The following is a 127,394-nucleotide window of genomic DNA, read 5'->3' on the forward strand; positions in this document are numbered from 1 at the left end:
ATATACAATACAGGCATGCAGAAGTCCAGATATTTAAGATGTACCTTTGCAGGGGATGCTTAGAAACATAAAGTTCCATGAAAATGGAGATGAAGTAGTTGTCAGCCAGAAGTGACAGCCTTCAAATACTATCACTCCTTCTTCTACCTATTCTATACTATCACTTCTTCTGGTTTAACTTCCATTAAAAATGACAGGATAAAATGACCCTCACAACAGTGGTGCACTGAGAAGGAACCACTACCAGTGCAGGTACCTCCAAATCGACAGCAATAGTCTGAAGAACTCAGATTATCAAATTTGTGTAGCTCTACTCCACTTAATTAAAACACTTCTAGTAATTATGGAACCCCACTGGCTTTCCCTCCTGTCTACCTCCAGATCCTCTCCCTCCTTGAAATTCAAATTTGAACTGCCCTGAAGCATGGAGAGTGCTTAAACTCTGGATTCATTTAAAGTTAATAAGCAGATGATGGCAAGCAATAGAGTTTGGATTGACACTTCAATCAAAGTTCAAGAGAGTAAGACTGAAATCAGAAATATGTATTCACCTCCATCCACCAACAACTACAGACATTCAGCCTTTCAATCACATCAAGAATGAATCTGTCACATTAAACCTGGTAAATCTGCATAATTAGATGTGTGGTCAAATAAAGGTAAGTTACCACACATTGTCAGTTTATTGGCAAATTGACTGTAAAATGACCTTTTTTTTATCCTATAACTGGGAACAGGCTGAGCTAAGGAAACTCTCAGCAGACAAAAAAAAAAAAAAAAAAGGATGGATTCAAACATAATAGAAATATGTCAGAAAAACAGTCTGCAGAGTAAGGGTCCAACAAAAGACACCAACAGCAGAGGGGATTAAATACAAGTATATTAGAAATCAAACCCTGGAACACCAGTATTAATTCCATAGTTGTCAAACCTACTTCCCCACACACACTTGTGGAAAACCTGCAAGGCTAAAAGAAGGGCATTGCATTAAAGCCAGATTAAGAGAGGCAACCACAATATCCCTCTTTTTTCCTTCTTGAAGTAGTCCAGAATTAACAAGTAAGCAACTAGGTCAGACCGAGTTTTACAGCCCAAACCATATTTTATCATTTTGTTCTGAAAAAACAAATAAATAAGGAAAGCCATTTTAAAACCCTAAACTATGTTTTTTGCATTTTGCATGCATCACATTGTTCAGCTATGGTAGATGGTTGAGCATGAGCAGTATCTCACCTCATTAAATCCAGCTACCCTGCAAGCACAAAATGCACTCTATGCCACTGTCAGCAATGTTAGTGCAGTTCTACCACTGTGCTGTTGAATTCAGGAGGGATTCCAGTCTATGTTTCTGCCCATTAGGAAGACTGCCAGCTGCTTATTTGCCTCCCACCTTCCTGTTGCCATAACAGTTGATGCTTGAAAGAGGGAAAGATAAAGCCAAGGAAAGGAAAGGGCATTTTGTAGATAAAAGAACCTTATCTGCCAATATCTTTAAGCAATCTTCAGTTCTGAACAAGATAGAAGAGTATAACAACCTGTAAACAGAAAGCAGCTGTTAGAACACCACAAATTACATGGTTCCCCACAGAAATAATATAACTACCTCTAAGGGTTGCATGTATTACTCCCTGAACACTACAGGATCACTATAGCTTTATTAAGTTGTCCCAGAAAACGACTACCTGTTGGGAGATCTTCCACTTGCTTCACTGCAATATTAATAGATCACCCCTTCCCAAGTCTTTCTCAGTGCTACCATCTGTAGAGGACTGGCTCTGACCACTTTACAGCTTCAGAGTTTGTGGGAGACACAACTCAGTCTGTGACTCTTCAATGAGCTGAGAACTGACAGCTTCCCAGAAGAATCCCTTAAAGAGAAGCTCCATCCAGAGGCAGCCTTTTGGGTTGGCACTCTTCTGACCTGCAAAGTATCAGCCAAAAGACTAGAGAGTTAATACAGCTTTCCATTGGCATCTTAACCAAAAATTATACCATCTCTTGAGATCAGCTTCTACTCTGGATCATAGGAGCATAGAAAACACTATATTGTTACAAAAAAGCACAGGAAGAAATCTGGAGAACTATAAGCAAAAAGAATCTTACTTTCATTTCTGGTAAATTTCAGGGGTGAAGGAATAGGAAATCTGAAGTTCACAGAGGAGCAAAACAACAAGAACCTCTACCCAGAACTCACCTGCAGATGGAGAGACTGGAGCTCTCTTCTCTTTGGAACAATCTTTGCATTCAATGACATACCACCAGCCACATCAGCACCCTGAAGCCTATCTCCATGTGTGGAAGATTAGCTGACTTGAAGTTTGATAACAAAGGTAAGAATCTATCATAATAAACATAGTACATATTGAAACCAGTAGAAAAGCTAGGAATTATTAAATATGGTCTCTGAAAGACATTAGCAGTCTACACTCCAAACATGAACATACATTACTGTCCAGAACAAAGGCATTTCTGGGGTCACTCAGGCATTCTAGAAAAGGGGCTAAGGCTTACATTGCTTTTGGTAGAGGGCTACACATACAGAGCTGCAGGACAGTAAGAGATGAGTCATGAGAAACATCACAGGAAGAAGGAGAGTAGGAGAAGAAAGCAAAAAAATCCAATAGAACAAGCAGATGTGGCTTGAAGAACAATTCAGGGAGTGTTGGGGTGAGATCTGGGTAACTCCTTGAAAGAGACAAGGAAGAAGCACAAACACTACCTGCTGTAATAGATGAGAAAAGGACCTTAAACAGTTTTTTTTAATTGAAAGGTAACATCAAAGATTCCAAGCCTTCCTAAATTCTTTAGTATTAACAACCCAAAGGGATTTGGACTGTGTGCAGCAAAGGGTGAGGCCTAGATTTTGAACTTTTAAGTGACTAGATACACAGTAAAAACATGAAGCCTTATTAAGAGCAGCAACTCCTCCAGAGAACTGGGTAACAAGCTTGTTTTGCCTAATTTCAAAAGATTCCAAAAATAATCTGGGCAAGTTAGACCATGCTCACTTTCTTAATAAATCAGCTGAACAGCTCCTAGAAAGCAGAATCTTAAAGACACCCTCCAGGACTACAATACAAAGAATAAACATCTTCTATTGTAAGTCTTTGATTTTATCAATAAAATATTTAGCAGGAAAGAACAAGAGAACAACTCCTATTTTTCAGAGGCATCTAGTGAAGTTCCTCATGGTGCAATAATGAATAATTTTTATTTGAGTTGCAAGAAGTAAAATTTGATTATTCTGACCTATGACTGAGGGCAGAAAAGGGGGAATAAATGAACAATTTTCCCTCGATGACAGACAGTCAACAGCAGGATCTATCAACTTTTAACGCTTGGATGTATTTTGTTAAAATCTGTGAACTGAAGGAGAAGATTAGCAATACAAGAACAGTATTTAAGTGATACCATTATGTAGGTTTTATACAGGGAGGTGAGACCTTTACCCGACTAGCATAAAATGTAAGGCTGTCTTAGCAGGTTTTCTAGTTAGTGACTTAATTTGCCCTTCTACTAAGCCTCTAGTCTAGTAAAGAGTATCACCTATCTAGTTCAACCACTAGCTCTCCCCGTTGAAATTTTTTTCAAATATTCAAGAGGTTTGATAAGCCTGTCTCATTAATTTCCAGAGAATGCAAAAGAGTTTTACACTGTTAACAGCAAGGGCTGTAATCAAGAACCATTTGGGAAGCCAAGTATACTTCTTCCTGCACCTGGTAGAAAAGCAAGTAACCAAATTTCATTTTCATTTCAGATAGAAATTTACTCCTCCACAGTCAGAAAAGTAGAGTTTCATGAAAGGGGTACTAAGATAGAGTTTGTCTTGCCTTATGAAGATAAGGCAAAACATTCTTGACCAGAAGACATCAAAAGCTCTAAATCTTCATGTCGCAGCATACGTCACAGTTGAGACAGCCACAATGCACAGAGTGTCACCATACAATTTCAGAAAGCTTAAAGCATTCACCCATACAGAGTAACACCTACCTCATCAAAAGGCTTCAGACATCTGCCAACACAGAGTAACATCATATCACTTCAGAAGGCTGCAAGCATAGGCCCTTCTTCCTCTTTAGGGCAGCCTTTTATACCCCTCATGGTTCCTGCATTGCAGTTGTGTCCCCTTTTGTGATTGGTCAGTGCACCTGGGCACTCTGTGTCGCATTACCTTCAATGCTGCTCACCTGACCCACACAGCTGTAGCCCACTGGGGATGAGGCTCAGCTGCAGCCCCACTCCCAATTATCACAAACTGTGTGCCTACACTTCATGGTGTGTTTTTATAGGTTATGCTACTGAGTGAAAGAGCACCTAAATATATATTTCATATTGATGACTCTTATATTCGAAGGCTGCTATTGTAGCAGGATTTGTGGCCAGACACAGATGCTATGGGTCAAATCTCTTTCCACTTGAGAGCAGATCTTCATTGTTATGGGCCAGTTATGCCTTTCCCCAAGTTCCTATAACCATCTGAGGCATCTTTTGCAATAGCCTACCAGAGGCAAAGTTATCTGTGTGAAGGTTTCTTCCATTCAGAGAGAGGACAGAACTTCAACAGAAGCTCTGCAAATCCAAAACCAGCAGGGATTTGGAAAAAGACCAGATTCCTAGAAAATAGCTGGTGCCTGTGAACTATCGTTTAGAGAGCTATAGCATTGTCTCCACTCCAAACAAACACTTGGTCCAGCAAAGTGTAATTGAATTTGGATGACATTTGGACCCAGTTCCTTTGTTTGGAGTTGTCCCTACCATGCAAATGTCCATTAATATAATCCTGAAAGAAGCACAATCAATGCAGCCTCTTCAAAAAGTGGGGAACTGTTTAGGTAGTGAAAGCAGTGAAAGGTAAGAAGAGAATCCCCTCTCTTTGACACAGATAACTCCACCAATGGGCAGATTTTCCTCCTGCTGTGTGTAACTAGATACTTCTAGTGTGCAACTTATTATGGTTTGTAAAGCTAAAGATGTGCTAGGTGAAATATTAAAGCTCTCTATTCTCTGCCCTCTTCCTGCCTTTTTAAGGTTATTTCAATAATTGACATGTATCCTCTTAGCCAACGGAAAACAGTACAGCCAGTTCCTGATTCTGGCATAGATCATCTTGCTGGAGATCTCCATGCAGCCACGTGTGCAAGAAGCTGTGAGCAAATGGCTATGAGTGACAGCTCTTGAACAGTCTGTGTTGTTAAAGCCTGGGGATAAACACACAGGCCCCCAAATGATAAACTTAAACCATACTAACAACTGTTTGAGAAAGAGTTCCTTCATCAATAACAGCTATTAGCACATCACAGTCTGACTCATCCCTTTCACCATCTGCACAATGTGTCATTTGCTCTAATCTCTCATTTTCTTTGCTCCACATTCTTCTTAGCAGTCATGCTTCCCAACTTGCAGGATCATTTGTATGTTCCCTTACCAACAACCACCAATGTGTATTTAGATAACAAGAACATTGCACTATTTTGATATTGCCACCTTGGAAATCAATGGGTCAAGAATTGCTAATTAATCACTAATGCTCAGTGATTGTATCTTCAACAGGCACTGATTGTACAGATGGGTCATTTCTGTATTTACACTGTATTATTGCATTCTTTTCATCCATACTTTGCTACACACTTCAAGCTATGTTCAGATAGATTAAGTGTATCAAGCACCCTCATAAAAAGTACGGGTGTTAGAGCAACTATGCATTGCAAAGCATTTACCTGGACAATTGTTAAATGACAGAAATAGGCTATCACTGCTGGTTTCACAAAGGAAGCATTCTATTTTCAGTACCTTAGGAGTTAATCCATATGGGAGATGTATGGAATACCTTTAAAAGGCATGTCAAGCAAGTCAAGTTTCTCTCTGAATCAAAATCTCAGGAGGAGAGCTTTGTGGCACACTTGGATTGCCCTCCTGTTAACTCAGCCCTGTCCCACAGCTTCCATTTTGGTGATTTTAAAATAGATAAGCACTTGACAAGTAACAGCCATTTGACAACTATCTGCCATCCTCCTTCTCCTCCCGCCTCTCCCCACTGCAAAGGAAATCATGGTGGGAACATCAGCTTAACGCTGGCTTTTTTTTCTCAATGCTAGATGTTGAACCTCTGTATCTTCTGTTGTTTAACTCCGCATCACAAATGGTTGCCCCTGTGAAAGGGCAGCCTACAATCTCACCTCTAAAATGTTAAATGTCATGACTATTGGATTTCAGTCACTTGAATCCTTTAAGAACAAATTCCTTTAAATTTAACTGCTTCAAAATCAAGGCCTTATGCAAAAAATATGCCTGCCTTTTGGGCAAGTAGGACCTGCTTTGCAAAGAATCAGCACAGATGCTTCAAGTCATTCACAGAAGCACAAACCTTATCCTTTAGCAGCAGCTGTTGAATCCTCATGGTTATCCAAACCTTTCTCCCTCTCCAGCTCATCTTCCATAATTAGGGCCTTTCACAGCAGCCCGCATCTCCATACTGCACTGCTCACCTTGAACAGCAGCATACATGTTCTGGCACCAGCATCTGAAACAGCATTTAGAGACAGCAGTAGCAAAGTGCTTTCTCTGAAGCAGCATTTTGACTAAGTTTTCTTGTTTTATAACCACAGCCACAGAAGTCCATGTGTGGGATTGTGTTTGGTTTATTTTCCAGCTTCATACCACAGCTTCAGAACCACATATTCAGCTATCAGTGCTCTTACATCCCCTGTTTAGGATTTTTAGAAGTATTTATGCACTATGAACAAATTCAGGAGCTGGACATACCAGCAGCCGAAGGAAAAATTATTTAAAGCTTGAAAAGCAGGGAGAACTTGAATACAGAATGAAGAAGGCTTTCTTCTCCTCATCCCAGCATGTCTAAATGTCCATGCAAGAACATCTAACATCCATTTTCAACCTCTGAGCAAAATGCAGTAGAGCCCATAAAACACTGTGTTGTGTAATTTCAGTACAGATTCAAGCACTCTCTTCTAGTTAATATTAGAAGAAAATTAACATATTGATCAGATTCTTTGACCATATCCTTGACCTACACAGTGCTCCCCAATGGTTTATAGTTACCTGGCAAAAATGGGACCACTTCTGCTGGGGAAATAATTCAAGCAATTTAAGAAAAAAGGACTCCAGACTGACATTTCCTTGCAGAATTGTGTTCTTCAAGTTCTGGCCTGACAGACAAATTGGCTTTTTGTGGTACTCCTGCCATAATTCAGCCATGTGACATTTCCTCAGCTGGAAATTGGAAGGTCCACATGGGTGCAGGGATTGGGATGAAGGGGCCATGGAGTTTCATTTCTGCAGTGTGTCCCACTCCTTGCTTCTGTGCCTTTTCTGGCTTTACTTCATACCTGATTTCTGCTGCTTTCCCATGCAACCCAAACATGGAAAAGCCAAGGATATGGGCATACTTCCCATATGTGGGTCTCAGCTAGAGAGCAGGGCTGAAACCAACACAGATGCGCTAACCTTGGTGGGATGGAAACCATGGCAACAATGAATAGGAGCGGGACAGGGGAAGCGAAAAGGAATGTTATACTTTGTTTTAGAGTAGCCAGGTAGAACTGCACCTGCAGAACTGAGGTTAATCAACACAGTTAAGAGACATGAATGATGTAGTTACTGTTTAGGAGTGGAAAATTTAGCTGATACTGTAAAACTATATAAACCATCCTACACCAAGAATAAACACCTTCTTCTTGCATATGACCCAAGAAATGCCCTGTGTCAACACACCTAAGAGCATTTTACAGCCCAAGGCATTATCTTTGCTGTCAGAACATGTGACCAGCACACCATTTTGTGCATCAGCTGACAACGGCATAAACTGCATAAAGTCTTCTTGACATTCACTAGAGCCCCTTTTGAAAAGTATTATTTACACAATGAAAGAAGAAAATCATCCATATAATCATGGATTATTACTCACCTTTAATAATTAAATTTCTGAGCCATATTCCAAAACTTTGTATTAACTTGCAATATTTAAAAATAAGGAAGTGATTAAATATTACAATTATTTTATTCCCTTTCTTATTCTTTTTTATTATTTCAGTGATTTTTAAGTTTACTAAAACATGCTGAGGAGCAATGAGTGCAACAGACCATCTGGGGAAACTGTGAACTCACTATTTCATGTATTGCATCTGGACTCCTATACAGGCTATGTACTTAAGTGGGGCAGCAAATATCTCACTAATTAAGCAAGTAATTCTTTCATACAGTCTCTAGTTCCCCTGGGAATCTCTATACTAACAACTTAACACCAGACTGCTAGTATCTCAAAGTTTCTAAATTTACAAAACATCCTTACGGATCCAGGCCTCTTCCTGCATGAATGAATGTTAATAAACACAGAATCATCTAACTTAGGCTATTTCCCATTTAACAACTTGATATCTTTCAATTAATATCAGCAAACTGCCTTGAAAACCGTGAACCATAAATTTCCAGTGATTCAGGGAAACAGGTTCTAGTCTGTGCTATTAACATCCAGAGCAGCTTTGTGGTTCATCAAGCACGTATTACTAGTTAGGGTAACTGAAGAAGGCAGCTACTGTGTCAAAGGTGTAAAAACAGCAGTTTATGCCCTACACTGCTACTTCTGCATCCCCCGAAAACCCTGAGTTTAAATCAGCCAGCCCCAGCTGTGTCCCCTGACTTCCCCCTCCCAGCCCTAACAGTCCTACTGAACCCAGTTAAGCCATCATTACTTTTAGATCTGATTTTCTTTTATTTAGGAGCACACTTTCCTCACGCACACACTATGAACAAGGACAAACAGGTTTTCTTCAGCCTTTTTTTTTAACCCACTTTAAATTGCCCCGAAAAGCTTTTCCCAGAGATATTAGCCACAGATATACAGACAACCCTGCTCTCCAGCACAAGAACAGCTTTCTTTCCAGAACTCCGCATGCCTTTGCTGAACTTTCTTCCTTCTTTCCCTGGAAATAGTCTGTCCCAGCAGAAGAATGACATGCTTAGCATGAACTGCACTTCTGCTGCACTTCCCCAAGTGGAGGATACAGACTGGTTAGCTCTAAGAGCTGTCTACCTTGCACATCTGACCCATAGCAGGAAAAGGGATACAGTTCTAATGTCAACTGCCAAGCTCTAACAACTGCAAGCATCATTTTCTCAACACCACCATGATCAGGAACTTGGAAAGGTAAGACAGACGTGGTAAAGTCAAAAAAGGGCAGGCCTGAAGCTGTGAGTTGTCACGACATCAACACAGGTCTTCAGAAGCATTCACAAAACTGGAATCCAGCTGTTACTGCTGTAGAAACCAAACTACCCTGCTTAAGATATTGATACTTAGCAAGATACTAGCATCCATATCCATGGAGCAAAGCTCTTAGGGCTTCTTTGGACTCAGTTCAGTGTTGACCAGAAACCTCTTACTACTCTAACTGTACAGCCTCACCTAACTCACACACATCCTCATGCTTCCTGTTCTGTCCTCCAACACCTGACAAACCAGACAGAACAAGGGCAGTCACAGAATTAAATGCCAACGTTCATGTTCCAAATGGAAGAGAAAATGAATAAGTGATACCAAATCCAATAGCTAGCTCAAAGCAACTAAGGGAACCCAGCTGAATTAACAAGTATCAGTACTTGCTGTCACAGAGCAAAAGCAGCAATTTTTCTATAAAAATTGCTTTTGTTTCATGGCAAAAAAATGCAAGCCAAGCACAAATGCTAGGCTGCTGAGAGGTGGTAAAGAGAGATGAGAGGAAAGAGAACTTTACCAAATGGAAACATGGCTGGAAGACTTGGACACAAACATGAGCATACCAGCTTGGTGAACAATCTCCTGTCATTCACAGACTGCTATGAATAATTACCCTGCATAAACATCACAGTTACTCTTCCTTACTAAGAGTTTCAGCCTAGGAAAGTTGGTTTGGGCAGCCAGGTAGGAAATACACACTCACTCTGCAGTGAAGTTTGCCTGTGATCAGTTACGGCTGCAACAGCAAGGACAAAAGCTGTCAAATATGACAAGGAAAGCTGCTTTGAGTCTGCTCAACACTGCTCTTCATTAACACCTGCGTGTGTTCTCATTGCATGTGGCCCTGTCTTGAATGAAACTTTGAAAGGCCTGGAGTCTCCTTCAGTTGCACAGGCAGAGAGAGAGCAGAGCTCCAGAGATGACATGTACCACGCACAGCAGCATGGATATAGCATGAGTCTGCCTCAGTGTCACAAGGAAAACCCTGAGGACAAGGGTATAGTCAAGGCCCTCCTTCAGAATTCTTTATGTAAGCTTTCCTTCTCAGCCTGGGGGACACTGTCCCATTAGTAAGTTATCTGTTCTTTCCTTCAACCTGAGTAGAGAAAAATAATACACATATTTTTAAAAAAATCAATGTCATACGCTATCAAAACACATCCATTAAACAGAAAAAGAATCCAAAAATCAGGAGATGCCCACAGCTACTGAAAACTCATAACTGTGGGGGAAATTGCCCCTGTACCGAACTCCATTCACTATTTTTGTTGATGATATAGCAGAAGGCAAAACCAGACAGTAATCTTGGCTGGTCAGTGCACAGTGAATGCAAACAGGAGGTGCAGTCATTCAACAAAATGCAGTCAGACATCTTCCTCACACCAGGCAGGTCACATTGGGTATGGACAAGGATTTAGAAGTTGGAATATACAGCCACTTAACACATGTTTCTAGTGTCTCACTATGACCAAATGGAATCACTCTTTTGACCTACAAACTAAGAGAAGTTACCCCTCATGGGGCAATGGTGTTTTTTTTACAGACTCCTTAGGGCACTTGAGACACCACATGAAGAAGGGCAAAGCTGTATGCCACTCCTAAGAGACTTGTAAAAGCCAGTTAAGAAAAGGCAAGCTCTAGGGAGTTGGCTTAAATGTGCTTTGTACTTATCTGTAACAAAAACCTTAACCAAAAAAATTAAAGTTTGCAGACAAAGATGGTATTAAAAACTCCTCGTATGGGGCATTGGCATGGTCATCAGTGGGAGTCCCACGTGGTTGAGGTGTCTGGATTTTACAAAGCAATACAGAAACTGGAAAAGGTACACAGAACCACAGAAACTACTAAAAGAAAGTACCCTACACAAAGAATCTGAAAGGGCTCAGTTGGCTTTGTCTCTTAAAAATAACGTGAGAGGTAAGGCAATTACAACACATAATTCCCCTCAAAGGGAGGGACTATCAGTTATTAGAGGCCTCTTTAATCTAGAACTGAATAACCTAACAAACCAGTTGTTGGAACCTAAAGGCAAACTGAAAGCAAGATACTTCTCCCTCCTACACACTGCTTTCTAGTTTGCGTTAATTAAAAAATGCCAGAAGTAGTGCATCTACCAATCTTCAGATCAAGTTTAGCTGCTCTCTCTCACTGTTATGCTCCAGTAAAATATGTATTATTGCCACATACAATTCTGATGAATGACACACAAATGCTTAGAATATACATAAAGTCAAACTAGATAGGTTTGTCATTAAATTATGGACCTGAAAATCCATTTTTCAGCAGATCAGCACATTCACAATACATTTGAGGGAATAGATGAGAATGGGAGAGAAACATGGGTATTTAAGAGTTTCAGCTACCCCCAGTATTAATGGCAAACATAAACTACAGTTAGGATGCTTTCTGTTTGTCTTCAGGATTTCAACTTATCTTTTGAAAAAAACCCAAGGTTTAAGTTGTAACAAAAGGTAAAACTCTCTCTGATCACTTGTAATTACAAGCTATCCTCACTAGATATTTTTTAAATTTGCTTCTTCTACAATGATAGAAAATGTATATATAGTATCTAGTGCAAAGATGAAACTCAAGGCCTCAGAAACCACACGGTGGAAAATACTTTGGAAAATCATGGAAAGGTTAGGTGAGACAGTCTGGCTGCTGAAAGAAAGTAGTATGAGCCACAGTTCACAGGAGAGTTTGGGGCTGAGGTATTTTCCACTTGGGTTTTGTCAATAAATGGGACAAGAGGTGGCTGGGGATTGGAAAAGTGATTGTTTGGTACCAGGCAAGTACACAAAGGTGTTACTTTTAGACTGGATGGTTTAAATCCTGAGTTAAAACTACTACCCAGACTTCTGAAAAAGCTACTGAGTGGCAGTTCAACAGCTGTGAACACTATACACCAGAAGGGCCTTTTCTTTTTTAATAAGCCATGTCAATTTTCTGAGCATTGAATATAACCCTTCCCCTCCCTAATAAACTACCTGCAATATAGATGGCAATCATGTCTGAACAGTATCAAACTCCCAAAGCTGAAAGGTTAAATAAACAAACAAAAAATCCCACAGGTTTTGCTTTCTCTTACTTCAATGGGAAATGACTAAAACTAACCATTACCTTCCAAAAATCCTCATCCTCCTAGCCTGTTCCACATACTCCTTCTCATCACAGAAACTCAACTCAGGCAAAGGCTAACAAGACAGGTCATTTTCTTAATGTCTGCCTCTTTATTCTGAAGGCTGCGATACAACAACATCAATTTCTAACCATCCATCTTAATACACACATGTGCAGCACATGGACACCACAGCCAAATATTCAGAGGAGGTCACAAACAAGCTGGTTCATGCTGTAGCTGCAAAGATCTGTCTACACAGCAGCCCTTCTGCTATCAGGCACAACTGGTTTGCAGGCCAGGGCAAGTCACTGCATGCCTTAGCCCAGGCTAGTCAACATTAATATTGTTCCCAAAGTCCCCTAAGAACATGGAACAAAATTCCTCCTGTTTCCTCTTCCCCTTACACTAGAGCAGTCTATAGGCCAAACAAGATTTCACGTGATCCAAGTGCTCTGAAACTCCGAGGTGATTTAGGAATGCCATGTTCAACAGCATAACCACTTCTATCTCCAGCAGACAGCAGGAACACAGCCCTGAGCAAACACAACAATTTCAAATACATCAGCAATGTCCTACAAGAACAGAGATAAGTAAAGCACCAAGACACCAGTTTTTCTTTGAAAACATATATTGAATATGTGATCTCTTCTTTGGCACCATACAGACCAGACCATGCATTTTGCTTTTCTTTTACAAAAACAACAAAACACATTGATTTCTTGGAGACAAGAGAAACAGGTCTTACCTACAGAGCTCCTATCAGCTGGGGCATTTAAAACTATTCAAATCACAGTGAGGAGATGAGACCCTGGAGGTAAATTCAACCATATACTTTCCAGAGGAGGGTCTCTTCCCTCTGGTTTTACTTGCTAGGCTTTACCCTGGCTTAAAGCTGACAGCCCATCTCCTGAACATCACATAACTCTTCACAAACAAGCAAAAGCCAGGACAATCCCAGCCTGCTCTCAGCTTCTCCCTTTCAATCATCATAAGATTCTCCTGACTGCAGAGAGCAAGTTAACTGCTAAAGAAAACTTTACCTGAAGTATTCCCTGTGCAAAAAATAACCCCCAAAACAGACCTCTAACCTGAGAGATGCAGACTTCAACCCACTTGATGAATGCAGAAACTATTGCTTCACTACTAATTTAAAGACTCTTCTGCAGCTTCAGCATGCCTGAATCTCTTGCCACCACTTATCCTTGTTATCCAACAAACAGTTGTCTGTTTGTCTCTCTCCAGTATGCTAGCATTTTGTGGAAAGCTTTCTCTTACAACTCTGACCCAAAAACTAGCAATCATTTTGACAATCAAAATCTTCTTCTAGCAGCAAGCTATCTTCTATCTTTCCACAACTGGCAAAATGCCTCACCAATACTGCGTATTGCTGTTAAATCAGCAGCTACACTGAAGATTTTACCTGTGAAACCACAGATCAGATTTTACACATTTAAGGCATTTATTTAGCAACAACCAACAAAACTTCAATGGGAAAAATAATATACCCTTTGCATTGCTCCTCTTTATTCATGGTTCAGACAGAATTCATTAGATTCAAGAAAAAAGGCAAAGCCTCTAGAAAATGTTTTTGATTTAAAACCACCCCAACTCCCACTCCCTTTAACCAAAAGTTAAACCTTAAAATGTGGAATAGATGAGTGTGTTTCAAAGTTCATGGTGCAAAATAGAGGAGGATGGCAAAACCTCCTCAGATTTGTCCAAAAATACAGCTATCCCACTCTTTACATAAACACAATCCTCTCCCTTCCCTTTTTTCTCTCTGCTTCTATTCACCCTACAACAAAATCAATATATACGAACATCAGCAGCAACTTTGATGATAGGCAATGATCCTTTTTGGCATCAGTCTGTGACAAGATTGTTGATTCTCTATCTTTAAATTGCATCATAGCTGTGTAAAATACGCAGTGATATCCCAGACGTGAACTCTTCACATCCGCTGTCGATACCTCAGCAAGATCCAGACTGCTGTCGCAGCAAGCGCCAGGCCTGGCACAAGAATGGCTGCCAGAGGAAGCCCACCTGATTCTCCATCTCTTCCATGACCCACAGGGCCATTCTGTGGCTGCAACTACAGGGAAAAAAATAAATATTTATGTCAGAAACCATAACAAGAGAGCTCCCAGTCTGGACCAGGAGGTTCTGTAAGAATGTTCAAAATAGTTTCCCCAAGCACCTGCAGACTCCACACATGGAGGGTTAAAACAGCTTAGGATGGACTGAACTTAAATGCAGGGTACCCAGTCTGTACTAGGCACCTCCATGTTTCTCTGCCACTTTCTAAACCAGGACTCAAGTGGAACAGGACACACCTCATACAGCAGAAGAAATGACACACACATACCCAGTCACCCCTTGATGCACTTGCCGCCACACCATTTCCTGCTCTCTTTATCAGGAAAAAGACATCAATAATTCTCTCTGGTTTTCTTACCTGCCTTATACACCAGTCCAGAAGACTTACTGCTTTGTTAGGGGAGTAGAAAAGGGATCTCAAGCCACCTCTCCCCACCAACATGCTTTGGGTAGATCACTATTTCTTTTGTAAACTTCCATGCTCTCTGGGGATTAAGGATTTAACTCTTTTTACATCTAAAATGGTGCCAGTATATTTAAAGCATAGCAGTACATATTTCCTATTATCCTAAAATCATTTACGTTGGAAAGACCTTTAAGTCCAACCATTAACCCAGCACTGCCAAGTTTACCATTAAACTAAGCACCACATCTTTTTTAAATGCCTTCAGGGATGGTGACTCAACCACTTCCTTCAGCAGCCTGTTCCACTGTTTGACAACCTTTTTTCAGTGAAGAAATTCCTAATACCCAATCTAAACTGGTGCAACTTGAGGATGTCACCATTTGTCCTGTCACTTGTTGCCTGGGAGAAGAGACCAACCCCCACCCAGCTACAGCCTCCTTCCAGGCAGTTGTGGAGAGCAATAGAGTCTTCTCTGAACCTCCTTTTCTCCAAGCTAAACACTCCCAGCTACCTCTGCTGCTCCTCATCACACTTGTGCTCCAGATCCTCCACCTACTTTATTACCCTTCTCTGGACATGTTCCAGCACCTCAGTGTCTCTTTTTGGGCTGCCCACACATTTCCACACTAACTTGAATGTGGGCTTCTGAAACAAAAGGAGTTCTGCCCCCAGTAAGATTTTGGCCACTGAAATAAAACTGGGCAACATGAGATTCTGTCTTCACACACAAAGCTTTACCTCTGAGAAAGGAGAACAGTGAGCAAACACAACATACTCCAGCAAAACAAAGACATGGGGACATCTCCAAACTCACCTTTTCACTGACACAAAGGTTACACTGGTTACAAAGTAATAGAGAGACAATTACAGCTGAGGCAATGAGAGAAGGTCATAGGTCAAACAAAATTTTTATATGCACATATCACACTGATCACCTGGACACAGTACTCTTCTTCCTCATGCACAGCTACCAATCATAGAAACCAGTCTAAACTGAGCCAGAAATAACCCTAAGAAAGAGGTAAAACATACCCTGCGCTGAATTTTCAGAGACACGTCATAGCCTGCATTCCTGAACAGTTCCACAGCATCCTTGTGCCGCAAATCCTTCAAGTCTTTGCCATTGATCTAGCAAAAAAGGAAAGGAGAGCCAGATGCTGAAGGTAAAGAAAGCAAATTTTTAATAATGCAGATGAAGAATAAGACATAAAAATCTTCATGTTACACAAAATTCTGCATTTGGGACATGATACTGCAATCATAAAGATCCTAATTAATTAATTATAATGTATTTTTATATGTTGAGACAGAACATGAGAAACTCCAAGCGAAAACACAGAGGTACTGAAAAAAACCAGAAGCAAAATAGGTATAAAAGACCACAGTTGTGTCAATAGCAGCTTCTGATGCTGTTGCTTTACTGGAAACAAATCAAAGGTGTGATTCTGACAGGTAATGAACATAAAAGAGCAGCTACAGCAAAATTATTATTTTAAGTCTCTTCCCTTGTTTCATCTACTGGTGTACCTTTGAAATCCCTCTGTTTGAGAGAGTGTTGTAAACATTGTTGCTTTTATAAGCACACTGATGTAGCAAAACCAACAAAAAAAAAGTTACACGCATACTTCTTAGCATCCACTTGATTCACTTGCAAGTGTTAGGATTTTTCCTTAATTTAAAGTAATAGAACATGGCACTTGATTTCATTCACTGAGTGAATTCATCCTACCTTTTCATTTTTGCCCCCATTACCCCTAATTGTATCCCCTAAGATCACATCCAGTGCCTCCTTTCTCTTCATATTTAGGCACCCCAAACACAAGTACATAAATATTAAACTGTCAGGAAAAAGAGAATATTCTCTGTTTAACTTAATACCACTTTCTGGATCAATAATAGGCTCCAATTAGTGCAAGGTAGTCTATAGAAGCTAAAAAGATCACATGTGAAAAAAATAAGCAAGTGTAAAATAAAATTAGGGAGTACAAAAAGGTTGTGTATAATCCTAGGAGAGGCTACTTCTTCACCCATCACTTTGTAAAGCTTGTTTCTTGCATGATTGCCAGCTATATGAAGAATCAGTGGGTGTGAACATTAGACATTTGAAAACAATTTTCTAAAAGGAGAAGCAGCCTATGTTATTCTTGAGGAGCTGAAATGAAGAGAAGAATATTACAGCCTAGAAGTTTTATAGTCTAAAAATCCCCCTGTGTAAAAGGATCAGAAATCATGGACTACCAGTCAAAAAATGGAAATTTAAGAGGTGGAAAACCTTTATTTACATGTGTGTAAACAATAAACCATCCTGAGCAAGAGAACACTTGATGAATTCTAAAACCTTAGGGAAGCAAGTCACAGAGGAAACACAAGCACAGCACCACGGAACACTTCTGTGGCAAATCAAGAAGGCAGAGGAGATAAGCCCATGTGTAGAGGCACTCACCTCCCTAGCGCTCAGAGCTCTCCCCAGACCCCCAAGGCAACTCCTCCAGGGAGTTTGCTTGGGATCATCTAATTCATTCACCACATCCCTCCTCTCTATGCACTGTGAAGGAAAACCTGCCTCTCACATCACATCACTGACCAAGAACACAGGGGACAACAGAAGAAAGGGCTTACCGCTAAAATTTTATCTCCTTCTTGTAGTCGGCCATCAAGGTAAGCTGCCCCATCCTTTTTGATCCAGCTGACATAGATGCTGTTGTCATTGGCAATATACTGCTGATCTGTCCCACCAACAATGTTGAAGCCCAACCCTAAAGCAAGCCAAAGAGAAAGATGATGAGAAAAAGCTCAAAGCTTCAAATGTTCTTGCTGTCTTGCTTGTTGGAGACTGCACCCTCCCACATTGCCTTGCTTTCTCCACCATACAAAAACTCACAGCACACAAATCTGCACTACCCTTTCCAACCACCTTTCCATTGTCTAGAAAAGTTATTCCCATAAAACTGGTCTTGAAAGCAGAGAAGAGACACTAAATGCCTGAGGACCCCATTGTGTAATGCTTCATTACACAAAACACCTGTGAGCTGTTTCAGGTGGGTGCTGGGGAATAATGAGGGGCATGCCATAATTTCTGAGACACTGATTCAGCCCTCAGCAGGAATGAACTTCTTTACCACAACATGAAAGAAAATGGAAGTATTCTGTATTTCACATGTGATTACAGTAAATCGCTACCTTTGAGCTACAAGAAATCACCTCTGACAAGTGTTTTGTGAGCTGGGAAACAGGGTAAGGAAAGGCAAGGAGCGTTAGACCCTTTCTACAGGTAGGGAAACAGGCAAGGAGAACTATGCTACTATCTTGAGGGCACCTAGAGCTCAAAAGACCTCCCCTTCCATCCCAGGAGCTGGAAATGGTATGCTTTGCTTCCAAGAATAAGATTAGGCTACATGAAGCTACTTCAAATTGTACACAATCACTTTCTTCTGTTCATAAATCCAAACATGATAGGAAATACAGACAAAGTTTGCAGATTTAATGCAAGACAAAAAGGAATACATTTATTACATACATTTATTAAAATTGATGTCCACTATACATTTTTGCCAATTTGTATTATTCTTTAAAGGAAACCTCAGTTACAGATATCTATCTGGATCCAGCTTCTGGATTAAAGTTAAGACTTCTTGTTTCATTGAAACCCAGAAGAACAAATTTAATTTAAAATCTGGAAACCCAGAGATTACGAGATTCCCCACTGTACATGCAGCTAAGTTTCTCTCTAAATAAAAATGCATGACAAGGGACAGGAAAGACTCCCCAAGAGACATGTAATGAAAAAAAGAAAGAAAAGCCAAGGGAAAAGGAAAAAAAAAATCAAATACGCAATCAAAGTAAATTGAAAAATACCCAACTTTTTTCCTGACATGAACCAGTCATCCAAAAGCTATTGTCAAGAACAGCTGAGGGCAAGTTCTGCCCACGTTCAGCCAGATTGATTTATTTGTTTTCATTTTCTTTCTTATTTTCTCTCGAACTTGGGACTGGAAACCTTGGGAAGCAGTTTCAAATGAAAGTAAAACCACCTTATGCAGCATTTTAAATTAGTCACAGGAGATCAAAGCATTTACAAAATGAGTCATGGTATTTTAAGTGTGCATCTACAGCTGGGAAGTAAAGAAATATTAGCAGCAATTTTGCCACACCTTTTTTTTCCTTCCCTTCCTGGCAGCTTCAGACAAGTGAGGAAAAAAATGAAAGCAAGAGAAAATTGAAGAAATACTGACATTTCAACTCGAATAACATCTGTTTCAAGAAGGACCAGTTGTGCACAGTAATACACCTTTCAATAGAAAATGAAAAAAATTAAAAATCCACACTCCTAAAAATTATTTGCCATAAAGCAAATCACTTAGGAAAGGGAGAAATCAATACTACTGAAAGTATAAGGTTTAATCAACACTTATTAAAAAGCCAGAAAGAAGGAATTAGGATCTCAAAACACATTCTCTCTGATATGTAAAACCTCTAAAGTATATATATATATACACTTTTTTCATATATATGAAAAAAGTACACATTTTGCAACTTTTTACCCATAACTGGAAAAATAACCAATATTCACAGCTTCCATCAGCAGAGGCAGGTCTTTGTGACAAAGAGGCAGCAGTTCCTACTAGACCAAGTTAAGTATTCACAGGGCTTTTTCACTGTGTCTTTCCAGCACTCAGACTTGCACTCTGCCTAAAAATATCTCCCCTATCAATCCTCAAGCTCTTTGCTATTCTCTTCCTTCCATTTCATGCAGCCACAGAAAGAGACACAGCACAGCTGGAAGAAAAGGAGCAAGAGGAGAGAGCACATAGCACTAAATCTCTTGTCTGTAAGGGACCAGAAGCAGAATGGCAGAGCTTTAAAAGCAGGCTCTGGGCTAAACTACTGACCCTTCCTGAGGCTGCAGATATCCCTATGCCTCACTTACCCTCTCCGAACTAAAAAAGTCCCCCAAAAATGCCATTAAAAAAAAAAAAACAAAAAAAAAAACAGGACTGGCAGGATTGGGAAATGAGAGGCTGAATACAAGAAAATTTGAAAAAGATAAATATACACTGTCCTGCCACTGGAAATACATTCACAACCAATTCAAACTTTTGCCAGAGGCGTTTAGCATCAGACCTATTTTAAAAGTTGCAGTCAAAGTCCAATTCAAGAGATTACAGTATCCAATTGTACTTCACAGATAAGTGTTTTTTTTCCTTCCACAGAAATGAGTAATAATCCACATGGCAAGTGCATCAAGTCCATAAGGGGACGTAGGACCTTCAAATCAAGTAACATAGTTAGAAACCCATCTCAATGTACTGGACAAATGCTGCTCATGGTAATCGAGACTGAAATCACAGTGGTCACACTCAAGACCATTCTCAACTCTGCCCTTTAACATTCCCTTACACCTTCCTTAAAATTTTAGCTCCCCAAATGTATGGAAACAGCATCCCCATCGGAACCAGCTTCATTTGGCACAGTTTTCCCTGACAAGCACAGCTTCATTAGCTTAAGCTCATGGCTATGCAGGTAGGGCTACCCAGCTTTCAGACCAGAGGCCAATCTGGTGAGCAGAGGAGGCAAAGGGCTGCTCACACCCTCTGGGTTCTGATCGCCAGCATGAGGGCCTGGACCAACACCAGCCCTGCACGGGACCTACCTCTACCCCAGAGAAAGGAAACACACACACCAACAACGTCGGTGCTGGGCTCTCTGGGGAGCCCCTGGAGCCAAGGCTGGCCAGCAGCTGCACCCAGCAGTTGTGCAGAACAGAAGGGCTGCCACATTTTCGTCCCTACTCGTTTAAATTAAAGAGAAGGCCTCAAACACCAAAGTACAACTCTAGCTCCAAAAGCCCTCCTGAAGCCTGCCATTCTCTATAGCCAGGATTTTGCTCCAGAGCTGTACATTTTGTGCCACCTAGCCTCACTTCTGAAAGTGTCATCTGAATGGCACCATAAGTCCTGTAAAAATGTAAGGTTTCCATGAGTGCACCTGCTGTTGAGACATGAAAAGCAAGGCCAAAAAATGCCCCACGAACTGCCCTATTCCCTCTTCCTTCCAGCCTATGCTCCTCTCTCTCACCACTCCAAAGCATCTCAAGGTACGCCGCACAATGAACACCAAGCTGACAATTCAGGGGACGGCCACTTGGGCACAGTTTTCCAATGGCCCCTGACCCAGAGTATCCAATGCGTCTGGGCGCTTAGCGGCTGCCGCCGCACATGGAAGCAATAGCTCCACCAGAGATGGCAACTTCCAGGGAAAACCAGAGGCGAGTTGTCCGCAGGGACAGCAGCCTCCACCGGAGCTCCCGCAGAGGACGGACTCTGACCCAGCCAGCTCTCCCTCACGCAGGGCACGAGCTTTTCCCGCAGCAGCGTGTCCGCCACGGCTATTTCCAAGGGAGGCCCCCGGGCCCGGCACCTCTGGGCGCTACGCTTCTGTCCTCGCCACCGGGACCCTCCCTCCGCCGCCCCGGTGCCCGCCACGGCCGCCACGCCGGCCGCCGCCACCCCGCGCTTCCGCTCCGGCCTCGCCGGGGGCTGCGCAGGCCTCGGCGCGGCTGCCCCGGCGCGGGAGGCGCCGCGACCCGGCGCGGAGGAGCCGCCTCCGCCTTACCTGAGGGTCTGCGGGTAAGGCTGATGATCTCCTCGGAGTAGCCGCCACTCGCCACGCTGCCGTTCATGCTGCGCCCTGAAGGAGAACTCGGCTCCCGGGACAGCCGCTCTCACCTCCTCGGCCGCCGCCGGGCCGCGCCGCGGAGCGCTGGGAGTTGTAGTCCCCGCGGGACGGGGCTGCTCCCACCGGCGCCCGGGGCAGCCACCGGCGCTCACCGCAGCGGCGGAAGAGCAGCGGGCCCGGGGAGCCCAGCACAGCGTCTTCCTGCCCCCGCACCTTCCCTGCCCCCGCACCTTCCCTGGCCCCTGCGCGGCATCTGAACCTGGCCCTGCCCTGCTCCCCAGGCTGGAGCTGGTTTCCGTAGGAAGGTTAAGGAATAGGCCATAGTTGTCTGGGGTAGGCGTAGGAGAGAAGAAGGGAGAGATATATGACCTGTTCCCAGCAGGTCATATATCTGGTCATATATTAAACTGTCCTCACAGCAAACTGAAAAACAGATCGGATCGTGCTGGGCAGGAACAAAAGCCCAATACAAAGCTGGGCAAGTAGGACAGAGAGCATCCATGCCAACACCGAGTTACCCTGCGGTGCAATAAAGTGATCTATATTCAGAAACACAAACGGTGCATAGAAGCACCGTGCTACTGCTGGGGCAAGAAATACTTAACTAGATCCTAGTAGAAGGTGTTTGGTTTGAGGATTTGAGAAATTTCCTGAGAACTCTACAGAACAGATAATTACCTAGCAATAAAGGGCAAAGAAGTTCAACTTACTGTATAACAGAGGAGCCACTTGAACCTGGGACTTTGTACCTCAGGTTTTATTGAACCAGTAGATTATTGGGAAATAGCAAGGAAAATGTTATCATTATCTATTTCAGCCCATGCTACCAGTGTGTCAATACAGACAATGATGACAGGGAACAATGTCAGTTGAACCACCTGACTGCTTGGCACTATGAGGACAGCCACATCTACCTGGTCTTCAATGTTACACTACCATTTTATTTGTTTGGTATTGCAGTAAACATAACAGATGTTTTTGACTGCATTCGTTCCAAGATAATCTGCACTTCTGGATTCCTGAATTTAATAGGGAGAGACAACCTGGGCACCAGATTTCTGACTGCTACAATATTAATGTTTAGCGCTAAACTGAGTGTTGGAACACCTGCCTCAGAGGTGGGAGACAGGCATTCAAGGTCCAGTTACACTTGCAATGATAAGCAAAACCATGACTCGTGTGATAGACTTTTTTGTTGTTGCTAAGTAGCATTCACCCTAAGTTGAGGACTTTTCAGTGTCTCATACTCTGCCAGTGAGGAGGTGCACAAAAGCTGGGAGGGAGCATGGCCAGGACAGGTGGATAAAGGGATATTTCATACCACAGAATGTCCAGTATATAAGCTGGGGAAGTTATTTGTAAGGGGGCCCAGCACATTCTGGGACAGGCTGGGTATCAGGCAGCGTGTGGTGAGCAATTGTACTGTGCATCACTTGTTTCTCTTGGGTTCTGTTACTCTCAACTACTATTATTATTATTATTAATAATAATAATAATAATAATAATAATAATAATAATAATAACAATGTTGATGTTAATATTAATATATTTTAGTTGTTTCAATTATTAAACTGTTTTTATCTCAACCCACAAGGTTTACCTTTTCTTTCTGAATCTCCTTCCCACAGGGAGGGGTGGGAGGAGAGTGAGCAAGCAGCTGTAAGGTACTTGGCAAACTCCTTCAAGATACAGCAGCAATTTAATGTATTTTAGAGATGACAGCCTTGGCTTAGAACAAAACCAATTTTATCTTGATCTGAGAGAACTGAAATGTTAAGTGTTTTTAAAAGTTTTCTTTAGTCAGGAAGAGATTTCAAACAAGAAACATGGGTGTATTGTAACTCAATCCTAGGCAGCTCCAGGCGTCACCTATCACGACTGGCCTGCCACATGTTAACAGCTACCTAAGCCTTAATACCCTTGCTGCACTGGCACAGACCATTTCACAGAATCAGAGAATGGTTTGGTTTGGAAGAGACATTTAAGATCATCTAGTTCCAACCCCTCCTGCAATGGGGTTCCACTAGTCCAGCTTGTGTCTTCTTATTTCCTCCAGCACCATTTCATGTAGTACAGTGACTCACATCTCTTGGGAGACGGTGCAGCAACATTTGCAAATTGCCTCTTCATGTGTAAGTGACTTACATATTAACCAAGTTCCCTCATCCATTTAAAGCATTTCAAAATGCAGTTAGAACCAGGAGGGGAAAAAAAAGGGAAACCAAAAACATTAGGACTGAACTTAGACCTGCACCTTCATAGCACCTTCAGAGGAGTGGGACGTTTCTAACAAACCACCAGAAACATCAAGTTTTTCATTGCTGTGTTGAAATCAGAAACAACAATATTTTCAAGGAGAAATCTCAGAAAGGAAGCTGACACATTTATGAAACATAGACTAGGTTTGTGGAGATGCATGTTTGTCTTACTCATATGGCCCAAGAAGAAATGGGAGAAAAGTATACAGAAATACTCCTATCCAAAGCCTCCTCCCAATTAAGTCCTGGTTTTGCAAAACAGTCTTTAAGCATGGAAAAAAACAGAAACTACAGCATTTTATTAATTTATCTTTCCCAAAACTGCGTTTGCAAGTAAGCTTTCTGGGCTAAATTGTGCTTTCATTACACCTCTGTCTCTTCAGTGTGCAGGTCTGTAAACAAGAACTCCCTGACTCTGGTGTTTCTCTGTCTCAGCATACATCTATACTTGGCAATTTATAGTATACTATTGATCAACAATGGCAGGCCATCAAGGAGGCAACCTGAAACTTCTGCCACTGTTTTTGTATTTAAAAAGCAAAATAAAAAAAAGTCTTAGTAGGTGCTAGATGTGCATAGGTAGTTGGAAGGTGCTGGGTGTAGTGCTTTTGTTACTTTTTATCTCCATCTTTCAATTAATTCACATCGCTCTTGTCTATCTTTTATCCCTTGTTTGAAACACCTGAATTACAATTGTTATTTCTCAGAGGACACCCCTCCCACTCCCCCCAACCCCCAGAGGAGGTCTCTGGTTATAAGGAATAGATGTGGTGTTAGTCAAGGGCAGTTACCTTGCCTTTTGACATAAATGCAGGATTAAGTTTTCATCATCTAACCAAAACCATCCATGTTCTATCATGACAATAAGCACAGCCTAAACAAACAATGTGTTACCTCATTTCTGTAGACAGGATAGATAAATATTTAAGGACTCATTTGCTCTAGGCAAAAAGCTGGGAAAAACTGTGAATCACATGCTTTGTATTTCACATCCCATCATAATGTAATTGGCCCTTTTTGGATACAGGACACCAAAAAAATACACATAAAAAATTACAGGAAAATGCATATTCTAAAAACACATATTATATATTTGGGAGGCAGCAAGAGTTGACCATAATAATTTGTAGAGTCACCAACATCTTTCTTCCCAAATGTTCCCAAGTGTTGGGGTACTTATCCTGCCTTTACAGAATGTTTGCTAAAAGTGTGCTCTTTATTTTCTAAATACAAATAATTATTTTGTTAGCAGACAAGTGCATTATAGCCCTTTATCCTGAAACACCTTTTAAAAAAAGGTTTAACTGTGATCTGGACTACAGACTCCTCTTCATGCTGATCTGATAGAATGGTCTAGTTACTGCTGTAATAGAAATAATAACAATAAAACTTACTGAATGGTGGTTCCATGTCCCTAATATTTTTCAGAAGTTAGACATACTTTATGTTGTGTTAAAAAAATTAAAATGACAATGCTTCTGTGTGGCGCTCCATAGAGGTGCAAGGACACATTCAGTTATAGCTGAAAAAAGAATCAGAGAGTAAGCCAAAAGAAACCCCCTGAGATAGTCAGAAAGGTATCTATTCAAATATTGCAGGTATTGTAGGTAGGGGACACTTGCAGAATAATTCCAAATACTTTAGAAATTCAGTTAACTCGGGGAGCCCCACAGACAGCTCCTCTTAGAGACAATAAAATACACAGCACTTCTCAGAAGCAACCAGCAGTCAAGACACTGGAAAATTTCCAGGAAATAAAAACAAATTGTTCTTGTGAAATGCCAGATTTGGTGTCACTACACTGTTGACATATATTTTACAGTTCAGAAATGCAATGCTTACTGGTTGTGATCTGGATAATCCTTCTCTACTCTTTTACAAAAGGAAGACCCTGTTTCCTATGGTCTACCTCCCTCCTGAAGAGCTGCTCCCTGTAAACAGCTGGAAACACTTGTGAAACAGACACCTGTATCTCACTGCAATACCTGTTCCTTACCTCTTGTGTGTCACAGATGTGAATTAAATCACAGACACACAGAATAGTTTGCCTGGAAGGACCTAGTGGAGACTGCAAGTGCAATTTTTTTTTCTCTGGCTGTTAATGAATGAGAACAGATGTTCACAAACATCTCTCTCACTGAATTGAAGAAAATATTAGGTGAAGGAGGAAATTGAAGCAAGTAATTTATCTACAGCTGTTTTAAGAAGTTTGCATTTTTAAACTGTTGATATGAAGCACAAACACAATACTTGCAGTTTACTTAATTACATCAGTTTAAGAGCTCAGGGTACAAAGAACAGCATGCCTTACTGCCTGCATGTACTAACTTAAAAGAAAATATACAGAGATAAGTTTTACTCTGCATTTAATGATATCACATGAGATTAGAGCTGTTCAGAACCTGTTGAATTATTTTGATGAGTTATCAGATGGCTCTGCTAAAGGGAGATTTCCTCAAGAGAATCCAAAGATACTGCTTTTTGAACTTTGGTGGATTCTGACTCGCCAGCAGGTGAGTTTTCTTTAGGAACTTCTGTTTTTTTCAGTCTTTGAAACAACTGCAATATTCTATGGAATTGGGGTTTCATCTTCGTAAGCCATCCCTCTATTTCCTGTCTATAATGGATGGAAAGGGCTACTCCAACAATACACATAGAAAAAAAAACAAATAGTGCTAGTCTTACTTTTGCTCTCTGAGCCCTCCTAACTGGAGGGGGTCCACTGTCAATGCTACCTCCAAATCCTTCCAATTCACAATATGGAGGAGCCCAGCCATACTTACAGTGACAGTTCTTACGATTGTTACACACCCCTCTGTCATGACACTTTGTCATGTTGCAATCATAGTTCAGCACTAATACACTCATACACGTCCTGTTGATACAAAGCATATCACTACCACATGGTGTGCCATCTTCCACAGCTCCCACATCTGCTCTTGGCATCCCTAAGTGATAGTCGAGACCCCAACAATTTTTATCTCGAACAGGAGTTTGGACTAGTGTTACATGGTTCTGCAAGAAAGGAATTTTGACTATGTTTTCACACTGAATCCTACCACACAAGACATTCTTAGTACTGCATTTTGTAAAACGGACATTGTCATGAATACCACAATTCCCAAACCGGTCACCTTGAGTATTCACTGCTTTGAAGCAATCTAAAGGGGCAACCTTGGCTTGCTTGCCAAAGAGATGCCGGCACTTTTCACTGTGGGAAGAACATTTTCCTTGATAGCAATAAATACCATCATTGCAAGGAGCTCCATCTTGTACATATACATCCAGTGGGCACTGAGGGGAAATCCCATTGCAATACTCTGGCAGGTCACAGCTGCCAGTACTTGCTCTGCAGAGTGTTCCTGCTGGAAGGACTTTACAGTTCTTGCAGCATTTTCCAGATGCACAGTCTGAACCTGCAGTAAATGTACAGTTTGCGCGGCAACAAGGATCCCTTCGGCAGCTTGCTGCTGAACCGCAGTCACATTGCTCTCCACTGTCTACTATCTTATTGCCACAGTATTCACGTTTATCGGTGTAGAAAGTGCCAGGTGCTGGTGGTTGATGAAGGCACGGAGCGCCATTTACAACCAGATTAAAGTACTCTTTGTAACTGCAGTCACTGAATGAATCTGTTTCAGCATTGTTTTCATACATAATGCATGTCTTGTGTTTGCAATTACATTCCGGTTTATCATGGGTCATCCCAAGATTATGGCCCAGCTCATGAACAAATGTGATAACAATTGAAGACAACTTTTTCTCAGTGAAGGAAATAACAGCCGATGACCAGTGGCTATCACACACTGTCCCTATATATGCCAATCCCAAGCTGCTTCCAAACCACTGAAATGCAAATAAGTGAGCAACATCGTGGCGCATCCGATGTACCAGGTTTGACTTTCTCCAGGCGTTAAAGTCACTAAGTACCTGGGGAATAGAGTTAGTAACATTTATTAAGTTATTTTCAGTCCAGATCTCCAGTCCTATGAGGAACAGACGGACAGAAAGCTGTTTGTACAAAATGTCCCCAGAATTGATGACTTGCATGACATGCTTCAAGACTTGGGATTTGCTCCTGCCTGACTTCACAAACCGCACGTGGTCCACGACCACTACTATCTTCACATACCTGATGTGTGTCCACCAGTCCTTCAGCTTTTCGTTCTCCTCCTCTGCCTTGGGAGCCTTGAACCATGGCAGCACAGCCTTTTGTTGCTGCAGTACCTCCGGCGTCAGTCCGCAGCTGGTTCCCTCGGGGCTGTTGGCCTCCTCCATGCGGTAGAGAATGTGCCGAAAGGCCGGATCATTGGGGACGGGCTCGATCTGGTAGGTGTCATCCTCCACCCAGAGCACGCCGTGGAGGCCCCTGCCGCAGGTGCTGAGGGCCACCAGGGAGCCGGGGCTCCCCAGCACGTCGCCCTGGTAGAAGCAGTTGTCCCGCACGAAGGGGTGCTCCTCCCGGCGGGCCCCGTCCCGGCCGTAGGTGACCAGGGTGAAGGGGCGGGAGACCAAGCCCCTCCTGGGCTGCAGGCGCAGCACCCGCGGCCGCCCCGCCACGTTCAGCCAGTAGGAAAGGGCCGGGGCGTCGTCGCCGCCCCGGGGGCTCAGCTGCCGCGGCACCGTCACCCACGAGGCGCGCGGCTCCGCGGGCCGGGCCCCCCGGGCCCCGGGGCACCCCGCCACGCCCAGCAGCAGCAGCAGGAGCGCCGGCAGCGGCCCCATCGCGGCCGCCGGCACCGGCCGCCCCCGCCCGAGCGGGGATGGAACCTGGAAGGGCCCAGCCCGGGCAGAACCGCCCCGAGGCTCCAACTGCCGCCGTGCCGGCCGTGACGGGCCCGCTCCCCGGGAAACGGCACCTGCGGCGTCGCCGAGCGCTGCCCAAGCGCCTCCAGACAGCCCATCCTGCTCTTTGAGCCAGGACAGAGGCTCTTGTGAGAAGGAACCAGTAAATTTGCCTCCCACAAACACGTTCTCAGCTTTTAATAATCGTCATTTCAAATTAATGGGTACTTCTCCTTCTGAGCGGACACAGCGAGGACAGCCCCCAGTTCAGCTTCACGCTCCTTGTCACAGATGTTTGTGTTGAGCAAAGGGATCATTTGGGTAGACCACAAGTGGGAAAATCTGTTTTAAAATCTCAAAAGGTTGACTTTTGCTTTTTTTGCTGTTTTTATTACAGGATAATTTGTGAGTGGACATCAGAAACAGGCTAAGGCTTAGAGTCTGAAATTAATAAGTTCAGAAATACTCCCTGTGGTGACCTTAGCATGTCCCTTACTATAGCTACTACAGCATACACACCCTTCAAGAAAAAAGGTAGAACCAGGGGACAATTCACTTCCACTACGTTCTATAATATAGATGTAAACTAACAGTACCAAGTATAAAATCCTCAAGCCTATCTACACCACAGCTGCTACATACCTACAACAATGCAACTTAATTACAGACAGCACTTATGCAGCAGCCATTTTCCCACATCATGTCCTCTTTAAAAAAGACTTGTGACTTCATAGCAATGGAATGAGAACACTTACAGGTACATCTACCACTTGGTTACCATGCCCATTTTGGGTACAGTGCTGGCAAGACACAACCATAAGACAGTGATCTGGGTTGTGGTAAGATAGGATGTCCCGCACAACACAGATGCACGCTGGTTTTCTAGCACATACTGCTGGGATTCAACATAGCCACAGCTGTTACCTTTTAGGAGCTCTTCACAACTTTCTTTTCAGCACTGCAAGCACATTTGGGATGAAGTCCAACCTGTTATGGCCCTTATCTTTCTCAACTGCAGGAGGTGTATCCTTCTACCATCCCATATGGATCTCAGGAATCCTGCCTTTTATCACCAGCTTCTGTGTGCTGACCATCACCCTGGCACAGGGAGCAACACCTAACATTTCAAACTACTGGAGATAGGCACTGCCCCTCAGGAGGCTGGGCAAGAAAGAAAGAATGGCAGAATGCTCAGAGCCTTATGCCCCAGGGTCCTGAGAGGGCTGGTACCTTATGCTGGGCACATGGCAGGCCTAACCAACAGCTGTGGAGGTTACCAACTATTGTCCAAAGGTGCTTCAGATTCTGTGGTTTGGTACCTTGCTCATTCCTTGCAAGCATGGCCAGCATTAGCAGCATACACCTTGTAATACACTACCTCAGATTAAAGGAATGAATTCAGGATGCCTGCTTCTATTAGGATCCATCTAGGAAGATCTTTCTAGATACCCATCCAAACTCGTGACCTATCTATTTTAGCCTTAGATTTATTTTCCTATTGGTTTTAAAATTATAGAAACTGTTTCTGGTGACGTCTTTTATGTGCAACTAGTTAAGTGCTTGTCCACTATTTTTCAATTATCAGTTTTGCATTTCAGTACTGAGAACTACACCAGATTATGTCTCTTGAAATAAATATAACCCAGACCACAGTAATGGAAAAATCCTGTTACATAATCTGTGTGCAGTGTGGAGTGCTATTTTTAAATGCATACTTCTGCTGTGTGATCACTCCTTAAGTCATACAAAAGACCCTACTAAATCACTCTGCCAATTTTCAAGAGCCTTGTCTTACCACCGCTTCCATCTCTCAGCATGAAGTTGCCTACTACTTACTTTCTCTTTTAATATAAACATAGCTATACAGTTAAGACTAGAAAATACTTGGGTCTCAAATTACTAGTACAAAGCTCATCTATCCCCTTTGCCTTGTCCCTCCTACTGCCCATACCCTTCTTGCTCCAAGAACAGCTTGGTCTGGCAAACAAACCATACTGACTGACCAGATGGCATCTTTCTTTGCTAGGAAATGGCTACCAAAACATGAAGTATGGGGGCAAAGTGGCAAAGAGGAATGCCTGAGAGCAACATATAGCCTAGTCAGACCTTACTTAATGAAAATATGACAAATACAGTATTTCTGCTGCACTTGAGACACCATTAGCTTTACACAGTAAACTGAGGTAGCTAGAGTGCCCCTCTCCTAAAATCTGGCTGGATTTTTGCATGCATGTGTACACATATACACACATACATACAAATATGCATAGCTGTTCATAAGTATGCAAACATTTATATGTACTTTGAGGCTCTGTGGAGAATTGTTTCTGTTAGAGTTCCAGGTAATTTTCAGCTGCTGCTACTCCATGATTTAGGCAAAGAAAAGCCCTTTTGAAAGTCTGAATGGTTATTATCTAAGAGCAAAAAGTAGAGATAGTTCTCTTGTTCAACCAAATCTCTCCTTTATACAGAAGAAAGTGGCGCACAAACAAATTTCAGAAGTGCTTGCTTCTTTCCCTTTCATCTACAAGCTTTACAAATACTGAACGTCCTTTGGAAGGACTTTGGACTTCACAGTCAGAGTCTACACTGAGAGAAAAGGCTTAGATTCTCATGCACTGAAAAACATTACTGACTACAAGATATCTGCTTAACATTTCAACAGTAATATCTGACAATGTCACTTCAGTAAATTAATAGCTCACTTAACTGATGAAATTATTGTAGAATATCTGGTCAGCAAGTAACAGGACCAGATCTTTCAGTCCCTCATACGGCAAACCTTCAGCACTGGACAGCTACTAGGAAATCGACACACTGGTAACACCCATTACTGTTTTAAAATGTAATTTGCTCAGGGAAAGACCATTCCCCTGGAAAAGGTTTATCACATTCAAATGCTTGTTTCATGAACGGAAGCCATTTGCTATCTTCCCAATAGCTTAGATGCTGGTGCTTTAACTCAGATGGGATCACACCAGGAATCCATCCCTTTTAACGCCCTTTGACACCAGCCAACACCAGGCATTTCTGCAGAAGGCAGAAAGGCTGCTGAGAGAGATAAACATGACGACAGTCTGCCCCTTCATGTTCCACCCTTATCTCTGATCAGCTCAGATTCTGAGTATGGAGTATAATGGTTGAGTCCAAATGTAAATCCAAGTCAGTTTCATTAACCTGTCTCTCTATTCAAGACAGAACAGGAATCCTCTACTTTGCTATTTGTTTCACTACTCAGTTTTATAAAGACTTAATATTTGTCTTCCCAGTGCCATCATAGGAGAAACTCTGTCCTACTCATTTTACTGCCCTTCTTCAAACCCTTCTACTTTAGGGAAATTCCTTTTCAGACATTGAATTGCACAACACACTTTATTTCAGGTGAAGTCCGGTGACTGATAGAGTATTTTGCTCATACTATATTCTAGCATGCATTTTTTGCCACAGCTGTACGTGCCTTCAGCAGTAAGTAAGCTTTCTTCTGCTAGTAGTGTTAAATATTTCCTTGGTGCATGAATAGATAATTTTTCTACATTTAAAAATCCAAACCGAACAAAAAAAAAAAAAAAAAAAACACCAAAAAACCCCCTACACAACCGAAGCCCAGTACCGTAGATCTTCATTAAGTACAGTCTGTCATCTGTCTTGGTAACTTTTTCCAAATTACATACAGGTTCCCAGCTCACTTAATGGCCATTTCCAAGGACTTTATTCTGGCCATCAACAGCAAGGCCTGCTGAGGTGCCTCACCATTCATGTCTCATTTCTGGAAATCCTGGCTTTCCTTCATGGGGGTGGATGAGAGAATGGCTTTTGTGCTTCTTCCACTACTTGCTTTCAGAGGAATTCCTATAATACAAGAAAGAACTAATACCCTTTTTTTCTAATTATATTCACACCATCTTGTCTGGTTTTGAGCATCCCAGAATAACTGCTTTCTATATTTTCACTTGATCTGATAGTTCACACTATTTTTTTATCTACTTTTATCAACATTTTGAGAAATGGCTGTTCAAACCTGATCCAGGTATGAAATAAACCTAATACACACTCAAGTATATGAATATATGAATTTCAGATCTGTATCTGCATTAACTGAGAACAGCTATTGGTATATCTACATCTTTTAACATTACAGCTTTGGATTAGATGATAAAATGGCATGGATCTTTTTATCATTCAGTAATAAATAGCCCTGATAGGTCTTTTTATCATTCAGTAATAAACAGCTCTGAAAAAGAGTGTCTTGTAACCTGAAGATAAATTTGACACAGCTGTCTAAGCATACTTTAGTCTTTCTGCCTATCTACATTTTGGTTGCTGTGTACAAACCTTTTTCTTGCTATCTACAGATTACTGCATGAAAGCAGGTAACAGTTGTGGAAAGAAAGCAAACTATTTCAAGGTTCACTTCATTATTTCAGTGAAAAACCAAAACCAAACTAATAGTAATTTCTTTTCAACAGATGACTTCTAATTTTTCTGAGACAAAAAAAGGTTTATGTAAGAAAGATGCTTAAATAAGTGTACAGGTGTCAGTGATGTTTCTCTTCCACTGTCCCACTTCCACAAAAGGCACATGTCTAATGAAGGAGTAAGGAAGTGCCAGGAGCACAGAGGAAGAGATGTGATTGATATATTTGAGTTACAGTGGAAAATTAGAAATATAAACAGCTTCACTTGAGTGTGCAACATCAAGAAATCTTAGCCTGTTTTACATCATAAATATCTCTCCCAAAACACTAACTTTATAATAAACTATCAGCTTAACCATTAAGTAAAACCCATGTCCAAGAATATCTAGAAACTGAGACCATTCTGACATCTAATTACATGGATTTGAGGGTCCAGTTATCAAATTTTTATCTTTATCCCAAGCACACTAGAGGCACAGCAATTTGTAGTGGGTAAGCTAACATTTCCTCCTCAAAAGAGAAGACAATATATTCCAATGTCCAAGCAAGAAAAAAAAAAAAAAAAAAAAAAAAAGCTGCCAGCACATATGACATATTTACTACTAACAAAGTATACATTTAAGAAAGGCATTCCAGCAGCCAGGAGTTTCATTTGCCAAGAATTCCAATTCCTTTTTATATATAACAGGTTTTTTTTGTTTGTTTTTACATAGGAAACCCAGACACAAAGAATGCAGGAGTTTGTAAAGATTTCAGGAGGCTGCTGAACACGTCCATGTAAAAACCATTCTCAGAAGTCAGCATTCAAAATAAGATGAAGACTGAAAACACCTCCTTTGAGGCAGGTCACATCCTGACATTAACATTCGCATGAGAGGTTTCTACAGAAAAAGCTGTTACTGGGATCTCACACCCTGAATTGTCAGTCTCAGTGGAAGAGCTTAAATATAAAGAAAAGGGAGCAAGAATCTTCTGTTTTCCAGGTACTGACTAATCCAGATGTGCAATAGCTTCTCCCTTCACTGGAGTCTCATTCGTTTTTCAGGTGGTCCTTTAGCACCAGCACTCTGAGCATTCTTTACAGTCTCTTTTTCCTCTGTCTTGACAGCTTCAGGGACTGGTTCTGGTTCCTTCTTGATTTGATCCACTAAAGATGTAACAGCAAAAGAAAGTCAAACCTCTGATTTCATTCCACTCTTCAGAGTATTTAGAAAATATTGTTAATGTCACATGGGCAACATTTATTTCAAAGGTGTAAGAATAATAAGCAGAGAATAAATTCATACTTTTATTCAGTTAAAAGGTGGAAGAGATTGAAGTGATACAGTTCAGGCCTTTCCTGTTTGGAGGTTGCCTATGATCAACTCAAAATCTTCACTCTTATCCATTACTTTGCACAATTAGGTAATGCTAGAATTCCAAACCACCTCACAGTAGCAGCAGCAAGAGCTTACATGGCAACTGAAAGATACTGCATACAGAGTTTTTTTTTTAAGTCTTATGAAAATATTACAGTTTTACCTGGGATAGGCTTTTCTCCAGGCTTTTGCTGTGAGAGAAGAAAGAAAACCAACACATCAGTGGAACCAAAGTTGCAATTCTCAACCCTTCCTGCATTAACTTAGGAATTAAATGCAAGCAATGCACTCTTATATGTAAGAGGTGAGGGTAGAATGGGTCACTAAATACACTTTAAACAAAATCCGGTTAATATTTTATAACATCCAGTTTTTCCTCTAAAAACTGCAAAACACTAAAGACAAAAATATGCAGTTACCCAGTCTTTCCCAGGACTGGCTGAGGAGCACTTTTGTGAGATGCTGGAAACATAATTTCCTTTGCTCCCAAGCAGAAGACCTGGTGGAACAAATGGCTACCAAAGACAATGAGAGGTAACCACAACAACTTCACAGAATGCCAAGAATTTCCATGCTAACTAATGAGTCCCTAGAACAATGGAGTAACTAAAACAAAATACTGTGATGGCTTGATTGAGTTCACAAAAGAGGAAACTGGAAGCAGCAGCAACATCTGATAGCTGAGAACAGATAAGGAAGATGTATAATAAAATTCACTCTCATAGTTTTGCCAAGGTCTTAATGACTCCAGTGATTACAAATGGAGATCCTACACTCTAATATGAGCCTTCCATGTTTGTGATCTAATCCATGTTACTGTTGCAGAAATACACTAAATCCCATTCAGTTTCACCTGTTTAAATACCTATGACTGTCTTTTAAGTTCTAAGTTACAGTAAAACTGTGGCTTTTGAGTGTCATACCTGAACAAATCTGGGTGGAAACTTTTGCCTTAGGTCTAAAAGCAAAGCATCTACTCGTTGTCTTTGGAAAATAGAGCTTGGTTCTTCTTTCTTCTTGACTTTTGGTTTAGTTTTCTCTGCAAGTCATATAAATATTAGAGAAAGATGTATTAAAAACTATTTTCTCTTAGCAGCTCTTTATTGTATGACCTCCTGACAAACTGGTTTGGCTTTTGAAAATGTGTTTTGGTCCCCCATGGGTTGAAGAATTGCCCACTTTGTTGACACACAGTTCATTATTTTCATTTCCCACCCATGCCACAATGTTCATTCCCACCAGCACAGAAGGGCAAGATTCCTTTAACCTGGTAGAGAGCCCTAACTTACCCTTCAGTCACTTCATCTCACCTCTCCACCATCACTGTGCATTGCCTCAAGCTTTTCCCTACATTCCTTTCCTCTCCCAAAGTATGCAGGAGAAAGTAGCAATCATACCTCGTTCTTCTTCATCTTTGAAATGCCACCAGTAGCCCTTGGATGGGTGATAGCGACAGTAGGACATAGCTTCTTCAAAAGCAGACTGAATTCCATGCACTGCAGTGAGCTTTCAGAAGAAGAATGTAAGGCAAGTGTTCAGAACTCAAGGAGAAAATACAACATAAATTTTTGAAAGTAGGTATTTTAAAATTAGTATTCTATATTCATTTTTGTTCTGGAAAGGGAACTTGGAATATCCCGTTTTGGACTGAGAATGTAATTTCTTTAACAGGTTCTCACAAGGCTCTTCTGAAGTGCTTTTCTAAACTGACAGAGAAAAACTTGGAAAAAACCAATAGTTTACAAGAACAGAAGAAATCAAAACAAACTTGAGCATCCAATTTAGGAAGAAATACCACATCAATTAAAAACATAAGCCTCATTTAAAAATAAGTATTACATTAGCTTAACATTAACTTTCCAAAGCAAGCTTCACTGATTATGTATTTAATTACTATTTCATATGTATGTCAAATAATTTTAAAATTTTGATTATTCAAACTTCATGTTGTTCTGCCAATTGTGTAGCTTCGCTATTCTGATCCTTCATCCTTAAACATTGCCTAGTTTCTGGGCAATACTGCACTCTCACAAGATCTTGCATTTTCATGTGGGATGCACACAATATTAACCAGTGGGGTTTGTTTTAAGTTACTGCACCATTACTACACAAGATCTTTGCTCAGAATAGTGAAGGAGATATTTAAACAGCCTGGGGGACAAACAAAAGTAAAAACAGATATAAACCAGTACACATCAAATGCACAGAACACTTACAACTCTGGAGTTAATGACAGATCCTAAGTCAGGTGCTTGATAAATCACTCCAGCAATAATATAGTAGTCAGCCAATGGCATAACTGTGGGAAGGAAAAGAAGAAAAACGCGGACTCAATTTAAAGCTCTGGATGAAGACTGTGTATTTGTTGCTGAATTTCAGCAGCAGAAACAGCAGAAACGGCAACATTTCTCTTATCACAAAATTTTCTCTTGTTAACCTTTTCCTTTAAGGTGCTTTATTTGCACCTTAGACACAGACTGTAAGGAGAGAAAAAAATAATGTCTGCTTTAGAGATAGAAAAGCATGGGCTGTCAAGTCCTGTCCTACTGCAAGGAAATGATTTGCCTCACAGAACTGGGGCTACTAGAGCTACTGCTAATCATGTGAACTGCTCTGGAAGTAATTCCACTAGCCTTGGCTAGCAGTAGAAATCCCCAATAATGTAAGATCTCATTGTTCTGGACTCAGCTTTCTCTAGCTTCTACAGTCCTCTCCACTACATTTCCCAGATCCAATGGAGTGAAGCACACACAAAGTATGCTTTTCTAAATTAGTAACATTCTGCCAAAAAAAGACTACCTTCCAAAGGCATTTGCTGAATCAGATTTTGAACCTCTACTGACCAATCAAAAATTCTTGTTCATTAGAGCTGCAATGCAGAGGAACATTATAGTTGCCTCTATAACTCTGCCAAACACTGTTCAATTGAGAAACCATAGCAATGCTCCCAGCTTCACATTCCTAAGGACATTACCTGTGCACACATGTGTTCCAGTTCCTCCATCTCTACTAACAATTCATCCAGTACTTGCATTTTATGAAGCTTGGACACCTGCCTAAATTAGCAGTCTCAGACAGCTGGGTACCTATTACAGTACCCACTTCCCCTCAAAGGAAAACAGATGCTTAGCACTTCTTTACAAATGGAGCAAGACACAGAACAGCAGTTTTACTGTTTCACAGCTCTGTACCAGGTCCTACTCTCCTAGACTAGACAGGCAACTTTCCCTAATCATTGATCTAAAGATTTTTCTAATACCACTTCAAACAGGCAAAAGCTTGTCTTTAAGAATTTAAAATATAAATACTTCTTTTTTAAAAACACACAGAAGTCATAGGACAGGCCTGCATCAACTGTATTTGAGAATTCTACACTAGCTATGAACTCATTAAATTTCAGTTTTACATCCCCATTCCAATGTCTCAAATACACTAATTTTTGTACCCCGATGAAATAAAATACGTGGTAACATCTCAGCTAGGGAACTATGCAACTCAATTAACGTACCCAGCACAAACCTTACAGTCACAGTGGGAAAAATGTTACCAAACAGGTGTCAGTTAAGTTCCACCAAACATACATCTGCCTTACAGCATAAGTCTAAACACACATACTGTGGTAGCTCCAACTCCAGGCTCAGTCTGAAAGGTGTCAGAACCAGAAATTAAGGGCTGTATGATAATTCTATACTCACTTTTAGAAGCTATGTTGAAAATCTCTAATAAAGAAATAACTCAATGTACTAAAGAATCAATCATACATGTTTTCTCAACTTGGAACTGCAATGTAAACAGACCATTATCTGACATAAGCAAATAAGAAACATTACAAGACAAAGTCCTGTAAAGACCAAAATGTATATACAGAACCTGAATCCCTAAGAAAAAGAAGAAATAATTAGCACTAACCCTGCCTTTCTTTCCTACAAAGCTTACTCTGAAATAACCTATTGTTTTATATGAACATGCAGTAAACAGATAAGACAATCCAGTAACTATTGAAATGTGACTACATATTTGATTAATCAAGTTGCATGCAGATGGGAAAAAAAAAGCTAAGGAATTTTATTTAAAAACTGGAAAGAGACACTGTAGGAAGGAGTGGTGCTGTTACCACAAGACTCCATCACAAGAAGACATGGACACTTGCATAGCCTGACAGATAAATACAACATGGAATGAATGCTATTAGCAATTTCCTGTAGGAAAACGTAGCACAGGGCAGCACTCTCTCATTCACTGTTCCCATTTCCCCACAAGATGGCACTCCCTGCTGCTGGCACGCTGCAGGGAACTGCCGCAGAAAGGATCTCCCCACTACAAAGCCTCATACCCTCCTAGTTAGACTGGAGATTTAAGACAGAAGAGGGGAAGCAGAAGTGCTTAGACGCAAATTAGGAAGTGATAAAAACAACTGACTGATTGGCTTCTCAACAGGGGCAAGAAGTGAGTGACTGTACCTTGTGTTGGAGATTGCCTTTGCTGCTTTCGGATAATGAAGAGGATGGGCTCTTGAGCATGGAGAAGGATGTACTCCACTCCAACCATCTGGCTGAGAAAGAAACAACCAGAGTGAGTATCTTCCTCCAAGTAAAATCTGTAGGAGGTGAAGAGCGACCAAAGGGCCCGGCAATAAAGCAAAGAAGTTCTGATGCTTTGAAAGCTCTTCTTTATAATGTGCAGTAAATAAAGGCAAAGGATTTCCTGAGCTAGGTATCAAACCCTAGGTGCATAGACAAAGGGAGTTATAACAACCTGACACAAGTAGAACATATTAGCAACAGATAAATAGCAAGAAAGATAACAGTCTACCGTCATAGAGATGTCATTTAAATACAGCAACAAAGAACTGGTGTATGATGTGACCATATGTGTGTCTGATGTAAAGGCCTCTCTGCAACCACACTGAGCACAAGTGTCTTTACCAATGGACTTCTAGTCCTGCTTGCAAACTCTCATATTGTGGAGTCTTAAAATAGTTCTCAAACACCTTGCCAGTGCTCAGCATAGCAGATGGGGAACTGAAAAGAAAGTTAACTTGCACATGCAATCTCAATACACAACCATATGTGATCAGTTTATTTACAACACTCACTACTCTTATTATCCATACTAAAAAGCCAGCTCTTTGGAGGAATTATGTACTAATTATGGCACACAGCCAATAGTATATGGAAACACAAACTATTTATGAACTCAAAGTATCCCCTAACATAAACTCTATTCACCGCAGAAAAAACATTTAACTACATTAGACTACTCAGGTTCTGTTGAGCAGGGAGGATGAGAGAAGACAGCTTTTCTATTTCAGAGAAATATCTAAAGGGTGATTTACTGGCATCTCAAAAGATACACAGAATCCTTCAAACTTAACACCTCCTTGAGATGGCATAAGAACAAGCAGAAAACATCCAAATACAGAAAGAGCTGGCCTCGCTGGAAAGTGGTGGGACTAAAAAGCACAGAACAGAACAAGCGTTCCAGCATGCATCCATTCAGTCACCAAAGCCTCTGAATGGAGGGACAAGGGATTCTGCACAGGAACCAGATGCAAATTACAACTTACTTCAAATGGTCCAGGGTCATCCGCTGCATTTTGACGACTTCATTGTTACATGTTCGGTCATAGAAAGGGTTACTTCGCTCTGAGAAATAGTCCAACACGCTCCCATTGTTTAATATTGGAATCCAGGAGCTGTCAACCCAGGAAATCCCCAACAGATTATCTGGGAAAATAAATCTATATTGAGTACCAAAGCAGTCAAAACCACTACAAATACATCCAAGAGTAAATTGCCACCAGTTAACAATTATAGCAGAGGAAGGAGATGGAACACAAACACACCAGTTAACATGAAAGAAGTATTTCATTGAGTTCAGATAATAATTGATAACCTTTAACCTTCTGCAGGTCTCTTACCAGTATACAAAAAAAAACCCAACCGAACAAAAAAAAAAAAAAAAAAAAAAAAAAAAACAAAACACAAACAAACAAAAAAAAACCAAAACAAAACAAAAAAAAAAAACCAAAAAAAACCCACAAAAAACACAAAAAAAAACCCAAAAAACAAAAACACAAAAAAAACCAAAAAAACCCCCAAAAAAAACAACAAAAAAAACCCCAAAAACAACAACCCACCCCAAAAAACAACAGCAAACACAAAGATACTATCTTTGGGCAGATGCTTCCCAGTAATCTTGAACAAGAGATTCTATTCCTGACTATAAAATTAATCTGCCAAATTGCCTGCAGCAAATTACTTGTTCCATAACTCAGTGGATATTACAGATATTTAACTACTGAACATTAACAATTATATAAAAATGCAAGCTTTTTAAATGAACATATTTTATAACCTACAAGTCATAATAGGCCAATTAAATTCTTACAGATTTAGGGAAATATGAGTTAAAGTCCCTGCATTTTGTAATCACGCTGCAGCAAAATGTTCTTCAGGCACATCAAAGAAACCAGTGTCAACAACCAATTCCATAGCCAACAAATTTGCTAACACTAGAGATCCAGGAGGAACCTTGGAAAAAAACCCTGAAATTCATTGATTTTAAATCACAGCAGCAGCAAACAGAATTTCCTATACACAAGAAAGCAGGAAGAGACATGCATTGTTTAGATTAAAAAAACCCTAAGTGATGAGAAGTCATTGAAGACTGACTGAAGATCTCAAATTCCCTCCACATGGGAACCTGTCCCTAAAGTTTATACATTATACACATACCCTCAACTCCCACTTATCATTCCAATGAGAATATTTTACTTCTGTGACAATTCAGCATGCTCAAGGATCATCAGATCACATTCAAAAATATTAGCTCATACACTACTAGCAGCTTCTCTGAGGAAGAGTTATAAAGCAACACCACCTGCTTAGCAAACCAGGAAAAATGCAACAGAAATAGCTACATGTAAATCAATTTTCCTTGCTAATCTCAGAATTTTTAGCCCGACTGTTTCATGTATGGCAGGGACAGGGAGGGAGAAGTCTACAGGCATACAAGTTATTTTACACAGACTGTTCTCTCTCCTCACTACAGAAAAGGAAATCTCAGAAACACGGCACTAAGACCCATTATTAAACACCTAAGTCATAGTAGCGCTGTTTATTCCAAATGCCATTCAAATCCAAAAGAGCTCTCCTTTCCAAAATATCTTAAAATCTTAAGCACTTGCATTCTTCTTATAATAAGCTCTCACATTATACTTCAAATACAAACTTTCTTTGTTTGTATGGTTAACAATAACTGCATTTCTCAGAGGACTGTCAGGCGAGCTTTAGAGAGAAAGATATATATAGCTATCATGCTGTATATATAGACTGAGAAATGTATCGTAAAATGGAATATAAAGTTGGACTCTTAAGAATCAATTATGCACAGCTGCTTAGTGCCAGTATTTCTAATTGCCTTTATAACTAGCAAGATGGTTCTCTTAACTGTTCTTGGAAAAAGGAGAGGAAGAATAAAACAAACCGTGAATCTGACATGGCTGTCATACTGAAGGGTGTACTGTTTATTTTGGGTACAAGAAAGGATGGCATTCTTGCTTCCCTGTTCCTTTCAAAAGTAGGACATCTTGTGCAAAGCACTTCTTGTGGAATTTGCATCACAACTGCAAAAGTAAAGTACTTGTGACAATACTGCCAATCTGTCATGATTTTCAAGACAATTTGGAAGACAAGCCAGCAATCCATGGCAAAAACGAAGAGTAATTCACACAATGTGCTGAACCTGGCCTTGTTGGCCAGGTAGCTCAGCACTACGCTTTGACAAACCGAGAGGAACAGTAAAGTAGCCTGACAGGGTACTGGGTTTACCTGACCAGGTTTGGTAGGAGGAGTCACAGGGGTGGCTTCAGTGAGAAGCTGCTGGGAACTCCCCCACATCCTACAGAGACAAGCACAGTCCATGACAAGGTGGCTGTCTGTAAGAGGCCATCTGAAGCCCCCCTTATTCTCCTTTTGCCTTCCGATTGCTACGAGGAGAAACCCCTTCCCCCACTGCAGTTCCGGCTTGGAGAAAGCGACAGTTGCAGGTGCAACTGCTGTACCGTCACACTAGCTGTTCCGAACAAGGCCTGGCAAGGACTTGGCAAGGAATTGGCAAGGACCTGACATAGACTCAGCAGGGAATGGCCTGCTGCGATTCCTGCTCACTCTCCACCTTTAAGCCAAATGAACTTTTGGGGTGACTCTAGTGGTCTCTCACTGAAGACCCCTCCTCTGCCTCATTACCACCGTGACAGATGGAGATCGAAAAACCCTCCTCCCAAGGACTGAGACCCCTACCACAGGGGGTGGGGAAAAGGATGGTGTGACCACTAATGACATGACCTGTTCTCCTTCAGTAGCTCCAATGGACTTATTCTTTATTGTGTTCGTCCTGCCTTGGTGGTTTCAGTGGACTCACCTGTTCCCCCCTCAGCAACTTTCATTGCCCTGCATGTTCCCCCCTTTTCATGGTGGACTATAACCCGACCCCTGAGTTGACCAGAGCTTTGGAGACCCTTCCCGACACAACAAGACAGATCCCCATTGTCTGGACCAGTGGGGATCTCGCCTGTGTTGGTAGCTATTCCCATCCCCCTCTTCTCTCTCTCTCTCTGTCCTTTTATCTCCTTTCTGACCCCACTATCGCATTAACTGTTTTGGCCCCTAATAAAGGTGCATTTTTTGTGATTAACTGATAGTCCCCTACTGTTTGCCTTTTTGCACTTTTGGGATTGGTGAGAAGAACCATCAGGATTCCTTTGCCCCTACAGGCAGATTGTGACACTGTCCCCCTGCAGCCCATGGAGATCCACAGTGGAGCAGAGATACAGATGCAGCCCCTGGAGGACCCCACACGGGAGCAGATGGATGCCCAAGGAATGATGTGACCCCATGGGAAGCCACGCTAGTGCAGGCTCCTGACAGGACCTCTGGTGCCTTGGACAGAGGAGCCCAAGCTGGAGCAGGTTTGCTGGCAGGACTTGTGACCCTCTAGGGGACCCCTGCTGGAGCACTTTGTTCACATTTCTCCCAAAGCCAAGTGCAACACAAGCCATGTGCCAACCAGCCCCACGAGTTGCCAGGCCCTGCAGAGCTGCCAGATCATGTTCACCTGGGCTAAGTAGCCTCAAAGCTGGCCCAGAGGGAAAGGCAGGTCAGAGGCCATGCTCACTGTGACAATGGGCACTTGTCCATCCTGACCCAGCTCTGAGTGCTACAAAGATCTTGGTAAGTCTGGAAAAGTGAGGGATTGCCTGTGTAACCAAGATAACCAGCCTGCACAGAAGGTACTTAAAAATTGGGAGCAGGTTGGTTTAAGTGCCGAATATTAATCTGCATTATTACTTCTACCAATTTCAGAGACCAAGATGGATTAAACAAAATTTCTTGATGACCAGTACTTTAGACCACACATGGACTGATTTCAAAAATTTGTGGAGATAAAATATTCTAATACTCTTGGATTGGCAAAAATGCAGTTGCTGTAGTTTCAGTAATATATATTTTGAATTTAAACAATAGTCCCACATGATGGTAGGCCCAAAGGGATATACAGTAAAATTATACCAACAATTCCATTTTTCAGAGGTGCAATATTTTGTATTTTTCACTACTGGTTTTGATGAGTCATGCAGAGAAATCTGGGATGGTTTTTCATAGGTAGACCCATTGATCATCCAACACTCTACCTTAATTTCTAACCTTTCTGTTCCCCAAATTTAGGGAATATTATTATCAGCTTCATCCTTACCTGAGTCCCATTCATTTTTTAAGTACTTAAGCAAAGTGGCAGGGCTTAAATCTGTTTTACTGGAATGTGTCAGCTTTTGGAAACTATCATGCTGACTAATAACCCTAATTGGGAGAGTTACGCAGGCTATACTGAATACCTGTTTACAGTGAAGAAGAGAATGGTACTAAAGAAGGTGAAAGGAGAGCAATAGGCACTGGGCTCTGAAAGGGTTCCCACCCTTTGGCCTGAATCAATGTACTCTTGGTAGGCAGGAAGGGACAATTAGATGTAAACATCAATTTTGACTATGAGAGGAGGGGACTGGTGGAAAACATTAAGGCATTCCTAGCAGACCTCATAGCTCCAATACAACCAGAAAATGAAACAACAGACTTCTGATCAACAGCAGAGCCACACATTCAGTTAGAAACAGATACAAGGGCCTGCTCAGTAAAGTTACAATACCGATTGTTGAGGCAATGGGAAAAAGGGTTTTATGGCCATTCTTACAGCTTGTGGACTGTCCCAATTGGACATACTAAACTGACTCACAAGTTTCTATATGCCAGAATGTCCCCTTCCATTGTCAGGACAAGACTTACCATGCAAGCTGAATGCTCAAGTAACTTTTTTTGAGAACTGTGTATAGCTATGCATCTCACAGAAAAAGGCATGGAAAGCTCAAATCTGCTTACCAATGAACCAGACCTTAAAGGAACCTGAAAACTGCACCCTGGACACGGTACTGATTGCTGCTTAGAGCATCAATATGAATTTAATACCTGTAAAGAAGGGAGGGATCCCACCATGGAGCAGTGAAGACTGTGAAGAGTCTTCCTGCTGAGGAGGACAGAGTGGCAATGTCAACATGCGTGAACTGATCACAAACCCGTTCCCTATTCACCTTTGCTGCTTGGAGGAGAGAAGTTAGAGAACTTCAGAGAGAAGTTAGAGAACTTCAGAGAGAAGTTAAGCCCAGGAAGAATGGAGTGGTGGAAGTGTTTTTAAGATTTGGTTTTATTTCTCATTATCTTCCTCTGATCTAATTGGTAACCAATGCAATTAATTTCCCCAAATTGAGTCTGTTTTGCCCAGGACAGTAACTGATGAGTGATCACTCCCTGCCCTCATCTCGATCCACAAGTCTCTCTTTCCCCTGTCTGGTTGAGAAAGGGGGGTGACAGAGTGGTTTTAGTGGGCACCTGGCACCTAGCCAGGGTTAATCCACAGCAGACAAATTAAAAATAGAAGTATGCCTCAAAATCTACTTAATATATTGAACTATGTTAGATAAAAGACTTTGAGGGAGCTTAAATTATCTGGAGTAACACAGAAGGTTCTCACATCAGCTAATAACTTAATACAGCATTCCTCCATTAATTGCCTACATAGTTTCTTTGTGTAATCTCAAACAAGTCAGAAAACCACACAGGACTACACATAATCATTAAGAATTTGAAGACAAAAAAGGAGAAAACCTCTGTGGCATTATCAAAACTGACCCTTTATGAAAGTTCCCTAAATACCTCCTCTTGTTCATTCTCTGAGACCCCACCACACAGGCTTCTGACGTTACTGCATTCAGACACTCCTATGGAGAAAAATAACTTCCTTTCCTGTGGCCTCTGAACCCCCATTTCTTCCATCAAAGCTCAAATCCTTTACAATTTAACTTCTACTTTGTTTACAACATAAATATTCTTTAACACGTCACTAAAATATCACTTCTTCTTCAAAACATAATCTCTTTTTATTCATATCCCTGACTCCACCCCCAATGTTTTTTTGTTACTTCAGTTTTCTTTCCGGCTTTCCTAACACCTGGCCTGCCTCACCACATCCACCTGAAATGCTCTGAAGATTACCAGCCCCACTGGCTGCTCCGGTCCTGTGCAAGTCCCATACACACGCCAGCGCTTCCCACTTCCCCCCACACTTCAGAGCTGCAACTCTCTTTTTTAGCTGCTCCTTCACGTCGCCATCTCATTGCAGGACCGCTTTGCCCCCCCGAAAAGGCAAGAGTCTACCAGAGGCAAGCTTGTTTTCCCCAGGCGGCCCTGAGCACACGCTCGCAGCCTGCCGCACATCCAAGAAAGCCGCTTTTTGGGGCAGCTTTTCCGCCCGGCCGTTCCAGCTTCCGAGGACCGCTACACCACCGCACCGACCCCCTCCTGCGGCCGCCCCGCGGAGGGCTCTGCTCCGCGGGCGGAGCTGAGCCCAGGCCGGCGGGCAGAGCCCCGAAGCCGCGGGGAGCGAGCCCCGAGCGCCGCCCTCGCCCCGGGCCTACCTCGGATGTCCACAGCCGCCATGGCCGCGCCGCGCGCGTCCTGAGCGGGGCGGGGCGGGGCGGAGCGCAGGAAGCGGCCTTGGAGCGGGGAGGCGGGACGGGCCGGGCCGGGGAGGCGGGGACGGGCCGGGGAGGCGGGGACGGGCCGGGCCGGGCCGGGGAGGCGGGGCCGGGCCGGAGCCCGGTGCGGGGAGAACGCCCCTCGTCCCGACACGCAGTCGCTGGCCAGAGAAACGCCTTCCTGAAGCGAAGGGTTGTTCTGCTCCAGCATCCCAGCGCAAGTAAAAGTGGCCTGCGCTTCGCCTGAGTGGTGCATAACCAGAACGACGGCGCCAGTGCCGAAAATCGACATGCTCATTCGGAGCTGTTTGCTCAAAACAAACAGCTTTTTGGGATTTTGCAGTTGTTTTTGCCTGACCTTGGCCTGCTGGTATTTGCCGGTCGCTTTCAGAGAGAAAGAGATGTGGGCCACAGGTTGCTGCTGCTCAGCGTCACACCCATCCGGCTTGAGCTGGCTGGGGTAGCCCTAATTTAGTTAGCCATGTGGGAATAATAGATGTTTTGAGGTCACATCATCAAAACACTGTATGGCTCCTGTCCTGCAGTATGGTCCTTGGCATTTTGGCTCTTAAGTGAAATGGTCAGTCATCAGTTATTTATAGAGTGAAGAGCAACACTGGAGGAATATACATAAACTGAAGATTATTAAGCTCCTTATTTAGATTGACAACTACAGTCTCCCAGTCTGCTGTACAGAGTGTCCAATATCCCTATGTCATGCTAGCTGTACCTCCAGGGACTCGGCCTTTGCTGCCAAGATCAGCCATCCCCTTGCCGGCAGTAGCAGAGTCTAAGAGAGCCTGGAGTTATCACTTTGCTGATGGCACGTGATCGTAATTGGTGATGGAATCTCTTGCCCTTCTATTAGAGGCCTGAAAAAAGTGTAGGAAATACTTTACTGTGTATGAAGTACAAGAAAGGGATATTATTATTGTATGAGAGCAATCAAGAAGTTAGAGCAAAAGAGAGATCATGCTGCTTATTTGCTCCCTATTCAGTCCTCTCATACTAAGGCATTAGGAGACAGACTGTAATTGCAAAACCACATACTCTTTTATTTTTTTCTTCCCAGGATTCCTATCTCATTCAATACGTTAAAGTCACTATATAATTTGTGAATACTCTGGCCTTGTTTTCTGTGAAGAAGAGGTGCCTGCAAAACACTTGCTCTACATGTTTCGGATGTTAAAAGATGTGAAGGTACCAAGCGAAGGTTACAGAAAGTGACAAGGTCAGACAGAAAAATGCTGGTTTGGAAAACTGGACTCTAGTCTTGCCAGTAGTATAGTTATGCATTAGATTAATGAAGTTTTTTCAGACTCAGATTTACAGATGTGCTAAACCCTCAATACAAATAAAGTAATGCTGGTCATGCTTTGTGTGTTTTGTAATTCTTGCACACTGAGAAGTTAAGGTCTCTAAAGTCTCTCACAGTTTATTATTCAAAATAAGATTTTTGTAATCTTAGTGTCTCAGAGCTGTATCTCTAAAAGGGAGGTAATAACAGGCCCCTTGGCTCTGAGTGGTTTGTGAAAATAAATTTAATAATATCTGCAAAAATATGAGGCTGGGATAGTATGTGTTCTGAGAAAATTAATCTTTTCTTCAAAAGAAGATTTGCTTAATTGGCAAAGTAAGTAAAAATAAGTAAAAAAGATTGAACGGTGGAAGAAAAAGTACTGAACAGAAGTGCACTGTCCAACTGTAATACTGAATTCACAAGAAAGACAGGAAAACACAGTATTTGGTATCATTTAATAGCACAATTATATTAAAAATCAAATCTAACCTTAATTTTTCAATTTCACGATTCCTGGGTACTTGTCTTTGTCACTGAGATAATATTTTGTGTAATATGTGCTTTTCCATGGGGTAATTCTCATGTGTGCACACTGCAGATCCCCATTCATTAGTTAGCTGCTACTGGTTAGCAGTTTCTACCTTTGCCAAACACATCTCTCTAGTGTTATCCACACCAGAATGTTTCCAAATAATACTGATAGGTTGCCATTCTAAACCAAATACCTCTATGACCCTGTAATGAACAAGCCTCCTGGAGGGAAAAATGCCACCAGACATCACAGCCATCCTTCTGGAGCATTTCTGATGCCCTGTTTCATTCAATTTTTGTGCAAACCATTTCTTTTCAGTAACAAATGTAAACTCGACCTCTATTTTAATTATTCATGTTGTCCATCTTTCCTGCTGACTCTGCACCTCTCTTTAGCAAGTATGTCTTCAGATGAGCAAGCGGCTGAAAAGTAAAGATTCCTGGGTGGGAAATAATGGGGCTTGATTGCTTACAATGAATTTTCAATTACATAGTGAGACTAGCCAAAGCACTGCTGGAAGGTATTGTTAATCTGGTAACATTTTCACCTTTTGCTATAGCATAAAAGGTGAGGGCTTTTTCACCTGGCTTCCTCTAAAGGGAGAGTCCTAATGAGCACTGGAGTTCTGTCCCTCTTAGCAGGAGGTGTGGATTACAGATGGAGAGATAATGAAAGCTATCACATAAAATGAGGAATTTATGCACACTGCTTTTGATGTCAGAGAAAGGCACCTTAAGCAACGAGTATTTAGACATATTAATTCAATTTGTGTGCTTTAAAAATGCATAAAACACTTGGATAAAAACTGACACATTTTTTAGTCCCGGTGTTCGGATGTCATTAAGTGTCACTCTCCCTGCAGTGGGATTATTTTTCTGTATTTCTATGGTCAGAGCTAATGAGGAATCTCATGCTACTGTGCTCCTCTAAGTGTAACAGAAGAGACTGTCCCTAATTTACAATGTTTATTATCTCCAGTGGATGCAGCATTGTTAGCACTGAATGCTCTAAACCATATTATGGGTACAGCAGGGAGACTACCAAGGAGTCCCTTTGTGGCTTCAAATAAGCACAGCTAAACTGAGAGGACTACATCTAAAAAAGATGGAAAACCATCTCTGTGCACATTTCTAACAGTCTGCAGAGACTGAACAAATAAGCTAGCTATATGCCATGAGGTGAAAAGTATTGTTTATGAATCCTTCTCATTAAACTCTGGGTGGTTTCCAAAACATAATAGAGGCTCCTGAACAAAGATATCATCACAGCACCTCCGATTCTGCCCATCTGCATTTGAACTCACAGATTAATAGTAAATATCTCCAAATCTCATTCTGTGTTCCATTAAATCTAGTTCTGCAATGAAGCACAAGGGAAATTTAAATTTTTATGCTAACAAAAAATTGCCGGGCTTGAATTACTTATGAAATGAGCAATTTGCTACTGGTTTATAATAAACAGGACTGGGAAAATATTTTTTAAAATCTTTATCTCATGGTTTGAGGGAAAACCATGAGAGAGAAATGTATGGGCAATGCAAAGAAAATGCTGAAACCACAAAATGTGTAAGGGGAGAAAGGAAATGTTTGAGGGAGCTGCCATGAGTTCATCACCCATATTCTGTTTTAACATTTTTGCTTGTGAAGTTTCTCTCTTTCCACCCTGAAAACACTTATGTTGCTGGTATCTTCAGATGGCATTACACATGCAGTCATTTACAAAATAGCTTCCATAGGCCTCAAAAGCCATCACTGAATTATGCTTTAGAAACCCACAGCACAGCCAAATTGCAAAATTCTGATTTTTAAATCCTTAATCAGGCACTTTTGCTGACTTCAAAGTCTGTTAATTTCTCCTTTCGCTCAGTGCATCTGCGTGTTCTTTTCCTTTTCCTGAGATGCTGTTTTCTGCACAGTTTTTATAAATACTGCTAATCACATGCATTGACTATTAAAAAAAAATAGCCAGGCTTGTAAGCTCTTTTTTTTTTTTTCCTGGGAAAATGCCACTGGGAAAATCTAACTAAAGTGACTGAAATGATGGCTGCAGCCAGTGCCCTTCTCAAAACGGTGTCCCCCTCACCTTGTTGCTCTCAGCTCTGGGCTGCAAAGAGCAGAGGAACTGTGGGATACTAGGAGTAATGTTCCTGGCATCCTTAGATCATTTCAATACATCTCATAGTGCTTTATCGCATAGTGCTTTATTAGAGTCTCCTGTTTGAAAGAATGGGGAAAGAAAAGATTAAACCCTGCTAACAGTCTAAAAGCTTCCTGCAAACAATTAATCTCCCAGTAAGCCCCAAAAGGCTATCTGTCAAGAAGTTAATAAAGATGAAATGTCAGGATGCCACATGGCTGCTGGCAACTGCGGGCAGGAGGCGAAATGAGCTTCCAAGCAACGAAGCACGAACTATGTCATCTTGCATATGATCATGTATTAAAACCAGCAACTGCAGATGCTGACTTTTGTGTCTCTGCAGACATCTCTGACCTTAGCATCTCTGCTGCTGCATTGGCTTTGTCGACGTAAAAGCCCATGACAAAGAAGGATGCAGCAAGTACAATCTACAGGTGTTGGATCACCCAGAGGGGACTGGCGGTAGAAGCAGAAACTGCCCCATGTCCCTAGAGCTGCACAGGTCACATACAGGCCAATATCCAGCAAGAGGCAGATGAAGCTGTCAGGCAACTCTGAAGCACATCCTCCATCCCATACAGCTCTACTTGTGTGCATTTGTTAGCTGGATTGGGAGTCAACCAATGTTTTATTTCCCCCCAGTTTCCAAAGGGCAGATCAGGGCCCTAGAGTACAGCTGTGGACCAGTCACTGCCAACAAGCAAACAGTGTCTGCTGACAATGAAGGCTTGCCCAGGACAGGGAAGGGGAGAAAAGCAAAACAATCTTCTCACCATACAGACTGTTTAGTGCACATGTCTAGTAATCTAATATTCCTAATCTCTGGACTGCACCACAGCCATGGCGTTTGGTGGCTACCTCTCAGTAAGCTTTGAATGTCATCATTTTACTGCCCATTGTACCCCCAAATATGGCCAAATTGCAAAGTCCTTGATATTTATGCCTTTAATTCCAGCACTTAGCTGATCTGAAAGAGTTCTTTAATAAAATAGAGTCTCTCTAGTCTGATTAAGAAATCAAGATTTATTTTCCTGATTTATTCTATTTTCTATTGAAAAACAGAGGGCTTCAGTTTGGCAGTGAGCCCTGTGCTTCCCAGTGGGAGGATGCAAAACATGTACAGGCTGACCAGATCAGGAAGTGAAAAGAAACACTTAATTTCTATATTTCAAGATTGGAGAGAGCTACAAAATCCAGCAAGCAGCAATGGTGGCAGAACATTAACAAAACTGTCTAGCAATATCTCTGCTTCAACAACTGCAGCTTCATAATGCTAAAAGCGGTCTATTTCACTTCAGTGAAGAATTTTCATTTCTGCTCTGTCCATTGAGTCACAAATGCTTTTTCTCTGCACCTTCCATCTATCAAAACCAGATATCCTCACCTACCATTAAATCTTAGTGGGCACACTTCATCACTTGTCTCAGGTACCTAATGGGCCAGGCAGGTCCTTAATTGGAGCTCTTTTTCCCTGCTCTCCTTTTGCATTATTTTTTACTGGTGTTGGTTGCCTGTTAATTCTAATACCTTTGCTTCCTTCACAGGAATTTTACGTGTCCCCGCCTCAAGAGGTACTGAAAAAAACATATTATTTCCATCCTGGCTGCACTGTTCTTCTTCATCTGTGTCTCCACACTATCCAAAGTTGAACGCAGGTGAGTGGCCCAAGCGTTGAGCCCAGGTAGTGGCTGCATAGCCAGGGCTGCTCATCCCTGGGTCCAGAGCAAGCAGGAATTTGACACTAATGTCTAAGGTGGGCAACCTGGCCTATTTGCTGGGCCTGTGAAAAATGATCTATAACAAAGTGTTCCTTCCCTGCTGGGTAATACTGCATATATCAAAGGTAACTGGACACTGTTTTGGAGAGAGGAAAGGCAACATACCCATTTTGGCAGAGGTGGCATGAGTTTATGGGGGCCTTTCATCTCAACAGCTACATGGCCTATTGACTGCTTGGTCTGAATCAAGGTATTTTCAGAGAGGGGATTTCCTTGGTCGCTGCAAATGTGGCTGAAAAGATGTGTATTCCTTTCCCCCTCCCTTCAGAAGTGGCTGCAGAGACTGTCATTATAGGCTTCACTTTTTTGTCCTATAACCTCTAAGGTGCAAGGTCCTCTATGAGGTAGGAAATTACTAGTGAATTGGTGATCAGCATGGGCTCGGGTATCTACAATTTATAGAGAAATCCCACTCTCAGGAGGATCTATCCCTTCTTCTGCAGGACTAACAAAATTCCTATCACAGGCTACATTAAAAAATTCCCGGTTTCCCTACCCAAATACAGGTTATCTTATACTTTGCTTCAGTAGGGTCCCAAAGAAGCAAGGTAGATCCATTGGGTATCAGAACAGTATCAGCCCATCATGCTGCTGCTGCACTGTCCTTCATCAGAGACTGATATCAGAGTTGCTATGCCACTTCACAAAAACTTCCAGAGCCTGTACTTGAGACCCTGAGCTCAGGATGTACAAAGCTGGGACAAAGTAGCTTAGCAGGAGGGCACTGTCCAGTACGCTTTTGCACCTGTGAGAATCCTCCATCTGGGATATTTTCTCAGCCACATCAGTCAAGAGTTAACCAGCTGTAAATACTTTACACCAGGCTTTGGTAGGAAAGATAGGTTAAATCAATGAAGCTCACATCACAGAGGTTCAGTATCTGCTCCAAACAAGTGATGAACCCACACTGATATCAAAGCCTCATCTGTATAATGGAAAGAGCCATAGCATCCATTTGCTTTGCAGATCATACTGAAGTCAGCATGTACATGGCAACTTACAGAACATGGTATTTGCTGGGGTATTTGCACATCCAGCAAAGAATTAGTCATGTTTTTCTATCAGTGCAATAGAGAGTAGAGGAAGGACACTTACAGATTAAAAATCAAATTATCTTATTTGATCATTTCCCCCAGTCTCTTCTCCCCAGTGTTTTAAACATTCCTTTTGTTGGACAGGAAAAAATTAGAATAGCAAGGCAGGAGATACATGAATATAGCTGATCTACTGGAGTGAGGCCAAACCAGCAAAGCCAGGAATGTGTTTCTGTAGTACTTAGCACAGTGAGGCTGCACTGGGACCCAGAAGCTATCGTAATGCAGTGATAAATAATGGTAGTAGGAACATCAGGAGATGAATACAGACAAACTGTATGTCCTACAAATCTGTCAAAAATTTACATTTGCCATCAGCATACACCACATGACTGTCCTTCACAGCTTGGTTCAGTGCCATGAAGCGTATACTGTTGTTCAAGGGAAAAAAACATAAAGCAGGGCAATGATCACCCTTCATCAATAGGGCTGTTTCTCCAGGGTGGGCTTCCCCAGTATGGGACAAATCAGCAGCAAAGTGTTTTGTTCACATATAGAGTGCTGCATCTGTAAAAAATTGCATCTGTGGGAAATGGCATTTCTGCCCAGCAGGAAATGTCTTTACATAATCAGCTGGGGCTCTGTACTGAGATAGGACAGCTTGAGCCTTACCAAGCTATGCAGTCTTATACAGCTGTACAGCCCCAAAATAATCCTTGTTTAGTGCCAGACACTTTAACAAGTCACTGTCTATTTTTTTTTTTTATTCCAAGTCAAAACAAGATTTGGATTTAAGGAAGAGTAAGTTAAATGAGTTTTCTTGCCTTTGTAAATCTACTATCACACCTGTGGTGAAATCAATGTCTTCCAGATTTTAGCTCCAGGATCACTGGAGTATCTTTTCCATCCATATTATCCATCTATTCAACTCACTGTTGTTCTTTTCTTCCTAAAAAGGAACATTATATGGCTAATGACTTACTAGCCTTTGAGATGAAACCTTGGACTCTATTATGGGCAGAATAATTGATCACTTCAAACTGATTCTCAGGTGAATATCAAGGATACAGAAGCAGTAGCCTGAATTTTTGTGTTGCTCATGAGTTTTCTACTTTCTCATCCGTACTGGCTTTTATGGCAGATCAAATGTCTCCTCTGTCTTTGAAAATTTATAAAAGTGGACATAGAAAGCTGCATTCATCCCATATTTCCCTTTCCATATGAATTTCTTTTTTTTTTAATGCACATGTTTATCTGTTTCATAGTCCTCTTTAATCAAATTTATTCAGTACAATTTACAAAATTTCCAAAGCCTCGCATTACAGAATAAGCAATCTTGCTAATAAGGTCAAGCATAGCTTATTCTTCTAACTACTCTGCATTTTTTAGTACTGGTATGTCTAAGCCTAGCACTGTGATGAAAACAGTCAAATAACTGTAGAGCTTTATGAAGGAAGGAAACAGCCCAATGAGAGATTAACCTAGGCTGATCCTCATAAGCAAACCATACTTACTTGAACACCAGTGGGTTAAGAATTAAATGAAGCATGGATACTGCAGTCATTGGGTAGTTTGTTGACAGGACATGCAATCAGAGATGCAAGTAGAGGCACAGTCAATGAGTAATTTTAAAAAATCTATATTAATACAGGTATTTTCATTTTGGAGGAAAATAGTCCATTTTTCTTCTATTCAGTCTCCTCAATACCAGGAAATCTTTATTTCCTGAGCTGCCACTACACTCCTGCTCAGGGCTAAGAAATTATTGTGACAGGTGTGCACAGACAAGTAGGTCCATAAGGACTGCTCATCTGACTCTCCTCAGGGCAATATCATTAATGTAAGCTGTGCATGACAGCTTATGGGGAAAGAAATACCTTTCAAACAGCCTACCAATGCAATTACAGTGTGTTGCAGGAACCACTAAATAAATTTTCTGCAGTGAAATCCTCAGTGAGCTTCGATTAAATAGGGATAGTACTAATCTCTACATGTCCACACTTGAGACCTTACATTGGCAATATTACGTGGAGCAACTAAATGAGTTTGAAAGTCTTTCACACATCAAGATCCATTAGAATTTCTCTTCTCTCTTTGTAGGATGAAGCAATGATGTTTCCTCACTCAAAGTTCATTTAAGCTCTCAGTATACACACAGTTATACTGATACCACACAATGCTGGCCACATTCCATCACTGCAGTGTCCTGGAAGATGAGGCCTGGCCTGGAAAGCTGTCTGGGTGGGGAACAGAATCATTTTTACAACAAAATTTGAAAGATGAGAACCTCATGTAAACTGCAGGGCTGATGCTACTGGGATCGCACACAGATGGTAAGTCTGTGACCACACTGCCTGAGGCTCTGTGCTCACCAGACCTCACAAATTTGTTTGTAGGAAATCTGGGAATGCATATCCTCAGGAAAACCCCATATGCTGCAGGACAAATGTTGGAGATACAGAAAGAAGCATTCCTCTTTCATAGTTTTTCTTCGTTTTACTTGTAAGCAAATCACCCATATAGGTGGTAAATGAGCTTAACGATCTCCATGCAGCTTTTACTCAAATGGTTTCACTTGATCACTTCTTTAGATACAAGTATCCCTGTGCTCAGAAATGGATCTGTCTCTAGGATGAAGTGAGCCATCTGCTTAGCTGTGCACTGCAGCACCCTCAGCATATTAGGAGAGAGAGAGAGAAAAGCAAGCAGAATAACTACATCCAACTGGAAAAGCAAGTACAAATGCATTTACACTGAAATTTGACCCAGGCCCTGCAGTTTACCCTTCAAACTCAATAACAGCACAGGCATGTTAAAGGTCAGGACCATAAAACACCTTTGTCTCACCTCTCTTCCAAGGATAGCACAGCTATCTGAGCTGCCAGCTGAGGGCCTGCTAGTCTGCCGACAGAGTGGCTAAGTGCTCTCTTAGGGGACAGTACCATTTGCTGTATCGTCAGCCACACTTCCTGAAATAGCCCATTTCTCCTCAGAGGCCACTCTAATCACCATCAACAACTTGCAGGAACTTTTGAGACCAGGCAGGAAAACAGCACAAACTCTCTCTTTGACATCAGCCCATCAAGTGTGTCTAGCACGGCAAGAGCCTTCCAAGAGGCCAGGGTTTGGTACCCCTCAGGAATGACAAAGTTAGTAAGCATTGAAACGTTACCTTAGTGAAGATTGTGCCATGACATAAAACAATGAAAATGGATGGGATATGCAAAACAATTCTTGTAAGCCCTGGTTGTCAAAGACATTGCCAAACTAGGAACTTTCCAGACACCTCTGCTTGTTGTGAGATCTTAATTCCTTTGCACACTGCCAGACCAGATATTAAAAAAGCAGATACTTCTCAAGCAGATCTGCTTGCTCTGTAAAATTACTGCTTGTAGCTTTTCTCTTGCAGTTCAGCTGAAGTTGGGACTAGCTGTGTCTCACACAAACCAAGCAATTAGAAGCACAAGCACTTCCATTTGCTCCCATGTGTAATTTTTAATCTCATAAAAAAAGACTAAGCCACAAAACTAAGAGAGAGATGTTTTTTCCAGCTTAGAAGTAGTTAGATGCACTTTTGATGTGTGCCTTTATGATACCATGGAAGAATTCAGCTGCATGAGTTACAGCTGTATGTATGAGTTGAACCCAAGGGTGCTGGTGTGAGCTCTTCAGGTAATGGGCAAGTAATGATAAATATGCACTTATCTTGGAATGCAGTTGCAATCACTGCTTGATCCTGAAGATGTAAGCATGATGTAAAGACTAGGCAATAGTCCTAATGTGGAAACACAAACTGAGCATGCTTTACTACTGGTGACCATTGGATGGCGTTTCTCTTCAGAGTACCAGCAATTCAAAGTTCATGGGGACTCAGTGCATTTTAGGATTCTTTTTTGTATTGTTCAGTAATTCAGTTTCCAGTTACACTCACATACTGTCACTCTTGGAGTTAAGTGATCTTTACTAACATTGAACTATGTGCCATTTATCTGGGCAGGAGGAGGATGCCAGACATGAACGGACCTGCAGTAACTGCTTCTATGAAGTCTCTTATTCCCCACTAATGCTGCTCAATATGCAGTCTTTCAGCATTAAAGGAATGAGTGCCTTCACCTCCATGAAGGGTTGGAACAGGCACCCTGCCAGGCTGGTGAAACAGCTGATGTGCAGTAACTTGAGCCCGTAATGGTGTGGTGTAGCATTAGGCAGTTCTGTAGGTCTTCCTGGGGCAGTAGCAACTGACAGTGGAGTGAGGGTCTGCTTCCTTAGGGTCTCAGAAAAAGCAATGTTCTCAAATCAGATCTAGGTCACTACTAACTCAAGAACCTCACACCACACCCCTTTGCCCAGTGTAGATGTGCCTCCAGAATCAGGACAACTTTGGATGCTGGAAGATAAGATAGAGGAAGAATGAGGGCTGAAAGATATAGGAGTGCCTGTTTTGTGGTTCTCAATATCTGTCTGATAAGCAAGATCTGGATGTGATTTTTTCCAGATCTACTCTTTTCACACACAACAGAGGATTCAACCTTGCTGTTCCTTAGTCCAGCCTGAGTAAAGTGCAAGAGCTACCCAGGACACTGGAGTTTGCTTAAGAGATTATAGCTGTAGCCTGTAGATGGGATGTGCACAGCTGATTTTAAGAGGTTAAAAGTGTTTTTCAAACTTTTTTTTTTTTCAGCATTTCCTTCCAGTGTGGCTGTTCTGCAAATCAGAGTACTCACTTTTAATTAAAGTGCAAAAAGAAACACTGGGAATGATGTTAAATTGTTGTGATTTGACCTGTCCTGGGTTCATGGGTAAACCTCTTAGTTAGCAATTTGTTACCGCATTTATGAAAAAGAAGGAAGGAATCCAGAATGATAAAACCAGAATTTGGAACAGTTGTTTTCATTCTGAACAGCTGCTCTGTTTAACCATCCACCTCTTAGTATTGCCAGCAAGCATTTTTTGTGACAAAGATGCTGCTCATATACACACACGTGCAACGGCTTGTCACGGGGACTCTCTTATTTGCCTGCAAACATTTCTGTGGGCTATTCTTCCTTGATTGTATACTATTCCTAGGAGATTCATTGTAGTCCTGATTCACCATTCTCAATCAAGCAGTCAGCAGGCATCAAACAGCCCACAGGATGAACTGACCCAACACAGAATGCAGACTGCGGAAGAAGACATGCACAATACTCTCCAAGTGTGTTGCATTTGATGGACACTTTTAAACAAAGGATCTCATGTTCTAAAAAGGAATTTTTGACTACAACAAACGATATGGAGAGATCAAAGAAATTTGTACCAAGGTGTTACCTTCTGTTAAATGTGATTTTATTTCCCTTTCCTCTCTTCCTTGGATATAACTACATAAGACAATTTCCCAACAAAGGATTTCAGAGGCTTCTCTGTTTTTGTTCTCCTGGCTTTTCAGAAGTTCTTTCTCTTCTTTTTCCTGTATATGGACATAAAAGGCTATGCTGCAGAGCTTTACATACAGTTTGGAAATAAATAATGGATGATTGACTAAGCTGCTGACAGACTGTAGCAGCAGCAGCAGCTGTGTATGCTGGAAGCTTGCTGCTGTTTGGGAATTCTGCAGTTGAATTAAGGCAATGGGGGATCTCTTCTGTTAACAAGGGATTGACACCATTTTCATCACAATAGGAAATAGGTGAGGCTTGTGCTTTGGCAGGAAGGATTTGATGAAACAACTCTCACATAGTCAACAGTCCCATCAGCATGAATGAATGCACAAGAACTGGACTGAAGCCTTACATGTTATACTGCTTTCCAAATTGATACCTGGTTTTCAATATATATTAAACTTACTTCCTCATAGCAGTCTTTAGAGTTCCAGTTTACAAAAAGCTCGCCTAACAGCATAAATGCTACAGTGGATTCACATCCATCTAGAAGAATCATAGAATGGTTTGGGTTGGAAGGAACCTTAAAGATCATCATGTTCCAACCTACCTGCCATGGGCACGGACAACTTCCACTAGCCCAAGTTGCTCAAAGCCCCATCCAGCTTGGCCTTGAACACTCCTAGGGATGTGTTCTCTAGAAGTTTCTCTGGGCAACCTGTTCTTGTTCCTCGCCTCCTTCATCAAAGACAAATGTCTCCCTTATGTCCAATAAATCTACCCTCTTTCAGTTTGAAGCCATCCCCCCATATCATAACACTACCTGCCCTTGTTAAAAGTCCCTCTCCAACTCTTTTCTAACCCCCTTTAGGTACTGAAAGGCTACAATGAGGTCCCCCCCTCCAAGTCTTCTTTTCTCCAGGCTGAACAACCCCAACTCCCTCAGCCTGTCTTCACAGGAAAGATTCTCCAGTCCTTCAATGCCCCACCAGAGCCCAAGTGCTCAGCCTCCTCAGCTGTCTCAGAAGCCTTTCCAGTTTCCTTACAGCAATATCCTGAAATGCAGAGAATCTGTTCCGTATGCCTGTAAATTAATTGTCTTATGTGCAGGCAGAAACAATTGTACCTGGAGGAAGGCTGGGACAGCTCACAGATATGTAAGATCCAGTATTTTTCACAATATTTACCATTTCCCCCACATCTTCCAGCCAAGAATAGAATTCCAAAAAGACAATTTTCTTCAGGTAACCTGTGAACAGGAAATTATGGTTTAGTGAGTCACAGATCCTAAAATATCCTATGAAGCATGTGACCTCTGCATAATACTACTATTAATAATAATTAAGCAATGCAAGTGTATGCTTTTGGAACGTGCTAAGGAAAGCTCAGTGTGGAGGAGGAGAGACAGGCACACTCAGGCAGTTTTAGATACAGCATCTGGGGGCATCCAGATAGACAGGTACACCCCATCTATTACAGAATGGGATAGATAAGCATGTTCTGCTTCTATGGTCAGAGAATCCCTCACCACTGGACTAAAGACAGGCACAAGAGCTCATACTGATGACCCCATCTCATGGCACACAGGTAATGACTGCAAACTGGCTTAATTTTATCTGAATGTATGTATGCTTTATTTCACAGTTCAGTGCATCAATATAATATATAAACTTAATCTTTCTGATGCTTTCAGGTTCCTGTCATGTTTTCAAGCTGAATATCACTAAAGGTGTTGACCACTGGCAAGCCTGTATGGGGAGTTTAGTGGGCCTGAGACAGCTGAAATCTAGACCTGACCATCATGTCATATGTTAAATGACATGTGAGGTATCTCTCAAACACAAATCTTGTCTGACTTGGAAAGGTGAAAGCTTCTCATGTTTTCCTCCAAGCACCACATTCCTCTTGAAAAGCAAACAAACAAATAAAAGCAGTCCCTTATGCTGTGGTCAGTGTGGTGACCCTATGTCTGGTGTGATGTTTCCTAAATATTTTAGTACAGCCAACACTACTTAACTCCTCTCCAGGAAGAAGGATCTGGTAGACCAAACTGACCTTTGCCAGTCATCCTGCATATCCTATGGCAGGTTTGAATTCTCTGGCTGAGAGATCTAGCTCTCAGCTGAGGGATACTCTTTGCTATCAACAAAGGATCTAAGTTGGCCAATAAACAGCAATCATTCAGACATTCCTGTTATGGTCTGTTTTGGGATTTACAAGGTTGTGGCATTCATCCTCATAGGCACCAGCAATGTCAGGAAGAGAGTTTGGACATTTCTGGAAGAACTACAAGGTGGAAAACTCATTTGGGTGCTTAGGCAGAATTTGAGACTAAGCCACAGTTTGGTATACTCAGTGTAGTTCATAATGCAAGGACCACCCAGTTTTACCACTATTTTGTGACCATTTCTGACCACATCTGCGCCCATATTGCCAGCGGCCACTGGCAAACTCTTCTGTAAGAAAACTTACACTTTTTATAGCTTGTTTTAGACTACCACTGTTGATCAGTAACCAAAGGAAGAAATCTCAAAGATCCCTTAAGCAGAGGGGGTGGGAGGAGAAAAAGTCATTTTCTCGATGCCCCCTGTGCCATATAACTCCATGGGCTCAGGCAAATGCTGAAAAAGAGAAGCAACTACTCCCATTGTCACTTCGCTACATCACCCTCCAAGAAAACAGTTCCTTCTTCGATAGCTTCTGCAGCTGCTCAGATCTCAGCAATTAATCCTCTGTGGCAATCTCCTTTCCTCTGGCAAAGTCAGCGTTCCAGCACAAGAGATATATGTTGTCCTTGTGAGTTCTCCCAACCAGCAATCAATAATGAGACAATGAAACCTCTGAAATTACTTGAACTTACTTTGTGTAATATGACTAGCAGACAGATTAAAACAATGTCCCAACAGGAATTTTCCTTCCTTAGTATTTAGGTTCCACATATCAATTCCACTCTAGCTACTGTGACTAATATCCACCACCGCCACACCCGCCCCCCAGGATTTCCTGATTTTAGATCACATTTTGAGCAAGTACTTCGAACAAGATTTATAAGTAATTTATCTCACTCTTGGCTTGAGGTACCTGAAAATGCTGAGCATCCATTTTCATAAAGTAAGATTTCTTGAAGATGTAGCTAGTAGGGCACCTGGAAATGAAAGCACTTGAAATCATGTAATCACTGCTGAATATGTTAGCTATCATTTCTCTTGTGAAAGCATTTTCAAAATTGTACTTCTATCACAATCAGTGTTATGCTATTTGTTTCTCCTGTGGGTGTGGCTTTTGGATTCAAGTGAGTAGATATGTGTCTGTCCCACACTGTGACCACAACCTCAACAAGGTCCAGAAACTTAGCATCAGGGACTAACATTGCCAATGCAAAAAGCCCTGCTAACATGGAATTATCCAGGCGCCAGTCCCAGACCTGCATTAATACCTTTACATGGAGCTATGCCACACAGCTATCCTAGTTTGCCCAGCACTGCAACACCACATGCCACCACAGTAGGCTGCACATACCCCAAAGAGAAACTCAAGTCTCCATTTTAAAATGTTCTCATGGTTGCAGAGAGAAGCTTGAACACATTGCACCACAGCTTCAGCCTTACCATGTAAGAGTTGCATGGGTAATGAAAAGATGCATCCCAATATATTATTGAGAAAAAAAAAATCATTGTGTTTTTTTTCATCCATCCTCTAGTTTTTAAGCATGTGGTAAGACCTACAAAATATCTTGGCACAACAATGCACCTGAAATACATCCAACTGTTCTAATATTCAATGCAGACATGGTGTTAGGCCTAACAAAACAATGCCTCATGCTCCACACAGTTTTTCTGTTGTTGGTTTGCAGCAGGAGAGTCACTCGCCACTGATACCCCCAAACCAGGACATGTTCTAGGCATCAGTGAGCATCGACCCATTTTTCAGCAGCACACAGGAAAATCTGTTTCAGGAAAATCAAAGTCCCTGAGTTACTGGTGCCAGGGCAGTTACTGGCCCTTGGCTTCTGCTGCCCTTATGGAGAGCACACAGATTTCATGGTCTGGCACTTCTTTGCCCAGCGATATGGAGTACATACACCAAAACACTTGGAGGGACCATGAACAGCTGTTGATGGTGGACGGCCACTGGTGGGATCTGGGAGAGGAGATGGAGCCGGGAAACTGGAATGAGGAGGGGAATGGGGGAGGTGGAATCCCAGCCTGCCGACAGGGAGGCGATACCCTCAAGTACGGGAGGGCAAGGCACAGGGGAGCAGAAGAGACCCGGCTGTGGGGGCTGGAGTGAGCTCAGGGAGAGCAGGACGGCGGGCGGGGGTCTGTGGGGTCAACCAGTCCGGGGAGCTGAGGGTCCCGGCGTACGCTCGCCCCTTGCCGGGCCGGCGCGGTGAGCGGGGAGCGGAGCCGGCGCATCCCCACGCCCGGGGCTCGCCCCCGCCGCCCGCGCTGCGCTGGGCGGGGGTCGCAGCGGAGCGGGGGGCGGCGGTGCCCGCGGCGGGCGGCGGGGGCGGGCGGAGGCGGGCGCCCCGCGGGCGGCGGGGCGAGGGAGGAGGAGCGGCGGCCGCCGGAGGATGGGAGCGAGCGGCGGAGCCGCGGAGCGGCGCGGGGGCAAGGCCGGGAGCGCGGCGGCGGGCGCCGCGGCATCGCCCGCGTAGGGCGGCGCGGGAGCCGGGCGGCGCCGCGGCCATGGAGAGGGCGAGCCCGGCGGCGGGCAAGCTGAACGCCGGCGGCCGCGGGGCGGGCGATGGGCACGGCCCCGCCGGCGGTGCCCAGCCGCGGGCGGCGGCGGCGGGCAGCGCCGAGCCGGGCGAGCTCATCGGACGGGCGCTGGATTTCAAGAGCGAAGGGGCGCAGTGCTACAAGGACAAGAAATTCCGGGAGGCCATCGGCAAGTACCACCGCGCCCTGCTGGAGCTGAAGGCGCTGCTGCTGCTGCTGAGCCAGGAGCCGGCCGGGCAGCGCCCTCCCGCCGCCGCCGCCGCGGCGGGGCTGAGCGAGGAGCAGCGGCAGGCGGTGGAGGCCATCGAGGTCGACTGCTACAACAGCCTGGCAGGTCAGCGGGACCGCGGGCGGGGGGCGGCGGGTCCCCACCTGCGCCGCGCACACCTCCCTCCCCCTCCGCAGAGCAGCGCTGCCGCCCCGCTCCGCTCGCCGCATCTCCTTCCCTTCCGCTGGCTTCCATTTTCGCGTTCGCGCTCCCGCTGGGCACAGCCGTGTTGCTCCAGGCAGCGCTGGGGATGGGGCGCACGACCGCTCCTGGCGCTCGGGCTCGCCCGCGACCCCCAGCCCTTCTCCCGGGCGGCTCCATCCGCCCCCCGATGAATCCGTGCCCTCCTCCCCCGGGAGACAAGTGGCAGGGCGGCGGTGCGTGCGTGGGGCGCTCCGGCTGACAGAAATCGTGGTTCGTGAAATGGCCAAGATTGCTTGCTGCGCTGTACCCTCAGACCGAAATGTCCTTCAGTCCCTTCGCCACAGCTCCGGCTCTGGAGCCTGTAATTAATGGTATTACAGAGAGACGGACTCCTACCACATTTGATGTAAGGAAGGGGAAGGGTTTGGGCGCAACTGCAATATCTCCAAATAGTTCTACCAGATTTAAAAATAATTTTTTGGCTTCTAAGCATTGAAAGTTGAAAGCCAACACAGTCCTGGCTTTTCGCTAGCTTCCAATCATCACTGTGGTCAGTAGACATTTGATCATGCATCCCTTTGCTCCTTGCCATCTGTTTAGAAGTGCTGCAGAAAGATGGAGAGGAGTGGTGGGGGGTTTAACTACTTTGTAGTCTGATTCTAAAGTCGTTACAGAAACAGAACTCCTGTTGACTTCAAGAAGCTTTATCCAAACAAGTGCAGGATCAGATGTTATTTTTGGTCTCCAGCAGCACGTGTTTTTTTTCTTTCCAAACCTGAAAGCATCTCTACAACAAAAACTTGTGCCTAGGTACATACAGGGAAGAGAGCATTCATAACTTGGACAAGATACACAAAATAACAGCATTAAAAAAGCCCTGCTGTTTTCCAGAAGGATGAAGGGTCACTCATGACCCTTTATATACTTGGGGATAAAAAATAGCACAAATCAGGACATTAGCTTTTGGCTTTCTAGACAGAGTTGGTTAGCTTTGTTTCCTGTTCTCTAGTGCTAGAAAAGATGCAGTATAAAGTGAATGGTTTGAAACACCAAGCCAGCATCTTCTCGTCATAATACATGCCAGTCTCTTACATTCAACATGCCTTTTGGGATGTAATGGGGAGCACAATTTAGCTCCTTTTCATCATGTTTCCAAATACTCTTCCTTCAAAAGCCTATTGAAATCTCGTAGGTGGAGAGGCAAGTGAGATTTCAGAGCGGTACCATAATTGCACAGATGTAATTTTGTCTCTCTACAAATTTCTGTTCACAGGTTTATTAAAATCCATTGATTGTATTTGGCAAGGATCATTTAGATTGGCAGGGTTACACAATGAGCCCATAATACTCTGAACAATATAGCTTGGTGATTTCCTGGGCTTGAAAAAAGGGCTCACAGGCACTGTCTCTGTTAGATACAAATGAGACGTGGTAGGTAGACAGTAAATGAAGTGGGAGAGAGAAATGGAATTTGCTTCTGAGGCACTTTCTGCCAGTACACAAGTTCTACTTGATAGAAATGTCTTGACTCCTGCTGGTGGAGTTGACCTGTGTCATTGTCATTGTCCAGCTCACTTTTTTAGAGTTTCATGTTTGTGCAAGGAATTTTTGTCACTGTTGGTTGTATCTGATCTTGTCAGCAGTAGCAATTGGTGTGAGAAACATTCTCCATCTTTATCCTAGATATGAACAGATTTTTTTCCTAAATTTAACCAGTATGAACACAGGAGGAGGTGAGTATAATTAACCCTGGACTTACAAGTAGTGCTTTTCCTGGGATAACCTCACAGCAGGTCAAGCTGTCATTTTGCACAGGCGGTTGTCACATGTTTTCAGTAGATGGCATGCACAGAGCAGAGAACAGCATTTGTCTCAGAAATGCATTGCTTCTGTGTGTGTGCTGAGCTATCTGCAAGCAATTTTAAAGAAATGCCCTGCATGCTGGAGAGGGAAATGTGCAGTTAAACTGGAATTGCAGTGTTTTTACTCCTAGCCCAATCACAGAGCTCCCATTCTAGCAGGAGGATCAGTGAATTGTGATCAATGTTGAAAGAGAAAGGAAGAGAGGAGAGGGAGTTTCCCCAGAAATGTAACAATAATTAGTATATATTTCTAATAGCAGCTTCAAGAAGTGCAGCATTGGACTTCATATTCTAAGTGTGGTGCAGCAGAAGACACCAGTTTCTTTACACCGTGGGCTCTGGCAGAGGCACCAGCACGTACTGTTACAGCTGAAATCAGTGGTACTTGACATGGAGAGCAGAGGAGATGCAGGGAGTTTTGCTTCTGAGCACTGCTGGCTGCCTAGAGCTGTTTCTAAAATAAATAAATCTGTATAGTGCAGAAAGCATAACAGCAGTACATGTTAACTCTGGAGAAAGCCGCTTTTCACTTAGCTCTGAAGTATAGCCGGTAGCATTACCAGCTGTCATCTGAGTGTCCTTATTATCAAGTTCTTTTAGCACCTCCGCTTACTCTCTAAGCCTGGCATTTGAGAAGCCCACCTTGCTTTTGCACTGTCATTTTTCATGTGGGCACCACACATCCACCTGTCAGAGATGCTTTGCATCACAGCTACAGATGCACTCTCACATTGACTCGTTTAGATGCAACATGAGAGTCAGAGGAGAGCATCAACTACAGGTAAATATACACACAGGTGAGAAATAAGCCCAGAGGGGATTTCGTGTGATCTCATGGGTAAAGGCTGGGGTTGTTAGTTAGTTTTGTTTTTTTTTTTTAATCTGACCAATTGCATGAGTAGGCACGTGTGGGCAAATACAAAACGCTTTTCAGTGCCTGTCATTGCCTACTGAAGGTAAATTTAGGCAGAGGTGTGCACATAGATTCTTGTTTAGGCCCACTTGTTTTGTAGAGCACCTTCAACAGGCAATTCTACTGTAAGATGGGGTGGCCAGCTCACATATTTATTAAAAGCCCCCCAATATTTGGTGTGTTTTCCAAGGTCTGCTGTTGTAGAGCTGCATGGCACACCCACAGCCTAAACTATTTAGCCCATTTCAAAGGACCCCAGATCTGCTGGGTCTTAAGTTCTTGTGATTTTAAAAAAATTACTATTTTAAATCAGACAAGGATTTTCAGAACTTGCCATTGGCAGAGCTGCTCATGTTTCTTTCACTAAGCTGCTAGCTGGGCTTCATTTTAAGCTCCAAGAGTTTTGCCTTAAAGGGACTGTCCTTCAAAACTGTGCTGCTGCGTTCTTGCATGGGCCTGCCAATACCCCATCGTTTTACCACAAGTCATTCTGATGAATGTCACCAGAGGCAAGAGCAGCAGCATGGCCAAGGCTCCCAGAAATTGCTAGAGTAGGCAAAGACAAAAGCCTACCAGTAGCATAGAGCCTTGCAGAATGAATGCAGGGTTGTAATGCAAACAGTCCTTTCTTTATGACTCACTGGCAGTCTCTGACCTTGAGGAAGTAATTTGACCTCTTTTTGCCTCTCTCAGCCCTATTGAAAAGTAAAGAACAAGGACCACGAGCTCATCCTGATGGTGCATTCAGCTGAGTTTTCTACAAGTTAGTGGTTTATGTTCTTTTAAAAAACAGATGGATGTACAAAGAATGCTTATGGAAAAGTAAACTGGCCAAATACACCTCAGGTCTTGATCTCCCTTCCACTTATACAGCATATTTGATCTAGATGAAGCTCAAATGCTTTACTTACTGCATGTAGATGGGGTCATTTATCAACTACAAATGCAACCATTAAATGCAATGATTATTTTATACCACCATTACTTCCTAAAAGTTTACAGGATTAAAAGCACTATGTCTACTCTGCAGAGAGAAACAAGTCCTAGTCATTCTAAAGCAGCAAAATGCTAAGGGTATGCACAGTTTTAAGCTTTTCTGGTGAGGGAATGTTGCAGTGTGATAAGTAAACCTTTGTTGATTTTCCTAAGCATGCAGAAATTCTAGAGCTAATTCTGGCAGGAGAAATGGAACCAGAGAGAGATCTGGGGATGATGAGTGGTGCTGGGGGATCTGATTGCTAATCCTCCCTCTCTGTGCTAACCAGCTATATTATCTTTCGTAAACTTCAGTTTATCCATCTACATTTTTGACCTCCTGGGAGTACTGTAAAGCTGTTAATTACATGAATGTACAATAGATGGAGTGTGTTTATATTCCCATTCAGGTACCTGTAGTTTACTATAGGAGTCTTGGCAAAAGGACACAAATGCCTGGACAGAGTATTAAGAATTTAGATCTCCTAGATACATCTCAGTCTGGAAAATGATGTTTGGCTTCCTACACTGGCAGAGATTTGCACTGGTACCATTCCAATGGCTATGTGAAGGTCATAGTGACAGTCCCAGAGAATGTGACACTTCCAGCAGCATAGAAACCTTCTAGCATCCTCAGGATGGGAAGTGGGTACTACTTCCAATTACCGTCAGCTGCGTGGTCTTCTGTGAGTAGTTGCAGTGAGAAATCAAAATCCAAATACTTATAATACGTAATCCAAGTAAAAATGTAACTAAACTCGAGAAAAGCTGGTAAAACTTTCCACTGACCACCCACTAGGAGACGTCAAAAGGAGTTTCTGCTAAAAGCCCATCCAAGTATATAGCCGTTAGCAAGTACAGACTCTACCAGGACACATGGTGCTGTGGGTGTTAAAGCAGTCTTGGATTGTTGCTTGATGTGATGTTTTTTTTTAATGTACTGCATCAACAAAAACACCCTCTATAAGGATGCCAGTGTGAAAGAGGGGCAGCAGCAAACAGAGCAGCAGGATGTGGTCTGCATTTTCAGTTTGGCAGGGGGTGTTTCCTGACACTCTTGTTTTAGATACATCTGACCAGCCTGAAATGCTTGGAAACTCCTTGTTTTACAGGACTGACGCAATTACTGCTCCAGGTAGGTGCAACTGCAGCAGAGAATAAACACCAATGACTGTGTGTGTTTTTTCAGTGATAGGCCCAAACTCTGACATGTATTTAAGAAAGATGTGGAATTTAAAGGTATTGTCATGAATTGCTCTTTAGAAATACTCAGTATTCACCTATTCCTTTTTATTTAGGATAACAAAGATCTCCCCTGTTCACAGAGTCTCTTGTGCATTGAAAGGGTGGGATGGAAATACATCCAGATGCCAGGGGGGGCATGAGGGAGGGAAGAGAAAGGATAGCGAGTTGCCACCAGCCTTGGTTTAAGCGATACGTGTCTGAGACCATCTCTTGCTGAGGCAGAAGATGTGTTTTTCTCCATATATGTCACTATCCATCCCAAGCCTTCTCAAAACTTAAGGCTCTGTGGGTTGCAGGATTTTTTTGCAGCTACTTCTACCACAAGTTTAATTCCCTTTGCATGAGGAGAAGCCTATCCCAACTGACCTTGTCAGCATTTGCCTGAAACTGAGAACTGAGAAGGTATAGATCCTCTGGTCAGACTGTCCAGAGGAGCTGCAGTCTTGATGGCCTGAGATCCCTCAAAGTTCAGCTACAGCTTACTATGGGAGATGAAGCAGGAGATACCAAAAATCACAAAGCTCTCCAAGAACAGAGTGGATAATTTGTTTACCTAAGAGTACTGCTTGTTTTCCACCATGAGAACACTGCTGCTTTCTGAGTTCTGTAGTAGCACATCCTTCCAGCTTTACTCCATCCTCTTCTGAAATGTTGTCCTAGAGTTTCCTTCAGCAAGAGTTATGCAATAGTCACAGCCTCTTACACCTCCATAGGTTTCCACCAGTGCTGTGCTGAAGATGGTTCATCTGGTTCAATAAAACTGAGTGTTAAAGCTGGGTCCCAGTCAATTGATAAATATACCCATGAGCTCCATAGTTACCACCTTTTCTGGGAGCTGAGCCACTTCTGAATGGTTCAGCAGGTGGAGCATCCTTCTCTTCTTGCTCTTCACTTGGGCTCAGGCCCAGAAATGTCTAACCCAGCTCCAGGCCTCTTTCTCCAGCCTTTCTCTTAGAACTGCTTATCAGTTCAGCAGCACATCCCAAGTTCCTTATCACTGTCCTCTAGCATTGCAACAGATATTCCAAGAATGGAGGATCATCAGGAGTCACACATTAGGATTTTAGCATGGTAAAGGAGCTGCTGTGAGGAAAGGAATAGTAAAAGTAAACTGTGTAAATAAAAGGGGAGGTCTAAATATTGCCAGCTTCTTGACATTGTGTTGTGTCTCAGAAAGTAACATACAAAGGACTGTGAAATGGAGGAAACGAAATGAAGAAAGGGGGAAAATACTTAATAAACTTTTGAGAAAAATTACTGGCCATTTATTTGTTCTCTCACTTCATGGATGAGAAACTGATAGGGAAGGAAAACAACTGTTTATTTGGTTTCAGCTTACTCAGATGACCATACCAGTGACTAATACTGAGGTTTAAAAATGCTTTGAAAAAAAGTCAGAATTAACTATCATTAACTAGAAAGGTGTTGCTAATGGCTGCTCAGGAATCTCTCTCCTTTTGTTCATTTCTGCACTGCATCTTGGATGGGAAACAGTAGGCTCAGGACATTGATGGATGAATGCAGGTAAATCTTGTGGTCGCATGGAGTGTTACTATTCTGTTCTCTCTAACAAAGATTGTAGAGTCAGTGCAGTTTGTGGAAGCTTTGCTGGAATTGCTGAATATAACTCCAGCTGAAGCACACTTGCTTGAGTGAAGCTGAGAGGTGGTAATAGTGGTTTTCTACACTTGCCTAGGCAGCTGAAAATGGCAACCACTGAATGTGGGGCTGGAGCAGAAAAATCCATCTCAGGATAGCCATTTGGAGTTTAGGACACTGCCAGAAACAGCACTAAGACAGTTCATGGAAATAGTTTAGGCACAGTCATGTTTTTTCTTTGATAACGTATGGCAAGAGTGGCAGCTGGGAGCAGCGGTCTTTAGCTGTCATAGCTTGACATGCCAGAACTCATCTATTACTGTGCATAGGCAATAACTGATGTCATGATCTTTACTTCAAAATCTGCTCCATTTTCCCCACTTTCCAAAATTCTTGACACACTATTGCCCTGAGGCTCATAGGCTGGATAGCACCATCTGCTTCTCCTTGTCTTTGTCCTGTGTACCCGGTTCTCCCATCCTATGTCTCAGCACAGAAGTCGGGTCTGCTTGCACAGTCTGTGCCTCTACCCTTTGAATTCCTTTACTTGCTGTCCCAGTTGCAACACAGCTATGTCAGACTTTTTGACCTCCCACACAAGGCTTTGTTCCTTCTCAGACACCCCCCATCTCTGTTATACCAGTGAGGTCCTCTTATCCCTTCAGTGGGTAATGTAACATTTACAGGAAGCCAGTCAGCTGGTGCTGGTTACCTGTTTTTGTGTGATCTTTCTACAACAGACTGTATGTGTGCAAGCATGAGACTCTATTCCCTATCTTTACATGCTGTGTCACTCACCTTGGTAAAATGACCAACTCTTCCAATCAGGGCCATGAATTCTAACATATGCTTGTCCTGTGTGGCCATGACCACAACTCTGCCCATCACAGTAGCACATACTTTACTTGAAAGCCTTAGGCAGTGTAAGTCACCATCACTGAATAGTTCTGCAATAGCCTCCCACCAGAAGTGTGGGGGGAAAAGCAATCCCATGCTGTTTGCACCTTTAGTAGCTGTGGATGTTTTCCAGAAAAACATAATTGCCTGACAAGTCCTGTGTCTCAGGGTCCTGATTATAGTGATATCTCAGTCCTTTTCACTCACATGTACCATCAACAAGGCAGGAACTGCAACCCTGTACATGTCCCTGGGTGCAGAAAACTACCATCCTTACATTGCTACATAAGCTTTTCAGGACCCAGGACACTGATTGTTGCTTGCAAGGCTACAGCATTTTTCCTTCTCCAGCACATCTGTGTTTGACAGATGAAATCTCTGCCCTACTAAAGCAACTACTTTTATAGCCACTGCTCAATTTTCCCTTTCTTTCTTTAGTGGGAGCACTGCCCACTGCATTTACTTGCTGCCAGTTTAGGGGGCTGTCATGTAGATTGTTCTGCATCGATGGCAACAGCAACTCCTTTCATATCAGAGTGGCAGAAAGCAAAACTCTGATAATCTGATAACTGGATTGACAGATCCAGTTGCCTGAGAGCTGCTGGAAAGAAACAGCTGGGTCAGCCAGCAAAGAGCCACCAAACTAGTGTTCCTCAAATTTTTATTCCAAAGCTCCTTTGATGCCCTGATTACAACTGTAAGTTTCCATGCCCCTGGCATTGTTCTGGCCTGGCCACATCAGAGACATCTGACAAAAAGCTCATTTCCTACCTGATGAAACTCAGATGGGTTACATTGAGTATAAGTCACCTTATTCTTGCTGTAAGTCGCCTTATTCAGTAAAGCAAGAGCGTTCAGGGCTCTCTTGGTAGAACCCAATCATGCAATGGTGAAAATGTGCCGCCCATCTGATGTGTCTGTAAGGTTTAGCCTAACACATAAGGACTCTTTTCAGATCAGCTCTGTTGGATGCTGCTTATCTTCAGCCTTTTCCAGCTTGAAAGACTCCACTCCAGACAGCAAAGCTGTTTACTGCTACCTGAAGCAGAAGGAGATGAGAATACAAAACAAGCAGTGGGGTACACTTTGCCTCACACATTCCCTAGTGTATGGGAGAGGAAACTTACTCCTGGAAATAAATTAAAAGCCGAGGACATGTCTGGGACTTGGAAATTTATGTCAGACCGTTAGTGCTTCCTTTGTCTATTCCTGGACCAAAGTGACTAACAAACATCTACCCCCGGTGTGCTGTGTTATCCCTGCAGTCACCACGAAATCCAGAAATGTACCGTGATATGAAAAGCATCTTTATGATATAAAGGACAATCTAAGAATCTTTCAACCAGCCTGCAGGGAAGAAGATGTGAGAATTCACATTCCTCTGCTCCACTCCTGCTTCCAGAGAGGAAGAGGGCAGAAAGATTTTATTTCACCCACACTTTCAGAGAATAAATCCAAGCAAACAGGAGCTGCCCAGGGAGAACATCACACCACCCAGCTGATCATGAAGAAGCAGAACTGCAAGATCAGCTGAAAGAATGAGAAAAGGAGTGTCTTAGGGTACCCTGGAAAACAATCCCAAGTCAGCCCTAGCTGTTGTTCTGCAAAGGCACCTTTTTGTTGTCTAGTGATTCAAAAAGAATCAAATCAGAATCTCTGTATCCATGCCTGAAGCAATCAATCTCTCATCAAACAATGTGGTGGAAAGTTAAGCCTCAACTCCTTTAGTCACCATATATTTTTAATACTAACAGAATTCAAATCCTAGATTACTGCCCTTTTAAATGCTTTGCAATGATTGATTGCTTAAGACACAGTCGTGTGTTCATGTTGCAAGGAAACAAGAGCAGTGTAAGAGCCTCACCTATACTGGAAGTAAGAGCAAGTGGATTGATTTTCCTTTTTACATTCCTTAACTACTGTGATGGAGCTTAAACTGAGGCAGCTGAGGAGCTTTGCTCATGGGGTGGGGCAGTAAATTAAATTAATAGACTAATACAAAATAATTTTTAAGCCCCAGGTCTGATTAACTTGGAGTACAGTGCCAGAAGGTATCATGGAGTTAAAGAACCTAATAAGGTTAGAAAAGAAGGCTTAGACATATAGCTAATCAGAACATTCACTGCCCTATTAAATAGGATAAAAAATGAAAAGCAAATATTACATTTCCATACTTGAGAACCACTGCTAGCTGGTTTGAATTTTTGAATAAACTTCTCTAAGATTTTTCATTTCCTTGTCTACGGCCATGTCACATAAGTGACTCAGTCATTCTTTGATCATCTGGTGTATTCACATCCTTTTCCTCTTCATTTTTTTTCCAACTCATGAGCTCACAAATTCTAGCAAAAAATTCTTAGTAGTCCCATGGAGTATGGTCTTAAATTCTGTACTACCAAATTCTATTGCAAATAAATTTACTTCTGTGTATCAGGTCATGTAGTTCTTTATATATCACATTGTCATCCTCATCCCGTTTGACAGTATTTTTGAACTTGACAGTCAGTAGGTCACACTGACTTTTGCATAGGGCTATTAATAAAGCACTAAACAAGATCCATTCTGAAATTATTCTTGAGATATTCTACTTGTGATCTCTTTTCAGACTAGTATCCTTGTCAGCAGAACCCATTCATCACATAATTGTTACACTGTATCTTATGCTTCCTTAGCTTAATCCAAAAGGCACAGTCAAGACAGAGAATTGTATTGATTCAGTACAATGATTATGGTGTTCCTGGTGCCTGAACACAGCCTCTATTGGGGTGCAAGTTACCCCTAGTCAGAAATGCACTCCTGTCTCATTCTTCCACTGCCAGCAATTCATTGCACAGATGTGGTTTAGGAAGGCTTTGGGAACAATCTGAAATTTTTACCTGAAGCACTTTGCCACAGCTTATATTAAAGAGCAAACATCTTATTAGAGGACTGGCTTATGCTTCTGCATAGTTCAAACCCTGACTTTTTCAAGCAAATAATATTCTGAATCATCCCTCTGGTCTTTAGTTTATTCATTTTCAGCCTGATTTCCAAAGGAAATGAGTCATAAGTACATATGTTTTCTGCTGTCTGCCTGTCAGTCACCTCTCAGTAACTTTCAAATCTATTGGCCAGCTTGATTTGATAGGAAGGGAGATGTATCAATGATACTAAACTAATATGGTATAAATGGAAGATAGGGAAGAAGCAGGGACTTTAGACACTCAACTGCATGACAGGGTGATGCTTTAACTGCCTCTACGTGGCCTGTCAAAGCTCAGGCAGGTGACAGCCTGGCACAGGCAGGGTTAGTTTGCTGTTGCTGACAAATCACTCTTCTCAGTAAGTTTGTTTAATGCATTTTTAAGGAAAATAAGGTTGAGAACTTTGTTTTACATCTCTGTTCAGTTAGTTAGAAAACAGTTAACTTTTGATTTGCCTCTTTGATTCTGTCAGTTGTTCTCTCCATCCCTCCCACAAAAGCATAAATGCTTCTCTCACAACATCATTAAAATGGAAAAGCTTTGGGCTACACTGGACCTGGATAAAACATATGAATGAGTAATTAATTTAATGAAAGAAATATTCCTCCTCATTTGACATCTCCATTTTGCCAGATGAATCTTTTCAGCTAGGGAGAGTTCAAGGAAAATCCAAAATCATTTATCATTTCAGTCCCAATCAATTTTACATGGTAAGCCTGCTCTCCTTCCCTTAGCGGACTCTGCAATGGTCAGCTATTTCATGTGTCCTGGGAGGTGAACCATGAGCCACCACAGGGCACAGCACACAGATGTTATCCAGCCACATCATTGTGCCTTGTTTGTGGTACAGCATAAAGTGCTAGCTTTCATCCCAAACTGAGCATGCTGCAGTAAGCCAGGCTTGAGGCCATCATGGCATGCACAACTGTCTGTGACTTCATTGGAGAGCCTTCATGCTGTTCCAGCTGCATTTCACAACACTGCTATCAGTTGTTTGACCTACTATGAGCAAAGGATGCATTTCTCTTCAGCAGAGAAAGCAGCTTGAAATCCCTCATGTCCTCCAAAGTGCTTCCCTATTTACAGAAGGCCCTCTTTGTCTCATATGGGTTTTGAAAAAATACCATAATTCCATTAAGACCTTAATTTCAGTGTTTAATATATTCCAGTAATAATAATAAATATTTGATAGCAGTTGTTGGAGTTGACTGCTGCTGAACACCAGACATTTACTAGATGGTTGTCTGCTGTTGCTGATCTCTGGTAAAATTCTGTGTACTTTTCCCTTGTGAAAACAAGTCAAGAGACAAGATTCCTTCAGTGGGTGTCAATAGCAATAGGAGGCCAGAGGAGGAGAGGGTACAGTGTAGAGAGGGTGCCACAGTGAGAAAGTAAAGCAACACAAGGTGAGCAAAAGCAAACAGCAACAAAGAGGCAGTGGAATAAATAGCAACTGGAACAGATCTGAAGGCCAAGCATGTCTAGTTGACTGGACTAGACTGGATTAGATGAGCACTGATTCTAAAAGATAAAGACAGATCAAAGACTACTAGATATTCACAGAAGAGGAAACCTCCAGGGTGTTTAACCTGGCAGATCAACAATAACAGCCTTGGCAAAAACAAACAGAAGGAACTTCCATCTCTTCTAATGTGGCTGCAGTAGGAGCTATTATAGAATACAATTTATTTGTAGAATTTATAGAATTCTATAATTTAGAATTTATAGAATCAAAATGTCATAGTAGTTAAAACCTGACTGAATCTCTTGGTCTATCAGTGCTTTGATAGGACTTTGCTCCCACCTCTCCTGGCTGAGAAAAACAAAGGTGCAATATGAAGATCATCTCCATGTGAAGCTCTTTATTTTGGTAAAATAAAGATTTGCTGGTACACAACTAGAGGCAGATTTTGGCTTCAGAAAGTTCTTATCTGCTTGAAATCTAGATTTTAACTACTGCTTTAATACTAACACCGCCAAGATTTTTCAGTAAGCCTCTGGTTTTGATTTGAAGGACTAGTAGCTACAGGAAGTGGTAGGCCAAAATACTCTTACAAAACACAAGCTATGGGGATCAGATGAAAAGTTGGCTGAAATTCCTGGCTTCTCAAAGCCTTGGCCCTTTGAAGAAAAACTGCAGTATTACATCACTGAATTTGTGACAAAAAGGAAGCAAAAATCACCACAAACTTATCTTAAAGTAGCTTAAGAATCATCGTACAGAAATAATGAATGCTTTTAAATAGGCTCTTAAAACCTACAGAAGTGTGAGATAGTGGAATATAAACACATAGTAAAGGTTAGCAGTCATGCCAGCTGTTCTTAAATGCTTACCTGTTCCCATGTCTGGCCAGGATGTTGCTCTGACATCCTCCAACAGGACCTTCTGATAGGAATTAGAACTAAATGGCAGCTGTCAAGGGCAACCCAGGATTGTTCATGCTCTTGAGTGTTCAGGACAATCAAGAATGGCACTGAAGAGCTGTCAAGAGTCTTCTATCCATACCCATGGGTGGTACAAGTGTACAGATAAGACATATCCCAAGTAACATTTGCTTAAGCTGTTCTTAAGTATTTGCAAAGCTATGGACCTTCACAATTTTCCCAAGCAGTCTCTTTCAAAGGTTTACTCTTTTCACTGCTATAGAGTTTTTCCTAGCTGAAATGTAAGCCCTCTTCTTACTTTCTGAGTACAAGGAGAACAGATAGTTTCCTGGTTATAACCTTCTTTGCCTTTGAGTTCCTTTTTTTCTTTTTATGTGGATGAATAGGGTTAGCCTCTCTTCCCTCACAGCCTCACAGAGAGGCCCTGTCCTCTCTGGACCACTTGTTATTGTCAGGGTCCTTCTGTGGATTTTCAGCAGAATTGCTGTTCCTCTGCTTGACTTACATAGTTAGGTATTTTCCTGCATATCTATAGGACCTTTAACTTGCCACTGTCGAATTGCATCCTGTTTTTATCAGAACTCCACCACCAGTTTGTGGAGATCCTTTGGAATTCTGCCCCTACCTTCCAACAGATACCAGCCCCTCACATCTAGAAGTTATCTGCAATTTGCAAGACAGTCTGCAGTCTGTCATTTAGGTCTGTATTGACAATACCAAATACCATGGGGCCTGGGACACATCAGTGCAAACTCTACTTAATGTTGCCTTTCATTTTGTTAACAGAATTAAGTCTATTCATTTAGACTATGCTCCTTCAACTTGCTTAAGAAAATGTACTAAAATTTGTCATTTGACTAGCGCAAGGCCAAGATATCTACTGTTTTTCCTTTATCTTCAAGATTGATCATTCTATCACAGACTGAAGTTAAACTGATCTGTTCTGACAGCTCATATTAGTCCTAGGGTAGGCTGCCAGCCACAAAAAGCCTGACACACAGACTCAGCAGCTCCTTTGAGAACTACTAAATACCTTTTAATGTGTACAATGGTGGAAGCACCAGCATACTTCAGTCACTGCTACTGCCTCTCTCTCTCCTAGAAGAGCTAATTGGAATGATGAAGTCAGGATCGTTCTTCTTGAAGGGGTATGAAGGACTCAGGAGCAGCAGAGAACTGAAAGAGACCATGCTAGTATTGGAAGGAAAGCATTGCCAGGATGGCAGGAGGGGGAGGAACAGTTGGTGTCTGTTCACAAATTGAATGAGGCTGAGAGGAAGGGGAAGGCCGTTTAGAAAAGGTGGCTCACTTTGGGCTCTACAAACATTTGTGGATCCACACTTCATTTAGCATTAATCCCTCCCTATGGAGAGAAGCAACCTGTCATACAGTTTGGATTTTAATTTTCCACCCATTTCCCTGCAAGCAGAAACATACGGGTATGTTTAGGCCTTTTTGGCACCTGGAGAGGAATAAATGAGAGCCACTGACTGGAAAGTTGTACTGTCATTGTGATATTCCCTTTTCATCCCATTAAGGTTGTCTGGGAACTAGGAGTCAGATGATCAGATTATTGTTAGACATTATCAAGCTGTCTATAATTAGCTTTTTATTGGTGAGAAGCCAGAAAATTCTCTTTGTTTGCAAGCTTGGACTATAGAGAAAGAAGACAAATATTTAATGGAAGAGATTGTTTGGAAACTATAGATCCTAATTAGTGTCTCAGTCTAGTAAGGAAACTGCATACAGCATTTCCCTGAAAAAAAAAAAAAGATATTTTAAGCATCCTCTTTTGAGGAATGCTGGTTTGCATTCTTGAAAGGCACAGCACACATGGAGCTCTGTGGAGATATGGGTGCTTTTCTCAGTTCCTCTACTACAGACTTCTTACATGCACACATTATGAGGCTTCTTTTAGTGCCAATCTATTGAAAATTTAACACAAGTTAAAACACAGGTTAAAGCTTGGGCTGTGCCTTCTACATGTAGCCTGTGCAGTTTACAAACTCAAGATCAATAAATCCAGAGAAATTTGGATAAGCATTCCAGTAGCCAGTTCTTTTTATGCTGTATATTAAAATTACAGTATTTAAGTCCAAGGTGACTTTCAATCTAAAATAACCCTTCACATTTTCAGCATCATCTTGTGAGTCACATGTTACCTGATTTATTTTAGAAGTTAATTATATTCAAATTACTAACATATGACCGACATTTTCAGTCTCATATAGTAATGGTATCCATTTTAATTCTTCCAGTGAACATTGTAGACTCCATGTGCTTTTTGTCAACACCATTTACACAGTCTGCAGCAAACAGAGATTAATGATACATGCATTAGTGGCATGGTTAGAAGGTTGCTATCTAATCCAAGACAAATATTTTTTCTTTCCACACCCCCTATCCCCCTGCTGCCTTCTGTTTGATTTAGGTTTTGTTATTGTTATTGTTGTTGTTATAGTCCAATAATTTCTCTTCCCAGATGCTTAAACTAGAACTTACCACTACCATGTTTTCTCTTTTCTGAGGGAGAGCATCACCATGGAGGATACCAAGCCTTCTGAAATACAGGACTCTCTTAGTCTGCCCTGTTATTTTGAGTCTTAAAGAGATGTGAGAACAAAGCCTGTTCAATGATAGATGAAGGTCTTAATCAAATGTCTGAATAAAACCCTGAAGGAATTATATTAAAGTATCAATCATGTTTCCCAAAGTAGAACCCCAGAGCAAGAATAGGAACCATCTTCCTGCAATTAAATAGATTTTAAGTGAACTGCTGGCTGCTGTACTTAAGGTGAGATCATATCCAAAAGCAAAGTATTTTGTGGTTATTTCTGGGACTGACACTGTCAATTTGTGAAATACAGGTTGAGTTTGTAGTGGCTGGAGTACCTAGCACTTGCTAAAGAGGAACAGTTCATGTATGTTGTTAACTGTAGTGGTGGAGTCAAGAAAAAGTACAGTAAAGAGGGGAGATCCACTTCAGGATTAAGCAGTAATTAATTTAGCTATTTCTCTCTGCATTGCAACTAAACAAATCAATACAGGCTGTTTTTCCTTCTAAGGGTTGAAAATAAAGGTTGTTTGGATTCAAACCTTATATATACCTTTCTGCACAGGTATATAAGAGTGGTTCAACCACATGACTTATCATTAACTCTTGCACAGGACACCTACTCCAGTCTCCAGGGAATGCTTGCAAGGTCAGCCTTTCAGCAGTGCTGGTTCATGTCCCTTGGTGATATCCCAGCGTAGAAAAAGGTGCTTCAGAGTGGGGATGTGACTGTGGTTAAGTGATCTGCTAGAGATGCTGCTGCCATACACAGCTAGGGAGACTGGTTTCTTCTGCCTGGATTTCACTGCTATAAATGCTCCACTTTGTCTCCAGGCTGGCTGCACTGTGTACTATGTCCTTAGCACATTGCCCCAAACTCTTAACTTCACATGTCCACTCAGACTTTACCTTCCCAATAGACCTCAGCTCTCACTCATACACTGCTTTCACCAGAAACCCCTTTCTGTGCCTCTGCCCCTCCATCTTTCTGTCATAACTGAAGCAACACCTCTTAGCTTGGTTTCCACTTTCTGCTCTTTATTCCTGTGACCAGTGAGCCAAAAAGAGGATTTTTATGATCTCAAAGTTTTCAGATCACAACATTTTTCTGGATCAGATTGTGCCCAGGGTGGACTGAATATTCAAAGGATTTGGGTATCATATTCTAAAGCATACCTCTACAGAGTACTGTATGCAGTACCATACTGGTTTTATTTTCAGAAGGTTGCCAGTTGGCCAGCTAAAGATTACCTTGGGGATAACAGAAGGCACTTGCTTGACACAAAGGATATCTGCCAGATTTCTGTATGCAAAGCCAAAGGATGAGGGCATGAAATGCATTCAAAGAGGTAGTCACCAGAGATATTTAACAAGGGAAAAATAAGCTATGTTTCCCTATACTGCTTTTCAAAAACACCTGAACAATATTGTCCAACATTTTCCAAAAGCAGATATCAAAGGCGGATATTGCACATGGAATATTTTAGGTCATAAACTTAAAAGACCAGCAAAGTTATAAGCAGCTGACTCTCAGTGAAAGGCACAAGAAAATCCTAAAAATAGGCAATGCAACCAGCTTACCCGAGTGAAAGCAAACAAAACAGGAGTTTGTGAAACATGAGTTTGCAACCCAAGATTTTCCTGTAAGACAAAAGCATTTTCATCTCAGTTGAGCCCTTGCTGAGCCCAAGGAACATGCCACAGGGTAAGGATGTTTGCACAGCCCTAATGCTGCTTGCACAGTAACTCAGACCACTCTCTTAAGTGTTCTGTAACATGGATACGCCTTGAGCTTTACCTACAATGGGAATTTAGCCACTGCTATAAAAAGTGCCTGGACAATTGCTCTGGAATGAAGATTTGCCCTTTGGTGAAAATTCCCAGCTAAGCAAGTCTCTTGATGTTGTTGTTCAAAATCTCCATGTTAAAGCCTGGACATGCTACTTCCAGACTTAGTTTTTAGCTCAGCCAAAATTAGAAGCCAAAAGTTAGGGCCAAACTGAGTTTTTTGCATAACCTGCAGAGGTATTCTCACAGATGAGGTTTCTGTAGTAAGATGCTAACTGACAGCACTTTCAGTTGAACTTCATTTTGAGAGTTCAGAGAATATCTGTAAAGTAAGGAAAGCTGAAAAAAAAAGTTGTTTTTTTTTTTTATAAGAGATTCTAGATGCCACTTTATACAAACTAATAAAGAGAAGATGAAGGACTTGATCAGAGTCTCAAAGTACCAACACAACAAGGATACATAGGCTTTTCAAAGGCTAGCAAATTGAAGCTAAACAAAAATCACTATAGAAATGCAGTGATGTTTCCTAAACAAAGTTATTAGCCTTTGGAATAAAAAAGCTGTCATGGATCCCTTCTTACTGGTACCTGTCAAGCCTAGATAGCATCCTGAAAGATACTCTGAAATTCAAAATTATTTCAGGGTGGAATAAAGTAGAATCCAAACCCTCAACTGCTGGGATTTTAGTTACAACTTCCCATCACTGCTCACCACAGTTGCTGATAAATGTTAAAGGTGTAGATGTATTTTGGCTCCACAGGTGCTTTAATCTTTGTTTTGCTCAACCTTGTGCTGAACAAGGCTATACAAACTAGCTCACTTATCTATTGGTACCAGATCCGTACTGCACCTCTAAAATGGAGCTGGTTGGCATACATTTGAATCCATTAATTAAAATGTACAAATCTAGGCTTAACATTACTCTTGTGAAGAAAAACAGCCAAATTTTCTATTTCCTTGCTTAAACATCAGCAGTTAGTTGGGAAGTGTGATGGACAGGGCCCCTCCTCTGGAGCTAATAGCATTAACCTTCTCCCTGTTCCCAAGGCACATTACACCCAGTAGTTTCAAGATGGCTTTTATTTTATTTGATTTTATTTTACAGCAGATGGGGATTCTTCATCACTAGGTGACATATATAGGCTTAAAAGTTAAGAATTACTTATTGCTTAAGCTGACACAATGAATTAGCTGCCAAATTGAGAATGATAACCAAATATGATGGATAACCATCACATGCTGCTGGAAGTAGGGTAAGCAACCTTTCTGAGTGGGGGAGATGTAATCACCAGGTGCTGTATTACCATGACAACAAGACCTGCAGGGAATGGGTAACTACAGTTTGCCTCTGCAAGTAAAGAGCACCCTTCTAATCACCAGAGAGTTACTAGAGCTGGTGCTGTGTAGGATCAAGCCCATTCTGTTTCAAGAAAGCAGGAGGATGATCTGGATAAACCTCTAGATTTGGTCTCTCTGAGTGAGCTCTGTTCCTCAGAGGGATTCACCAGGGGCCTATATGAACTTAGAAGGAGTGTGATAAGGTGTTTGATGTGGTAAAGAAACACTCCCAGCCAGAGTTACACGTCTGTTTATGAAAACAACACATTTTCAAAACAATTCTCCCCTGACTGAATGAGGTAAGAAGTACAAAGATTCCATGTTTCCTCCATTTCTGAAAGCTGAATTACTAACAACCTCAGTATTTTTGTTGGATCACAGTAGATTAAGATCATTTCAGGCCACCAAGAACTGGAAACACGCATGTCTAAATATTTATAAGGGAGATGCTCCCTTCAGGTTCATTTCCAACAGCCGCTTCCAACACTGGCTCTCCAAGTGGCCAGCTCTTCCAGCAGAACTGCTTCCTGCACATCCATCTGCTCTGTTTGTTCAGATAAACACACGTCTCTCCTGCTGGCCATGTGGTGCTGACTTCTCCCCGCCACGTGCACAGTTAGCGGGGATGCCCTGCAGAAGCTTTACTGTGAGTATGAGTCACAGAAAGAACCCAGCTGGATATCTGGAAACCCATTTGGGTTTATGAATTAGCAGGAAGTGGGAGAGTTTTTTCTTCTCTTTTCAATGAATACGTGAAGCAAGTACAGTATGGAATTACTGAGTTAATATACATGAATAGACCACCTGTCATTTTTCCCAGAGTCATTTCTGTGACTCTCACTGGAAATACCAAGTAGCAAATGAAGAGACAAACTGAAATCCACCCCCTAGTTGCTCTGAAAGGCAGTTCCACAGAACGTGAAAAGCTGGCTCAGATTGGTTGTGTGCAGAAAGCTACTGCCACTGCTGTACATGTTACTGGTCAGCAGATAAACAAAGCAATCCTGTTTCCAGGGAAGTGAAGCCAGCAGTAAATTTACACAGCCATCTTTTCAATAGCTTTAAAAAATAAAGAAAAATAAGGCACAGTCATTTCAAGCTCCATTAGAAACAGAGTGAGAAAAATCAATGTGTGACAAATAGGAAGGGACAAACTCTGGTTAAAGAAATGCCACTAAGGTTTTAGAAATATATGTATTTTTTAACTGGCAATCAAATAACAAATCAGAGTCTTTCAAAATACCTATGTACATAATGGCAGGAGCTGTTAGAATATATTGACATTCCATTATTAAAGCAAATGGGACAAAGCTCTTGTTAGTAATGGCTCTGTCACTTAAATAACGTACCTGCAGTGGGACTATTTCTGCAGTCCTTGTTAAATACATCTCTAGCATCAGTGCTCCGATGGTAAAAGCCTGTTTATGATTTGTTCCCAGTAAACTGTTTAAGTTTTGAAGGTGTACTTGGGTTAGAAATGTATTCTGTCCACATTAAGTGATCATGGATTTGGACTAATTTAGGTTGGAAGGAATCTCTAGAGGTCATCTAGCCAGCCTCCTTCTCATGAAGTAAAGTGTGATACAGAAAGGGTTGTAGGGCTCACTCTAGGGGGTGTGGGGAAGGGGGATGAAGAAGTGCATCATATTTCTGACCCAGCACCATATCCTCTCAGCTGCACTTACCATGCAAGAAATGGAGTCTGGCTGTTCATTGGTGACACCTGACCTGTGATGACTTGGATTTCCAGGAGCACTGAGTCTCCTCCTTGCCAGAGACATACTGAGTAACACCACCTGCCATGGGAAATTTCTCCCCATGCCCTGGCACTTGACACTGCCAGCCTCTGAACTGATCCTTGCAGTGGCATTCTGCCTTCCTTCCCCAAATTGTGTCATTTTCGAAGTTGCCTTGGATTGCAGCACTAGATGGGCTTGTGTTGCAGCACAACTTTATTTCCCTGGAACTGTGACTGCACCATGTCCTATTCTTGTCACCAAGCCATTCTTAATGCTCAGGTCACCTGTATGAAGTTTAGCCCACTGGAGTAAGCAGTGCAGAAAGCCAGGAGCATGACTGTAAAGCGTGGCTCAGGGATCTTCCCCTTTCCTCTTTATTTCACTCCTACTTGTGGGAAACTCACAATGGGCATTTTCTTCAGCTCCTAGATGTTTATGCAACAATTGTCATTCAGCACACAGAACCCTCAGCATGTTGGTTTTTTTACTGTTTGCCTTTTCCTTTAGGAAGTCATCAGAACTCACCTCTGGGAATGAACTTGTGTTGCAGTGCTTAGCAGAAAGCAGGCAGCATAGCACATTGTTCCCCATACTACAAATCCAGGTGTCTCTGGTTTGCTGACAGCACATTCCAGCAGGGCAGAACCCCTTGTCGTTTCCTATAGCAAAACTCGGTACAGGATTTCCTGGATAAAAGGCATTTACATATTATTTTTAAACCTAAGAGCCTTGGATTAAGCCAAATACAAAATCTGATCCAATTTATCCCCCTTTTTCCTTGTTGGATAACTGTTACTCTGCCTTTTTTGTACTTTTCAGAGCTCCAGCCCTCAGTCTGGGAAGCGATTTCACAACAAATGAAGCCAGCCACTGCCACGAGACTGTGTGGCATTCCAGAGCTGTGGAGGGGTGTTTATGTTGTCCCTCTCTGCCCCAGTGTTTCACGTGCCTATGTGTCTCCCGGGAGTAAACACAATCCCTTTGCTTTGCAATGCCAAAAATAGAAGCATTGGTATTTAAATTGGGAACAATCGGGTTTGGCAAACAATCCCTTTCTGAATCACGGGGCTGAGTCATTTCCCTCACCTAAGCTGCTCTCCTGTACACATTGCAAGAGCAGGAGAAACTTCAGCACTAATGTTTTCCTGTCTGTCTGTATGTCTGCCATATTCCCATGCCCTGCAGCCTGCCTGCTCCAGGCTGAGCTGGTGAATTATGAGCGGGTCAAGGAGTACTGCCTCAAAGTGCTGCAGAAGGAAGGCGAGAACTTCAAGGCACTCTATCGATCGGGAGTGGCATTTTACCACTTGGGTGACTTCAACAAGGCCCTCTACTACCTGAAAGAAGCAAGATCCCGCCAGCCAACAGGTATGGGGAAGGGAGCAGGGATGTGGCTTTAAACTGAGTGCTTTTGTATTTCTTTCCATGAGATGTCTTCTGTCCCTGACTTGATTGTGTTGATTTCCACAGGGATGAGCATGCATGACTCACTGTATGTCCTTGCCTGGACTCCCCTTCAAGCACTCGTGGGTAGTGCAGCAAGGTCGCAGTGCCCAAAGATTAACTGCTGCCAAGGCTGCAGCATGACCTGGAAGAAGACAGTATTGCTGAAATGCTGTCGGTGTGGAGAAGATCCTGCCTCTCTTTTCCTCACTAACTTATTTTTGAAGAAAAAAGCAGGGCAGGGAAAGCATGTACCCCAACCATTACATTTTCTGACTCTTTGAGAAAAAGCTTTTTCCCCTTAGCAATGCCAGGAGACTATTTGTCATCCTCAGTAGCCTTCTGCCATCTCAGTAAAGGGTTAGTATTCTGCTTTGGTCAGGGAGACAGACATTTACTTACAAAGCATTCATCAGGATGCTTCAGCTTCTGCCATGAAATCAGCCAATTCCTTGTTAAGTATCTGTCATCCATCTGTCAAAACCATACAGTTCATCTGGGGACAGCAATGAAATTATATATGCAAACAACTGAGCCTTGCCAGAGCAACCATCTCCATGCTAACCTGCCCAGCCTCAGAAGGTGGGTGAAAGGTCAGAGATGAGGGTGAGGCAGAGATGATGCTTTTAGTTTTCAGAAATTATAGGGAGATAAAACAACACTGTGGTTTTAAACAGAAAGGAATTCTGTAGAACTCAAAGAATTTCAAGAAAGTAAAATGGAAGCCATGTGCAAAGAAAATCCTACAGAGCAGCTCTTCATATGAATCTGAGAGGAAGGAGTGAGAACTGGGTGGGAAAGAGGGGCAAGCCTGGGTCCTGGTGAAGCATGGTGGAGCTGATATTCATTGAACTAGAGGAGGGAAGGGAGGCTGTTGGAGCTGGCTGTGCTTGATGCCCTACAGGCATTGGCCCTGCGGGACTCCTGCAGTGGATGTGCCCTGGAGAACCATCAGGGAGGGTGTGCTTGGAAGTGTACTGGGATCTCCTTCCTTTTCCACCTCCCCTAAGGGTGCTTGGTCCCATCTGCTGTGCTTGGCCATGGGCTCCGGGCAGTCTGACAGCACAGCTGTGCACCCCACACTCCCAGAGCAAATGTGTTTCAAAGCTCAGTTTAGCCTATTTTAGTTCACAGTATGCCCTTCTGCTTTCAGCCCTTGCCAGAACCAGGAAATGGAGAAGCATATGCAGGAGAAAAGTAGTCAGTGGAAAATAAGTTATCCTAACCTTGAAGATTTTTCTAGACTTAGATGTGAAAAATTTCTTTTAGCTGAACGACGTAGCTTCCATTTTTAAAATACGTGTTTCTGTGCTCCCTTACCACCCCCCCTCCTCATGATACTATTTATTTGGTATTCCTTATTGCTTCTTGAAATAAATACTAATTTATTCAACAGCAACAACTTCAAATACCACTTGCTACAAAAACATACCAGAAAGTGTCCCTAAAGGCCCTTAATGTATACAAAACCCCATTCTGGCCTTCATCTCTGCATCAGACTCTTTCCTGTTATTTGTAGACCATTCAAGGCTGTTGTTCCACTGTTTTATTTATGATTATGGAAAGCTTGAAGGGCATTCAGGGGGAAAGAATTGAATGTGTACAGTAAGAAGGGATGTGGCTGTTAAAACACAGTAATAGGAATCACATAGCACTATCAAGAATTATTATGTGACTTGGAATAAGTCAGTGTCTCCACTTTAAATGTCTCCATCTGCAAAGTGTGATTGTTTTCCTTTATCTGAGGTTTCACCAGGCTCACTGGTTATTATTGCAGTCATGTTCTGTGTGTTCTTTTTTTTTTTTCTAATAAGGAATGCTTTTGGCACAAATCACTGGCAGTTATTCTCTTTGATGGGAGAGCTTTTGAATGGTAAAGAGGAATTAGTTAGCAAAGGGGTTTAGTGTTCTAAAGGGTTGTCAGCACAGCAGATCCCTTAGGGCTATTCACTATCTGGCCAGGGTGAAGGAAGGTTGGATTTGGCCTGATTTCTTGTGCCACCTCCAAATAAAAATCACAAAAGCAGATTGAAATAACACGAGATAGTTGTATAACCCTCCTACTAAGGGAGAGGGAAGCTGCTGTTAAGTCATGTAAAGCATGCATGGACCCTCCATGAGCTCTGTGTCCAGAGGTGGTGCAGGACAAGCAGCCAAACATGCATCTTGCTGCAAGTCTTGTTCAGCCCTCTCCCACTGGGGCTGCATTGTCAGGGCAGGGACTGACTGGGATTGAGACCAGACCATCAGCTGGGAATGGCCTGGTAATGTCTGACAGTGGTCCCTGCTGTCCCTGTGCTGGGAGCCATGGTCAGACATCCTGCAGGCTGCCCAGACCAGACGGTTTTTGTGCTGTGTAGTGTGGGCTCGTGGCTGCACTCAGGCACTGCCTTCCTGCACCCCTGCACCTCAGAAATTGTGGGAACAAAACCCAGGCCATGGTGTCTGCACAGCAGATAAGCAACTGGGCTCTGAAGCTACAGGGGAATCAGAAATTACCTTTAAAATAGCATTAGGCCACTCTGCAGAGAGACACAGGCACAGTTGTAAAAGCCAGGAAACACATTCCTGTTGGAGCTCTAGCAGTACCACTTTGCATGGATGTGACCCCTTATCTAAGTTGTTCTTACTTATTTCCACATCAGCCAATGGGGATCACTTCTTCTCCACTGAGAGATCAGTGGATCTGTCTTCTCATTAACATTTCCACATACCTTTGACATACTTCTGCAGGCAGAGCTAGTATGGTGCAATACTATTTGGTAGAAAAAACTTGACAAAGACAGGGCTTCACTCCTGTAAACAGAGTGCTGCTCTCATTATTTTTCCTTGGTAAAATAATGGCCCTCACAAAGGAAGTAAAACATGCCAAAACCAGCCTGAGAGATCTATAAGTAGCTTGCAATGGGAGTGTCTCCCACCTTCTGTCAGGCTACACATTATTTTGCCCATGGCTTCCTAGGCATATGGAAATCTCCCAGGTGAGTGAAGCTGTGCCATCAGCAGTCACTACCTTACCTGAAAGCCAAAGGTTGGCAACAAAGAGGCTGATGGCTTTTCCCAGTTATGAGCCCACCTCTACCTCCTTAGTGAGATGCTGAGTCCCTGCGGTCCCAGGCAGGTGTGATTTCCTGACATGGCCACACAGTTATCCCTTCTCACCTGCACCAGGCAGGCATTCCAAGTGTGTACCTTAGTGGTGGGGATGTGTATCCAGAGCACAGCCCATTGGAGCCTAGAAGAGCACAGAACAGAGGTCACAGTGAGATGTAGGCAGCACAGCAGGACCCTGCTCAGGCTGTGTGTCCTGCCCCGCATTAATTGCATTTTAAGTCAGCCAACTGCACTAATTTCATTTTAAGCCTAAAATTCAGGACTACCCCCTCAACTGAATTTCTTCATTCCAGGAGGCTGCACAATTCACATAATTCCGTTTTTTGAAAAGCTGCTTTTAAATTTGCTGGGCTGGTAAGAAGTGCTAATGCATAAACAGCCCACAATGCTGGTGCATCTTGTTTGACAGAAGCAACAGCAGAATTCTTAGCTCATTAAAAATGTCCCAAACAGGTCAAGGAGCTTAGTCATCAAATCTCACCCTCTGGAGTGCCTAGGATGATGTAGTTGAACCTACAGAAGACTCAGCAGGGAGACCCACCTCACCAGAGACAACTTGAGAAGTCACAACAGCATGGCCATGGCCCACTGATGCCCTGTGGCATGTTTGTGGATAGCTCTGTGTGGCAGGAAACTGATCTGTCTGGCACTGATTCAGCACTAGCAGAGGGCACAACAGAGGTGTCCTCATCTTTAAAGGAAGCTTTGCACCCACAACTGCTTTGGGGGGTGCAATACCCATACTCACTAGTGCTGGACATGTTCCCAGTAATTTGTGCATCACTTTGAAAGCTGAAGCACTTCTCATTTCCCTAGGTGGTGTGGAACACATTGCAGTTTGAATGAGGAGGAGATGAGATTGCCCTCTGATTGGACTGCATTGCACTTTCGATTGGTGTCTGAGGATCTAATAACTTCAGTGGACCAAGCTGACCCTGGTTGGCTGTCAGAGCAAGGCTCTGAGCAAAGAAGCATTTTTTAATCAATTCAGAAGTGAAAGTGGCTATATTTTTACTTGCTTCTGGTACTACATGGCTTTTGCCACTTTGTGGGTGCGTGAAGTTACTGTTGTGATAGAAATCGGCCTGGTTTAAGAGAGGATTGACCATGACTGCAAAATCATTGGCTCTGTCTGGAGACACATGCTCATTTAGATCAACCTGTGATTCAGGGTGAATGGGTTCCCTTAGGGCTGAGGCCAGGAGATAAAGCCAAACTTGCATAGTCTGTGTGGTGTGTTGATGCTCTGAAATTCTGGAAGGAACAAGGAGGCTCAGCTTATCACCTGCACAGTGCTGGGATATCACAGCTTTCTACTGGGATGGATCAGTGGTTCTGTACATCTAGGAACTTCATTAGACAGGATAGACAAGGTAATATGCAGCATATAGCATATGACAAAATTGCAGAAAGAGTGTCATGTTGGAAGGACATCCAAGCAGAAAATTTAAGGGAAGAAGGGGTACAAGACAATGTGAAGGATGCTCTTCCCAATTCTGTTCATCCTGGAAAAACGTGAAAAGAGTGGAATAGGCTGTAAACAGAGTGGGAGAGTGAAAAGGCAGAGCATAACTGTACACAAAATGCCTTTAGGGACTTGCATGCAGGTACTGCAGGAAGAGAAGCCAATAGAGTTGTGTCATTGCACAAATACAGGCAAGGATGACCTGTACAGTTTCAGCTGTGTGAGGTCAACTGTGGTGACCAAGCGTAATCAGAGAGAAAGTAAAAACTAGCTGAGACAATACTGTGAGCAACAGGGATGGTGAGCACAACTCAGACCACACTCTCCAAAACCAGAGGTTCTGGGTTTGGTTCAGAGCCCCTTCCAACTGGTGCTGTTCCAGCACACAGCACTGAAGCCATGCTGCTCCCCTGTGATGTACCAGGGATGAAGGTGCATTCTGTCTGCCACAGGGAGTTGTGTAACCACCATACCTCTGTGTGTTCTTTACCTGCAGATACCAATGTCATACGATACATCCAGCTGACAGAGATGAAGCTCAGCAGATGTTCCCAGAGAGAGAAGGAAACCTTGTGAAAATGAAGCCACTTCAGCTGAAGTGCCCAAGGGGGAACATTTCCTTCCTAGAAGCTCATTTGGTGGATTTTCCTGTTTGCTCGGCCTCATCCTCATCTCCTCATCCATCCACTCTCCCTTGCTCTTCATTGAATACCGGTTTTGGAATGAAAGAAACTTGGATGCTGGATATGGCTGCTTGCCAACCATGGTAATACCCCTTCCCCGTGGCAAAAGAGCACAACAACTACAGCCAGCCTTGTTCCCAGACAGTGTCACACACCTGGAATAGGCAATGCTGAGGGACCTGCCTGGTCCTGAACTGACTGCATATTACCTATTAGGGAAGCAACCCCCAGAACAACGATTTTCTGACCAGGCAAGTTGGAGACAGAGGGTTTCTGCTCTGAGTGATCACTGGAGCTTGGAAGAGCTAAAAAACCAAGAGAGCCACTGGTCACTCCACAGGGGACAGTAAATGCCTTTTTACCATCAGTTCCCTCTGCCTGCTTCTCCAGTGTGTGTTATTGGTCTCCAGTGGGAGCTCACATGCTCCCAGTCTAATGTCAGTGAAAACTGTTTCTAAACATCCTCTTGATGAAAGCACAGAGCACCCTATGAACCCCCTGCAGAGCTGTCTCAGTGCCAGAGGAGAAGGCTGTGGGCCACCACAAAGCGCTGAATGGACTGTGAAAGCATGGTGTACAGTGTGAGGGGAAAAACTGTGAAATAATTCATTAAAGGCAAATAAAAATTATTCATAGGCAACAAGTCTGGACATTGCTTTTCAGAGGAGCCTCTTTGGTTCTCCGTGTCCAGAAAGGCAACATTATCTAGGGAGGGGGCAGCATGGGGTGGGGAACAAGGGATGTCTCCATTCTTACCTTGGCTCTGCCAATGCCTTGCTGTGTGATCTTGGGCAAGTCACTTTTAGCCTCTTGGTGCCTCGGTTTCCCTATCTGTACACTAGGGATAATAATACTTCCCTACCTCGCAGGGGTGTTGTGAGGATGTATCAGTTAATGTTTGTAAGTAACAGTACAGTGATGTACAGTGCTAAGTATTATTAGTACATTGGATTGAGGTCTTGATTCTCCCACCTTGTGTTGGTTCTTCCTGTGTCCTGTTTTTTTTTCTTTTGTAGGAGAATGTGGTGCTGACAACAGGGCAGGACCAACAGCTTTGGAGCCTATTTTGGCAGCCCAGAGGGCCTGTTTAGACCTTCTCCGGCAGTTTGATCTTCTCTGAGAGCTCTGTCTCCTTGGCTTAAAGGTCCTTTTCTGAAACTGCCAATAATGGGATCAGTAAGTGCCACAAACATATTCTCAGTGTGACTTGCTGCAGCAGTGGCCCACAGGGACATGTTGCAGGATATACATGAGTGGTTTCATCCCATGGCGGTCAGTGTCAAGTGAGTGTAGCCAGAGTTATTTCACTTGGTCCTCAGCTGAAACACAGAAACTGAAACAGAGCTAAACAAAGTTCTGCCAAGTGCTGTGTGCTTTGGTTCCAGCAGACACGGTACCTGCAGACAGTTGGCTATGGCATCTCACATTCCAGCTGTGGTATCTGGCCACATTTTTCTCCACCCAAAATTCAAGAGAGTTGTTAGAAAAATATCAAGAGAAAAGGCAAATTGAATATAAGCCAACAATGTGCTCCAGCAGCCAGGAGAGCCAACTATGTCCTGGGGGGCATTGGGCACAGCATTGCCAACTGGGCAAGGGAGGGGATTGTCCCGCTCTGCTCTGCACTGGGGCAGCTTCACTTTGAGTGCTGGGGGCAGTTTTGGGCACCACAATATAAAAAAGGTACAAAATTACTAGACAGTGTCGAAAAGAGGGCTACAAAGACGGTCAAGGGCCTTGAGGGGAAGCTCTATAAGGAATAGTTGAGATCACTTGGTCTGTTCAGCCTGGAGGAGACTGGGGGGGGATCTCATTGTTGCTTTTAACATCCTCACAACATAAAACAGAGAGGCAGGCACTGATCTCTTTTCTCTAGTAACCAATGACAGGACCCAAGGCAACAGCATGAAGCTGTGTCAGGATAAGTTTAAGTTGGATATTCAGAAAAGGTTCTTCACCCAGAGGGTGTTTGGGCACTGGAACAGGCTCCCCAGGGAAGTGGTCACAGCACCAAGCCTGACAGAGTTTTAAAAACCTTTGGACAATGCTCTCAGGCACATGGTGTGACTCTTAGAGTTGCCTTCTGTTGGGCCAGGAGTTGGACTTGATGATCTTTGTGGGTGTCTTCTTGCTCAGGATGTTTATGATTCTACAATTTTATGAAATCTCTGTCATTGTCTCTGAAAAAACTTCAGTCGTATTATTTAGTACAGGAACACATCCAGCTCACATTGGGGGTGGGGAAGAGACCATAAAAAAGTCACATATAAGTCCCTGAAATAAGACAGACCTACCTCAGTTGTGTAGAACTTAAGATCAGCTGAGATGGCACCAGAAGTTCATGTTCATCAGGTGGACGATGGAGAGCAGCTGCTTCCCAAAATCAGGAACAGTGTGCAGCTACTGTAAAGGAAAGGGCTGAACATAGTCACCTTCTTCAGATGGCCCTTGGTTCACATATCTAGGTCACAAATAGCGAGCATCCCTGCCCATCACTACAGATATCTAAACAATATATGGAACTACAGCTGCTAGGAAGATGATTTAAAGACAGGGAGGACAAATGAGGGAAATTCTGTAAGTGGTTGTTAACCAGACCAGAAAATAGATGTTAGGCAGAGATGTGCTTGGATGCATGCAAGATGTACCTAGTACCACATAAAAGACAGTGTTAGTAAGGTTCTGGTTCTCAGGCACATGCAGTCTTCTATCTCCTAAATACATCACAGCACACAAAAAAAAATTCAAATAGAGGTGACTCTCCCCTACTTCATATTGCTGATGACAGTTCATCCTGCAGCCATATGTGTCTCTTCACTAGGAGTGAAACGAGGATTCATCCTGCAGGCAATGCAGAAGAGGACACCACCTACGCAAACAGTCTCTGCCCCAGGAAAGCTCATGCAAGCAGAGACAGGCTTGTTACTCATGACCTTAATGTAAGAGAAAGGGCATTCTCATGCCACTGGAGATGTAGGGCCATGACTGTCATTTTGTCTGGGAACAATTTTAGCCCTCACAATGGCTTCACTGACGTACTGTCACTCCATCAGTGCCATGTATATATTATAAAAAGGGCACAGCAGGCTCCAGTCTCCTCAGTTTTAAGCATCTTTCCCTCCAGGAGCACAGCAAAGGGTAGAGGAAAGAGGGAAGCTTTTGAATGTGCATAAGAAAAATATTTCAGAGAGCCTTCAAGAGCTACACGACAACCTATTTTCTTTCAGAAAACTGTTGTCCTTACATACATTGACAGCCAGGGCGCCGTAAACAGTGACACTCGCACCAGAGGCTGGAAGAAGGAAGTCACCAAAGAGAGAACAGAGTTGGGGACTGTTTCATGCAGTGACACAGTGTTTGAGAGAATTATGGACACACCTTTTTCAGTGAGTGGTCCTTAACAGCTAGATGTGGAGGTGTGGGCAGAGGTCACCCAATTCCACCCAAGTTACAGAGACCTTGTTGTAGGGAGTTGGAGACACACTGTTGGAGGTAGTCGTGTCCACTACAAGTTGATGGTATGCTTCTGCAGAACAGTCAAGTAGCAATGGGAAGATACACATCCTGGAACCCCAAAAAAGTAAACTTTACTTTTTAAAAAAGCTTTAGCTCATCCAGATGGTGAATCTGTATGTCAGCATGCAGTACACAGGGGAATAAACACAGGTCCCTACCTATACCCAGCAGGGCTAAAATGTCCTCAGTGCAATAAGCAGTGAGCCCATTCATCCATCTCATGGAAAAACAGCAGAAACAAAATGGCAGATGCCAGGCAGAGCAGTAGGACAGCAAGCAGGAACTGAGGGTGAAAGGAGAGAGGGATGAGATGATCATGGGATACAAAATATGAGACAAATCCAAGTTCATGGGCAGAATGATAATTGAACTAGAAAAAAACTGACCAAAGGCTTAGACACACTATTTGCAGTTTGTAACAGCACCCAGTTTTGGCAGGATACACAGCAGGGAAAAAAGACAGCAAGATTAGATGTGATTTTTCCACTTGGAAGGGGCAAAAGAGGGGGAGGCTTCCTTCCTGCTGCACAATCATTTTTGAAAGTGCAAGGAGAGGACAAACAGGTGCTGGCTGTGGAAATTTTCCAAATATGTGTTAGCAGTTGCTGTTGATAAACGTGGCTTGAACAGGGTGGAGAAATCTTTGTTTAGATAGGGAGAGGGTATGACTAGTTTCTGGAACTGATGGGAAACAAAGGTCTGGATATTCTTGCTTACTAGTGAAATCCAGGAGCCTCTAAAATGTAAAGGAGGGTCTTGAGTGCAGACCAACCCCTTTAGCTGTGCATCTCCGTTTAGCTTCCCCAGAATTCCTGTGCAAGCCTCATTTATATAAATGTTATCCCCAGAATACAGTGAGTAGGCCCAGGAATGGCTGTGTTATCATGCTTCACATCACATCTCCAGAGGGTTCATCTGCACTGTTCTCTTTATGCTCAGTCCTGTGATGATACCTTTTTGATTTGCTTTTTTCCTAGGAGTAGGAGAAGGGAAGGGGGAGGGTACACACTGGGTGAAGGTGAAATCAAACTAAATTCACACAGGTCCTGTTGACTATCCATCTTCTCTGGCTGTTTATTCACCTTTCCTCCTCCACCCCGAATGACGGTGATGCTTTTCCCAAGTTTCTATGGTGATCTGCACAGTATTTTAAGGGCTTGGGCAGTAGTTACTTAAATAGGGAGTAACAGTGGTGGGCTAATATGCCTCGCAGGTGGGATGCTTGGGAGGAAGCAGTAAATGATCAGGTTTCTTAATACTATCCATACCTTTGCATAACCAATTACTAAGATCACTGCAGCTGGTAAGAAGTGGATTCCAGAGATTGTTCTTGAGGAGTTCCTAGGTTACTAAAGTGCTGCAGGCTGTACTACCCTCCCTTGCCAACAACAGCTTCGATGCTGCCTCAGTGAAGGTGGTGAATAGACAAGGCACTGTCCTGGCTCCTCCCACAGCTGCAATTGAAGGAAGGTAAATTCATGCATTCATGATAAGAACATTAGAAGAAACCTGTGGCAGTATGTAACTTTGAGGCAGTTAGCAGCTTGTGAGATGGAAGGGCATATAAGAAGTCCCCCAGATGTAGGGAAGGGAAAACCTTCCCTCTCCTTTGCTTCCCAGAGACAGGAGCTCCCTCTTTCACAGCACAGGCCAGCTTAAACTGTTCAGCCCAGAGAACTGTGCCGACAGAAACTCTTTCCAGTAGCAGTTTGTGGTCTGGAATCAGGAAATAAATAGACTGTGTAGTGCCCAGGAAGTTACCTTACATTACCTCCATGCTCACTCCTTATCCTTTGGAAAACACCTATTGTTACATGACAGACAAGGGAACACATATGACAATATTCAGCCATGGCCATGGCCTCCAAGAGAGGCTTCACAGGCCCTACCACAGCCTCCTTTTTTCCTTTACTGCCAGCCAAGTCTTATACACAGCAGCAGCTCTGCAAAACCTACTTCCACAGCTTTTCCTTCCACAGGGCTCCCCTTCACTGCATTTTGCCTGAAGGGAACAGGAACCTGTGCCAGCTGGTAGCTACCTCTGATGGCTCCCCATCACTGGTTAGGAAATAATTTGTAAAGCAGCCAGGAAGAACTGGCAAGGGCATCGGGAAATAAGAAGAGGGATTTGGCTGGGGCCTTGGGGCCCTCATACATACAGATTCTCATACAAGTACTGCCATCAGATCCTCAGTGATTCCATGTGCCCAGGTGCAGAATGCCCGGGACCACTGTATATCCATCCACAAGGCACCCAGAGAGCTCCCTGTTGCACTCTACAGCCTACAGATGAGCTCAGAGGAAGGGTGAATCACCCGTGTACTCTCTGAGTTGTACTATTTTCTCCTCAGAGCTGAGCTAACAGAAGCATATGAGCATATATTCTCTTGTCTATTGTCAGAGCTTCAAATCAAAACTGATTAATCTGAAACTGTACATTTTTGTTATTAGACCCCAGCTTACCTCAATGCTGCAAAGATTTGGTATTAATTTTGTGTAATATTGACATCTAAAATGCAAAATATGAGCACTGAAGATGACAGAATAGCTTTCTATAAAGAATTCTGCCAAGAAAAAAATTACTTCAAAACAAAAGGAAAAATACCTGGTTACTAATAACAGAAGTGATATTTAATATTAAATCATCTCAACCAGTGATTTTTTTCCAACATATATGGAGGCACTTCTCAATCTCTGTATATGTGAATGTGTGTGTGGGTGGGTGCATGAGGGTGTTGTGGGGTGCAGCCCTAAGGGAAGAAATGTACAAGGCAAACTGAACCTGACCACATCCTGCTGCCCAGTCCATCCCACAGCAGGACCTGCTCCACTTCAACCAGTCCTGACATGTTCTTCCCAGCTACTTGACTCTCTTGAAATGAGAGCAGGGCAAATGCTTGGTTGCCAATTATTGCTGTTACCAGTTACCAGTTCTGCAGGCTTTTCTCTGGCCATGAATCTGCCATGAACATCATACATGCTCCCCATGGAGAGAGAGGAATGAGAAGGTATTCCAAGGGAAGTAAGAGCTTCACTGAATGTGAAAGCCAGCCTGAGTGAAAACTCTCTTAACAAATCAATAAAAGCACATACAATTCGGAGTCTGGGATACTGTTTGAGCAAGAAAGAAGAATGAGAGTATCTCAAAGAACAGTTTAGGTGAGAAAAGGAACACAGGAGACAGAGACATGGATACCCATACCTGAAAGTCTGAAGGACCTGGCAGAAGCTCTGACTCCAGGGCAGAAGAGGGTTTTTTAGAATGGGAGACATGAGGAGTGAAATGCAAGAGGAAATAGAAAAACAGAATGTGGTAGAAAACTTAGAGTTGATAGCAAGTCTTCCCACCCCAGTAGGATTTGGGCATCTGGGTAACCAGACCCTACCATAGCTCTGACTCTGGAGGCAGAGGGAGGAAGAGTGAGGCCAGTATCATCCTGAGGACACAAGGAGGAGACCTCAGGAGAGGCTGTCTGCTGGATCTTTAAATCTTGATCCCGTTCTTCTGCCTTTGTATTGCTTTCAATATCATGAACCAAGAGACAGCCCAAATACCTTATCCTGATATATTTCTTAACAGACAACAGCAGCATCAGGGCTGGGGGAACAGGGATAACAGGCTCATCAGTTTAAGACCTATATTAACTGGAAGTGGTAAGCCACCTTCATTATGTTTTTCAGTTCATAATTATTCTGAGCCCTTAAACAAAGCAAATGACAGCTTTTTTCCAAGGTTGATATTTTCTTGATGACTTCGATTTCCAGCCCTTATATCAAAGTTGTCCACAAAAGCAGGCTGCTTGCCTGGTAGGGCAAGTTTAGTAGGGGGAGCTATTGCTGTCAATGCTTCTGCTTCAGCAGGGGTCCAAACTCAGATGTAGTTGTACCTGGTTCCTCCTGCAGCAGCATCTTTAACTCATGTTCTAAATGTTGCTTAGCATGTGATACTAAAATTAAAATGTGTTTTAATGGCCACAAGAAAAAAGTATATATTTAAATTATCCAGGATGAAACACATGGATTGTTTCTCTGATTTTGCTTAGCAAAGATAGGTGGGAAATTTACAGTTGGGAACAAAGGATTTTCACTTAACCAACAAAGGATGGTTGGCAGCCAGTCTAACTGCCAGTGTTATTTTGTGATGGCAGCCTAGAGAAAGCAGCTTAGCATGGCCTGTAACAGCCTCAGAGGAAAGACATGTGCAGGATGGACCATGTTTTTTGGCTCCCTGAAAAGAGCAGGTGATAGAGCTACAGCCTCTGCAGGCTTCCTCCACTTCACACAGCAGCAGTACAGGGTTGCAGCAGAACTTTTGGCAGCAGATAAACCCCAAGCTGTTTCATATTACCTCCTACAAACTTCTGGTTAGAGAAATGGCCATATACAAATGGCATATTCCTCACTCAGAGGTAGTCTCCTGCTTTTTGTTGGGGCTGAATTAGATCCAAACTAACAGCTGCTGAATTCAGTAGGTTGTCTTTGAGGCTCAGCTGCCTCTTGGCAGGCTCTGAGCATTGACTCAGGGACAGCATATGAGCCCAAGGACACGAGCCAAGATGCCAGCCCTTTCATGGGGTCCTTTGGATGGCCTCTAGCTGAGCAAGAAACGGGGGATGAGCCCAGGTGCTCCAAAAACAAGGTCTTGGCCTCAGCTGAGCAGAACAGATGTGACCCTTCGTGGTCCAGAGGCCAGGCCCTCACATCAGCTCCCCAGGCTGCAGGGTGGTGTCACAAAGCCAGGGCTGAAAGCTGACTGGCACCTCCTCACTGCTAACAACCCTCATGGGCTTTGGTGATGGGTCTACACTGTCACCCTGAGGTCTCTCTTTCTAAAAGCCCTTTAAAAACCTCAATATTAAGGACTCTAAACATTAGCAAATAAACTGTAAAAGTCCATGAGGTTTTTTTTTGGAGCTCAGAATGGCTCAGGTTATCACTTCTTAATGTTTTGGCAGGCAATCCTGCCTGCTGTTGTGTCACACAGGCCTGGGCTTCTATGTAAACATAGAAAAATAGTTACTTTGTCAGTGGCCGAGCAAAATGGAAGAGCTGAGCAAGAGAAAACCTTGCCTTGAGCATCACCAAACCAACATGTCACAGTAACCCAAACTCAAGTTATCACCTCAACCTGGCAAGCTCAAGTTGCTGTTCAACAGCAGCAGTCTGGGAGACTTGATTGATGTCTGGAAAATAATTTCCATATGATAGAAGACAAAAAGCTGTGCACAGGAATAGAGTCTGAATCTGCAGTTTACAGGTAACTGCATAACTTGACTCTCAGATCGGTAGCTGGGAATACAACACTCTCAGTTTGGAAAATCCTGAAACTTACAGCATACACTGTGTACTGGTTTTAGCTGGGGTAGAGTTAATTCTCTTCATAGTTGCTGTTACGGGGATGTGTTTTGGATTTGTGCTGAATACAAGATTGATCATATAGAGATGTTATTGTTATTGCTGAGCAGGGCTTACACAGAGCCAAGACCTTTTCTGCTTTTGGTACAGCCACACCACATTGGTGAGGAAGTTGGGGGTGCATGGGAGGCTGGGAGGGGACACAGCCAAGGGCAGATGACCCCAGCTGACCAAAGGGATATTCAGGACCATCTGACATCATGCCTACTATATTAAGCTGGGGGAAGAAGGAGGAAGAGTGGGACATTTGAAGTGATGGTATTTGTCTTCCCAAGTCACCGTTGCATGTGATGGGGCTCTGTTCTCCTGGAGATGGCTGAACACCTGCCTGCCCATGGGAAGCACTCAGTTAATTCCCTGTTTTGGTCTACCTGTGTGAACAGCTTCTGTTTTCCCTATTAAACTGTCTTTATCTCAATCCAGGAGTTTTCTACCTTTTACCCTTCCAATTCATTCCCTGATCCACTGGTAGGGGAATGAGCAAGTGGCTGCATGGGGCTTGGCTGCTGACTGGGGTTAAACCACAACACACAGCCAAAATTCAAATCAACAGGAAAATGAATCCCACAGTAGCATCAGTACTGGTTCTCATTATAAAATGAGCTCCATTTTTCTTCTCAAGCAATGAATTTCCTTCTAAGACATATGCTGTTGTTGAGAGACATCCTTCTTATTTTCTGTGTTCTAGGACAGCCATGTCCCACTTCACCTGTTATTAGTCTACAGACTGATGTGGAGCTCTAGGGATCCCAGATGTTTACATCTTTGTGATGTCAGACTGACTCACTTCACTAATGAAAGATGGCTGTCTAATAAAAGATGAGATCTCTCCTTTTCACTCATCAGCAGTATAAACACAAAGTCCCTGCAGGGACTTCACAGCTCTGTTCATGATGAGCAAGCCAAACCAAGCCATGTCATCTCATACTATAAATCTGAGGAAGTACCAACTCTGAAAATAGGACTTGAAAAAATCCTCAAGAGAGCATGTACATCATCCCATTACCTTAAGGCAATTAGATCAAGTTAAACTGCTCCTGAGTTTAGTTTATCTAACCTGTTCTCAAAAGCCTCCTATGACAGAATATTACTGCCTTCATAGATGGAAAGTTAAGAGACTTCTTACTACAGCTTTAATTATCTCCTTTGCAGTGATTTAAATCAATTACTTCTTTTTTCAGCTACAGCAGACATTATCAAAAAGTTTGTCTCTGTCTTTGCAGTAAGTCATTATGTTTGTGAAAGGCTCTTCTCTAGGACTGATCTTTCAGCTTCCTTCAAGATTTCTTAAACTCAGAAAGTTTTCTGGCTCCTTGCTTGTTCTACTCATTTTCCTCTGGATTTCTTCCAGGTGGTTTATATGTTTATTGGAGTGCAGTGCTGAAAGCAAGACAGTTCTCTAGCTATGGCCTTCCTGCACAAGACAGAGCAGAAGCATTATTTCAGATAATTATTTCTGATATATTTCTTACATATTTGCTGCACTAGCGAGACATTATTGACTCACGTTCAAGTCTCACCCCAGACTGCTTTGACTCACTCCAGTTTTTCTTCTATGTTGTTGTCATGTCCTTTTGTATTTCTGCAGCCAACATTCCTTACTGAATTGCATCCCATGTGGCTGAAAAACAGTCGGATTTCACAAAATCAGACATCACAAGTCCTTTTCCAAAGAAAGAACAGATCTGCATCTCAACTTTTTAAAGGATGCATGTGGTCAAATTTTAAGAAGAAGCAAAAGTAAGATTCAGCATAAAGTACCAGTTTTTGTGTGGGGAAAAATACCTGTTCCACTTCTGTACCATTGTTAACAAGTTCTACTGCACAATCTCAGCAGTGCTTTTAGCAGCTATGAAAAAAACACTTAGAGCTGAGAGTCATAGGCTGTTGGGATCATCACTCACAGTGTCTTTCATCATGCAAAGCAACTCCTCGCTCCTTTAAATTATGTTGCAGAGTCAGCACATTCAGATCTTCAAAAATAAGCAGGATTAATAATACCTGAGCAAGATTGGAACATTGAAGAACCAATGGCACAAAAATCAAGTGTTGTTCACCACACCTTGCAAGCCCTTTCCCCAGCATACCCCAGTCAGGCAGAAGATTCATGTTTCTTTCAAAACCTTCTAAACAAAGGTCACAGGCAGTGCAGCCCATAGATTTGAATTACCAAGTCTCCTGTGTGTCTTGGTTTTTTAGCAGCTCATGCACCTGACCATGAACAGAAAACCAGGTGATGATAAAAGATGGAGAAAAAAAAAAAAAGAAAAAAAAAAAGAAGAAAATGCTAATTGAAGTTTGTACTGATTTCAGTGAAGATTATGGCTTGGCTTCTCTTCATAGATTTTTATTCTGTACTCACAGGTAGTGAGTGGCTCAGTGACATCCAGAAAGATATTGGCCAGAAAGACAAGTGACATCCAGGCACTCTGAATGTCTGACTTGCTGTTTGCTCTTTCCTAGCAAGAGAAAGTGTGTGCAGCCAAGGACTTGGCTTGGTAGGTCATGGGTTGAAAATGCACACATTCCAGTGTTTCTGTCTTTAATCAACATGTAAGAAACAAATATCAGTATCTCCCCAAGGCATTGAAGGAAATAATGCCAATTAGAGTAGCTGAGGAGCTGACAGATTGGGTACAGTGCTGAAAGTGGATCAGAGGGGAAGAAAAGTTGTGTAGGGTGGTAGAGGCTAGACTTGTCTCCTAGTTCTGCACTCTCACTTAGTCCATGTCAGAGAGCTGTGCTGAGCCCCACTTCTCACTTCATTGAACAAGCCCCATCTTCTGTTGCAGAGTATGGAAGAACTCAACAAATAACATTTCCAGCACACTTTTGAAGGGACCCTATGAGCATGAAGTATTACTGCTGCTGTTGTTACGGTTAAGAACAGAGTCTACTGCTGAATAATTCATTTGATGTGAAAAACAGCCAGCAAGTTGTTGAACAAAAATGATGCACAATGAGACATAATTACAGAGTGGTTGCAGAGAGCAGGATGCAGATGGAGCTCTCAGGTTGGTTGCTGGTGACATCAGAGCATGGACAAGCACAGATGCGTGTTGGATTGCATACTTCATTTTCAGAATTATTGCACCACTTTGCCTTTAACTTTTGAGATACTCAAGGACTGCCTCATTTGGAGGGAGCATTTCTGGTGGAGAAAGTGGATTCAGTATCCCCAGTTTTTTAGTACTTACCATTACTGATAAGGCTCTAGAAGTAGTAAGTACTGCTGACTGGCAGGCACTGTCTTATCACATCAATACTGGTTTTCTTGACAGGAGGAATGGTTACAGCTGCTAATTCCCCACAGATGTGTCATGTTGTGGACACCAAAACTTTTTGCAGCAAATTTTAAAAATTGGAAGGAGATTCTGTGTCTCAGATTGCTGCTTGCAAAAAGATACCAGCATTCGCAGAGCCCAGCCCGCAGTGTGGGAGCTTTAGAGCTGTCTCTGTTCTTCATCAAATCACACAGGAAAAGCTTTCTCTGCCTTGGTTTGGGAAGAAAATGAATCCCTCTCTACTCTGCTTTCTTTACCCCCCCACCTGGAGTACTGCATCCAGCTCTGGAGTCCCCAGTATAAGAAGGACATGGATGTGTTGGAGCAGGTCCAGAGAAGGGCTGTGAAGATGACCAGAAAGCTGGAGCATCAGCAAAAAACAGTCACTAAATAAAAAACTAAACCAGAAACTGAGATCTATTTCAGCCAATTTGTCATCAGAATTAAACAAACAACCAGAACTTCCAGATACTACTGATAGATTCAAGCCTGGTTTGGGAGACTGAAAGACAAAATCTCTCCTGTATCCCAGGTCTCTGGCTATTTCCGATCTGTGAGCCAGATTCAAGGGATGGGGAGCTTGGAAGATATGGATGGCTTGGAGCCAGGGAGAGAAGGTGGAACACAAGAAGAGACTTTATCATGCATTTCCTATATAATAGCCAAAATACCCTTCTGTTCTTTCTCATATATCCTAGAGAGAACACAACTGAGGTGTGAAGAATTGTTTAATGGATTTAGTAATAGTATTGATCTTCTGTCATTTAAAAAGGGACTCAGGGCTTAATCAGATCTCTAGAAGTGTCTCATTATTTACTTTGCCAAAGGAAAGGATTAGATATCAGAGAAAGAAAAAGCCCTTCTGCAGGCATGGGTTTACTCTGCAGGATGAAAATCCGTTCCATTTACTCTTACCTGCATATGTGTCAAACAGGAAAGAATCCAAACAACTCTCTGTGAGATTCTGCCTGGAGGAATCAGTACAGTAGCAATAAACAGAGGTAGACTCAGCAACACAGCAAATTGACTCTTAGATTTCCAACACCCTGATTTAGCTCCATTATCTGGTCACATAAGAAATGACAGCAGAAATTGTATTGTTGATGGCAGAGACAGACTGAACAAGTTTTCACCTTTTGAGGTACCATCCTGCCACCATCAACTTCTTAGATACAAAGTGAGAAAGAGTAAACCAGAAACCCTCTGATGGCATTTTTATGGTCACCTTAGGGACAACAGAAAATTAGCTGATAATACTATTGCCTGTAATGCCCCTGCCTCAGAAAACAGTGATAGTTTTATTTCTTTGACACTTGAACCCAAGTTAACTTCCCAATCTGTCTTTCTGGGTGGCTGCAGATGAGACAGCCCATTTTGTACCTATGTTGTGGCACAACTGAAGCTATGCAGACATGGAGTAGCAGCTGTAGAACTGCCTACTCAGCCCATGTTGGGTCTATCAGCAGAGCAAAATACTTCCAGTTGAACACAAACATTGACTTTGCAGTGAGATTTCTTTTGCAATGATATTTTTTCGTGTTAACATTCCAGATGTTATCAGTACATTCTGCGATAGGCGCACACACACATACACATATACTTGCATGATAACTATAATGAATAATCTGGTTTGATTTGGCTTGCAGGAGATACTTTAAACATCTTTTTATTTCAATTCCATGCAAACTCTACACTAGCTTGTACTGCTGAATTCCACAAACAATAGAGCGAATTCAAGAACCTCTGTATTTCCCATCACTGGAAAGATTTTGCGTTAGTTCTCTTTCAGGTACTTCTTTTTGGAGACTTTTACTTAAAACACCTCACTGTTTAACACAGGAACCTTGCAGGTGCTTGCTTTCTTGGATCAACATTGATCTGCCTTGCTCAGCACTGTCATTGTACTTATTCATCCTGATGCACACTTGCATTTAGTCATGGATTTGCCATATCCCTGGCAGGTTTGTAGTGAAGTTAATGGAACATTTTAAGGGACATGAAGGTTTTGGACATCCCCTGTGTCCCAAATACACACTTGAAAAAAGGAAGGTGCACAAAACCAAACAACCAAGAAAGGGTTAATTCTTTCATTTTCTAACCATAGAAAACAGGGTTCTTCTTCCAGGGAAGAAAATGGGTTAGCAGGTGAGCAGGGTATCCCCTTGGAGCAGCACAGGCAGGCAATCCCAGCATGACCTTCAAAGCACAGGGACATGGTTCCCTGAATCAGAGGCTTCAGCATGGGAAAAAGAGTGACTGCCAAATTTAAGAGAAGCCTGAAAGTGACTGACAAGTGCAGAGACTGTGCTGAAGTGTTGAGAGCAACAGAGGGTGTGCTGCTCTGCCATGGCAGCTCCAGTGCTGGAGAGAAGTCCCCAGGATGGTGGCTGCTCCCAGGGCAGAGAGCCCAGGGCTGGCAGTGGCAGCTGGAGAGGCAGAGGGCAAAGGAGGAAGGGGTAGTGGGAGTGTAAATTGTCACTCCTTGTATAACCAATGGATTTCACCTGGCAGTCACTGATGGGCAATAAATTTAGAAGGAAATGAACACCATTATTTTAGTGCTCCTCTTAAGAAGGTGACAGCACTGGAAAAGGTGCTATTTATTATTTACCTGCGCTGCAATACCTTTCATACTTTAGTCTGACATTAGATTCCAGTATCTCAGAGACACTTTAATAAACCTGTACCTTTGAAAGTCTGATGTAGATTCAAAAAGCCTGCAGAGGCAGGAGTAGCCAGCTGCTACAAATATGCTTTTTGATTACAGGAGTTCCAAGGCAAGAGTAGCTTTGTCTAAAAAAAGAGCTTTCCCTTTATGCTCAACCATCTATTTTGTGCAATAATTGAATGTCTGCTGAAAAACCATCTTGTGATCTGTTGCAATAAAAGGAATATGTTTGATCATAGCTTGGTTGTGCTCCCTGATATGCTGCAGCCCACAGCCCTTAGGGCAGAAAGCCTGACATGTTCCTTCTCAGAGCACCCCTCATTCATACAGAAATGTTTTGGGCCCCTTGCCCATTTTGCCTATAGTGACAGAGCCCTTTCCTTCCTAAAGCAAAAGCCTTCAAGCTCTCCTTCCACTGCTGGAGTACTTCTTACAGGGAAGGGTACCTTGGGCTTTCTATCAGGTTTGTAACCTCCTTCCCAGATTTCATGCTCTGTATTATATCCACAATTGATCACAAAAATAGATGGCAGTTTTTATTTCGTGTTCAGCCTGAACCCTACTGACTTAGCAGGAGAAAGGGAGATGTGGTGAATTCGTCTTAGCTTGGATCATATCCTCTCTGCACTGTTTTAGCTATAGGAGGACCTGCCATCTTCTGAAAGCAATCTACTGCAGTATGATCTAGACAGCAGTAAGTACTTTACTTCTATTTTTTTCATTTGTCATCACATTTAATCTAAATCAAGTCTTACAGCCTAAAGCCAGATATTCCTTAGAACTGCAGATAATTCAGCACAAGTAAAATGCCATTTTTAGAACTATATTCAATAACAAGCAAGTGTTAGTAGGAGTGCTAATATCATTAGGAGTAAGGAGATGTTTTGGTTTTAAATTCCTGATTTCATGATGCTGAGAAGCACATCACAGTTGTTCTGTGTTGTACTCCAGTGGCTGGTGCAATGCCAGCTGTATCACCCTCTTGGAAACTATGAAGAATGGATGTGCTCTTCTGAGCTGGGTTTGGGTTCCTCCCCCAGCTCACACATACTTGGATGCATGTGTGAGAAAGGACATGAATGCACAGGCACATACACATTTTAGGGGTATTTTGTATTTCCCTCAACCGTATCCCACTTGCCAAAGGAGATTGTTGAATAATAGCCTCTGAAGCTCAGTGTGTAGCTATTCCAGCCTTTCCCTTAACTGAAGGGAAAGGCTGGAATATTTTCTCCTTCATTGAAACTGATTTCAATTCTACATCAGACTTCCCCTCATGCAGATTAACTTCATCAATTTTTGCTTTGACATAGGTGACCCCATGACACCAAGAGATCCCTGGTCTCTTACATGGCACCTGCTCACCAGCTCAGAAAATCACATCCTTCCTTGGCTACTCTTCACCAGCTCAGCTATTCCCATCATGCCCTCAGTCTTACCTCAGGCAATATGACTTGCATGTGAAAGCTTATACATTTTGTTGTTCTTTGGTACAAAGAAGTTGTTTATTGGAGTGATGCCCAGAATATCATTTGTCTTTGTTGAGCACACATAGGTAAGAAAGGGCAGGAGCATAAGGAGAGAAGGAATTTAAAGTTGTGCCAAGGTCTTGATTTGCCTCTCTCTTATCTGTACAGGAGAGTATGTCATCTGTAACACCAACCTTAGGGGAGGTCAGAAATTACTTTCCTTTCCTTGTCTGCCACTGGAGCTAGAACAGCAAAGACTGGGTAGGAGAAAGATGTATTCAGCCCACAATGCCAATCAAAGGATCATTAAATGGGACTAAGATTTAGAAATCAGCACTAAGTAACTGTTAGGAACACCTGGTATTTCATAAAGTGAAATGAGTGGAAGAACATCAAGCTTCCAGGGTAAGGGCAGTTCCAGGATATTCTATGCACAAAGGAAAAAGCACTTCTAGTTCCCTGGGCTCTTGTCCCCTCACTCATTTCCCCCTCAGTGGAGGATAATAACAGCTTGGGACTTCAGTCCATGTCTTCTGTATCTTTCACATCCTTTAGTTGCTATGCTGGGTCCTAAGGGCTAGAGAGAACACCAGGACTTTTCTTTTTTTAATTATGAAGAAAGTTCTGTTCCTTTCTCCACCAGACATTATTTTGCCATTTTTTTTATGTTGGCATTTGATGTTAATCCACAGGTAACTCTATTTCCAGCCTCAGATCCTTTTCTGAGGTGGTCCTGATTCTCAACGAGCATTTCCTTTCTCTTTCATGTCATGTAAAGCTTATTATTTTTTTTTTTTTTTTGAATCAATACAGCTTTATTTAGGATGGCATCTTTCATAGAAACTGTATTCTGAAATGCCTGTGAATAACTCCAGACCATGGCCTGTGTCTGGGACAAAGTACTGCAAGCAGTAAATATTGCATGGAGTCAAAACATTCAATCACACTTTGTTTCACCAAACCTCATGTCATTGATTCCTCACCTTTTCTGCATCTTAGAGATTTCACATCTGCATACTTTTCCCCTCCCCTCAAAGGCTGGTGTTTCCCTACTTTGTCCTTTATGCAGCTCTGATCACAACCACATTAAATCCTCAGGAAGGAAGATGTCCTCAATTAAAATATGTGCCCAACCTATATTTGCAATGGGCATTTGAGATGCCCAGCTAGATAGCTCCTTACCTCCCAGAATACCCAATCTCATTAGTTCTACCTAAGTTAGAACTAATATTGAAAGTACTGCTTATTCAGAAGAGGTTCTGAGTGCTGACCCCAGGACAGCAGCACAGCATGCTACTGTAAGAAGTACCCAGTAGCAAACACTGAAGCACTTGTACCTGCCCTGAAAAAGGACAGTTTGAGCCCAGGCTCGTCAAGATCTCATCAAACAAAAGGCTATCCTGTAGCAGGAAGAGGATGAGAGGCATATAGGTGGCTTCCTGGAGGGCACTAAAAGGGAAAATGACAGTTCTGCCCCAGCAAAGCTTTAGACTTTCTATATTCTCTCCTATACATCCTATGGCAACCTCCCAACCCGTCTCACTGTCTCCACACCCACTCATGGAGGGGTACCAATACTAACTTGTGCAGAGGCATCTCCTGTAAGCTCAGGATTGTCCCCCTGAAATCTGAGAAAATAAGGGGCAAAATGGGAGGAAAGAAGACTGTCATTAAGACTTATTTGTTTTTATATGACCAGAATGGGAGCAGGGATTAAAAAGTACTAGCACATACAGTGAAAAATAGAAGCAGCAAAGACCCCATGTACTCTGATGCCCAAATGATTTGGTTCTCCTCAGGATTCACTGGTGTTAATGATGCTTGTCCTGTCTGCTGGATTGTGTGGCAGATAACCACTGTCTGCTGCTGATTGTCAGCACTTGCCTGCATCCCTGGACCTGGGGGACTCAGGAAGCCTAATGCATTTATCTGAAGGGCTGAGAGACCCTGCCATCCCCAACAGGTCAGGAGACAGCAAACACAGCTCAGGGATCGCCTCTGGTGGCATGAGTAAGGGGACCCATGGCTTGGACTATGTGGGCTCAGCACTGCTGTTAGGCAATGCTTTGTGTAACATGCACCACTGCTGAGGGATGCTGACACTCACTGTGTGATTTAAGTTTTGACCAAGAGAAATGCTTTAACATTATACATTCACACACCAGTAACCTTCCTTTTTTAGCTAAAGCCTTCAAAACTCACAACAAAACATTTGACTGATCCTCTGTGTAGAATGCAACATATTCTTAGGAAACAATTATCAAAATGAAAATATAGCTTCAACTTCTGTATGTCATTTTTCTTCTTAATGGACCATTAAAAGGCTCATTCTTGTGCTGCATTCATCTCTTTCCTGTTAGTGCTTCTCTTATTAGAGCATTTTGTGCTCCCCTGTAGACCTCTAGAGACATCCAGCCATTTTGTTTTAATATTATTATCCTTGCTAACAGCTGAATGCAATTGTCCAAGAGAGCAAGCTAATGTACACCTACAGTGAAAAAAACTTGCAGAAAATCAAAGAAGAGAGCTGTGGCCAGAGAAGGGAATTAAGAGGCAGTACTCTGAGGATCTACTTCCAGTTCTGCTTAGAGTTTACACATCTGGAGAGATTTTTTTTCTTTAACTGCTTTTGCCTCAGTTTCTAAACTGTTGAATGATCCATGAAGACCTGGATTTAAGGTATTAAGTACACTCAAAAAAAGGTGGTCCACGCTTCCTGTGCCCCTTTATCACACCACTTTCAAAACATCAATTGGCAAATTCTACCCATCTCCTTCTTCCATTCTCCATCTTCTATTCATCCTTCACATAAGTTTTCCCTCTGTGGGGTTAGGATTTCTCCCCCTTTTTTTTTTGTTTTTTTTTTTTTTTTTTTGGAGGGGGGGGAGGGCAGGGGGTGAATTTTCTCCCATGTGTTGCTAAGAGACAATTACTATTCATACTTAAAGAGATAAAAGAAATGGCCAAGGTGAGGGAAGGGTGCAGATGGCCACTCTCTTACCTGGGCAGTTTTCCCTTCGGAAGGGCAGAGATACCATGAGATTTTGGCCAGGGGGTGAGGGGCTCACTCTCTCGCTGTCGGCATCGGAGGAGAACGGTCAAGCTGTTGCTTACTGCAGGAAGGTTTCACTGCCACCATCGGAGCCCAGCCCTGTACTGCTTGTTCCTTACCGTGGGTGCACCTTTGCTCGTAAGAGCAGCCATTGAACTGGGACCTTATTAACAGCCTACCTCACTGGAAAGGACCCTCAGCATCTGCTCAGGTGCCTCAGGGGAAAACCCTTCCAAAGGAGCCTCTCCTGGCTGCCTTCGGGAGCCCGGCTGCCACCGCCCAGCCCTGCTGTTTCTCTGCCACTGTTCCGGGGTTTTTTGCTACACTGTAACCCTGCACCCCCTGCCTGCCGAGACACCCCGCGGCTCCTGCCACAGCGGTGGAGTTTCTGAGACATTTCTCTTGCTACACCGGGGTCTGTAGGTCCCTGCCGTTCCAGCCGCTGCTCCGAGGTTCCTGCCGCAGCCCATTCCGCCATCCAGCCCGCGCGCCATTAACGCGTGAGGGAGACACGGCCGGGCTCGCGCCACAGCGCCCCCTGCAGGCGCGGGTGAATCATCGCCCCCGCCCTGCCCGGCCGCGAGCCAGCAGCGCCCCTGCCGGCCGTGACCGGAACTGCACCAAAAGGGACGTGCCTGCGGCCAAGAGAAGGCTGTGCTTGGGGTTCTGGTTCTGTTTGCTGTTGCTGCCATTGGTGTTGTTTGTTTGCCTTGTTATACATGCTAATAAAGAACTGTTAGTCCTTTTCCCCTGTCGTTGCCTAAAAGCCCCTTCATTTCAAAGTTATAATAATTCAGAGGAAAGGGGGTTGTATTTTTTCCGTTCCAAGGGAGGTTCCTGGCAGACACCTGTCTCTGAAACCAAGACACCCTCCTTTTTGGCTGTTACGCGCACTCATTTAAATTGCAGGCAGAGACATCTGTAGTGGATGTTAGGAAAGCAATTCTAACAGGAAATATAGCAAGGTGATGATAATTTCCCCTGTAATGTAGTTAAAGGAAAGGGAACGAACATGTAGAAATGCCTGCCCCACAATTACTCTGTGTAGCTGCAAAGTGCTGTTATCCTCAGGCCACGTGGCCAGAAAGGAGGTAACAGCCGTGCTCTGCTGTGGTTTTATGTTCTTACTGCTGCCTTTCAGCTGTCCTGCCTGCAGCACCTCAGTTACCTCTCATCCTTCAGTATGTGGCTTTGCTTTGCTTCCACAAGCTCCTGCACCCTAGGCCAGGAATGAGGATGTGCTACACGGCCTTGCAGAGTCAGAGGCCCTACCTTGTGCTGATGTGTACTTGCACTTCACTTATCTGTCTCCTTCCTTGAATATAGAGAAAGTAAAAAATGTTGTTTTTTAGATGTGCTATGGCTCTAACCACCTACTAGATGTGGAAAACACAATTCACAGTTCATTGGAGTAATTTAGCCAGTGAACAACTTACAGAAACCAGAAGTATCAAAAAGACACTTTGGGGAGGTGGAAGCACATAATTTGCACTTCAATCATGATGTTCACTGCCAGATAAAATCAGCAAAAGCCTTAGCCTGTACCTGGGACAAAAATGGCAAACGGTTGATGAGCCTTGATAGACAGAAAATGGAGAAAAAATCTGAGAAGCCATTACAGAATCAAATGCAAGCAGCTGCACCAGCTAAGCCCAGTTCTGTGATGGTTATACGCTCACCTTGATAATTATTTTGTATCTTGTTACTAGCCCGTGGTTGGCACCTATAAATGCAAAAAGTCAGCTCCGCTGGAAATAGATGTGCTCTACACCAATTAGTATCTCATCCACTTGAAAATACAGGAAAAGGCACAGCTATATAAGCTGCAAAACTGAGTGCTGGCAGATGAGGCTCTGGAAACACATCCAAGAGGGTCAGGTGGGAACTGGGAAACAGAATGGCAGCAGGAGGAAAGGAAGGATATATGGGGGTCATCACTCCCAGAGTTAGCAACAGGAGACAGGGTTTCACGGTGCTCAGTCAGCAGACTTGGAGATGTGCAGGCATCCTTATATCTGACGACTCACTCCTGATTTATGTGTAAGGCTGCTTGGCAAAAAACACCGAAAGCCCAGGGGTTCCTGAGAAAGCTGTCATTTTGCAGCTTTTGAAGGCACTAACAGCATGCTGTCAAGTCACTGAACGCCTGCTGTAAAATTCAAGCCCTCGGTGAAATGTGGTTTCTGCACAGGCAGGGTGCCGGACACAGGGAGGGCAGCAAGGTACAGGAACATAGCGCACACCTGCTTCCCACAGACCCTCAGCTCCCCACCCAGCCTGACAGAGCTCAGCTAATCCATCCCACAGATCCTTTATAGCATCATCTCTTCTCTGCAGGGCTCTGCTCCAGTGTGGATCAGGCTGCAGAACCCAGATGGGAGCTCTGGATGTTTTCCTTTCCACCCACAGAAGCCCTCTTATCTTTCAGCTGCCAAAGAGGCATGTGGATCCTGACAGGAAAACAATCAGCAAGTCTCTCTATCAGCCAGAGACATCAGGGACACAGGCATGTTTATATTCCGAGCCCTTATCTGCCCGGATGGAGATGCGTACCCTTTGAGGAGCCCAAACTGCTCCCTCATCCTGCACAGTGTCCAGAGTGATGACCATTGTCCTGCCCAGATCCCCTGAGAGCTGCTTCACCTAACACCCTGGGCACAGCCCTGCTTTTTTGCCAGTTATCTTGGATGAGTGACAAGGGGTGTTGAATGGAAAGGGAATTGTGACATCCCCATGGGGACCCTCATGACTTGTCAGCGCTAGTGTGGTTCTTCCCACTTCCTCTTCATCTGCTCTGAACTGGCACAAAGTGTGCCACATCACCACTGCTTCTTGCCAAGTAATCATGCAAGAAACCTGCATTCTATTTTTAAAAAAGGGCTGAGTACTCTTAAAGATGAGGGACTAAGGCAAGGACTATAACTAAAACAATAAAACGGGAAAGAAAGTACGCATGGAAAAAAAGTTCCCAATAAAACGGGAAAGTTCCCAGGTCTGCCAATTCAAGCTCCAGAAAGGTTATGTAAGGTGCTGCTCACATCCACATTGTGCTGCTGTTTGGAGTTAATGCACAGTCTTGGAGACAAGAAGCTTTCAGCCCTGGAATAGGTGCCCTCAGCCTCTCTGGGCACTGTTTTATTCTGCCTAGGAGAGAGGCAACTAGCAGCAAAAAGAGCAACTAATCAGCTAATTGAAACCAACCAGTTCCAATCCATCTACCAGCAAAGGGAAGGGCTTCATACAAAATGTCCTCTACTCCTGCAAAGAGGTGTCTGTCCTCATGAGCCTCCTGGGAGTGAGCAGGTGCCCTTTTGTCACTAGAAGGAAAACTGAGGAGTATGTGTGCTAACCATGGATTGCCAAGCCATTGCATGGCTAGGCTGGGAGCAGGTCTGTGCAATGCCCTGCTTGTAATGCCAGAATTCCTTCAGGTGTACAACACGTCTTGAGTGTGGTAGTGGCTTCTGTGTTGTGACTGATAAGGGGAATGAAAATCTCTACAGCATAGGACTGCGTGGCTGCTGGCTACCACAGGACCTGAAGCAAATAAAATCCAATGACCTCTCTGAGCAAGGTTTCTTTACCCTGTTGTCCAATGTTCATGCAATAAAAGAAACTTTTATTTTCAGCCTGTCACAGTGTAGCACTGAGATACAGATGTGGTAAACTTTCTCGGGCATTAAAGTGCTGAAACGAAACAGTCATTGCAGCAAGTTTTGTCCTTCAAGTTCTTAAGCAGGACACAGACCATCACATCCTGAGTCATCCAGCCTCACAGCAGCATGAACTTGCTGTCTATACCTTACGATAGATAAATACACTTTTTTTACGATAAATACACTTCCCTACCAGCCTGTCACAGCACAAAGCATTTAGCAATGAAAAATATTTCTGCACCAGTAGGAACATCCCCTGCAGTTTGAAGATGCAAACAGTTTCTTCCTGGCAATACATAGTGCAGCTGCCAAAGGCTACCCATCTAAGCTGGAGCCTTGGTGTTATTTTAAGCACTGTTCCCAGCTGCAGCAGCACTGTGTTTGCCAAAACCCTTCCTTCTAGAAAGGAAGAAAACTAGCCAGACCATATGTTGTGTTTCAGGGAGATGAAGTGTTGACTTTTCCCAGCATGTCACGAAGATAAAATTAATCCACACTTTAGCATAGCTGGTGAAGAATCTTGCACACCTTTCATGTTTAAATCCATGTGTTTTGTCTGTCCTTTTAACTCTGAATTTATATGTCTCTCAAACTCCAGCTTGATGCCAGGACCTAGATGAATACCTTATTTGTGCCTATCACTGAACAAATATATGGAACATTCACTGAGCTGTATTAAAAGCCAAAGGTAGGGACCCAGCTATAAGCATGGATAAATGAGGTCTTTGAGGGACAGGAGATTGGTGTCAGACTGACACAGAGCATGCCAAGAATTTGTGCACTTCTGGCTCATCTCTGGCTAGAGAAGGGTGATTAAGATAAGGACTCTGCTCCGGGGTCACCCAACATTTCTGGACGAGTCCTGTTGCTTTTCTGCTCCTCTGCCAGAATTGAAAAGCTTAGACACATCCACCAGGTACCTGTGTATAAAGGTAGACACAGGTAGTACCCACAGAACCTTCCTAGCTGCCAGCAGAGAGGTTTCCCTCCCCATATGCACAGTCATCCCAGGACACAAACCCAAACAGCTGCTGTTTTAACAACCCATCAAGAGACACACTCAACTATCATCTCGGTCAATTTAGCAGATGTTTGCCTTAGATAAAACTGAAGAAAGGTGAGAGTCTTGTGTCATCTAAATCACACTTACTCCTACACACAGAGTAAATAAAAAAATATTTTCTATTGTGCACTGCAGCCTATGGAGATGTATGCATATAATACATGTCCCCATTCTAGAAGTAGTTAAAGAAGGGGTATAATGAGCCATATAGGAAACACATTGGGAAGATGAATCCAAGTGCTCAGTCAGCTCTAAGGTCTCCTAGCTTCAGTCTGCTTTCCTATGGCAGATCACAGCAGCCAATATCAGCAAACTGAAGCAGACCCGTTGGCAGAGAAAATGGCTGTTTGAGTTACAAGATTAGGCCCGTGGCACTTCAAGTAATGGCTGGCATAGTACAAGAGAGAGGCTGATGGGGATATTGCTCAGGGGCAATTCCTCTCAGCTGGTGTTATTTAGATTATGTAGAGGCAACATCCTGATGCACACCAAAACCTTTGGAGAAGACTAAGTTTACAAAGGGTTTGACACAAGGTTAAGACTGCCTGTCTGAGATGGAGCCCAAGGTCATAAGCACTGCATCAAAATAAGGCAGTCTTCATGTGCCATAAAGCACAGGAATCTTTTGTGGTATGAGACAAAACAGGAGTTGCACAGAGCCGGTCAGGCCCTCAGATTCCCTTAGCCACATGGTTCCAAAGCCCTGTTCTCAGCTTGTGTGCAAGCTTGCTGTTTACTATCCACTGTATAGTTTAGATGAGGAAATGAAAACAGCTTCCAACACCCTCAGCTGTGGCTTATGCAATACTTAACATTATTGTTGCTCAAAGGCTCTCATAGAAGTTTCTGCTTGGCCCTCCCTAGTCCCAGAAGCCCTGTTGGTCCTGAAAAATATTAGGTAGCATTTACATCTTCAAGACTGTGTAGATTCAAGTCCAGAAAAGACTTGCTTAAATAGCAGGTTGTTGCAGGAAATTCCTACACTCCACCAGACATTTTCAGTTTTGCACTGTCCAACAGCATTTTTTAAAAAAATCTGTTCCATCTTTAGTTGGATAGGAAAGAATTTGCAATTGAGACTTAGACATCTGTTTTTCTGATAGCTGTGTAAGTTGAGGAACTCTACAGATTAAATGGCTGTGATGCCATTTCAGAATTAAGGTCTGATAATAGATTCCTTACCCATGTCTTTAGGCAGGAGGACACTGATGGACATTGCTTGAAATAGTACTGCTGAAAGGTTGTGTATAACTGGTAAGGAAAAATTGTCTGCCCTATCATGCATGTAATTTGTAATAATCAATGCACGTGAAGGCAAAACAACTTCAGGCTAATCCTGAAGAGATGACATGGATGCAAGAAGTGTGGTCCTAATGTCAGAATTGAATGCAGAATTGAATGCAGAATTGAATGTTGGTGAACATGGTTATGACAGATTGCTCCAGAGAAAGCTATATGATTGCAGAAAAGGAGATTGGATTATAAAGACAGAAAATTGCATGCAGGAGGAGGCAGCCAGCAGAGAATCTCAGCTGCTTGTACTGAAGATATGAAGCACTGAGGCTGCAGAAGCTGCTTCCTCCACTAGACTCAGAAAAAGCTGAGTTCCTGAAATCCCCAGTGGTGGTGAAATCTCCTGGGCCCTCCTCTCATCCTCTAACTACACTTGATTACAATGCTGAACTGCAGAACTAGAAAAAGATAATAATTAACTTTAATGGATTTTGTCATTGAATAGGTGTCTGCCCCACTGAGTATCCAACAGCTTCTGTAACAACAGCCCCTTCTACAGTTTGGCTGCCTGGGCTCATGGTCAGCTCAGATACAGCTGTGTTGCTGTGGCTGGGACAAGAGCTATGAGAAACCTCATCACAGCCTCCTTCCTTGGCCAAGTAGCCACATTTTCTTGTCCATAATCCTTGCCTCAGCTAAATTATTATTATGGCTACACTTGCCCAGTACCTTTCTCACCCAGGCCTTCCTAGCTTGACCTTGGACCTGCCTTATCCCTACAGACTTGCCTGACAATCACTGGACTGTGACTGGCCCTAGTTACTGTCACTTGACCTGCTCTGCTTCCTTTGATCAGGTACTCTGGGATTGTATCCATGCAGCCACTGCCCTACAGCCACCCTTTGCTCCAGTTCATCTTCCCTTACAGAGCAGCTCCAGTCACAAGTCATTATCAAGAAGTTCTCCCTTACAATGCACAGCTTAGAAGATTCTCTTACCTCCAAATAAAGCCTGCAAGATCTGGGGGTACCTGTAGCAAAAGTGAATAACCAGAGGCAATTGCAGGAAGATCACCAAAAGCAAAAATGTCAAACTGCTGCAGAAATAGTAAGCTCTTTGTACAATGAGCAGTTCTCCAACTACTGTCTCAGGGCCACATTGGACAGCATGATGGTGTAGGACGTTCACATCCATGAGAGCTGGTTCTTTTAGTACTGGCTGCAATCTGTGAGAGGTAACCTCATTCATGCTTTTAAAAAAAAATTAAAACCTCTGATTTGTTATAAAGTTAAGATACTGTAGCATGATCTGGGGAGAAGAGAATAAAATTCAGAGCAAATTTTGCAAGCATGAAGCATACAGACTTTGGTTATATTTAGTAAAACGATTAGGGTTCTGTTCTACTTTGTGTCGGAGTGCTATCAGTTGATCCTGCCTCTTTTCATTCCACTCAGATTTGTTCATTGTTAAATCAATGAGGACTTAACAGCAAGTAAATCACATGCCATTTAATAAGATTTCAGATGAAGCAGCAAAGAGGCACAAAGCATACTGAAGTCTACTTGAAAACACCAGAGCTTTGTTCATCCTTAGTTATAATTATTTTCTTTCCCTGACAAAGCAAACTGCAGTTTCAATTGTGCCCAAGCATGAAGACAAAGCTTGTTAATCCTTGTTAAAATACTCTGACATTTGTTATTGTCACGTTCACTCCAGATTTTTTCAAAAGCTTAGTGTGTTTGAGCCTGGTAACAATATGTCTACAAAGTTTTCATGTTACATGTAATTAGGCTCTTGTTAAGCCTAGCCTTAGTAGGACATCTTCTCCCTTTACTTCCATTTCAGAAGGACCAGGAATGTCAAAATTTCACTAGAAATAGCAGATTAATTAATCAAATTATATGAGCTGCATGATAGAGGAAAGCCTGCCCTCTTCTCCCTTAATCTGCATAGCCTTGGAAGTCTACTAGAAGTTTTATCAAGGTATGCTATGGACTTTCAGAGCACCACCTGCATTTACTATTTCAGCATGTGCCATCTGCATATTATGTAATACATGGTGATTTCCTCATCTGAGCACATTCAGAGCTAAAGGCCACATATGATTTGCATTGTCATGGTAGAACTTGCCTTGCCTACATATCAAACAATGAAAAGCTCAAGTTGCTCAGCCTAAAGCATCTGCTGGTGTGTTTGTTCTGTATCTGTACTGACTCTGCCAGTTTCCATTTAAGACGATCCTTCTCTGCTAGAAGTTTAGATTTCCCTGCTTAGAAAACTGCTATTTTATTTTCCTCTTCTACCCCAGTGCTTTGTGCTCCTGCCATGTTCTGCAGCGGCTGCAGCTGCTGGTAGAAATTGATCTGCCATGATGCATGTAGACGTCGTTGCTGATGAGGCCAGCTTGAACATTAGGATAACCTTGTCATTGTGACAGGTGAGTAAATACAGCTAGAAAATCTGAATCTTTTAAGACATAATGCTACTTTGCAGAACGTTACAGGAGGTAGAAATACTCTAGATCTGGGGAGGAGTAAAAAATAGCTTGAAAAACAAAACACTGTAAGATACCTTTTGTTAAACCAAGTGAAAAAGCAATTCATCTTGCATGCTATTATTTCTAACGAACTTAATTGACTGTCTGTTCACTGTCCTCCTATTTTATCACAAAACACACCACTACAGCACTTTGGAATATATGACTAAGGAAGCCTACCTATGCATTGTTCCATCTCCGTATCTGTTGGAAGGGTGAAGGATTTCTTGCATGTACCTGCATTAGAAAAACATCTTTTTCCAAAGGAAATTATGAGATATAAGTTCTTGTAGTGCATAGTTCTTCATCAATACAGCTACATTTCTTAAAGCAGAGAAATGTGAAATGATGGCTTTGTGGCAGAGAAGAGCAAAAGTATAATCTAGGATTCAAATTCATGACCTAGGAATCAAAACCATGTGTTTCTGGCTTTCACACAGCACATGAAAACAGCTTGGAAAGATTCTTGTTCATGTACCTTTGTCTCACTGAATGATGTGGCAGGGACAAAGGCACAGCATCACAAGTAAATCTAAACCATCTGTTAAATGTCACCATGCACAAAACATGTTACTGCATAAGCTCCACATCCAGCCATTTAGATTCGTATTCTAGCTGGGATATTAAATAAAAAGTAGAAAACCTCAAGCTAACAGAACAGAAATAGCCTTAATAAAAACGGTATGCAATTAATTCCTTGGTTCAGAGAAAAGCCAGAAGGGGCTTAGCAGACAGGTACTATGTGCCAAGACCTGTACTAAACTGAGTTTTCACAAAAAACCATTTCGAAAGCCCTATGGAGAATGCAGAACTGGAATAGCTGATCAGGACTGAGGTACCTAGTAAGAAAAATATACTACTTGTACTGGGAAAAATTCTGAAATGTTCATAGCAAGGTAATGCCACTGTTTTTCTAAATACCTGCTTAAAATTATTTGGAGCACAAACCCAAGAACTCAAGGCCTGAAGACAATTGCTTTTATAACAGTTTTATTCAAGTCTGTGTGCTCTAGTGTTGAGACAAGGCCTAGATCAGCATTACACTGTAATACAATAATTTTAGCCATTGAACCAAGCCTGCTTGGCATCCTTGGTTTACAATTTACAGTACATCCAAAAAAAGAGCAAAGAGAAAAGAAATCCCAAAACGTCAACAACTTCCATTAGCTCTTTGCTTCACTTAAATATTGTTCTATAACATAAAATAATTTAATACAAAAAGAACTGTAATCCAAATACACATAATACATTGACACAGAACAGAGGAAAGATACAGTAGATTATGCACAAGAGTATTCAGCTGATGTGTTACCTACAGTGAAACAAACTGGACATTAATATAATTTAACTATTTAAGCCCAAGAGGGTCAGAGGCAACAAGCCCAGGTCACAAATAAAGCTTTTTAAAAAATAATGCAATTTTCTTTTCCTCTAAGCTTACTGCTGTACAGAAGTTAAAGGAAGGCTCCAACAAATCACTTAATTTGACAACATTTCATCACACAAACAAGAAAAACTTGGTGGCCTCTGTTATTTTACTCAATTCTGGGGTACATTGCCATTTGGTAATGTAACTGCTTCATTGCAGGCTCTTCGGGCAAAACATACCTTCAGGTGCTACTTCCATAGCGACAGACTTTTGAATACCATAAACGGAAGAGAAGACATACAGAGGTCTCCAAAACCAGACTGAAATAATTGAGCTGGAAGATGAATCCCAGTCCTACAGAGTTTGGAGTTCCTTATGAAGTACCCAACACCCTCCACACAGTGATTTCAACACAAGCAGGAACTATTCCATATCTCAAAGGATCAGACATGGGGACATGATCTTACACTAGAGAAATCTACTCACCTGGTTATTCAGATTTACAACACTGTACCTAGGAAAGTCAGGTCACCAATTTTTGCATCTCGTTTGAAATAGAAGCAGGAGCAGATCCACAATTAATAAGGCAAAAGAAAGAAGTAGCTTATAAAAAGAAGGAGGAAATACATTCTCTGGCTGAGAAATTCTTGGACTTTCAAAGCCACAGAAGAGACATTGTTAAAAGCACAGGTATTTTCCCTGATTTTTCCACCACTGTTGGCTGCTCACTCCATATAAGTCTCTCAACTTAAGTCAGGCAAAATATCTCATATATTTCCAGCTTGTCCTGAATTTATGACAAAGAAATCAAATATAGCAGCACAGTGTGCTGTGCTGACAGCTGACAGACAGAATCCTAGAACTCTAGTAAAAGTGGTGGATGTTGATCACTGCTGAGCTTGTCAGGTCTGTCAACCAGCCTGGAGGGATGCATTTGTAAAATGAGAAGAAACACTTGAGAATAGGCCTCAGGTTAAGCTGCCATTTGCACACACAGCCTCCAATCACCACTTACTGCCCCTTTACAGCTAGCAATCTGCTAATGCAGAAGTTCTTCACCCCATGTCAGAAAACATTCTCAAAGCTTACCCTGCTTATGGTTAGAAGTAGCAGTCAAATAGGCATGGCATGTGAAACCATGGAAAGGCCACAAGAGTCAGCAATCAAACCCAGGGGCTTGTTTAGGAACTTCTTCCTTAGTTTAACTTCTTACTCTGACAATCAAGGTAAGAACCTGGTCCTTCACCATCAGTCTCTACACAACAATCTCCCAGTTCAGATTAAAAGACCTTAGCTTAACTGGGGTCTTGTGCATTTTGACCCACAAATACATTCCACTGATTTCAGTGGTATTTAAGAATGTGATGAAGAGCTTTCTGAATTGAGGCCTCTTCCCTTTTAACTTGAAAGTTGATTACCTTAAATACAAACTGTTATTACTAGATGCTCTTTGGTTTATGCGGTATCTTCTTATAACTGCCAAACATGATGAACACCAATGCCTATGGACTTTACATGAATCTAGGTAAATTCTGCAGTTCAAACCAAGCCATCCCCCAAAGAGAACTATGTTGCAAAAGAATGGATCCTACTCTCTGCCAAGAGCACTGACCAAATTCAACCAGTTCAACTGGCAAACACTCCTAAGAATGCTTTCTTTTTTACCTATTTTTTTTCCTGTGGCTGTATTCTTTACAGTCTGGATATTATAGTTGTCAAGATAACCTTGAAAATAGAGCAATCGCAGAACTGATGGAATAACAACTGCTTGAGATGCAGTGTGAAAAGTCAGCTCAGAGATATTAGCTGTTCTGCTCAGATACAAATGCTAACCCTGTTGACATTGTAAGAGCTGCTCACTAAAGCATGTAAGACAGAAGAACAAACCTACTATGAGTATCTGGGCAATAAGTTGAGGGTGACAAATGATTTTGTGACATTGACCGGGCCTGGGAGAAAACAAATTGCCCAAGCTGAGAAGTGGCCACATTCACAAATTCCATCAGAATTCAAGGAAAAAGCTCTGTTCACCTCCAGATATAGTTAGACTCAAAAAGCTCAGTGTGCAACTGAACTATGCCAAACAGTAATCAGAGGCCAGGTTTGTTCTGTAACTTAATTGCTGCTAGTGGCTTTCTCATTAATGAAGCTTGGAACAACACCAGCATGTCCTCCTGCACCATTATAACCTCTCCAGCCAAGATCACAAAACACAAAAGATCAGGACATTGCTAGAGCCATGTTTCTTCTTTCTCAGACCTATATGCCTCTCCAAGACAAGAAGGCCAGTTTTATCCAACCTCAACATCTGTTCTGGAGAAAATGCTGAATCAAAACAATCAAGGTAGAATGGGAGACAGTGTTAATCAGTCTGAAATAGCATACATAAAATAAATTATTCTTGTCTTAATGTTGAGGTTTCAGCCACATTGAACACAATATAGATTCTCACTAGCTATCCTGGCAACTAAAGTTTGAGCATGGACAAGATCTGACAGATGTACTTATGATTAATGGCTGGCCTACCCCCTGCCTCCCTCCATGCTTATTTTTCAAATTGCTTATTTTAAGCAAATACAATGTTGGCATCACTCCTGCAGATTTGTTATAAGCCCTCTTTTTCTAGCTGTGCATCCATCTGACCCATCAGCAACAGACCTAACAGTAGCCCACTTCAAGCTGGGTTAACAAATCCACTATACTGCACACTAAGAATGTGTCATAGTTCCTTAATATTAGTTCTATTGGGCTGCCTGCACATTATTAGCATTCAGATACAGCAAGGACTGCCTTAGGAGCTGATACACTAGGAAAACAATACAGCAAATACAGGAAAACAATCAGGATCGTGTACAGCTCCACTTTAAGAGCATAATAAATTATTAAAAGATAAAATCTGTTCTGAAAAAAGAGACTATCACTTCTGAAGGCAGTGGTGACCAATATGAAATCTCCACCTTTTTGTCTCTGGACAATCAACTCTTCCACAAGTTAGAAACTATCAAGAAAAATGTCCCGCTTTGTCCTTTATTGTTTATTTTGGAGACATAAATATCTAAAGCAAGTATAATCTTAATCAACTGAATAGCTGGTTTTACTTTTCCATCAGGAATTTGTATGTAAAAAAGCCAAATACAAGTTTGCCTCTGCCTTCCCATCTCATTCCAACCTTAACTGCACACTTAGAGCAATTCTTACCAAAACTTAGACTTTTTGCCTGTTCTATCTCTACAAATGAGGTAGTTCAGGATAAAACAAAACAAACCAACCAGAAACCGGGTAAGTTGGATGGGGCTTTAAGTAACTTGATCTAGTGGAAAGTGTCCCTGTCCATAGCAGGGGGACTGGAACTAGACGACATTTAAGGTCCCTTCCAATCCAAATCATTCTATCAAATTAAGTAACTGTACATTCCTCAAATTCTTCTTTAGGATCCCACTTAACTATGATGCCAACAGTTTACCAAGAAGCTAGCATCCCTCTGTCCTCTGACTTACATTAAGAAGGATAATTTTACTATGTTGTTTCCTGCTAACCTCTACTCCCACTTCATCCAGTTGTATCTTATGCTTTTAGCGTGGAAATCTTTTAGGTCAAAGCACATCTGAAATGTGTATGGTTTTCTATCTTACACTTGTTACTATGGCAACAATAAATAACCAACAAAGATGGGATGGGGCCAAAACCCTAATGGAGAAATAGGGAGAGGCAGTGATAGCATGTGGCTCAACACAGGAGTGTAAATGGGAGGGCACAAAATGTTTCCAGTGATGGTATCTGGCCTGAAAGTACTGAAAGCTACAACTAGGAGGTCCCTCCAAAAACCAACCTCAGGTCCCAGCAAGGAGATATGTGAGATGGAAGGCACCTCGGCATACAGGATGCACCTAACACATATATTTATATTTGAGAGGCTTAAAAATCAAACCTAAAATAAACAATATCCCCAAACAGAAAACTAATAAACAAAACCACAGAGCTCAAAAAGCCATTCTCAGCAGGAAAATTATGTTCCTGATTAGAAAAAGGAAGATTTTCCACTTATGTACAAAAGGAGCTAAAATATATTTCTTGTATACAAACGTTGAGGAAGTGCTGAAGAGTTTCCAGTTGCAAATAATGGGAGGTCTTTGTTAGAAAGGAACAATAATAATTCCAGTATCTACATCAGACCCACTACCCAGTCAGCAGTGGCAAGTTACTTGTTAATCAAGCACACACCTCCTAGCATGGGAGTGACTACTTCCAGTGTAAAAAAAAGTTTATGTAGGTAATTTCAGAAGTTGTGTTCATCTCTGGCCAGTGGCAAAACTGTTTAAAAAAGCCAAGCATGGGAAAAACCAAAAGCAAATGCACATTTTAACTGCAGCATGACTTTCTACTAAGGTGTTCAATGGAGACCAGAATAACCCCTAGATTCATGTCCATAATGCCTCATGATACTGTGAAAGTGAGGTTAATAAGTTCTTATGACTGCATTGACTGTTAAACACCAAAAAAAAAAGACAAAAAATAAAATTTAAACCAAAAACTGGATTGCAAATAAGAGGGGAAAAAAAGCAAATTTGGTTAAAGATCCTTTCTGTCTGGCTAGCTACCATATTAGCTGGCTGTGCAAACCACTGTATTCCAATATTAAAACAGTAAACTCGAGAAAAAACATAAGAAGGCATTTTTTCCTATGGATACCTTAAGTATACCATCAACCAAAGACTCATGAAGTCTGAAAGTTATGCTCTGTGACAGTATATTTTGGTTCTTGTATTTGGTGTATTTATTGCTTGTTTGCAAATATGTTTTAACACATGTTTATTCCCTCACTTTTAATGTCCGGTTTTACCCAAATTGTAGTCTTAAATGAGTTCTAAACATGGAAGCCAAGAAACTGTTCTTCAGTGACAGGGTAAGGATCAGAAATCTGAAATCAGAGTTGGTAAGAGCTCTTGAGAGTATCTCCAAAATGCATGGAAAAGGTTAGAAAGCAAGAAGCATGTTTTCCAAGGAGAAACATTAAAAAAAAAGAAAACATAAAGAAACAAACCTATTTACATTAGCTTAAAATTACTTGCAAAAATAACAGGCTATCACTGAATTTTGGGACGTAGGAGTAGGTTCAATTCCATACATCCAGTGAGACTCCAGGTCCCATATTCATCCCACAGAGATTAATTAGGTTTCAAATAAAAATTAATCTCAAGATAGAAAGGCAACTCAAGGTCGGGGATTTCCTGTCATGTTTTATTTAACAGAACACTCCAAAGGCAAAGACCTTTCTTTACTTGACCATTACTGCCTCACCTTCAAGTAATGAAATGAGAGTAATGAGAGGTACCCAGTTTTGTGACATATTGAAATAACATCTCTATGCAGTATTGTCCACAATGTCTTAACATAACAGCATGCTATGAAGAGGAAGGCAACTACTCCCATTCCTAGAGGTACAGAAAAGTATTTCATCATAAAACCATGCCAAACCAGAACAGGTCTTTCCCTGCCCCATACTGAATATCAACCTATTGCAATAATATACTGGAGGGAAAATATGTATTAAAAGCTACATTTGTACCTCTGAAAATGATTGAGAGGAGATTAAGACCTACTTGCTGGTAAAACAGACCACTGTGCAGTCTGTATTAGAAAAGAATCTGTAACTATCTAATCACCTTAGTTTTGACACAAAAGCTTTCTTCTCTCTACCTGTCCCACACTCAATTTCTATGAAACCAGTAGACATTTATAAAAAAAATTGTCCTTTTTTTGCACTAGTTGCTATGTCTGTGCCTTCCCCCAGTTGCTATGTCTGTGCCTTCCCCCAGTATCTATATTATATTCCAATTACAGGAAAACTAAACAGGCTACAAGTATAGTATACTTTGAAGGGCTGAGAAACTTCTATTTCCTAAATGAGCACATCAATTACATAAATTAGTGATACACACTGCCAGCTGACTAAACAAAAATACAAATATATTTCTAAACCATGAACATTTTTCTCAGCAACAATCTCATTATTACTATCAGTTAAAAAACTGCCACTCCCTCTTTGTAAGGCTTGTATTTAAACATATTTTTCTCCACTCTTTTGTCATTGTTTTAGACTGCTCAGTGACTTTCATGTTTTCTTTTTCTCATTTTCTCAGACAAAACAAAAGTGCTACTTGTTCAGACATTTAGGAAACAATACATTTATTAGAATTTTTTAAATTAAGATTTTCACCATCTTCCTCAAGAATACTACTATAAAGGTAGGTCAATGAACAATATTCTGACATTTTTGTTTCCCTGACAAATGGAAATACTAGCAACCAGTAGGAAAAAAAAAAGATTTCTGAGCTGACGGGCTCATACCTTCTCACTGTCTAGTCGACTAGAGTCAAACACTTTGGAGATTTGGAGCACCCCAGCTCCCACAGCTGGGAAGGAAAAACCCCAACAGATTAAGAAAGCAGAGAATTCAAGTCAGGATGGGACAGATGGATATACAGAGAAGCTTTGACCTAGCTTAAACATGCACACAGCCTCTGAGCCTTAGGACACTGGCTGCAAAAGCTTTTGGAGTGCATAAGGTAAAATACCTGACAACTCTTGAGAGCCCCCTCTCTGTCTGCCAGAGAATACCCCACCACCTACTGAAGCCAGGAGCCTTGTTTCCACAACTGACTCCTCTTGCCTGATACCTCAGGTTGGCCACTGGAAGACAGTTATGGGTGGATGCTCAAAGACTTCCTCAGGTTAATTCACATGCTAGATTCAATGATGATAATTGCATTGAAAAAAAGTTAAAAAAATAAAAACCACAAAACAAACACACAGCAACCAATATGCTTCTAACTAGTCTGTCTGGCAGCTTTGTAATAACAGTATCTAGTTTGGTAATCCTGACCTGGATCCTTGACTCTTGTCATCTGTCCTACCAAGTTTTGTCATGTAGCAATGTCCACTTGGCATTAGGGAAGATACTCTCTGGAGCAAAGTACTTCTCAAAGTTCAGCTACATACCACCTTCACCAAATGATTATATAAAAGAGGGAGAGGGGCAAGTGGGGTTAATTCTTCATCCTCAACTTTCCTAAGTAAAATAGGTGACTGAACAATTGCCTTTACATTTGTCTTTCCTGGGAACTTGACAGAAACCTTAAAAGTTCACTTGGTGAAATCAACTGGCCAGATATTACAAAGTTTAGCAGGCTGAGTTATATCAGTTATGTAGTGTGACCTAGAAAGGTGTCCTCCTTCATGCAAGTAAATGGATTTGAAAAATTTCTGTTCAAATGGAGCTGTTCCAGGTGATGCCTTTGCAGAGCAGATGATACTCCCTATGACATTTATAATGATACCTTTTGGATAGAAAACGTAACATTTCAGAACAGCTGATCCAGTTTTGTTCCAGACTTTTTAAAATTATAAGGAAGACTACAAAAAATAAATTCTTTTCATGTCCTTCTTTCAAATCCCTCTGACACAGCCT

At 42.5% G+C, this 127,394-nt stretch overlaps 5 protein-coding genes and 2 long non-coding RNA genes across 8 annotated transcripts in view; 2 read left to right on the forward strand and 5 right to left on the reverse strand.

The window, feature by feature from the left end:
- Nucleotides 1–7,534, reverse strand: part of LOC128789591 (deubiquitinase DESI2-like) — a 78,733-nt gene extending 71,199 nt beyond the window's left edge. The window contains exons 1-2 of the mRNA XM_053945735.1: nucleotides 7,347–7,534; nucleotides 6,365–6,520 (exon numbers count right to left, since the gene is read on the reverse strand). Coding sequence (XP_053801710.1) covers nucleotides 6,365–6,430 — 66 coding nt within the window. The 5' untranslated portion in view covers nucleotides 6,431–6,520; nucleotides 7,347–7,534. The remainder of the gene's footprint in view (nucleotides 1–6,364; nucleotides 6,521–7,346) is intronic.
- Nucleotides 7,535–13,788: 6,254 nt separating this feature from the next.
- On the reverse strand, nucleotides 13,789–24,760 carry SYNJ2BP (synaptojanin 2 binding protein). Its single transcript, XM_053945738.1, has 4 exons — nucleotides 21,469–24,760; nucleotides 17,476–17,612; nucleotides 15,889–15,984; nucleotides 13,789–14,445 (listed from the first exon to the last, which is right to left on the reverse strand). The coding sequence occupies exons 1-4, from the start codon at nucleotides 21,533–21,535 to the stop codon at nucleotides 14,305–14,307; spliced, it is 441 nt and encodes a 146-aa protein (XP_053801713.1). The 5' UTR covers nucleotides 21,536–24,760; the 3' UTR covers nucleotides 13,789–14,304.
- A 99-nt stretch (nucleotides 24,761–24,859) lies between these two features.
- Nucleotides 24,860–28,599, reverse strand: LOC128789588 (disintegrin and metalloproteinase domain-containing protein 21-like). The gene is made up of 2 exons (XM_053945730.1): nucleotides 25,632–28,599; nucleotides 24,860–25,311 (listed from the first exon to the last, which is right to left on the reverse strand). The coding sequence occupies exon 1, from the start codon at nucleotides 28,512–28,514 to the stop codon at nucleotides 26,229–26,231; it is 2,286 nt and encodes a 761-aa protein (XP_053801705.1). The 5' UTR covers nucleotides 28,515–28,599; the 3' UTR covers nucleotides 24,860–25,311; nucleotides 25,632–26,228.
- An 820-nt stretch (nucleotides 28,600–29,419) lies between these two features.
- On the forward strand, nucleotides 29,420–33,774 carry LOC128789594 (uncharacterized). Its single transcript, XR_008431459.1, has 3 exons — nucleotides 29,420–29,597; nucleotides 31,302–31,394; nucleotides 33,703–33,774. It is a non-coding gene; the product is annotated as an uncharacterized LOC128789594 (long non-coding RNA).
- Nucleotides 33,194–46,481, reverse strand: MED6 (mediator complex subunit 6). Of its 2 annotated transcripts, none has more exons than XM_053945733.1 (8): nucleotides 46,373–46,481; nucleotides 39,914–40,073; nucleotides 38,808–38,899; nucleotides 36,564–36,646; nucleotides 35,745–35,853; nucleotides 35,271–35,386; nucleotides 34,511–34,538; nucleotides 33,194–34,136 (listed from the first exon to the last, which is right to left on the reverse strand). In XM_053945733.1, exons 1-8 carry the CDS (start codon nucleotides 46,392–46,394, stop codon nucleotides 34,009–34,011), a joined length of 738 nt encoding a protein of 245 aa, XP_053801708.1. In that variant the 5' UTR covers nucleotides 46,395–46,481; the 3' UTR covers nucleotides 33,194–34,008. The 2 variants fall into 2 exon arrangements, with proteins under 2 accessions (XP_053801708.1, XP_053801707.1); XM_053945732.1 differs by lacking the exon at nucleotides 46,373–46,481 and adding an exon at nucleotides 42,772–42,811.
- A 16,761-nt stretch (nucleotides 46,482–63,242) lies between these two features.
- On the forward strand, nucleotides 63,243–91,636 carry TTC9 (tetratricopeptide repeat domain 9). Its single transcript, XM_053945734.1, has 3 exons — nucleotides 63,243–63,624; nucleotides 85,146–85,328; nucleotides 90,479–91,636. The coding sequence occupies exons 1-3, from the start codon at nucleotides 63,258–63,260 to the stop codon at nucleotides 90,556–90,558; spliced, it is 630 nt and encodes a 209-aa protein (XP_053801709.1). The 5' UTR covers nucleotides 63,243–63,257; the 3' UTR covers nucleotides 90,559–91,636.
- Nucleotides 83,430–85,645, reverse strand: LOC128789595 (uncharacterized). Its single transcript, XR_008431460.1, has 3 exons — nucleotides 85,452–85,645; nucleotides 84,486–84,646; nucleotides 83,430–84,385 (listed from the first exon to the last, which is right to left on the reverse strand). It is a non-coding gene; the product is annotated as an uncharacterized LOC128789595 (long non-coding RNA).
- Nucleotides 91,637–127,394: the final 35,758 nt, after the last annotated feature.

Source organism: Vidua chalybeata, chromosome 6 (assembly GCF_026979565.1).
Source record: "Vidua chalybeata isolate OUT-0048 chromosome 6, bVidCha1 merged haplotype, whole genome shotgun sequence".
In the NCBI taxonomy this organism is placed as follows: domain Eukaryota; kingdom Metazoa; phylum Chordata; class Aves; order Passeriformes; family Viduidae; genus Vidua; species Vidua chalybeata.

Coding starts and splice junctions, on each gene's coding strand:
- SYNJ2BP (XM_053945738.1), bottom strand. CDS start 21,535: ATGAACGGCAGCGTGGCGAGTGGCGGCTACTCCGAGGAGATCATCAGC. Junction 17,613..21,468: donor CCTTACCCGCAGACCCTCAG/GTAAGGCGGAGG, acceptor GGCTTGCTTTAG/GGTTGGGCTTCAACATTGTT. Junction 15,985..17,475: donor AAGGAGATAAAATTTTAGCG/GTAAGCCCTTTC, acceptor CTTTTTTGCTAG/ATCAATGGCAAAGACTTGAA.
- LOC128789588 (XM_053945730.1), bottom strand. CDS start 28,514: ATGGGGCCGCTGCCGGCGCTCCTGCTGCTGCTGCTGGGCGTGGCGGGG.
- MED6 (XM_053945732.1), bottom strand. CDS start 42,796: ATGAAAGTTGCTGAGGGGGGAACAG. Junction 40,074..42,771: donor AGTTGCTGAGGGGGGAACAG/GTGAGTCCACTG, acceptor TTATTTTCCCAG/ATAATCTGTTGGGGATTTCC. Junction 38,900..39,913: donor ATGACCCTGGACCATTTGAA/GTAAGTTGTAAT, acceptor TTTCTTTCTCAG/CCAGATGGTTGGAGTGGAGT.
- TTC9 (XM_053945734.1), top strand. CDS start 63,258: ATGGAGAGGGCGAGCCCGGCGGCGGGCAAGCTGAACGCCGGCGGCCGC. Junction 63,625..85,145: donor CTGCTACAACAGCCTGGCAG/GTCAGCGGGACC, acceptor CATGCCCTGCAG/CCTGCCTGCTCCAGGCTGAG. Junction 85,329..90,478: donor AAGATCCCGCCAGCCAACAG/GTATGGGGAAGG, acceptor CTTTACCTGCAG/ATACCAATGTCATACGATAC.